At 46.5% G+C, this 120,200-nt stretch overlaps 4 protein-coding genes across 9 annotated transcripts; 2 read left to right on the top strand and 2 right to left on the bottom strand.

The window, feature by feature from the left end:
• Window positions 1-95: 95 nt before the first annotated feature.
• CCDC177 (coiled-coil domain containing 177) lies at window positions 96-2,338 on the top strand. Its single transcript, XM_045823602.1, has one exon. The coding sequence runs from the start codon at window positions 96-98 to the stop codon at window positions 2,196-2,198; it is 2,103 nt and encodes a 700-aa protein (XP_045679558.1). The 3' UTR covers window positions 2,199-2,338.
• Window positions 2,339-29,046: 26,708 nt separating this feature from the next.
• Window positions 29,047-54,601, bottom strand: PLEKHD1 (pleckstrin homology and coiled-coil domain containing D1). Of its 5 annotated transcripts, none has more exons than XM_045822930.1 (13): window positions 54,482-54,601; window positions 53,574-53,671; window positions 45,508-45,597; window positions 45,205-45,308; window positions 44,248-44,339; window positions 43,207-43,259; window positions 36,429-36,523; window positions 34,872-34,965; window positions 33,195-33,373; window positions 32,517-32,649; window positions 32,043-32,187; window positions 31,529-31,678; window positions 29,047-31,219 (listed from the first exon to the last, which is right to left on the bottom strand). In XM_045822930.1, the coding sequence occupies exons 3-13, from the start codon at window positions 45,544-45,546 to the stop codon at window positions 31,050-31,052; spliced, it is 1,254 nt and encodes a 417-aa protein (XP_045678886.1). In that variant the 5' UTR covers window positions 45,547-45,597; window positions 53,574-53,671; window positions 54,482-54,601; the 3' UTR covers window positions 29,047-31,049. The 5 variants fall into 5 exon arrangements, with proteins under 5 accessions (XP_045678886.1, XP_045678884.1, XP_045678885.1 ...); XM_045822928.1 differs by lacking the exon at window positions 54,482-54,601 and adding an exon at window positions 45,913-46,006 and having other exon boundaries at window positions 53,574-53,856; XM_045822929.1 differs by lacking the exon at window positions 54,482-54,601 and adding an exon at window positions 45,913-46,006 and having other exon boundaries at window positions 45,205-45,281; window positions 53,574-53,856.
• Window positions 54,602-61,539: 6,938 nt separating this feature from the next.
• On the bottom strand, window positions 61,540-105,474 carry SLC39A9 (solute carrier family 39 member 9). 2 transcript variants are annotated; one of them, XM_045822582.1, is made up of 7 exons: window positions 104,675-105,474; window positions 86,084-86,192; window positions 80,829-81,026; window positions 74,459-74,527; window positions 72,610-72,695; window positions 67,393-67,527; window positions 61,540-65,529 (listed from the first exon to the last, which is right to left on the bottom strand). In XM_045822582.1, the coding sequence occupies exons 1-7, from the start codon at window positions 104,768-104,770 to the stop codon at window positions 65,299-65,301; spliced, it is 924 nt and encodes a 307-aa protein (XP_045678538.1). In that variant the 5' UTR covers window positions 104,771-105,474; the 3' UTR covers window positions 61,540-65,298. The 2 variants fall into 2 exon arrangements, with proteins under 2 accessions (XP_045678538.1, XP_045678539.1); XM_045822583.1 differs by lacking the exon at window positions 74,459-74,527.
• Window positions 105,475-105,813: 339 nt separating this feature from the next.
• Window positions 105,814-119,478, top strand: ERH (ERH mRNA splicing and mitosis factor). Its single transcript, XM_045822880.1, has 4 exons — window positions 105,814-105,920; window positions 108,443-108,530; window positions 113,098-113,218; window positions 118,992-119,478. Exons 1-4 carry the CDS (start codon window positions 105,918-105,920, stop codon window positions 119,092-119,094), a joined length of 315 nt encoding a protein of 104 aa, XP_045678836.1. The 5' UTR covers window positions 105,814-105,917; the 3' UTR covers window positions 119,095-119,478.
• The last annotated feature ends 722 nt before the right edge of the window (window positions 119,479-120,200 follow it).

Raw genomic sequence — 120,200 nt, 5'->3', positions numbered from 1 at the left:
TTATGAATGGGGAGGGGAGAACCGCTCTCAAATGTATCCTGCGATGAACCTCCTTTGTCATCCGCAGAAACTCCACAAAAGGACACCTTTCAGCCATGGTGGACCCCGTACCTGAAGAAGAGAAGGCGGAAGCCGAGCCTGGAGGCTCGGGAGGAAACGGAGCCACTGCGTCCGTGCCCCCGGATGCGCAGGGCGCCCAGCAGCCCGCAGCCTCTTCGGCCTCTGCCTCGGCCTCCGCGGCGGTGCCCCGCAAGGCTGAAGTCCAGTGCGCAACAGAAGGTGGGCGGCGGGAGCAATCCCCGCTGCTGCACCTCGACCTCTTCAATTTCGACTGCCCAGAGGCCGAGGGCAGCCGCTATGTACTAACCAGCCCTCGTTCTCTCGAGGCCTGCGCCCGCTGCGCCGTCAAACCAGTGGAGCTGCTGCCGCGGGCTTTGGCTGACCTGGTGCGCGAGGCCCCAGGCCGGTCCATGCGAGTGGCCACCGGCCTGTACGAGGCATACGAGGCCGAGCGGCGCGCAAAGCTACAGCAGTGCCGGGCCGAGCGCGAGCGCATAGTGCGCGAGGAAAAGCGGCGCCTCTTCACGCCGTTGGGCCACGCGGCCGCCGCGGCCTCGGCCCCCAGCGCGGGCAGCAGCAGCAGCTGCAGCAGCGCCAGCCTCCCGGCCTCGCCCGCACCCCGTGCGGCCCGCAAGGCGTCCTCCAGTCCGTCCCCGGTCCGACCCAAAGCTCCTCCCGCGAGTTCGCGGACGGGTAGAAAGAGCCACTCACTAGACTCACTGTCCCGCCGCCGAGAAGGCGCCCTCAGTTCTGAGTCCGGCGCGTCGTCGTCATCCTACAGCGGGGAGAGCCTTCGGGAGCTGCGCTGGCCGCCGCGGGCTTCAGCCCGGAGCAGCTGCCCCGCGGGGTCACTATCCTCAGCCCCCAACCCTCTGGGCCGTCCGTCTGCCCTGGCCCTAGTGCCACTTACGGCCCGCAGCTTCAGCCTCGGCGATCTGAGCCACTCACCGCAGACAACTCAGCACGTGGAGCGCATCGTGCGCCAAGTGCGCACGGAGCGGGGACTGCGCGGGGTTCCAGAGCGCGACCGGAAGATCGCAGCGCTGATGCTGGCGCGGCACCAGGAGGAGCGCCTGTTGCTGGAGCAGCGCGCCGCGGCGCACGGCCAGTGGGAGCAGCAGCGCGTGCGCGCAGAGCAGCGGCGGGAGCGCGAGGAACGCGAGAAGCGGCGCTCCCTGGAGCAGGGTCGTCGAGCCTGGGCAGCTCAGGTGGAGGAGCGGCGCGGCCGCCGGGGCCGCGAGGAGCGCGAGGCGGCGCGGCGGCGGCAGCGCCAGTGCGAGCTTAGCGAAGAGCGGCGGCGGGAGCTAGCGGAGCGCCAGAGCCTGCTGCGACGCGAGCGGGCGGAGCGCGCGGCCCAGGAGGACCGGCTGCGCAAGCTTCAGCAAGAGCAGAACCTAAAGCAGCGGGAGGAGGGCCTGAAGCAAGGGCGCGAGCGGGCTGAGCAGGTCCTTAAGGAGCGCGCCCAGCGCGCGGCTTGTACCAAGCAGCGGCAGGGAGACCAGTTGCAGCGGGAGAAGCGGGAGCTGAGCCGGGCCGAGCAGGCGCGCCACCAGGCGCTGCTTCAAGGTCGGGCCCGCCAGGAGTTCGAGGAGCGCGAGGGCCTGCGGAGCTCCCTGGAGGCCAGCATGGGTCGCGCGCAGGAGAACTACGAGCACTTGGTGGAGCAGCGCACCCGGGAGCTGCGGGAGCGGGCCCGGAGAGAGGAGCTACAGGGACGGCGGGCCAAGGAGGCAGCGGAGCGCAAAGAGCGCGAGCATCAGGCACACCTTGAGGCGCTCGCCCGGGCAGGAGAGCGGCGGCTGCAACACGCGACACAAGTGGCTGAGGAAGCGGTGCAGCAAAAGGCGAGGCGCGTGGGCCAAAGTAGGTTGGAGAAGGAGCGAGCCCAGCGTGCCAAAAAGGAGAAGGTGGAGAAGGACGAAGACTGCCGTCGGCGGGAGCTGCTCCAAGCCATCGGGCGCAAGCTGGAGCGCAGCGAACAGCTGTCGCGGGAACGTCGCAGCGCGCTGGAAAGCGCCCGCTCCACAGCGCGGGCTTCCTTCCACGTGCGCGAGAAGGTGCGCGAGGAAACCAACACTCGCTCCTTCGACCGCATGGTGCGGGAGGCCCAGCTGCACGCCAGCCTGGACCGCAAATGACCGCGGTCCTTCGAGGGCCAGACTGCCACGCTCATCCCTGTGGGGCCTCCCTTGTACACTTTGACCAGGCCGTGGGAGTCCCAAGTTGGGGCGCAGCACAAGCACCTCTCGAGGCTTCTAACCCATGAGGCAATAAGAGGTCCAACAGGCCAGACGTTTCAGTACGCAGCATTTGCTTTTAAAAACTGACATCGTATGGAAATGACATAGCACAGTCTTTGACCATACCCGCCTGTGGCGGCTCCCGCACCGGCTTTTGCAAGCTCTCTTGTGTGTCTTTTGGGATGAAATAGAAAAGAGCTGGGAGACAGGGGCTGGGTCGGGAAGCGGGAGAGGGTGCCCCTAGGAGAGAGTGCAGGGGGGCTCACTCACCCTAGGCACCTTTCACATATTGGGGTCTGAGACCACTGCCCTTACTGCACCTGAGGGGGCATCTCCCTGGCTCACTTCCATCTTTTAAAATATGGCAAGTTTCACAAAGCTTGGGGACCCCACAGAAAAGCACAGTGTTTCTAAGGTGTAAGGCCACACCTAAGTGACCAAAAAAACTATTGGTTTTTGAATGCTTGACTTTTAATCGGCCATTTGAGCAAATTCTGGTCTCAGTTCTGATAGGTTTTTTTTTTCAATTCCCCTAGATTTTCTAGTTAGACAATCATCTGCAAACAGTGATCAATTTGTGTCTTTTCTCTCCTGTTCTCCCAAGTGACACACACACACACACACACAAATATCAGATGATTTGGTAATGCTGTTTAGCTTTAGTGGAAGCCCCCAGCCCCTGGGGGAGGCGGGTTCCTCAAGCAGCAGTGTTCCACTCCGTTAAGGTTCTTGCAGGGTAGTTTCAGGGAAGGCGGGGTCTGATGCCCACCTTCCGAAAGTGGAGCTCACGCCTCACTGCAGCCATGCCTTAAGAAGCAGAGCTACCTTATGTGCCTGCCCAGGCCAATCCTGCCTAGACCTCCAGCCCTGGATGCAGCCCCAAGGGTGGGCGCCAGGGAGTTCGGACTATAGGATTCCGTCTGTGAAGGAATCAGCACAATGGCTGTGGGGGCAACTAATCGACTGAGGTGGCTGCAGAGCTGGAGTTGCCTCTCCGCTGCTGAGAGCTGTGCTCACTATTGTTGGCAGTATACTTCACCCTCCTCTTCCCCACTAAATCCCCTCTCACCTGTGACAGAGTGTTTGATCGGTCCCTGTGCCTCACCTTCCCCGTTGGCCAGATGAGGCCGTCTGTACTCTTCTCCTGGTACCTCAAAGTCTCCTGCATCCAAAGCGCCACCTCAGTATTATTTGTTGGTCTTCTCTGTGCCTTTCTTGACCTGGAGCTGGGTGGCAGGAGGGCTGCTGATGACTTAGTTTGTTTCTTCTTAGCGTTGGAAGGAGCAGTGCGTCACGAACGTGTGGTCATTTAGCCTCTAGAGGAAAATACTTGTAAGACCAGGCCACTCCTTGGTTCGGAAAGTCCTGTTCAGTTGTCTTCAGGCAACTTTGACCCTAGAATGCGTCCCTTCCATGAAGCCGGAATCAGTCCCCAGCAGTACCCACCCACTGACTCTGCCTTCATCGGGGAAGGTGGGAAATAAAACTACTTTTTACGTTAAGCCAGGATCAGGAAATAAAAGTTACCCAAAAAAAAGAAGAATCAGGGTAGAAAACGACTATGTTAAGCATATATCATGTGTATTGTGCTGGACAGAATCGTCCCTAAAACGTCTGGTATCACACACATGCACACGCTTCGTCAGTAACCCCCCCCCATCATGTGCCAGTGGGCACAGGAGTGTTGTGTAGAAGGAACTGGTGCTTGGGTGTTCTACTGAAAATGTCATGGAGCCAGGAAAGGAGATGTTCAAGGTTTATATTTTCAGTGGGTGCATTTTTCCCTCGAGTTTTCTTCTTGTCGGTAACCAGGATGTCGGTGAGCTGTAATAATTGGCATTGTGTGAGTTAGGGGCATTTAACTAAAGTGTTAATGTGATACTGCTTATTACCTTGTGGTTTCTGATTTGTTAGTGGCCTTTTGAAACCTTAACCAGAAGTTCTACCTACAACTACTTACTTCCAAAGTAGGTGCATTTATATGACAAGGACACAGTCTGGTTTTTGGATAAGGCACTAAAAGGTACATAGGGCGTCTTACCTCACCCTTTATTCAGTTTGCTTTCTGACTTACTGAGTGACTGGGCAGATCACATCTATGTGCCTTGGTTTCATGGCCAAGGGCATCATGATCTCAGAATGCGGTGCTCTCAGCGCTGTGACTTTGGGACTGCAGGTGTAGTCACTAAGGAAAGAGGGTCATGTGACTGTACTATGCCTAGAGAGTGTATTGTACCATGGTGACCTTGTGCAAAGAGGAATGGTCTCAAAAAGCACATTGCAGGTCACAGTGGCACATGGGACACAACAGCCCAGATTGGAATGTCACCACATGAGAGATTTGCACTTAGAGAAAAGCACTGTGTCAAGGAAAGAAACCTGGAGTCTACAAGAACAAACATATAGCTAAGTAGAATTAAAGCAAACACAGGAGTCTGACTTACTAATAGTAAAGAATGGTTCTTCCACATTTTAGAGCATCCGCTAGAACACAGACCCAGCTCTGTGTCCTAGGATGCATGGTCACGTTGCTCTTTGAGGAGGAGCAATTTCCAAGATTCTTCATTGGGCCCTTTATATATGTTCTTCTCTTTGAAATGATGCCAGAAAGGAGAAGTGTTTTTTATTCTAAGTACAGCAAGAGGAAATTGGAGGTGTGGGTGTGGCCGAGACGGTGGTGGAGAATGGCTTGCTTCTCCTGGTGTGAACACCCTAACAAGTGGCCCGGATTCACCTGAGAGCACCATGCTGGAAGTTCTTCTCGTCCAGGGAATTACAACCTCGAAGTGGCCCAAGACCTAAGCATTTGCCCTCTTGGAACATCCTGTGAAAGGAGGCGAGGAGGAATGGAAAGTGTTGGAAGAAGCTTTAGTTTGGTTCATTACGAAGAAAACAAGCAGGATCATCCACGGCCATTCCACCCTGAACGCGCCTGATCTCGTCTGATCTCGGAAGCTAAGCACAGTTGGGCCTGGTTAGCACTTGGATGGGAGAAAACAAGCAGGACATTGTTTCACATGGAATTACCCGTGAAACTAGCCCAGCCTCCTGCACAGGCAGTGGCCAGTGCTTCCTCCACACCTGGACAGGAAGGTGGAAATATCCTTTCAGAAGCACACAGACTGTGAGTCTTCAACAGGAGCAGTAAGAGTCTGTGGGTTAGAAGGCATATGGAATGCAGCTTGTGTTCGCGCCCTTCTGTAATACCCGTCCCTAATTCCCCTGCCCTTAGAAAATCCACTGAAACACAGAGTGACTGGTTCTTTATAAAGGGCCATCTCTCGTTTACCGTCACTTCTCCTGTAGCCCATGGTTTAGCACTTCCCATAGGACAAACACATAAATACTGGATAGAGAGAGACAATGGATGGATGACGGACAAACGAATGGTGACCAGGGTAAATCTGTATGAAACAGATCAAGTGGGCAGGCCTCCGTTCATCCACAAATTTGTAGTGAGTACCTGCTATGGGCCAGGCACTGACCACTCTTGTTGCTGAGGAGACAGCCTCTGTGGTCATTGGCCCTGGGAGCCTTTCATGCTGCAATGTCGTGAGCAGACACCTTCATTTCCCCATTGGGCTGACCCGCCTTCCCACCCTAGTATCTGTTCCCAGGCAGACCTGATGGGCCCTCAAGCACTAATTTCAAGCATTTGCAGTTTCCTCAGGACACTCCATCTGCCACCAACCATCATCAAGGCCGTTGTTGTTCTCTTTCCCTCAAAGGAACCTTGATTCGTCAGGTCAAATTTGTAAGGTCGTGCACTTAATCAGCTTTAAATTATAGTAAAAAAAGAGGGAGGTTAATTACCTTCATGGGCAATGGTCTGTGTTGCCTTTGGCAGAGGCGGCACAAATAATGATCGTGGACCTAGAGAACCAGTCCCAGATCACCAAAATAGGACCTGCTCCATAATCCAACTGTTCTTGATGAGCCAAGAAACAGCATTTCAGAAAGATTTCCAGTTTCAAAGTCCCAACAAAACAAGATTTCTGATCAATACTGAATCAGTGAGGAAGTTTAGTGAACCCACTTCTTAAGACGTCTAGGTGATTGAGGTAAAGCATAGGTTGCTGTGGAAACTTGCCCTTTTCTCGCCATATAACTGCATCTCCACCCTGGATACATTTGGCAGAGGAACATAAGGAAACCTGGTATTTCTTGACACTAGCCGAAAGGGACTTTCAGGTACCCAGAAGACAACTTGTAGTTCAAGAAGTGCTGTTTAGGCCTTATATGTGACACATTTGGCATTGGGTTTCAGATGCAGCCCCTACAGTGTTATACCTGATCACGTGCTTTGCAGAAGAGCCTCTTGTCTGCTCGTGTATGTGCTGTGTCCCACAGAGCTCTGATGCGCTGCCCACGCACGCCTCCTCCCAGCCCCACACCTCTCCCACACGCCCCTTCATGCTGTCCCCGGTGCTGCTTTGGCTTCACACAGGTCAGGGCTGGGACAGAGGGTGTAGTTAGTAGCAGATGTCAGGATACAGAAAAGGAGGGTGGTGTCCTTCTGAGGAACACTGGTAATCTTGTCTGCAGTGTGATTCATCAAGTATTGTCATGTCCCACATGAGCAAGAAACCTGGTCTGCAGTGCTTTTTCAATTAGGTGCCACTTTGAAGTGCTCATGCCTTTCTCCCTCTACATTAGTACAGTATCGATGGCACGTTTTTGTGTCAGACGCTTGCACAACTCACAGGGCTGTGCACAGGCATGCCCACACATGCACACACTTCTGCTGACCCCAGCACCAGCATTCTTGCAGAGGGGGGAACTTATAGCCATCTTATTCTTCCAGGGAAGGGTAAGTTCTGGAAAACATCGAGCTGTCCCTTGGTGAGGGTCCATTGATCCCACCTACCTGCAGCCACTACAGTTCACCTTCCTCCTACTTAGTGTGAGAGGCAGACTGGGAAATGGAATTTCTAAACCGAATTGTTGATATTTTGAACATAGTGTGACAGAATGCTAACATCTACAAAATTCTGAAAATCCAGTCCATGTAGTTCCCATACCTTCAAGGCACAGCATTTGGCAAAGAAGCAAGTGCCTTGACTTACTCAAACTATTACCTACTGTTTCACACGCCCCTCTTGTCTTCTGTAAAATGAGGACGATAAATTCTACTTGGTAGGGAGTCGTTAAACAAGCTAATCCTTGGAAAGTAGCACAGTCCCTGGCAGATAGCACTCAATTTGTGGCTAGCACCCTCCTGAACTTGGGAGGGTGGTGAGGGAAGGAATGGGGTAGGTTGAACGTCAACCAGGTGTTGTTGGTGGACATCAGGCTTGGATGCCAGCCCTTCGTGGTTGTCTGTATCTCTGGCTGTGCTGTAGTCCCCCAGCCCTTCTGGGGGGAGGGGCTCTGGAATAATGGGCCCCCGGGAATGTGCAGTAGTCTGTGGCTGGGGGAGGGGGAGAGAAGGGAGTACCTTGTTTACCAAGTGTTTGGCAATAAAACTGACATCTGATGATAATGTTCGAAATGTTAAGACTTCCTTAAATGGTGCCTAAAGTGACAGGATGTTTTAGAATTCGTACATCTTTCCTGGGGGAAAGAAGGTGTGTTTCTGTTCTCGTGAGACCCAAATTCTATGGAAGCATCTTTAACACAATCAAGTAGGAGAAGCTTTGGGAGAACCACTGTTCTGGGGGTTCTGGTACTGCAGGATAAGCACCTGGCAGGAAATCTGGGATGAGCAGCCATCTCTGCTGCGGCCACAGGGGAATGAGGGAGAGGGCCAGGACAAGCCCAGTGCGGGAGAGGGCCGATGGGCTCACTGCAGGAGATGATACTCGGGCAGAAAGAGGTGGTATGCAGTAGCATCACTTCATCCTCAACAAATGACTTCCTCTGAGAAGGCTCAGAAAATGCCCCAGCCTCCTTTCCTGGCCCCCTGGCCCTACAGACAGCTGCCTGGAGGTTAGCTGCAGGACTGGGTTTGTAGAAAGCCAACTCTGGATGTGTATCAAAGCACAGAGGCCAACAGGTTCGTGCTAGCTCTCACTGTGCATCAGAAGTGAGAACACAGAGTGGGGCGAGCTTCTGGGAGCTCTCCTGCTTTGTCACCTTTCTATTGCCCTTGGATGCCCTACAGGGAGGCCCCAGTGAGCCTTAGAGGCCTCCTGAGCCCTCAGAAAAATAGTAGCATAGGCAGACTGCCTCTCAGGAACATGTGCTTGTTTGAAGAGAACCTTCAGGGTGAGCAAAACACATAACCAAAGGGAATCATTTGCTAATGCTGGGGTTGCAGGGCTAATGATAGCTAATGTGTACTAAGCATATACACTGTGCAGAGGACTGTCTTATGGACTGAATCCTCACAAGATCTCTATGAGGTAGGTACGTTATTATTCCTATTTTACAGATGAGAAAATCGAAGCACCAAGTTTAAGTGGCTTCTCCAAGGCCACACACCTAGTGTTGGGCAGAACTGGGCTTGGACTCAAGTTAGTCTGGCTGGACAGCAAATGCTTATAACTAGTATGCTTGGCTTGGCCAAAAGCTCTGGCCTCACATTTCATAGTTCGCCCCCAAATTGCCATAGGTAGGTTGAGAATTCTGCCTGAGCTCCCAGTTTCAGCAGCTGTTGTTGGCGAAAAGGCACCAGGTGTTAGACCTCAGCTCAGCAACCTTGGTACTTGAGTTCTGGCTAAGGGAGAATTCAGAGGCGAGACTCAAACTATAGGAGAAAGTTTATTTAGAAAGCTACAGAGGTAGAATATGTGAGCCACAGAAGAAATGGACTCAGGAAACAAGTTACAGAGGCAAAAGAAGGCCGTTGGAGCTTAGGAGAAAGAGAGGCAAGGAAAACACTCCTGAGGGAAGGGGGTGAGGAAAGGCATGGGTTTGCGTGGAAGATGCAGGGACCTCCTTCCTAAGGGCTTTTAAGGGCGGGGATTTTGGGGACAGCCCCAGGGCAGGATCTCAATGACTATTCATCAGCTTTTCAGATGTGTCCTTTCTGGCTGTGGTCTCCACAGATTGGCCCCCAGAAGGCAGGGCGTCTTCCGTGCAGCTGGTGCTGGTGTCACTTGTCTGGTTTTGCTGCTTTTCTGGGCCTGGAGCTGAAACACAACCGAGGCCTAGACGTCATTACTCCAGGTTAATGCTTCAGGGAGTGGTCCTGCAACGGCCCACCTGGGAGTCCCAGGGGGCCCCTTGTTCCTCCTCTAAGCGGATCTACCACAGGACTAGTGACATATTGGGGGAGGGAGGGTCAGGGGAGGATCCAAGCTTCATGACCAGAGATATGAAAGGTCACGGGGTCTAAACCACGTGGCCAGCGATATGCTAGGGAAGGAAAGGTCGCCCTGGGAGCGAGGTCCTTGTTTTCCCAGTTTTGCCCATCGGTAGGCACCCGGGGTTCTCTGCTCTGGTGACCTTCTGTGTCTGGCCCAGCGTCCTGGCTCTGCTCCTGTCTAACTGCCTACCGCACAGCCAGTAAAAGGAGTGAAAACAAGTGACAGAGAGGGAGAGAAGTGAGCTTCCCTGGGAAGGGAAAGGGATGATTTATGAGTGGTTATTAAAATAAGTAAAAGCATCATGTTCAATAAAGGAGACAGTGCAGTGAGTGCATAGAAATAAAGGAGGGGAATAAGAGAGAGAGAGGGAGAGAGAGAGTAGGGAATACTAGGATGAAGCCATGGGCGGAAAACTTCAGGCAGGATCTGTATCTTGTGAGCACAGACGAGCACGGCTGAATGATGCAATGCCTCGGCAGAGGAGTTAGAGGCTCCTCGCTGCAGCCGTCCAAGGCAGCAGGAGCAGGGTCCAGGGACGAGAAAAGAGAGCAGGTGCCTTAGAAACTGGCAGTTGCTCTTTCGGTCCCAACTCAAAGTGTGTTCACCATCTGTAGGTGTCAGGTCTACATAGAGAATGGTAGGCAAGCTAATTCCAAGGGGCATTCTAAAAGTCACTAAAACTAGTGTAAAAGAATGTACAAGTAACAAAAACATAGTTTCTTGTGCTTGTGATTAAACCAGTTAACAAATCCATGGAATCCATTAGAAGGTGCTTTTGAGATATCTCTTCTCTCTGTGGGCACCAAAATTGATCTAGGTCCTGAGGTAGGACCTAGATACATATACAAAGCTCAAGGGAAACATATACAACATATACAAAGCTCAAGGGAAAGGCAGTCGGCTTCGTAACCTTAAGGGAGTGATTAGTAGCAAGCATATCATTTAAGAAGGTAACTTAAAATATACACAGAGTTCTGGGATTTTTAATGACTTAGGTTATATTAATCAGGCAAGAGAAAAATCTGTTACTGATTTTCTTCTCAATGTTCTTATCATCTAATCCTGATGTAAGATGCCAGATTGACCTGCAACTTTCAATTAGGCTGAACGATATGTAATTGTTGATGTTCAACTGTTTTTTGACCTACAAAGCAGCAGGCAACAGGGTGACTGGTGCCCTAGATGGGCTGTCCGAAGCCCTTGCAGGAGCCAAAGGTAGGAGAAAGAGGCCCAGATGGCTGGAGTGTCCTGGTCTTATGTGGGAACAGACGTCCCGTGAGGATCTGGCACAGACAGCTCAAGGGCAGCCTGCTGGCCTGCACAGGCAAGGGGCAGCTTTTCTGCCTGCATGAAGCATAAATTTATGCTAGTGCATCTAAATGGGAGCTCCCTTGGTCCTCCCCCACAGACTGGGCTGCGTGGCAGTTCATTTCCGTAGAATCTGCAACCTTTTCTGCAGAGGCGGTGGCCTTCTGTCTGGCGCACGCTCCCAGGAGTCCGTGGAAGCAAGCTGATCAGCGTGCTGCTGCCTGTCCGGAATACCAAACAGCGAACAGCCGCCCGCTACCCCGGCACGGCTCCGCTCTCTGAGAGCCTTTCGCTCCCTCCATTGTGGCTTTTCTACAAACCCTCTTGTTTCAAGGTGGCAGAAATAAGCCCACAATCCAACAGTATGTTTCTAGAACTGTTTCCATGACAATGCAGGACCGCAGGCTGCCAGCTCAGAGCCAGCCGGCGAATGGTCCTGGGGACAGGCAACGTAGAGACAGCATAGGGCAGTGGGGGGGTGGGGGGGGGCTGCCAAAATTCTGCCTCAGCAGCGAGGCAGTCCAGGGGTGAACTTGCCCCCAATTCTGGGGAAGCACTGAGCACACGTCTACAGATGCCCACCGATGATATTTCGTAATCCTTGACTTCAGCACAGAAGCCAGAGAGTCCAGAGCAGCTTGGGCTTCCTTTCTTCTTAAAAGATCTTTTGCATCTGAACAATAGGCGGTAAATCACGTGGCCCTGGAAAGGAAGAACCGGGTTTTTTTAACGGGCTGCCAGTGCTTTGTGACGGACAGTTTCTTTACAAATCTCAAGTGCTGTCCAGATGGTGTGTCTCACAGATGTCGCCTCCCCCCAGCCCGCTCATATCACTCTCAGCCACAGCTGGTGTCGCTGCGGCCAGAGCCTGCAAGCCAGGATCTCTGCTTTCCCTCCCTCATGTTTAGTGACAACTTCACCGCGAGCAGAACGTCAGGCACGGCCGAAATGGCTGCCCGAGACCCAGCACCCACAGAGAAGCTTCTTGGGAGACAGCTTGTTGCTGCGGGTGTGTGTGTGTGTGGGGGGGGGGGGTCACCAAGAAAAACAATAAACAGGTGAGAAAGCCAAAGGAGCGGGTTGGAAACAGGTAAAGACAGGAGCCAAACCAGAGGGCACCGATTCTCCTTCCCAGCTCTGCCCTTTGGTTCAGCCTCTTTGTGACTCGACCAGAAGCAGGGCCCACAGACTGGTGGGCAGCCTCTAGCGGGAGCCAGGGCCTTCTTCCCCTGCCGTCCTCATACTACCCCGTCCCCAGACTTCACCCTACCTGTTTAAACAGAGTCCTCTTCAATGGTTTGGGGGTTCAATTTGAAACAGGGGATACTAAAGGCCCTCAACCCCAACAGAATTAGAAGGACATAGTCACATCAGGGCACCAAGCAAACCCGAACTCAGGGAGCCCCGGGCTACCCATGCCCCTTCTCCTGGGATTTTCAAACAGCACCAGGGCTCCCTCATCTGCTCCCCTTCACTCTCCTGACGGGGCCAGTGCCGGGCGCCTCCTCTGATGTCAACACCAGCTCTCGCTGCAGGGCGGGGCAGTGGGTGTCTCCTCTGGGCGGCTTCCCGTGGTCACCAACTCTCCACGCCAAGACAGCGAGTTGACGAGGGGCACCATAGGCATGTCAGCTTTGGCTCCAGGGTAATCAGTTCATGGCCGAGGCCACTCAATGTCACAGAGGACTACTTCTGTCTCCTAAATGACAGGACCAGTTACAAGACCTGCAGCTCTAGTGCAAAGTGAAAATGCTTGGCCTCTCGTTCAGATATTATCAACAACTTCAGGACAACTACAGTAGAACATCAAACCAAGCACAGGACCCTTCTGAGCCAGGGCCCCACTACCTTGTCCCCCTGCATTGCCCCCCTACGAAGCTGGCTGTGCCAAATCATTGTACTTGGCAGAAGAGGCCATAGCCAAATGTCGGGGGATAAAACTTCTGGAGTTTTGAACTTGGAGAGTAATTAGGACTTTTACCGGGGCAACACCTGACTCATATTAGACAAAAGAAATTCAGACACCTGTTTTGTTGTTTTATCTCATTCTCCTTCAGATCGTCCCCTGCATGCGAGCACAAGGGTTGGGGACTGTTTTTTGACAACCATCAGACATGGGTGGTTTCAAAACAGGGGATCCTAAAGGCTCTCAGCCCCAACAGAAGTACAAGGTCATGCTCACGTCAGAGGCATTGAAATCAGACCATTTGCCACCAGTTGGGGCATCAAGCGAACTTCACCTCTAGGAGCCTTGAGCCTGTTCTCACAGGATTCTCAGATAGGACCAAAGTGGTTGAAACTAGAGGCTCAGACAGGCCTGGCCTGTGGAACGCCTGGGGCAAATTGTACAATCCCTGCGCCTCGGTTTCCCCCTCTGTGGCGTGGGATGGTAAGGGTACCCACCTCGCAGGCTGTTGTGAGGACTGAATGAAATAAACCACACAGAGGGAGGGAAGAGCTTGGCGCCTGGCACCTAACACGTGCTCAGTAAACAGCTTTCATTACTCATCTTATTTTTTTAAAGGTTTGGTTCACATTTATTATGAAACAATTACCATAATAGGTTCAGCTAACATGTATCTTCTCACAGAGATACAATAAAAAGAAAAGAACAAAAGGGGGACAAATGTTTTCCTTGTGATAAGAACTCTTAGAATCTCCTCTTCGCACTTTGCTATACGTCGTGCTGCAGTGTTAGCTGGAGTCACCAGGCTGTACAGAACACCCCCAGGACTCACTCACCTTGGAACTGGAAGTATGACCCTTATGACCACGTTCCTCTGCTGCCTCCTCCCCTCCCTCTACACCTCTAGTCACAACAAACCTGAACTGAGTTTTGTTTCTTTTGTTTTTTATATTCCTCATCCAAGTGAGATCATACAGTATTTCTCTTACTCTGTCTGACGTATTTCACCTAGCATAATGCCCTCGAGGTCCACCCATATTGTCACAAATGGTACAACTTCCTCCCCCTTTATGGCTGACAATACTCCACTGCGTATATATATATATACTGCAATTCCTTCATCCATTCAACCATCAATGCGTGCTTAGGCTGCTTCCATGTCTCAGCCACTGAGAATGACACTGCCATAAACATGGGGGTGCAGACATATTTCCAAGTTAGTGTTTTTGTTTCCTTCGGATATTCCCAGGAGTGGAATTGCTAGAGCACACAGGAGTGGGCAACATGCACCTACAGCTATTCATATGGGAAAATACACGCAGGTTATGGTTATAATAATGCAAGAATAAACTCTGTTTCACATACTCACAACTACAAACCTGCCCTTGGCTGCCCCTGTACGGCAGTTCCACCTCTAACCTCCTGAGGATCCTCCATGCTGTTTCCCGTGGTGGCTGCGCCAGCTTAGATTCCCGCCACCGGTGCATCTCCACACGCTGGCCAGCATCCACCTCTTCCTTTTGATGATGGCCTTCTAAGAGGTATGAGGTGATATCTCATTGTGGTTTTAACTTGCATTTCCCTAATGACTAGTGAGTGGTGCTGAGCATCTTTTCATGTTGGCCTTTCCTATGATATCTGCTTTGAAGAAATGTCTATTCAGGTACATTGCCCATATTTTAAAAATATATTTTATTGATTATGTTATTACAGTTGCCCCATTCCTCCCCCGCCCCTTCATTTCCTCATTGCCCATTTTTTAAAACGGGTTATTTTGCTTTATTTGCTATTGAGTTGTAGGCTTCTTTATACCTTTTGGATATTTTTGGCCCTCCTCAGATACATGGTTTGCAAATATTTTTCCCCATTCTGAAGGTTGTCTCTCATTTTGTTGATGGTTTCTTTTTCTGTGCATGATCGGGCTCTGGGCTATGGTGGGCAGGTGAGGCCATGCAGCCCATGCCTCACCCATGCGGGAAGGTGGCCGAGGCACAGGCACTGAGGCTAGCGAAGTGGCAACCCGGCTTGGTGGCATTTTAGTGGCTTGATTGCTCACTGAGGGGGCATTGGGCCCCTGTGCTCCATGGTCCGTGGGGCTTCCTAGCCTGTGGCCCTCACAACATCACTGTGGAGAGCAGGACCTGAACTGACATTTAGAGTGTGCACAGGAGAGTCATGACTCAGAGAAATAACACAACCCCTCAGCACTCACGGCACAGCAAGCTGGCACACAACATGTGCTTATCCTAAGGGTAACACCGCCCCCTTAGAGCATGTGCAATAGAGCGACATACACCACATGCGTCTATCGAGGCCCCACAAAACAACACGTGGCTATCAGCAGTGACCTAAACACGTGCCTATCAGGACTGAGGAAAATAACATGTGCTTATCCAAATTAAGAAAAACATGTTTACGAGAAGTTGTGCAAAATCAACATGACTGCAATCAAAAGAAGCATAACGGCAGAGAACTTGAGACCGGGGATGACGCGTTGGAGAGCGGGCCACTTTGAGACTTGCCGCGCAGTCCGTGTCCCGCACAGTCCGTGTCCCGCACAGTCCGCGTGCTGCACATTCCGCTGGGGCCCCGCCCCTCTGACTGCGCAGCCCCGTTGCCCCCCGACCGGACTTGATCTGGACTCTTGGGACTTAGGTTCATTATCCCCCAATTTTCTTGTGTGATGTTATAACTGATTGTTTCTGAGTGATTATTACTATTATAAGGTTAGCATTATTGTTCTTAGGTTAGTGTGGATTTGGACTGAGCCTGCATTAATAAAAGCTGACCGAACGGCGTGGTCACCTGTGTTGGCTCATTGTTACTCCTGGGTGCCAGCGTCACCGGCAGGACTGGTGGTGTACAGGCGGCCCGGCGCTCGCGGTTCTTAAGACCTGGGTCCGACGCCCAAGCCGGGACCAAAGGCTGGCGTGTAGGAAAGGGTATATCACGAAACTTAACACAACAATCCTGATCCAGCTGGGTTGGCCTCTTAATCTCATTTTCAAGTAGGTGGTTCTAGAAGTTGAGCTCTGCTGAAACTAAGGTAACCAGCCAAGAGCTGAACTATTTCTCCTAATGTCTCTCTCAGAAAGTGCTGGAAGGGATGCAGAGAGCCTGGCTGGAGGTCTCCCTGTTCAACCCAAATCACAGACTCTAACAGTCCATTAGGGTGGGATCCCTCGCCCTCAACAAAGCTCCAGGGGTGCCTGAGCCCCCAACGCTGAATAAAGGCAGTTTCTTCCTAATTCTCAGACAAAATGAAGTCAAAACATAAAACAGACAATTCTAGATTTTTCTTAAGACCTTGGCACCTGCTTCTGGATAGCTATACTAGAATGTAGTGCAAAATGGCAACCACTTAAAACCAACGTATACTGAGTATTTTAAAGTTTAAGGTCACAAAGATTCATGACTTCCACATGCTTTGTCACCTGAACAAGTAAGATGAACATGAACTTTGGAACAGTCATCTTGCATCATTAGCCAGTGTGACCCCATGAGGAGTTAGCAGAGGGGATTAGTGGCCCCAGAGGGTGCCCTGTTTGATGGCTTATTCGAGGCTGGCTGCCCTTCCCACCCTCCTCCCCCTGTACTCCGCTGGGGGAATCAGCACGGCCCATTAGAAGCTGTGCCTAGGACACGCAGCCCTTTATATCCCTCCACAGATGGGTGGGATTCTGGCTCAAAGACCAGGGACAGTTAAACCACCACAATCTACTTGTCACAGTAGAGGATGTGCCTGAGACAAATGTGGGGATTGAATGCCCTGTTGTGAGGTGGTGGCCTCTTGTCTTCTCAGAAGCACCAGTCTCATTCTGCTTAGGCTGCAGGATGCAGCCTCCTTGTGCAGGGGCCAACTCAACCCCTGCAGACCAGCTTACACCCTGGGCAGAGGGTCCCCGGGCCCACTGAACCCTCAGGAGAGTGGATGGGGTTTCTGAGCCTCCTGAGCTGTGGCATCATAACGATGCATGGGTGGGGGTTGGTTTGGGGGTGTGGAAGGTGCTGTACATTCGGTCCCCGGAGCCAAGGCTGATGGGTGGGGAGGCAGGCAGTCTGCTCTTCTCCACCTTCGGGCCTCAGTGAGAGCCGCCGTCTGCACAAAGAAGCCTGAAGCAGGGGCTGGCGAGAGAGAAGGAAGCACTAATAAAAAGCAGCAACATCTAACTGCTGCCAAGGCCAATGCTCTTGGGAAGTGTCTTCAAGGAAAGGCTGGCCTGGGGCCAGACCCCTAGCTTTCAGAGTTGGCTGCCAAGGCCTTGGTCCATTGAACGGTGTGAGTTCCCTCTACACAGTGACCAGAGAAATTCACCAGACTGACCCACCCCAGATTTCTAAACAGACCTCTATAGCGGTATATAAAAAAAATTAAAAACAAATTAAAAGGAGTTTGCACACCTTTTTTAATCAAATTTGATGTACGAATTCTCCCCCATCTCTCCCCGCAACCCACCATTTACCAAGAGACTCTATCTTTGCCCAGGTGTTCAAGGCAGAAATAATCTAGTGAGGGTAACTCCTGCTGTACCCCGCAGACTTAATCAGAGCATTACCAGGCCTCCCATTGGGTGGAGCCCCCCGACAACAGGGGTCTTACGGCTGGGTCTGGCGCGAGGCTGTGCTTTGGCCACAGTCAACAAGCCCCCTTGGGGAGCACTTCTTGAGGAGCCTGGCCTAGCAGACTGGATGTGGAAGAAAGCCCTGAGTGTGTTTGGAGGAAGGGAAAGAAGAATGGGAATTGTTCTTCAGTTTTTGCTTGGGAGTAAGCAGGTGGACATGCTGAAGACCCCTTCAGGCAAGAACCAAGGCAGTGTGCAAGCGTGTGGTACTTCAGCACTCACTGACTGTCTGTGATATTCCATATCCTAACACAAGAAGGCAGGTGAAATGGTGGTCCCTGCCTCAAGGTGCTCCCAGTCTGGTGGGGGTTGCAAACCAGCCAGCATGTTGTTATAGGGCCCTGCGATGCATGCTGCAGGGATACAGGCTCACAGGCAGCACTGGTCCTGGGAGGGCCCGAGCCAGCTTCCTAGGGAAAACAGTGTCTGCGCTGAGGGAAAGGAAATGAGCAGAAGGCTGGGAGGCGGCTTATTTTTCCCTCGCATTATAGTCCACAGGCAGAGGGGAGGTCCAGGCTCAGTGGATGGTCCTACGGCACGAGGCTGTCCAGAGTCTGGCTTCATTCTGGCTTACCCTGCCTTCTTCTAGGGTGTTTCCCTTATTTGCATGACCAAAGCTAACCCACCAGCACCATTTCTACATTCCAGGAGAAAAGAGGACATGGGAGGCCAACAATACATCCCTTTTGCTTCCATCTCATTGGCCAGAATTTAGTCAGATGGTCACTTCTGGCTGCCAGCAAGGCTGGAGAATAGAGCCTCTGGCCGAGTAGCCATGTGTCAAGCTGAAACTAAGAGGGGAGAATGGACGCTGGTGGACAATTAGAAGTCTCTCACAGTGAGGAGAGCATGGTCTAAGCAGGGGTGTCCAACCTTTTGACGTCTCTGGGCCACACTGGAATAAGAGTTGTCTTGAGCCACACATTAAATACATTGTGACATGTAATGACAAAAAAAACCCTCATAATGTTTTAAGTAAATTTACAATTTCATGTTGGGCCGAATTCACAGCCATCCTGAGCCACATGCGGCCTGCGGGCTGCAGGTTGGACAGCCCTGGAGGGCAAAGGCCAAAGAGAGTACAATGGACTTGGGGAGGGGTATGCTATGCACTGTATATACTAAATACCTTGTCTATATTATTTCCTTTAAACTTCATCCTCCTATAAATAAAGTATTACCATTTTCATCTTATAGAAGAGAAAGTGAAGGTCAGAGAGGCTAGGTGATTTGTCCAAGGTCACACAGCTGTGATGGTGAAGCCAAGATATTAACCCAAATCCACTCAGCTGCAGACCTGCTGGTCTCTCCACAAGGCTATACTTCCTCTGCGTAAGGCCACCTAGGAGGTAGGCGGGGCTGCAGGAGACTCCAGAAGACACCAACAGAATGGAGCCCTCAGTGGGGCACTGCAGGGAATAAATGGAGATTTGGGGGCAGGGAAGGGATTCATGATATTTGGCAGATGAACCCAAAAAGCAACATCTGATAAGGCCAACCATTGTTGAGTCCAAGAGAATCAAAGTTCAGATTTTGCTCTGAGACCAAATTACTTTTCGTAGTTGAACAGCAGACTCTCAAGACACTCAGACGGGAGGATGATCTTGATCCCCAAACTGATCGGCAGGATGGTTTGAATGATCATGCACAGACAGCTAGTCCAACCCCCACCAAAGGAAGGAGCCCCTCCCACAGCATGCCTGGTGGGTGCTCATCATTGACACCTTGAACACTTTCAGGGCTGGGGTGTTCACCACACCCAGCTGGTGTCTCTGTCAGAAAACTCTGGGTACCGTGGCCCCCTTCTCAGTGGTCCACCTAAGAGGGAGATGGAGTCCACACAGATGCAGAGGTTGGGTGAAGCCAGTTCTCTGCTGGTGTGTTTAATTCATCCAACCACCGACTGAAGAATTCAGGGACCCGGGGTTCCATCCACACAAGGCTAAGGTTGCGTGAGCCTCTGCACAGAGAATTTCTCTTCACTGTGCTTGGCCCAGGGTCTTGTGAGAGGAGGCCTTGGACAGTCTCTGACTTCTGACAGCATTTCTCACCTCCATGAACGTTAAGTATGTTCATCAACCCTTTTATCCCATAGCCTCACAACCACGACCTTGAGGAAAAACCACTCTGAAATTTGCAGTGGATCGGGTCTATGAATAATTCAGCATGGCTCGAAACTCAGGGGAAGGATTTGGTTTCTGATGCTTTTTATCCTACAGGAGACAGCAGATAGCCTGTCACGGGGATGTATGTGCTCAGATTTGAATGGGCAGGAGGAAAGAGGGAGGGAAGGAAAGATAAAAGGAAAGAGGGCAGGGAGGGAGGGAGCAGGGGGGAGGAAAGTTAGATATAGAATAATTTCCTGCTTCAAGCAGTCTCAGGTGCTCCTGGGACTTGACTCACGCTGGGTAACAACAGGCTCTGAGGGAACAGCTGCGGTCAGGGTGTGGGAGCTGCCTCGGGTGACGCCCCCCCATCCCCCTGCACCCCGAAGTGTAAAGCTCCTCAAAGCTCCTCACAGATTGTTCAAGGCTGCAGGACCCCCTCGCCCCCTCTGCCCCCCCCCCCCCCCGCATCAGGGCCTGACATTGTCTCAGACCAGAAGAGGCAGAGACTTGGCTCCAAAGGCTGAGTTCCAGCCCCAGCTCCACCTTTTGTGATGGTGGGACCGTGGGCGGGTCACACGTGTGTGGTGTGGGGAGGGTGAGGACAGGGTAACAGCATCTGATCAGAGACCCTGTGTCTCTAACCCTATCCTATCACAGGAAAAAAAGAAAAACAACAACAACAACAACAAAAACCTTCTTTATTTCTGAAGCGTATTTGTCCCAGTGGACTGAGCTGCCCTTTGTAAGAAACTCTTTCGTGCAGGCTGAGGCCTCCTTTAAGGAGCTTGTTTTTCTTCTCTTGAATCCACAAAACTACTTAAGGAAAAGTGAGTCCTAGGAAAGCGTGTTAAGGGAAAGCGAGCGAGAAATCCTGTCCAAGACGCAGGCAGAGCAGGCCCAGTCCGCACACGGCACGCTCCCTCTGGAGGGCAGTCCTGGCGCGGGGGAGCCTGGGAGGCAGCCTCCCCGCTGTGGGCCCCGAGCTGTCATCGCTCCTGGCATCGTCCCACTCCTTAGGGCCAGGCCGGGTGGGATTTCAAGCTTCTCTTGAAGCCATCCCTCTCTGACATCTGTTTTCTCCTCTTTAAAATGGAAACTGTAAAAGCACCAGCCTCTGTTTCTTCGGGAGGTGACTGGTGGGTGGAGGAGGGTAAACAGAGGCAACGGAGTTGAGAGTGCACTATCGAGAACCAGCAGCCTGCCCGCACGGCTGGGCCATCGGGCGTCTCGGGAAGCCCTCGCTGGACTGCAGAGGGACAGTGAGCACAATGTCCTGGCTGCGGCAGGGCCCCTGGAGGGGCGTGCAGCGCGTGAAGTACAGCCCCTGCCTGCAAGCTGCTAAATGCTTGTGGGAAACAAAGCACACTCCAGCGACACCCTGAGCACCGCCACGTGGTGGCCCACAATCGGGAACAGGCTGGCTGCTGCACATCGATGGCTGTGTGTGCCCAGCATGCTTGTTCCAGAAGAGTCCCGCGGCCTCCCTCAGCCAGACACCTGGCACCCACACACCCGGTGCAGGCACCACAGTGCCCAGCCTGACTCCACAGCTCCAAAAACCCTTTCAGAAACCGATCCCCCCGGGGAGAGGTTCACGTCAGTCAGCCCCCAGTGCAGATGCCAATGCGCCATTGCAAGTGCACACCCTTCCGAGATGGTGTAAATCCACTTGAGGGACACCGCAAGGAGCCGGAAAGGTCCCTTGTAAAACGAATGCAACCGGGGGAACTGGTCAGCCTCAGGGGGCATCACCGACTGCTCCATCACAGCTGCAGGGCCATTGCCTCCCCTGCCCTGCTCATCTGGGCCCTGGCTCTCTGGGTGTCTTGGGAGCCCTGAGTCCTTGTTTACCTGGGAATAGTCACTCTCCTGTGCTGTGCCTCTCCCTTTTCTATCCTCCGTGAACCGTTCTGCCAAGAAAACATGCAATTTAGATGGCAGTTTACCTGGTGGTGTTCCCACATGGGTCATTGGTCTCCTTAATAAGATTTACTGTGACCCAAACTCCAAGAACGGCCCCACCCCCATACCCAGGCTTCCAGCCCCAGGGAGAGGCCAAGCTGTGGTCACTGTCCCAAGGACCAGCTGCATCCTTCAGGACAGACTTCGTCCTCCCAAACCTAGGGACTGACAGCAAACGATCTCTTAGGCCCTGATTGTCAACATTTTAAAACTCATAACCAACCCATAAAGATTCATCGAAGCTTTACCATGATTTATCTGTGGTTTGATGACAAAAATGTTGGATTCTTCTTATTATTTTCCATTTAAATTATATTAGAATATTGGATGCGTTTTCAAACTCTGCTCTACCCGGTCTACCTGCCGACACCCTACCCCCTCCCAGAAGAAGGCCCCCTTCCACTCCACGTCGCCAGGCTCCGTGTCTGAGAGTCACCGCTGCAGACGGACCTGCTCACTCATGCCGTGCACAGTGAGTCCATTCTGCAAGTGTTCAGAGGGCCAGGCTTTGTGCGAAAATTGTCTGCCTTTTTGTGGATGCAAGGGGGTGGGGAGAGGCACACAATTTAATAGAGAGTTGTTTTTTTCTTATTCTGTTTTCAGATTCTGAGGGTGGATTGAGGGGTTGCCGGCTGGCACCTCACTGAATACAGGAAGATCAGTTCAGCTACAGATGGGACGATGAGGGCCCTCCGCAGGAAGCTGAGGGATTGCTGGGGAAGGGTGTGTGTGGTGCCCCCTGGCGGGCCACCGAGGCCCTGCAGAGGAGAGATGAGGAAGGCAAGGACCTGGTGGCCTCTCGTGAGCTCCACCTCCGCAGTCTCCACCAAGAGGCCAGACTCCTCCCAGGAAGGAACCTTTGCAAGTTTTCCCTCACAAGGCAGATGAGAGCCTGGAATCTCAAACTAATGGTGTGCCTTTTCTGTGGCGGTGGGAGGACTGGTGGAGCGTTTCTGGAAGTTTTCTCACTACTGTCCCGTGAAGCCCCCAAGGTTCTGTCTCTGCTCAACCCAGCTGTGACGGCAGAGCTGGTGCCAGTGCTCCCTGCCATCCCAGGGAGGGAGACCCAAACTCAACCCTACACCCATCTACTCAGAGTGAGATGGGCCCAGATAGCTGGGCTTTGCTGTTCTGCAGCTTTTAGCAAAAAAGGACTCACCTCATCTACAAGCAAATATCATTCAAGTGCTGAGTGGTGCAGCTCAGTGGGTTGGGCATCGTCCCGCAAACCAAAAGTTCACCCTGTTTGATTCCCAGTCAGGGCACAGGCCTGGGTTGTGGGTCAAGCCCCTGGCTGGGGCATGCAAGAGGCAACCAATCGATGTTTTTCTTGCACATCAATGTTTCTCTCCCTTTCTTCCTCCCCCCTTTCCCTCTCCCTAAAAATAAATAAATAAAATCTTTAGAAAATATGCCATTGAAAGCATTCTAGCTTCACTCTTTTCCTTAAGATCCCATCAGGCTGTTGCCACCACAACCACCACTCGCCCAGCCACCAGGAGGCTGCTGGAGCCAAGGGAAGACGTTGTTCTGCTGCTGCCACTGCCCCTCCACACTGCTCAGCCCAGTCCCAGTGCATCACACGCCCACACACATGCACACGCTCCTCTGCATTCAGCCTCTGCTCACATTCTTCCCAGCAGTGGTGGATTGCCTGGGCAATTACAGATCCGCATCCTCCCCGCCCACGACAGTGATTCAGCCAAGCGGTGGGCATAGGCGCTGAGCTGCAGGACCAATTTATTCCCAGGAGGAGTACAGGGAACCTCAAGAAAGGAGCTCTCTCATTCCTCCAGGGTGCCAAGCCGGGGCTGCCCGTGTCCATGACCTCTCCCAGTGTTTGCAGGGGGAGAGAGCAAGGTCAACACAGAGAGAAGCAAAGACAAGCAGAGAGAGGGCCAAGGTCCCAGTGGCAGTGCCCCCAGGTCTGGGTCCTCAGCTCCTGGTTCCTGCGGCTACTGACCCTTTTGATTCAGAGTCCTTCCCAGCCTGGTAAGCCTTGTGTTCTGTCACCACAACTACAAGTGTCCTGATGGGTCCTCTACCTTCCAAGTGAATTCATCTCAGTCACTGCCCATCCACCTCTTTGGCGGAAGAAATCCCCTCTCTGTGCCGTAATTTGCATAGCCCTCACATGGGGAGGACGGTTCCTCTGGTTCCCAACCTCTCTTCCCTCCAGTAACTGTGAGAGGAGCAAGAGGAAGCAGTACGGCTCAAAAGGCCTGGAGCTCCAGAATGTGTCACAGGATTCAGGGACTGACAGAAACAGTTCACATGAAGAAAGGTGGAGGGACAGAAAGAAACCAACCTGCAACACTGGCCTGAGGAGGCAGACAAAGCTGTGTGCCACTGCGCCTGGCACACGGGCTCCTCCTGGCACTGCCAGCCACTGCTCACTGAGGCTGCACTCCGTTGTCACATAGTGGGGGTGGGCAGCCAGAGCCCCCAGCTCCCCACTCTCCCCCGAGGACTTCCTGTAATGACAGGCCTCAGCCCTCGGAGGCTTTGCCCTGAACAAGCTGCACTGTGTGTGTGCGTGCGTGTGTCTGTGGCAGAAGGAGAGGGAAAGGTTTTCAAACAGGTGGCTTAGAAATGACAGGTCAGAGGGTCCGTGGGGTCCCTTGGAGTGCAGATGCTGCGCTCTCACGTGGGCACGACACAGCGTTTGTCTAAAGCTTTACAATCCACAGCCGTCTCTCTGGACCCTCTGGACAACTGTGGGGCAGGACGGGCAGGCATTATGGCTGCGCTTACTTCTGAGGAGTGCGCGTGCACAACTGAGGAATCCAGTGTGATTTACCCGAGTCACACAGCTTGTAACTGGCAAAAACCGAGCTCCTCCCCGGGTCTTCTGACTGCCTCTGCCCTTCGTGGCTCTGCTCTGCGACCCAGAGGCTGGGGTCCTGCATTTCCCATCCAGCACACACACCCCTGAGCAAGCACGCTGTCCCACCAGCCCCCTGAGAAGGCAGTGTGGTGGAATCGCCTGTGCTGAATGATGCACCGTACAAACACTCCTGAAAAATCTCTTCTGCCCCAAATGTCTCAGGTAGAGAGTCATGGTTTAGGATAAACACCACAGATTCCATTAACTGTTAAAATCTGGTTACCTATGGGGTTAATATTCTGTCATATCCATCTTCCTACTCAGTGATGTGCCTGATATTCAGGACAGCATCCCCAGAAACAGCGACATGAGGGCAGGTTGGTGTTTTTGATTTCTTTTCTTTGGGGAGACTCTGGGCTGCTGGGACTCCCTGCCACCTCCACGGTGTTGCTCGCACTATGCGGCACACACTGATGCAGCTCATCAGCATCAATACCTACCTTTTTTCCTGAGCATGCAGCCAGACTACATTTCCCAGAATCCTCTGGAGTGGAATGTGGCCACGTGACTGAGTTTCAGCCAATTAAATGAGAGCAGAGGTGCTCAGGGCCACTTCCAGGCACAAAGAGGAGAAAGAAATCCTTGTGGGTGGCTCAAGACCATGACCCCAGGGCAACCTTGGAATCCTAGGCTGTGACAGAAAAGTGGCTGTCACGTAGGCCCCTGAATGGCATGTACAGGATTCTCTCCATAGCCAACCTGCACAGACAGCCAGGGCTCTGACTCTTGTTCACTCTCACACCCACAGCATTGGAACAGTGCTGGCACCTACTACATAATCCAATTTATGGCACCCCCGAGTATAAGGCACACCGTTATTTTATGCAACACAAGGAAATTAAAAACGCTGCCAATTAAACTATGACACCATGCTTTCACTCGGCATTTTTATTTTGCAGTCATCGAAGGAGCTCTTTTAGACTTGGTTAGTCGCAGATTTTCACCATAAATCACTCGTGTGCCTAACAAGATGGGAACCAGAAGCGAAACACCTGGGGAAGAGAGCGGCCGACAGCTGCAGAACGACGTGCCCGAGTTTCCTCGTGACCACTGTGACGCCCACCTCTGCCGCGACTCTCCGTCTGTGAGGAAGACACACTGCAGTGGACTGGCCAGACCTCCAGGGGGAGAGCGCTCTGGAAACTGTCCGTCACCAGCAGCTGAGTCTACCCCTTAAGAACCCATACTAGAAGAGATCTCGGTGGAGACTGTTGGTGCCTGTAACACAGAGGAGCTCAACGGATTTGTGGAAGCGAGGGAGCGAAATTATTTAAAAGATTCATACAGTAATTTACATATGAACATATAATTATGTGCATATGCTAGAAAGAACATTGGCCTTGAATTCAAATACCTGAACCTCCATGTAGAAGCTGTGTGAGTGAGCAAATCCCTTAACCTCTATGGGTTTCATTTGTCTATACATCAAGGACAGGGCTATTGTGAGAACAAAAAAGATAAAGTGAAAGCGTTGGTATACAAGACTAAATAAATGATGTTTGAGGTGGAGACTTTTGTTTCATATCTTAAAGGAGAGAACAACTGGGAGACTCAACACCATAGTGCAGTGTCACAAAGCCATCCCCTTTCTCCAGCAGCTTGAGCTCCCTTTTCCACCGGAATTTGCTGGCCCAGCTCAGAGCATGCTGCCCTCTGCTGGGAGGAAGGGAGAAGGACCACCAAAGCATCCCTTAGTGCTTGGCCATCCTGGGGAACAACCTGGAAGAGGGCAACCATGGGCCCTGGCTCCTCCTTGGCTATGATTTGTATGCTGAGGTAGCCCCCTCACCATTAGCCAATAGTTTGTCAGGAAAATAAAATTTCAATAAGTTTTTCTTTTGAAAAGTGATAGGATATTTTTTAGCCTTAAAAAGGGAAGGAAATTCCAACACATGCTACAACATGGGTCAACCTCAAGGACCCTGTGTTAAGTGAAATAAGCCAGACACAAAAAGACAAATCCTGACAATCTCACTTTTATGAGGTATGCGAAGCAGTCAAATTCAGAGACACAGAGGAGAATGGAGGTGGCCAGGGGTTGTGGGGAGGGGGAACAGGAAGTAGTTTAATGGGTATAGAATTTCAGTGTTGTGAGATGAAGAGTTCGGGAAATGAGTTGCGCAATGATGTGACTACGCCTTACATTACTAAACTGTGCACTTCAATGGTTGAAATGCTAACTTTTATATCATGCATGTTTTACTGTAATGAAAAACATCAGTAAGTGATAAGGATAAGCACGCGGCAGGGCGTGATTTTGTGATGCAACATGATAAACACTTGTTGAAAGAGGACGGAAGGCGTGACGCTGGCAGACGGCTCCGACACCAGGGTGAGCACGCGAAGGGACCCCTTTCCCCTCCCAAGAAAGCCCTCCATCCTGGGGAACGACCTGGAAGCTGTGCCGAGTCCCAGTTGCCTTGTGGCAATAAACCAGTTCACTTTCCTACTCTCAAAACTAAACGTTTTTCTTTTCATTTCATCTGACCTCAGCACAGCATCGCACCCAGCCTGAGCCTGACCGTTCTCCCAGGGAGCCTTGCTTCTGCGCAGCGCTGGCTGTGGCAGCCCGCTTCTATTGATTCCAGGGCTGCAAGTTTCCAGGTCACAGACCTTCAGAACCATAAGGGCTCTGAGTGGCCTGGTGAGATTTCAGAGATTTATCTTCTACTTAATAAAAATATATAAATATGTAGGACATTTTAAATGATGACTTTGCAGAAGCTGCAGAGCCAGTCAGTGGCAAAGCCTTTCACCATCAGAGCCCCCCACCCCCATCCCTCCGCTCCCACTTTCCCCCGCAGCGGCAGGCATAGTGTGGGGCAAAGTACTCCCCTCAGCTTCTAGCGGACAAGGTCACTGCTCTGCAAGGAGAAAGTTTGCCCTTGTGGCCGGTGACCCTCAAGGCCCATCAGCGATGGGATAACAGGGCAGCTGAGTCAGTTCACAGCAGGACTCTCAGCCCTGAGGCAGGTGTCAGATCCTCCAGGGGAAGCAAGGCAGAGTGCCAAGAGCTCATGAGCCCAAAGACAGCGCCAGCTGGCTCTGCAGCTGCCTCGATATCTCCTGGAGGCGGAGGCAGCTCTGAGGTCCGGCCTGTGGAAAACCCTGTCTCCCCCCCCCCAACTTCCTCACCTGATTGTCTTGTCCCACCCAGAGGTAAAGGCAGAGGGACACAGAATGCCAGACCATACTAAAACAACTGCAGGCAGAATTCACCACAGGGGGATTTAGTTCACTGACCCACAACCCCTAGGATTCCTGGGCTTGGAATCCTCTAAAAACCTCTAACCCAGCAGGATGGAGAGGGGAGCTCCTTTCTGGGTCATAGGAGTTGGTTTCCATGAGTGGAAGCCCAAGTCTAGGGAAGGGGAGGAAGGAAGGGAAGGGAGGGGAGGGGAGGGGGAGGGAGGGGGAGGGAGGGAGGGGAGGGGAGGGGAGGGGATGTGCAAAGAGCCAGGATTTGAATCTGGAATGTTACACCGCACCCATCCACACCTGCTTGGAAGTTTGTATAACCAGTTTCTCCCAGCTGCTTTGGACGTCTGGGGGTGGACCTGTTTCCAAGTGTCAAAAACGAAACGGTATCCTCTCCCAAAGCCTTGCAAAAGGTATTCCTTCACCCTCAATCACCAGGGGTGGGGTGAGGTAAGGGAAGTCAGCAGCTCCCCGTATCCACCCCCTCCCATCAAAGCTGCAGGGTTTTTCACTTTGGGGAGCCCTTAGAGTGACCCCACAGGGGCACAGGAGTCTGAGCAGCTTCATCCTGGCTCGTGACAGAAGCATAAGTTTCCCCGGGGGCAGCTGGCCTTCCTCTGAGAGCTCCAGAACAGCTCTCTCATCGGGTGGGTTTAAGTAACCACCTTGTTAGTTAAACCAAATCTGACACACCGAGACAAGAGTGAGTCCCCGTTCCACCATCACCTTTTATCAGGGGCTCCCCACTTCACGGGGACAGTGCCTGAGCACCCACAAGCTGCCCAGGTCATGTGGAGCTGGCTGGGGTAGGATGGGCAGTGGGCGAGAATTACATCCTCCAGAACAAGCACAGGCAGTGGATCCTCCCAGGGCAGAACCCAGGGTTTTACAGATCTCAGGCTTCATCCATGAACGTATCATCGGAAAAGCGGGTGACCACGGAACTATCATCCCAAACTGGGACACTTATGACAGCAAATGAACTGCACAAACCAGGACAGTCCTGGATGAGGATAGATCACCTGTCTGATCAGAAAAGAAACCAAATAGGAGAAGCCAGTTATTATTATGTGTTGCTCTCCCTTATATGATTATGAAGCCAAAGCATACACCTCTCCTCATCAAGGCAGGTAAAACTGTCAGGTTGTGGTGGGGATACCGAAACTAGGAGGCCATAGAATGAGGTTTGAAACTTTGCCTCCCTGAGGCTGTTCTCTCTGGCAAGGTGTGCTCTGTCCCTTTGGTTCACGCTCCAATCAGAAGAAAACCCAGCTGCCAGCCCTTGTTAAATGAGAACATCCAGGACCGCAGGGCGGGAACACAGATTTTTCAGTTAATTATTAAGAAGCCAGTCCCAAGAGGTGCACCTGTAGGAAGTACTTCCTTGAGGGTAGAGAAACTTTCCTGAATGTTAGAGTACAAGCAAGCAATTCTGCAATTCCATATTTGGCCTGCAGGGGGCAACATCTCCTCAGCAATGACCAACCACAAGCAATATTGCAGGAAACATTTAATTGGCCAAGGAATAAAAGTTTTGTTTTTTAAAAAAAAATCAGATCAATATATTTCCAGTAAGCAATTTCCACCTTTACATATTCTCATATAGGGATATTGCTCTTTTTCTATTTACAGTAATAGGTACAGAGTGAGTTTTTAACAAATAAATACTTGTGAATTGACCAGTTTGTTGAAGATAACCCAGATGGGCCTGAGGCATGGTAAGTACAGGGTGAAACGGGAGGAAAGACACTAGGGATTGGTGAAGGTGCAGGGAAAAACACTTTCCTTTCTGGCTAAGAGCTAGCCCAGAAAAAAGAAATGCATTTGAAAATGCCCAAAAGATCTTTCTCCAAAAGCAAACCAGTATTAGTCTAATGCTTTAAAAATAAAGATGCAAAAAATACAGCTGCAATCTTGGCTTTATAAATCTTCTCCCACATTTCAAAGTCCATCCTACATACACACTGCATAAGTCATTTCCAAGTTTATGCGGGTTTCTACATGTTTGAAGGTTTTAAATTTAGATTCCAATTTAGAGGCATTGATTCTGAAGCACCTCCACCTCCGTCTGCACCTAGACATGGAAGGGATTGGCTGCAGCCGTCCAAGTCCACCCACCACGGAGGAGGGACCGCCGAGATTAGTTTCACCAAGCAGCTCCGAGCACAGAGCAGGAGACACTCTTCCCCCCACAGAATAGTCCCACACAAGTCCCCAGGGACCTGCGCCTCTGCAGGGACTGACCCTACAGCCATCTGTCCGTCCCTCAGATTGAGCCCCTCCCTCAGTTTTCCAAGCAGCAGACACAGCACCTTTAATGCCACCAGTGTCCCAGAGCACCCTGACCCCAGACAGATTTCCTTTCTGGAGAGACCCACAGACTCGGGAGGCTTTGGAGGGTGGGCCTAGCAGGAGAAGGACTGGGTGAGGGACACACGCCACAACCCTCAGCCTCGTGGAGGGTGGTGGTTTCCCACAAAGGCTGCAGATAGGTGTTTCAGCTTCACCCCTGTTGACATGGGGCCAACCAATGGCTACTGGCCATTTCGCAGGCCCAGGCCCCCACCTTCCAGGGTTCACGGTCACACTGCTTCACCGGGTACAGCCTCTGCAGGGAGAGGAGGGAGCAAGGCCACCAAAGCAGGGGCAGCTGGGAGAGAGTCATCTGGGACACCATGGACCAACAGGGCCACCGTAGCCAGAGGGAGCAGCCCTCCTACTGCAGGAGCCAGGGCCACCTTCATCCCCTGCCTGACTAGATGAGTCCTCTGGAGGAGCTCTCAGCATCGCTGATGCCCAGCTCCCAATCAGGGGCCAGGGCCCTAGGCACATATGCAGGTGGGATGCAGTGGGGGGGAGGGGGGTAAGGGGGCCATTACATCACCCTCATAGGGTGCTGAGGCTGTAGGTGGATGAGCTCGCCTGCGGAGGGGAGCGAGCAGGTGATCCCACAGCCAGGGCCAACCTCAGGAAAGGCGATACTGTGGCGGTGTGGTATGCCATGAGCCCAGATGTGGCCAAAGTGAGTGAGGGCCCCCGACTGCGGGATGTCTATAGGTTGCTGAAGCAGAGAGCATTAGGAAGCCCCTCAGGGGAGGCAAGTATCAAGGTGAGGAGGGGAGGCCTGCACACACCAGGGCAGGCGGGGTGGCAGAGTCACAGAGAGGTAGAGCGGGCATGACAGAGAGCTGTGGGCCCTGCCCACCACACTCCCTGACCAAAAAAAAATGTCTCCACATGCAACCAGGCCTCTTCCTGGCCTCATCGTAACAACCAGGCAGCACCTGGCTGGGCCTGCATGGGCCTGGTACGGACCGAGGGTAGAGCCTGGGGTGGGGGTGGGCGTGGTGAGGGAGGTAGTGTCCCTGTCCTTTGAGGGTGAGGCTGCCCCCAGGAGCAGGCCTGGCCCAGAGGGGAGCTGAGAGAAGCCTGGCAGAGTCGGGCCCCCGCTGCGGCCCCTTCCCAGGCCCCACCCAGGAGAGACCTAGGAGGCGGGGAGGAAAGTCCTTCACTTCCCACCCTTGGGGAGTGCCGAGGGTGGTCCAGGCTGAGTCACCATGATGTGGTAGATGGATTCCCGGAAGCGCTGGTCTCGGCTCAGCCGCTTAGCCACCTCCTTCAGCTCCTCTATGTTGTTGGCTTCCAGCTGGGAGGTCATGAAGGACTGGGACGGCTTCACTGGGGAGATGATGGTTGTAAGCAGCCCTTCCTCCACCAAGTCTTGGCCCTGTCCCCAGCCCCAGCCCACCTTCCTCACTCACTGCCCTACGTGGTACCGGGAAAACCCAGCCTCTTCCCTTCCATGGGCTCCCCTAATCCCGGGAAGAACCCAAGGCTGGCGGAACAGGTTCAAGGCCACACTGTCTGGCCTCAGAACTGGGCCGGCCATTCCCACTCTGCCGTCTGCACTCTGCCCTCTTCCTGCCTTGTCACTGATGGCCTGTGACCGTCCCCATCCCACCAGGGCACACAGGCGCCCACACTCACTGTCATTCCAGGTGGTGCTGGACCGGCGCCGGTGGAAACGGCAGCTCTTGATGCGGCGAGTGGCTGCCTTGTGGATGTACACGGAGTTCTTCATGATGACCGGCATCTTGGCCTCCAGCTCCGCGTTCCGGATGCACTCCTCGAAGAATCCTGCGTGGAAGTTCCATAGCATCCTCCTCTCCCAGCCCGTTCGGCCCCGCCCCTCCCAGGTTCCTGGTGCCCGGGAGAAACTCATTGACCCCATCTCTGGGGAAACCAGCGCCACCTGCTGGGGGGAACAGAACTACAGGCTTTTCCCTCCCGCCCCTACAGGAGGTCCAACAGCCAAAAGCAAGCTGCACCAAAGAGATGCCTGCAGGCAAGATTCTGGAGAAACTCCATCAATATATAGAACATCTAATGCACAGCAGGCCCTTTGTAGGGCTCTAGGCTCTGTTCCAGGTTCCATGGGGCTGGACGTGGCTGCGGCTGAGCTCCAGGGCCGAGGGGCTGGGCACCAGAGGGCAGGGCTTACTTTTCAGATGGCTCACGTCAGCCCGCATCCTCTCCTCCTTCTCCTTGTTCCGCACCTTGGAGTTGAGCCCTTGTTCCAGGCTCCTCAGGGCCGCCTCAGCCTCCCGCAGACGCCTCTCCAGGTCCATACGGACCTTCACCTCAGCCTGAAGGGAGAGGGAAGGAGAGAGATGCGGGGTTCTGGGCAGCAGTTGCCACCTTCCCTGGAAGCCTTCCCTGATCACCCCCAGTTCAAGTGGGCTTTCTCGCCTTTGCACGTGGATGGAAGCTACCACCTCCAGCCCTGTGTCTTAAACCCTTGACGAGATGGCCTGACTCGGCCGGACACAAGGCAACGATGCCCCACAGAAGTGGCAGCTCACTGCTTCCCCTCAGGGTGGCCTGCACCTGGCTGCCCAGGTCGGCAGAGAGCATTCAGGTAGCTGCCAGGTAACGTGCAGGGCTGTGAGGGAAGTCTCCAGGTGAGGGAAGGCACCTTGAGCTCCTGCTCGGCCTGCTGCTTCTGCGCCGTCAGCTCCTGCAGCGAGTTCTGCAGCGCCTGGGACTGGCTGGAATAGAACTCGCGCTCCTCCTCCAAGGCCCGCGAGCGCTCCTCGTTCTCCTTCATCCTGCCCAGGGAAGAGGCCCTCGGTCAGGGCTCACCCAGGGTCTCCAGGGGTGGGGCTGCCCCTCATAGGCAGACCTAGCTGGAGAGGCCCTGAGACCCAGGCTTCAGGAGCCCCTGAACGTTCGGGGTCCTGTTGCCCAGGTGAGGAGAGGAGTACAGTCTTAGAATCAGAAACCCTGAGTCCTGAGTCCAGGCCTTGTTAGTTCTGTGACCTCAGGAAAGTCCTGTAACCCCTCCAAGGCTCAGTTTCCTCCTCTCTAAAAATGGGCTAAGAGGGCCTTCCCAGCAGGGCACAAAGCATAGTTATATGGACCTAGTGACTGTCAGGACGGCTTGCACCATTGCAAGAGACAATGATGCAGCTGATTCTGTGTAGTGAAGGTTCTATTCCCATTTGCCTGGTGGGAAAACTGAGTCCCAGGTAAAAGGAAGTGAGTGGCCTATCTGGGCAATGGCAACTAGAACCCAAAAGTCCAGGTGTCCAGTTCAAGGAAAAGTGCTGATCGCCAAAGTCAATCATGAACTGGAGGGTCCCGGGCTCCTCACCGCTTCTCTGCCAGGAGCTTCTCCTCCAACAGCTGCTGCATCTTCTCCTCGATCTGCCTTAGGTTGCTGTGGAGACCCTCATCGGGAGGAGGCTGCTCGCTCTGACTGGCCAGTGTCTGCAGTTGGTTCTCATTCTCCTCCAGCATTTCCAGGGTTTTCTTCTTCTCTATCGAGAGCTCCTGGCATGGAGGGAGGGAGAGAAGAGAGAGAAGGGAGAGAAAGAGCCCAATTTAGGTTCTGAACAGTGGCTACCCTCAGCTGCGTTCCAACTCCAGGGAGTGAGGCCCTCCACTCTCAGTCCTCTGTGAGGCCCACCTGCAATATCTTCGCTCTTCCCTTGAGTTGAAAGGCCAACCAAGATCTTCCTCACAACAAGGCAAGTTCACCCCTCCATCGAGGGAGTCAGAGAGGAGCCCAGTGAGGCTTCCCACGGAGGTGGCACCTACCACAGCCAGGGCCCAAGACACAAGGGCACTATGACCTTCTGGGGTTCTTGTCCCTCCAGGGACAAGTGTGTTGGGGTCATGCAATAAACCCCAACAGGACCCGACTGGAGACGATTTGCATCGTCCCCACTTATCAGACTGGGATCTTGCACTACCCAGGAATTCTGGAGCTGAAATATCCATGGGAACCCCTCCCACGATGTGAACTGGAAAAAGATAAACAAGTAAAGGCACCCCAAACAAAGCCCCAGTCAGTGAAGGGAGAAGAGAATCCCTTGCGCTCTGCCAGGCAGTTCACGAACGCAGTAAACACTGCGTTCTCCAGGGCACGCCAAGCTCACTTTAAGTGCTGGGCTTGGAACGACCTGAAGACGCAGTCTAGTGAAGTTCACAGTTTGGAAAACACAGCCTAAGGGTGTGTTAAGTGCCATAACAGATGCACAATGTGCCGTGGGAGCCCAGGGTTCAGAGCAAATTTCTGCTGTGAAAAGCCAGGGAAGCTTGACCCCAGTAATGTCTAAGCTAAGCCTTAGAAGGATGACAGAGTTCTCCAGGCAGAAAAGAGGTGGAAGGCATTCTGGGTAGAAGGGACAGTACAAGCAAAGGTGTGGAGGATGAGAGAGCTTGGTTTCCTAAGGGCATGTGAGCTCAGTGGTTTAGAGTAGGGGGTAGGGTGTCTTTGTTCAGAGCGTGGAGGGGCAGCAGAGGGCAATAGGGGAGGAGAGGCTGGCACCAGAGTTTGCCCTTGCGTGTCATGCTGCAGAATTGGCACTTTGTCCTTGACACATGCCACATTATCCCTTCACAGTTTCTGTGGTATCAAATGGAGGTGACCCAAGAGTTGATTTCCCTTTGAGCTCAATTTCACCCTGGAGCAGCTAAGTGAATGAGCCACAAGAAGGAAGTGGTGAGAGGCCCTGCTACCCATCCTAATCAATCCTCCATCTGGTATAAAAATATAAGCACTGAAGAAGCTGGATTTCCTGAGGCTGCGGTCATAGCCAGGGCAAACTTGAATTTGCCCTTCTGGGTCCCGCTATGGGCCTCATAAGTCGGCTGGAGTTCCCAATGGTCCACAGAGAGAAGACCCTCAGATCAGCACCTCTTTGTGCCCTGTTTAGCTTTGCAGATGGCTCAGTAATTGGAGAAATACTGTTGGGAAAAAACGGCATCACATGGCCCAACCAACCAGCCCGCCTCCTGGTCAGCTGGCCCACTGATGGGCCCTTACCTCCAGCGTCTGCTGCAAGGACTCTGTGAGGTGCCTCAGCTCCTTCTTCTCTTGCTCCACCCCCTTGAGGCATCTTGCAGTCAGTTCTAGCTCCCTGCGGGGACAGAGGGTATGAGTAAGGCAGTGCCCACCCTTCCCAGTCCCCTTTGTGCCAGGATAGCTTGTTTCGCCTCTTAATAAGGCTCGGTGGGGCCCCTGGAAGGCCAGCCCCTCTGAATGGCTGGGTAGGGGCCCAGGGTGGAAAGGAGGTCCCAGCTAAGTGGGGCTCTGCAGTCACTTGCTCCAGGTACGCATGCACTTGTCAGTGGGGAGAAACCCAGAGCCACCCTACAGGCAGAGAAGCGCCGGGGGACCACAGGGGTCTGGTCTCACTCGTCTTCCCTGGACAGTCCCTGCTGGAACCCACACTCACTCTGACATGGGACACAGTTGAGACCTTTCTCTGGGATGACAAACTCCTTGCTGTTTTTTTGTTTGTTTTTCTTTTTTCCCTGTTGCTTCCTTAACAAGCCTGGGCCACCTCAGGCTGCTGCACCTGGTTTCCCCTCCTGCTTGGAATGCCTTTCCCTTCTCTGGCTCAATTTTCCAAATCCATCTCCAAGGCCCAGCTCAGTCCAATCTCTGTTCAGGCCCGTAAGGATTGTGCATATATTTTAATTCCTACAGCACAGGGAGTTTGCCCCACGCCTCCTAGCACTCGGTCACATGTTACTGTGTTGAGGTTTCCTGGGCGTGAGTCTGGTTTCCCCAGCCAAATCCTCAGGAAGAGGACTTGTCTTCTATTCGGGGTCTGGCATAATCCTGGGCATGAGCGGGTGTTTGGGCTATTTACTTAGTAAGATTTCCTGAGCTTCTCCCTCCCCCATTTATATATCTAACGCCTTCCTTTATAAGGCTGTTGCAGAAAAATCTTTCTGGGCTATCAGTGATGACCAATAGTGATGATTATGCTGACCTTCGATAACCACACCACCACCACCAGCAACAGCACCCAGAGCAAGAGCCTCCTAATTCCTGGATAAGCTGCATCAGCACGACCTAGGGAGCTTTTTAAAAATATAGCTTTCTGGGCTCTATCTTTAGGAGATTCTAATTCTGTTTAATTATAATACGCAACTGGTTTGCAAACCACACACAGGACCAAAGAGCCCAAGGGGCATCACTGGCCAGAACGTGAAGGGATTGTGCAAGAAAGACAGGGGGTGGTGGGGACCTTGGCTAATGGTGCCTCCAGACCAGCGTGGTCCTATCTGCCCTGGGTGAGGGGGGTGGGTGGAGGCAGGAGGGTGTGTTGCTTAAGGCACACCTGTCTGCACCTGCCCATGCCCCATGCCCCATGCCCCAGCGGGCAGAGGTGGCTCATCTGTGTGGGGTCTACAGCTTTTTCTGGGCACACCCCAAGGCCTGGCGCATTGGGAAGATAAGACCAAGCCAAGTCATCAGGTAGTGACAGTCCCCTGGGCGGGGGCCACCCCATGGCTGACCAGGAGTGTGGTTTGTAGGTGCCCTCGCCCAGCTGCACCCTCCTCCCGCTCCCCTCCAGGGCACCACCACCACCTCTTGATCTGCTCCTGCTCCACTCTCAGCTCCTGCACCACCTCCTCAAACTGCTGCTTCTCAGCCTCCAGCACCTGGTTAAGGCGCTCAAGTTCCTGAAGAGAACAGAGAGAGAGGAGAGTCACGGACCGCGAAGGGAACCTCCGCTGTAACCCAGGGGCCCTCTGGGATTCAGCAGGGTCTGGGCTCACGCTGGACCAAACTTGAAACTGAGTCCTGTGAAGACCTGGCCCCCTCAATGACACACAGTGTCCACCAAACCGAAATCTGTGGTGACCTGGGCTCACTTAAAACACACTTATCGAGCTGAAGGCAGGGCTTAGGATTCCAACATCACTTCCTCCGATATATTATTCTGGACGCCACTCCCATCCTAAAGCACGTTGGCTGACCCTCAAGCCCTGGAGGATAAAGTGGTAAGTGCTTTCCATTAAAGATCCCTGGAGTGACATTTACTAGAAGTGGCAAAAAAAAAAAAAAAAAAGCCATTTTCAACCCCAAAGTCAGAGCATAAGAATTCTTTTTTTCTCAAGGCATCTGCGAAGCTGTGAGAGCCAGGCGGGGCCGCTTCCCCTATACTCAGCCCCCAGGCAACCGGACAGCCAGAAAGCGAGCACAGAGCAGGCTGGCCAGGGCGGCCACACCGCCCACGGCAAACAGGTGGTTTCCCTTCGCCCGGGCCCTGCAGGGGTCCTGCTGTCCTGGGCTTCAACGAGGGAGGGGCGGCGGGGGGTGGAGTTGGGGGATACACTGCAAGGGAAGCTCGGCTGGGAGCACTTTTGTGATGACCTCTTTGCTCCTCCACATTTCACCCAGCGGAAGGATACTTCTAGAACCTCTTTCCTCCTCATCTGCCAGTTCCAGATCATATTCCCACTTTTCACCCGGGGGCTGTGCTCTCACGGTTCAGGGAAACCCCACCAAAGGCGGGGCTGCCTGGAGGGAGGAGTCGCCATTGGCTTCAAGGTGATAAAATATATAAAAAGGAAAGAGATCGATTCCAAACCGCATGCCCTCCTTTCCCGAACTTCTTACCCCCTAAAGTTGCTCTTTCTGTTTTGTTCTCAAGTTGCTCTTCCTTTCTCTTCAGATCATTATTGGAACTCTTGGCGTGGCTCACTAGTGGTCACCCTGCGGGCCGCTCACTGGCATTCTGATGCCCCTCCCGCCACAGTGCAGGGCCGCAGTCACCTGCCAAAGCTGGGCGGGCCCTTGGGACTCGCTAAGTCCAATGGAACGTGAGCAGAAGTGTGTCACTTCCAGGCAGATGCCACTAGGAGGCAGGGTTGTGCTCCCTTTCCCCTGCCAAGGCTCCTGCTGCAAGTAACAGGGGTTTCACCGGCCTGAATCCCTGAGAGGTGAGGTGGAGCTGAGCCCCCAGCTGACCCACGTCGCCGAGTGAGAAAGGGACGTTGGCCATTCAAAGCCACTAACATGTTGGAGTTATGCATTGCTGCAGTAGACACAGCCATGTATAGACAGAATAGAAACGTAATTAAAATGTTATTCTTGTCTACCCTCCCCCTTTTAATGATAGAAAAGTTGAGTTTCAAAAAGTCTGAAAACCTCAATTTGAATACATTCTCCATAGCTGACACTTGGTGTTGCTAGTGATGATAACTTCCCTGTGGCCTTCAATTCAAAACACTGACTTATTTCCTCTCTCTGATGGCCTTTGCATGCTCGGCAGGGCTGTTCATGGGGCTGGAGAAGTGACAGGCTATAAGCATCCCTGAGCTTAGACGTGAAAAATCACACAGGCAGCTGGCTCTCACGGGCACCTGGCTTCTGCTGCTTCAGGACAGATCACCCAGGACCCAGAGGGAGGATGCCACCCCATGCCCTCGGCGTCTCCTCCCTGGAGAGCCCCCTTCTCCAGAACTCTGACTGACAAATATTTCCCTGTACTTACCATGACACTGGGGTATCTTTTTGTAATTGAAAGTGGGAGAAAGTAAATGATTAAAACACCATGGACATGTCCATACACTCCTGGTAAGGGTGTAAATTAGGTACAAATTTTCTGAAAAGCAAGTTGACAATAGGCATCGGGAGTCTTGAAGCTTCTTGCCCTTTGAGTCGGTCATTCACCTACAGGACTCTACCCTACAGAAATATTTAGAAAAGTAGACCAGGACTGATACACAAGTTGCCTTTCACATGCCCCCAGCTGGGGCCCTGGCCCGCAACCCAGGTGTGTGCCCTGACTGGGAATCAAACCAATGACCTTTCAGTTCACAGGCCGGCACCCAAGCCACTGAGCCACACCAGCCAGGGCAGAATAATGCATTTTTAAAAACACTGAAATTAAACACAGAAGTTGACAATAGCTGTCCACTGTGTGATTAAGGATAAGTTTGCTTTCCAAGTTTTATACAAAGATCACAATTTCTACCATGAGGAAAAGGTTACGTATTAAAGAGGAAAAAAGAAAGACAATCTCCTTCCCGGCTGCTCGCTTCTTTTGCACCTTTCACTCCCCTGTATGGCTCTTAAATGAAGCTGATGTCCAAGTGCAGCTGAGAATGCTGATTAGAGTGAAACCTTCAGCCTATACACATGGAGCAGCCAGAACCTCCTGTTCCTGCAGCCCAGGATGGTATGAGTGTTTGTAGCGACCCGGCCACAGGCTGAGGCCAACCAAGATCTCTTCGGCTAAAGTCTTCCTTCCCACACAGTGTTGTTCTCCTGACTACTGGGCTTGACTTAAGTTGCAGGGGTACAAGGTTGGAAAGGAGACACTAGACAACAAATTCCAGCTCAGTGAAAGGGAGAACTTTCACATAATGAAGCAATAATGCAAAGGCAACCTCCGGAGGGAGGGAGTTGTACATCACAGAATCAGGATCAGCATCCACCAGGAAGGTCAGCAAAGAGCCTCACTTTGAAGTGCGAGGTACTGTCCGACTCCAAGAGTCTGTGTTCCGACTGGAACACCCTGGGTGGCAAGAACCCCGCCTGACTGGCCCCGGGCATTTCTGATTTCCCATGTGGCTGCCCATGCACAAGGCCATGCCCTCACAGTTTGGCCAGAAAAGAAAGTAATGGCAGGCTGCCCTCCTCCAGGGAGTAAGAGAAATGAGGCCACAGGGAGCCAGGGACACCAGAGGGACCTGGGACGAAAGAGGCCATGGTCTTCTGGCCCCGTGCCCCAGAGTCCCGGCCCCGTCTGCCCACGGGGGCTGTCAGGGCTGCACCATCACACAGCGCACATCTGCGTGGAACTCGCCAACCCACCGAGCACTCCCCTGCTTTCAATTTCATAACGCCTCACAGCAACCGGGACCTAGGTGGGCACAGCCACTACTCTCATCGGAGGAGCACAGGTGGAGAACCTGAAGGTCAGGGAGGCCGACTTGTCCAAGGCCGCACAGGCAGCGGTAGAGTTGAGACTCCACCCTGGGGCTCCTGACCCCAGACCCTGAGTCTGCCCTGAGCAGCCTCTGGAGGCCAGAGAATCTCCATCTCATCACTGGGCCCTTGTCCCAAATGCCCTTTTAAGTGGCACAAGGCACACCCAGACAATCTCCACAACCTGGAGCAGAGAGGGTTAAAGTGCAGGGGACAGGCAGACCCCTTATACGGATGATTAAGTTGAGGAAGGAAAAACCTGGACGGAATGAGACAGTGAGGTCTGGAGCAGCTGGCACGGGACCGAGAGCCCGGGCACGGTCCCCTCCCTCCCGCCAGCCCAGAGCAGCCTTCACCGCGGCCACCAGCTGGGCCCCAGTGAGTCTCACTCGCATTTTGTACCAACACCCCACAACAGAGGGAGCTCACAGCTGACGGGCACCCGTCCTTCAGAGTGCTACGGCTTTCAGCGAGGCCTGTGTGCGGTGGGTCTCCACTGTCCTCGTTTCCCGGCTAAAGACCTAGATAGAGTGTCTAAATTTTCCTCCGGCGGGCTGCTGCCCCAGATTCAGCCTCTCTGATGGATAAGCCTGTCTGTCTTCCTGCCAGTGGCTCTGTCTGTCACTCCATCCCATCCCCTGGCTTCCTGAGTTACCTGTCTTTAAGGCACTGATAATGCACCAGAAGTCTCACTTCTCAAAGTGTGCGGAACTGGTGGGAAACTGGCCAGAACGCTAATGCAGGACCTAGAACGAGAACCTGGAGACGCAGGGGCCCGAAGCTGCCGTCACCACACCGGTCCTCAGACCCACACGGTCCTAACACGAATGCTCGATGGGTTTGGCTTGGGAGTTCTGTTTGTGTGGGCTTGCATTTTTTTATTGTTGTTTACTGAAAAAATGATTCTGAAGTCCAGCTGGGAGAATAAATGAGCAAGAATATCTGATAAAGTTTTGGAAGAAGAAAAATGAGGGTGAATTGTCCTACTGGATTAAAGTCAAGATGTAATGTAAAATTACAAGAATCAAAAATGTGCATTCCGCCCTGCCTGGTGTGGCTCGGTGGACTGAGTGCCAGCCCACAAACTGAAAGGTTGCTGGTTCGATTCCCGGTTGGGGCACATGCCTGGGTTGTGGGCCCCCCAGTTGGGGAGTGCGAGAGGCAACCAATCAATGTATCTCTTACATATTGATGTTTCTCTCCTCTTTCTCCCTCCCTTCTCCTCTTTCTAAAAATAAATAAAATCTTTTTTTAAAATGTCCATGCATTGTTAAAGGGTCTTATTTAAGAAGAAAAAAAAGATTAAAAATATGGACAATAAAAATGGGAATAAATACACATCTATCAACAATTACTTCAAGTGCAAATGGATGAAATGTCCCAGTGAAAAGACATATGGAGGCTGAATGGATAACAAAACACAACCCTTACAGCCGCTGTCTACAGGAGACTCGCTTCAGAGTGAAAGGCACACACAGGCTGAAAGTGAAGGGACAGACGCAGATACGTCATGCAAATGGAAACAAACAAACAAAAAGTGGGGGCAGCAATACTTACAGCAGACAAAAATAGACTTTAAAACAAAGAGACAAAAGATGACCTAGCAATTCCATTTCTGGGTATTTATCCAAAGAAACCCAGAACACTACATCACAAAGACATCCATATGTTCGCTGTAATCTTCTTTACAGTAGCCAAGACACGGAGGCGACCCAAGTGTCCATGAACAGATGAACGGGTAGAGAAGTGGTGCTCGCGCATGACGGAATACGACTCAGCCAGGAAAAAGAATGAAGTCTCGCCACCAGCAACAACCTGGGTGGACCTACAGGGGCTGTGCTGAGTGAAATGAGTCAGACAGAGGAAGACACGTGCCAGATGATTTCACTTATACGTGGGATCTAAACAACAAAATAAATGAGCAAGCAGGACAGAAACAGACTCACAGATACAGAGAACATTCTAACGGCTGTCAGATTTGGCAGGGGAGGGTGTCGGGGGGTGGGTGCAAAAGGTGGAGGGATTAAGAAGTGCAGACTGGTCGTTACAGACACTCACGGGTACGTAAAGCACAGCATAGGGAATGTAGTTAGTAACGCCGTACTAAGTACGCACGGTGTCGGATGGGCACAAGATTTATTGGGATGATCACTTAGTAAGTTATGAAATGTCTAATCACTGCATTGTATACCTGAAACTAATATAATACTGTCCGCCAACTACCATTAAAAAATAAAAAGATATTTAAACTAAAAAAATAGTTCATTCATAGAGTCATTCCACAAACATGTATGAAGTGCCCGACCTGGGCCAGTGGCTGTGCCAGGCCCTGCGGCTCTCTGGGGTGCTACGGGGACGGGACCTGAGGACCTACTTCCGAGCCCAGTAAGGGGTGGCTGGGGAGGGTATGCAGTGAGCAAGAGTCCCATCGAGAGGCAGACATGAGGCCAGGCTGCCGCCCCAGCCCTGTGCCTTGCCCGTGAGAGGACAGGGAAGAGCCACCGGGCAAAGGGCAGCGGCCTCCCTCTGCGGGCCTCTCTGGGCAAGCCTGCTTCGGGCTCTGCAGCTTTGGGCCTCGGGCAGGGCACGTGCAGGATGGGCGCATAATTAATTACGACATGACTGTGATACTAACAAACACAGATACCCACTAAGCTCATGTTCTGTGCCAAGCGTTTTATATTTAACATCTCACTAATCCCCACAACACCCCTAGTGAGACGGGTTCAGTTATTATCCCCATTGTTCATGTGACAATGTTGATGTTCAGAGGGGCCACACGGCCACAGGGTGGCTCCAGGGCCGTACTGCAAACCACCACCCTCACCTGCCTTCCGGGGGATGTAATGATTCAGAGCAGGCAAGGCCCAGCGCTGGGTGGACACTCCAAAGGAAGTGGACTTCAGTGGCTCCCCACCCCCGTATGAGGCACAGGCTGCCTCAGGCCCATGCTTGGCCCCCTTGGGACTTGTACTATCGACATTTAGAGAATGAAGGGACCCGGAAGATAACCAACTCCCTCCCCCTTCAGGTGCCAGAAACCCCTCTATAAATCATACAGGCCGTCCCAGCCTCCTGTGAGTGTCATCAGCAGCAAGCAGCTCCTTGCTTACCCACACAGCTAATGAAATTCTGGGATGGCTCATTCTCTTAGAAGGTGGCCACCTGCCCTTTATACTTTGCTCCCCGGGGCTGGCCAGAGGAAACACACATCTTGCCAAGAAGCTACTGCAAATCTTGAGCACTGTCATCTCACTGGCCCTCCTGCTCCACCAGTCTGACTTTCCAGATGGTTCTCTGGGTGCACTGCTCCCCCACATCCTTCTCTCATGCCAGAAACTGAATCGTACACCTAGGCTGTCCAGGGCCCCCAGAGTGGGGGGTGGGGGAAGGGCGGCGATTCTGAGCAGCCTCCATGGGCGCCTACCTCTCTCTGCTCCCTCTGCAGGCAGAGTTCTTCAGTCTCCTCCATCAGTTTGTCTGCCAAAGCAAGCACACACACACACTCCATGAAAAGCTCACTCCAGATCGGGTCCTGAGGGGTTGGTGCCTCGGTCACCTCTGTCACCTCTGCCACCCTCAGCTTCTCCTAAGGAAGAGGTCAGCACAGCCGCACCAGGCCAGCCAAAGGGTACGGCCAGCTCCTGGAGATGGGAGCTGCTACCCTTCTTTCCTGTCACTGTCCCTGCTTTGTGCACGCACAAGTCAAGGATGGTCTTATCCTCCGAAGCTCAAGTGAGTCTCTGCAGCCCCAGGGGCTGCACGAGTGTCTGGCTGGTGGGGGAGGGCCAGTCCTGGGCGGAGAGGGTGCCTGGAGCAGGCAGAGGGGAGCCCGTGTCCAGGCCCTAGGTATCTAAGGAGGTGCAAGGAAGAAGATCCCAGGCGAAGGACCAAACTCCAGACTCAGCTTCTTTCCCAAGCAGCATGCTAACCAGCAGGCGAGGGGCACCAGGGCCTGGAACCTCATCTCATGCACAGGTTTGAAGTGGGCTGTGGTGTGACAGCCAGAGGCAAGCCAGGACCTGGGGGCCCAGGGCAGGCGAACAACATTGACTCCACTTTCAGAGCCCTTATTGCCTGCTTGACGCAAGGGCTCACGGGCGTTTTCTCATGTAACCAACTCCATCCCCACACCACCTCCAACAGCTTGGGGCTGTTTTTGTCCCCAGTTTAAGTATGAGGAAATTGAGGCTTAGAGAGGTTGTGCTGCCTAAAGACATGCACAGCTGACAGATAAGTGACAAAGCTGGGTCCAGAGCCCAGGTTCCTAACCAGCAGGCTCTCCTGCCCCTTGTCAGATGGCCAACAAGATGCTTATCATAAAGCCCTCCAGGCTCCAAGCTGGTGTCTGGCTCCCCATGGCCGCTAAGTCCCGCCCACAACACCGACCTCAGTCCTCCAGCAAGCCCCTGGCCCCGAAGTGCTACCATCAGGGAGTCTCAGCTCCTAGCCCAGCCCTCCAGCCAACCTAAATACTCCTGCTTCTCCTTGGCCAACTGCAGCCCCTGGGCCTCCAGGCTTTTGATCATGGCTTCTCCCAGCTGGGCGTTCTTCCAGGTCCTGGGGAGGGAGGGCAGATGGGACAGGAGAGGAAGAAATACAAAATCGTGAAAACAGAAGGGTACGGGAGAAAGAGAATGTGAGTGTTTTGTGCGTGCCCACCCCTTCTCTCCAGAATCCCAGCTCACATTCACCCTGGCACCCCGGCTCTGGGCATGCCACCAGCCTTGATCAGTTACGGCCCTGGAGGCTGGCCCAGGCTGCAAAGTGGGCCACTGTGGGCTGGGCCGACAGCGCTTTTGGAGCAAAGAGGAGACTGCTTCCTGGCTGCTCTCTACAGCACTGAATAATGCCTCCCATGCGGCACACGGCCTGGCACGGAGCGTGCACTCAGGGTTATTTGTTGAACTAAAAGCACGACCCATCATGAGTAGGCAGGTGCCAGGACAAGGGTTTACGGGCAAATGAACTGTGCTGGGCTGGAGGTTTCTGTGATAGGGCCCTGACTTACAAAGCTCTGCCTGTGCCAGGGTTAACAGCAGGCCTGGGGAGATGGGATGGGGCTGGGGAGGTGGCCCAATCCTACTAGTGATGCTGGATTCACTCTGAGGGCTGGAGACAAGTGGTGTCCATGCCTGCCCCCTGTGACTCTAGACAAGCAAAGCTCGCTGTGCCTGATCAAGCTCACACAGGAGACCTCTCCCAGACGCTCTAAGCCTGGCCTGCATCCCCTCTCACCCACCCTAACTGACTCCCACGATTCTGTCCTCAAGGAGGCCCAGACATTCTCCTCCCACCCTGCCCTCTCGCTGCACCCTCAGTGCCCCCGGGATCCCAGCGGAGAGACAGGGAGATCAGGGTCAGCCCAGCCCGCACCCCTCCCCCACCACTTCAGGCTGCCCCCACCCCAACTGGGAGCACTTACACCTTCCCCGACTCCTGCAGCATCTCCAGCCACTGCGTCTGCTCAAACTCGGACTCTGCCGCCAGCAATATGTTCCCCTGCCAGGAAGAGGGGCCACGGTGCACCTGAGAGAAGGCCGTTCAGAGGACATGGAGGCCACCCCGGGCCTCCGCAAGCCCAGCTCTGCTCTCCTCCGCTCACATCCTTATGGCACTGAGACACCCCCCACCCCCGCCACTGGAGGGGTTTCCCCAGGGGCCCGGGGGGCCCAGAGAAGCTGCTCTGCCCCTGTGGAGCCCAGGCTGAGATGACAGCTTTACTCACATGAAAGTCCTGGTGGGATATTCTCATGGCGTAGGGCATGCTGGGCTCTTCCCTGGCCTCCACCAGGCAGCCACCCAGAGGGATGACACCCTGAGAAAGAACCAGAACAGGCAGCTCTCACTCCACCCAGCCCAGGTCACTCAAGGCCTGTGGGAGCCCTCAGCCAAAGCCCAGCGGCGCTGCGGGCCCCAGGCTGGGAGCCGCACCAGAGCTCTCCCAGGAGGGAGAGGCAGGGCCCGGTGGCTCCAGGGCACAGGAGGCTGGGGGCCCAGCCCAGAGGGGGCGGGGGACTGTGTGCCCTAGGAAGGGTTTGTGCCCAGACTCTGTTAGATCGGGAGAAGAGACAGCCTCCTACCCTAACAGAGTACCCTCCCCCACTGTGGCCCTGGGGAGAGGCCCCCTCACCTTAGGATGTATATTGAAGTATTTATTGGTTTCAAAGCTCTTTTTTTCACTTTCAGAGTAGTAAAGAAGAAAGCTCTCTTTGATGATGAAAAACCTACAGCAGGAGGTGGACAAAGAGGGACAACAAGGAGAGAAGGGTGAGGCTCCTCGGGGCCCTGAACTCACATGGGGAGCCCATGGGACACCAAGACTCACCCTCACCCACCCACATTCCACCTCCGGGCAAACAGCAGCCCCCAGGGTGGCCCCTCCATCCCTGTCCAGCCGCCACCCTTGGCACCGGGGGACATCTGTGCTACATCCTCCTGGGTACCCTCAGCCCCTTGAGCCATTGTCTCCAGTCCCTTAGGGTCTCCCCCAGGAGGGGCGGAAGGAGCAGGAGGGAAAGAAGACTCAAGATTCCCTGATGAGTCTTCTGACAAGTGATCGGGAGGGCTGTCGATCAAGCGAAACGTGGGAACCAGGCTCGTGGGGCCAGGCGTGCGGCCTGCGTGTCATCTCCCTTTGCTCTCGGCCTGCTCCGCAGCCTCCTCCAAGGACTCGGTCAGACTTAGGACTTCCGGGACCCCAGTGCTTTCTGACAGTTGGGGAGGCGACAGCCTTGATGCCCACACGTGGAGCACTGGGAACCCCTAGGGGCCAACTCAGGACTCAGGGTCCGCACTGACGAGGACAAGATGACTCCCTTGAGCCTGGGTGCTCCTTCCTCCCGGGACCCCTGCTGCTGCCGCTGTTGTAGTGACGGACCTGGGAATGCTGGGAGCCGTGGGGAGCTGGAGCCGGCTCAGAGGGGCTCACAATAGCCATTGGGGTGAGTCTCCTCTCCTCCGAGTTCGGTGACATTGTGTTGGTAGCTTGCTATCGGTCACAGTGGGAGTGTTTACAACCATAAGCATCATCAGATGCCACAAAACACTGTTCCCCCCACCATGCCACCCTGAGACCCCACCGTTAACCACTGACCAGCACACCCCTTGGAGGGGAGAGCTTGAAAAGTTGCTGGTGGGCATCACTAAGTCAGCCAATCTCTGAGGGTTCCCCCAGCCCCTGAACTTTCCTGAGGCCACAGCTGCTGCACGGAGGGTCCCTGGGACTGCTGACAGCTGCCATCTCCCCTCCCCCAGGAGAGCGAAGCACACTTTGTCTTTCGGTGTGTGTCTCACGCCCACCCACATTCTTCTCCATTTGCACTGACCCTCTCTGCCCAGCCAGACACCGAGTGGAGCTGTGGACCTCGCAGGTGACATCCTGCTAAAACCAACTCTCCCCAGGCCTTTCTGCCCCCGGTGGGGAAAGAGCGCATGGCCACCACCCTTGGCAGGATGGTGAGGGCGTTCTGGGCCCTCCGGCACCTGACCCCTGCCCACCTTCTCAGCTTTCCCCCCACTTCTGCCCTTCGGCTTCTCTGCTCAGGTGAACGCTGAGCTCACTGCTTCACCCCTCGCCACATCCTGCAGGATCCTGCGGAGACTAGGCAACGCTCCCTGGAACACCCCCCGTCTTGCCCCTCACCTGGCAGAACCCTTCTCACCCCTGGCGGCCAGAGCAGCCCACGCTGCTGTATGAGCCCCTTCTGCACCTGCTGACTGGGGTGGGCACTGGGACTTAGAGCCACGGCCACACCCCGTGTGCCCACCCTGTCCCAGGATGACATTGGGGTCCTGGAGGACAGGCTACATCCCCTCCATCCTGTGAGCTGAGGGAAACATCCCTGCCTGTTTCAAGGGACCTTCACAGAGTCATTAAGAACACAGGCTTTGCATCACAGAGACCTGCCATCTCCCACCTGGGGGGCCCTGGGCAAGTGAGCTCACTCTGAGCTTCAGTTCATTTGCCTGCAGAACAGGGGCGATAACACCCACCTCAGCTGATCGTCCTGAGGATCAGAGGAGAGTGTGCTTTTCGCTCTGCCAGCCCAGCTGGAGCAGTGCACCCCCGGGGTCTGAACACACGCCACCCACAGGAAAGTGTGAGCCGGGCAGCTCAGGTGGCCCTGGGGCCCTGCTCTTCCCCTCGAATGGTTTCCGACGTTCCATTATGGACTGAACTATTCCCCCTGCACACAACTCATATGTGGAGCCCTGACTCCCAACCTGACTGTCTCCGGAGATGGGGTCTTTAAGAGGCACAGTAAGTCCTCCCTCACTGCCGTCAATAGGTTCTGTGACTTCAAGCAAAATGACTTATAATGAAATTAGTTTTACCACAGGCTAATTTAGGTAGATGAGTTAAGTTCCTATGGCCTCTCATCAACATTGTAATGAAGTGACGTTGAACGGAACGACTCTACTCCGGGCCCTACCGTGATGAGGGTCGGCGAGGTCCAACAGTGGGCCGCCATCTGAGGGCACCATGGCCTCATGCAAAAAGGGGGCGCCCCTCTCCCCCTGCCACAGGAGGACAGTGAGAAGGGGGCACCTGTGAGCCAGGAAGCGGATCCTTTCCAGCCCCCGACCACGCTGGCACCCTGACCTGGGACTTCCGGCCTCCAGAACAGTGAGCAAATGAACTTCTGTTGTTTGACTGAACGGTTTACCAGATGGTTACCATCTACGGTGTTTTGTTATGGGAGGCTGCGCTGACTAAGACAAATACCTTCTTGCTTTCCTGACACTTCTGGAGCCTCTTCCCCTCCCAGGGCAAAGCACTGTGCCAGGGACTTGGGGGTGGGCTGTGGCAGGCAGATGACCACTAGGCACCGGGCAGGGAGAGAAGAGTGGCTGTGGAGCCCAATGACCTCCGTCCCTCCAGCCACAGCCTCAGCCAAGCTCCCGGCCTGGCTGAGCCTTCCTTTCCAAGTTCCTCTATAAAATGGGGGTGTGAGTATCTGTCTCTTGGGGCTGCTGTGAGCATTCATTCATAGATTCAGCAAATAACCACCTCCTCCTTTCCGGGCCCTGGAGTTGGGCTGGCTACACAAGGGTTGGGTGGTCTCATAGGCAAGCTGCCGTGCTAAGTGCTCTATAAGTAGCAGAATATTTGATCTATGTAACTCTCTCGCAAGGTGGGGCTCTTTGATCCCATTTTGCAGATGAGAAAACTGAGGTTTAGAAGTGAAGTAAATTGTACCAGGTCACACAGCTAGGGCAGAGGTGGAGCTGGGATTGTAACCCACGGACAACAGTCCCGGCTCCTACTTCCCCCATCACACTGCCTAAGGAGCTGCTTCCTCCCTCGTGCTAGCACCTGGGCAGGGAGCAGAGGGGCCAGAGGCTGTAGGTATCAAGACTGAGGTCACTGAGGGTCAGAGCTCTGCCACTCACCAGCAGTGTGACCAGGGCAAGTCACCTGATCTCTCCAAGCCTCGGGCCCCTCAGTGTAACTTGAGGGTAATAAAAATACCTATATCTCTTAGGGTTGTTCAGATCATTAAATTAGTTTGTTCACATAAAGATTTAGAACACTGTGTGACACAGGAAAAATAATTCAATAAATGCTTAATTTTATTAGTACCATTATTATTGGGTTCAGTATCTGCTGCAGCCTCCCCTGACCTTTCTCATTTGTGCTCCCATGGTTCCTACCAGTGGGAGCTGCTGGCCACTGCCCGACTGGCCGTCTCCCTGTCCCCTAAGCACACAGCACTTTCCCTCCCTCTTGTCTGGAGCCCCGCCTTCCATCCAGGCCCAGCTCTACTCCTGCAAAGCCTGGTCCTCAGCCCAGCCCTCAGGACCCTCCTTGCCCATGTGCGAGGTAAGGGGTCATGTCAATCTTCGCTGCCTCCTCTCTCCAGTCATACACAATAGTGTTTTCACCTCTAGATGAAGGAGCACTTACAAGGTGCCAAGACACACGCTTTGCTGAGTGTTTCAGTGACATTACCTTATGTACATCTCTCACAGTAACTCTGAAGGTGGAGATATCTGTTTTTCTATTCTACTGGTAAGGAAACTGAGAGACAGAGATTAAGCAACTAATAAGCGGCAAACTTGGAACTCCACGTTGCTGACAAAGCCCACGTTCTCCACTGCAGTGCTCTGGGATGCCTGGTCCTCCCCATCCCGGGGCACTGTCGCGTCTGCACGCTACGGGCCAGCTCAGGTCCGAGAGCGTTAAGGAACCACGGGGTATGGCCAGTCACTATGCTGGGCCCCGGGGCTTGATGATTCCCTGACCTCAAGGAGCTTATAGTCAAATGAGGGAAAGTTAGTAGAAATCAATAGTTTTAAAAGTAACTAATGTTTCTGGAGCTCTTCCTTTGTGCCAGGCCCTATTCTAGAAACATCATTGTGTGTGCTAACTCATTCATACCTCACATGAGCTAGGTGAGGTAACGAGCTCAGAGAGCTTAAGTAATGTGCCCCAGATCACACAGCTGGTAAGTGGGGAGCCGGGGTGAGTAAAATGTTCACTGCGACACTGTGAAGAACCGGGGTACATGGGGACAACGTGAAGCACCAGGGTACCCCACAACACTGTGAAGCACCAGGGTACACAGAGACAATGTGAAGCACCGGGGTACCCTGGGACACTGTAAGTTTGTAGGAGACACAGGAAGACTGCAGACCAGGGAGGAATGAATGGTTCAAGTATCTGGCCACGGGAGTTCTCTGCGAGGAGGGTTTTGAAGAAGGAATAGGAAGGAGTATCTTAGGAATCTGTGAGGGAGCAGAAGGGGAGATAGATGCACTCCAGGGACAGAATGGGTGCATGCGGGTTGGGGCCACCAGCTCCACGGCTCCCCTGGCACTTAGTGGGCTCTGCGAGTCAGCTCCCTGAGGCAGGGGCCCCCTGGCCACCTCACACCAGCGGGGAAGGAGGCGCCAGAGGGAGTGCAGCCCCCCTGCTGCAGCAGGGACTTGGCTAGGCCCTCCTCACCAGGGGCTCCAGCCTCAATGTTGCCCAGAAGGGCTCAGGGAGAGGGACTAGAATTCTGGAAATAGCACTCTAAACCTGGGGCAAGAGTTCAGCTGTGTCCCAGCTCAGCGGCCCCCTTGGGGTAGACACTGGCCAAGGCTGAGACGCCCCACCCCTTCCCCCCTCTGCTCTGAGCTGCCCAGGGTTTTGCCAACAGCAACCGTTTCTCCACAGCTCACAGACTACAGGGAGAAAAGCCATCAACCTTACCCTCCAAACAGCTCTCCCTGATTCTCCTATCTCTGTGAGGTGATGTTTTTTATCCCTTTCTCCTTTTGTTCCCCAAAGGAAAAAAAAAAAAAGCTGAGCCTTTAGTTCAAGGGCATCTTCCCAGCCCAGGGAGGGAAGGGCTGCTTGGGCGGTAGGGGCTGGAGGCCCTGAGATGGACCTTGAGTGGAAGAGGCTTTATGAAAGCCAGCTGGTCACAGCCGGCTCCATCCTACCCATTCCTTATTTATGCAGCACAGGAGCCTTTCCAGGACCCTCCCCACAGCTGCCCGGCGAGGGCATCGATCGTCCTAATGGCACGGCTCTGCGGGTGGGGCCTGAGCTGCCCACTCCCCAAGCCTTCCTGTGGCTGCTAATTAGTTGAGGTCAGGAGACTCCACTTCGCAAATGGGGAACTGGAGCCCGAGGGCTCTGCTGGGAAGTGAGAGGGGCCTGAGCTTAGCATCATGCCTCTCCCACCCCCAGGCGCTGGCTGGCTCTGTCGCTGACCCAAGGCTAATAAGCTGAGTGTGTGTGTGTGTGTGTAGGGGGCGTATATTTCTACAACTGTGAACATGGACACAGGCCAGAGTGGGCAGATAGGATGTTGGTTTGTTCCTGAGCTCCAGAGCAAGGGGAGCCTTCACACAGTGGCAGCTCTAGAATTCTTAGACTGGATGTTTTTTTGAGTGGCTGTGGGGCTACTGAGGGAAATTCTTGGGGGTGTGGGCGGTGCTACAATTCTCCACGCCCTCCCTGGCTTCACTAACATGTCTTTAGCTGGGAGCCTCCGTCCCTGACACCTCCCAACTCTGGGTACAGGAGCCAGGTCCCCACAAGTGTGGGTGAAGAGGGGTCAGAGACATACTCTGGGTGGGAGGGGTGCTGGTCACAGGTTCCTAGCATTTACAAGGGATGCAATCAGGTGAAAATGCCTGGCAGCAGAGGTCTTGGATGGCCAGGCCCAGAAGCAACACCAAGCACAAGCAGCCAGGCCCAGTGGAGGGGCGTTGGCTGCCTGGAGCAACAGAGGCAGCGGGAGAGAAAGGCGGGGCATGCTGCTGGTGGTATTTGAACGCACAAGCACTGGAGCGCCCCAGAGAGACAAGGCTGTTCCTGGCCCTCAGGGGCCACAGCTCAGTCGGTACAATGCTGGAAGCCCCTCACAAGATGTGCCCCCTGCTGCCCAGGCCTCTGTACTGTAGGGGATCAAAGATAAGCTTAACTTTGGAGGAACTCCAGGAGCCTATATCTCATTAACTCGCAAAGAGCAACCTGGCAGGACTAATAAAAGTGTGTATGAAAAACCAGCCACATAATGTGTGAAACACCATTCACAGCTCCGTTTGTTCCGTGGTCTTGTAGAAATGTGAAATTATTCATGAAAATAGAGCATTAGAACCAACCACTACGAACTCCATCCCTGTGATCTGTGGTCCTGGAGACATCTGAGGCCCCCTGCTGCAGGGCAGACTGGAGGTGAGGGATGGGAAGGGGCATCTGGACACACGCCCAGTTTCCTGGCTGGTCGCACCTCCAGGGAGCTGGGTCAGGGTCGGGTTCTATAGGCCATTCCAGTAGCAAATCTCAGAACTGAGGTTGGCTTGAAGGTGGAAACTGTCCAGGAGACAGTCCCTTGCTCCTGAAACCGGTGTTGGCGCTCCCCTTCCTCCAATACCTTTCAGGCCCACTGGCCAGTGGAAAGCAGCTGCTGATGTCTAGGGCGTTGCCTCTGAGTTGGGGACCAGGAAGCTATGGCTGCTCTGACCTTCCCCCCCTCCCCAAACCTTCCAAGGGATCAATTCTTCCGACAGGACCAATCCATCCCCAGCCCCACTCCCCTCAGTTTCTGCTCCATTTCCACCTCAGCTCAGTCCCTCCGCTCTGTCCCAGTTTCTCTGCCTGAAGCACTGGAATCTCTTTTCTTTCTGCCCAGGGTGTTTTGTTGGTGGTGGTGGTGGTTTTTGTTTGTTTGTTTTAATTATTGCAAGGGCTAGTTGGAGGAGTTGCCAACATCAGCTCCTCCAGGGCTGGGCACAGACCCTTTCTGGCCCTCTCTCCCTCCCCTGGCCTGAGTCGTTTAGAAGATCCCACAGTGCACATCGGTGGGGTCAGGACACCCGTGCCGCACCTCTAGGCCCACCCCGCGGCCTGGGGGAGGGGTGTTGTGAACCTAACGGAATTGGCAGTGGGGATCCCAGGAGGCTATCTTGGCCGGAGATGGAGCTTCTCCTTACAAAGCAAAGTCTGGTCCAACCTGACCCAGCTGGGCTCCTGCCACGGCCACGATCTCTTCAGCCCACACCTATCCTCCCCACCCGGACTTGGATCCATTCCACAGAGAGTGACCACCGCCCCTTCCCCCCTGCCCCAGGCTGATAGTCCCACCCCTGCTCCACCAGCCCTCGGGCGGAGATGAACCCAGCCCAGACTGGGATCCACACATTCCAGGGGATGCATCTTAGAGTGAAATGAGGGGAGGCCAAGGTCACAAAGGGAGGCAGAGGCAGGATGGTAGTGAAGGGGATAGGTGGGAGCCCACATGCCCTGGTCTCCCTCCCGGGGTGGTCCACAGGGGGCGAGGGAGGCGCACTCACCGCCGGGACCACTTGGCGGATGGCCGCCCGAAGGGCCGCTTCCACAGCACGCCGTAGAGTTGCACTTTGGTGCTGATGTCCAGAGCGTCCGAGTCGGCCTGCTCCAAGGACGGCGAGGGCGACACCGAGTTGGACTTGGACATGAACATCCCGCCTTAGTGGGGCTGCCCCGGCCCGGCCCACCCACTCCCGGGGACTGCAGGGACTCTGGTTCAGGCGAGCGCGGACGCGCTGCAGGCGACTGCGGGAGGCGGTGTCTGCAGGCCGCTCCGGGCGCCGTCCGGGTGCGTCCCAGCCAGAGGAGACACGGAGCAGCCGACTCGGGAGCTGCTGCATTAAAGCGCGCGCGCGAGAGCGTGGCGCCCAGGGGGCCCGGGGCGCGGAGCGCGCAGCCTACGGCTCGGCCTCCGGATTGGGGCCGGCCCGGCGGGAACTCAGGGGGGAGGGCGGCTCAGCCTCCGCCAGCAGCATCCCCCCCCGCGCCCCGCCGCCTTCCCTGGTCAGCCCCAATTCTGGTGGCCCGGATTGGCTGGGCGGGGCAGGTGAGCCGGCTGGAGGCCAGCCCCGAGCGCCAATCAGTGCTGGCTCCGGCTGGAAGGCCGGGCTCCGCGAGTCCGGAAGGTCCGGGCGGGTCGCTGGGCCCGGGATGTGGCCTCTGCACGTCCCCACGCCCGCCGCTCGCGTCGATCTCTTCCCCGGGTTCCTTAAGTGCAGCGCTTACATCGAAATTGGGAACCACGTCTGCTTTATAATGAATGGGCTCGGAGTCACCCCTGCAGATCCCTGCTCGCTTCTGAGCGGGGAAGGGTAAGGAGCAAGCTTGGGTTTGGGGTCAGACATCGGGCTTGGAATCCTAACTCAGCCCTTACGTAGCGCCTTGAAGCTGCGGTGAGCCTTGGTTTTCTCACCTGAAAAGCACAGGTGTCTGTACCTCTCTAGGCCGGGCGGCGGCCAAGGAAGACCAAAGTTAAGTGCTCGCAGCGCCTGCCCCAGAGGAGGCTCCGTCCCGGCCGGCGGCCTCTCCCTGCCTTCCCCGCCTCCTCAGGTGGGTTTCACTTGGCTGGGCCGCGGCCTCGCGGGGATCAGATTTCCTTTCCTGGAGCTCGGCTGTTTGCGTCGGCGTTTGGCTCTTGGCACCGAGCCCGAACTGCCAGCGCAGTCGGTGGCTGTGATTTATCTGCGCTCCTGGCCCGTGCTCCAAGGCCGGCGCTCCATCCACTTCCGCTGCTCCCAGCGGTTCTAGGTGACCGTCCCGCTTTCAGGCCGGGGCAGAGACGTCTGTGTGTCCCCAGGGGGCCGCCCGCGGGAAGGCTGTGTTCGCACCGCTGTCTGCCGGCACCGCTCCAACGGCAAAGAAGTGAGTTGGCTCAGGATGAGGCTGCCAGCCAGACCGCGCTGCCGCCTTCTCGGGCGGAGCAGCCGCAGGCCGCCTCGGGGCCATCAGGACTCGGGCGCCCTTGGGAAAACCGCTTCCCCTCTCAGGCTCTCTGGTTCCTCGTGTGTTCAAGTCCGATTGGAATAGAAGTTTGCAAGTGAGTAGTCTGAGAGCGCAGGCAGTTTATACAAACTTTAACTTGCTCAAATGAAAAATCGAGGTACAATTATTACATGATAAAATGCTTAGAACTAAAGTATTTATTGGATGAAGTTTATCTGATGAATGTACAGTGACCACCACCCAAAGCAAGATGCAAAACATTTCCCTCACCCCGGAAAGTTCCCTCATGCTGCTCCTACCTGGTCAACTCCACTGCCCCCCACTCCCTCCCAGGCCACCCCTTTCTGATTCTTAACATTTGCACGCCTTTTTTTTTTTTTTTTAAGATTTATTTTTAGGGAGGGAAGGGAGGGGGAGAGTGAGAGAGAGAGAGAAAGAGAGAGGGAGAGGGAGAGAGAAACATCAGTGTGTGGTTGCTGGGGGTTATGGCCTGCAACCCAAGAATGTACCCTGGCTGGGAATCGAACCTGGGACACTTTGGTTCTCAGCCCGTGCTCAATCCACTGAGCTACGCCAGCCAGGGCTTGCACACCTTTTTTTTTTTTTTAACATTCTCTCGAAAAGCCACCATCCTTTGCTCAGCCTGCTTCCCTCATTTATTGCCTGGCTCCTTGCAGGCATCTGGGTTTGTATCCTGACTAGCTGTGTCCCCAGGCCTTCCCAAGTGTAACATGTAATGAGTATAGTTAGGAAGGGGCCTCCCACAGGGCCCTGGCACCCCTTCCCTAACCAACTCTTGGGCTCCCATGCCCATGCAGCACCCCCTTGTTGCTCACTGTCTCAAGGGGCCCATCTGAACTCTTGTGTCCCTATAGAAAATCACAGGCCAAGCCTTAACACAGGGCCCAGGGTCTGGGTTCATCAGTAGCAGGAGACAGGACTAGGAAGATGAGGAGAGCCCATTTCACATGGTTTTGGCCAATTTTCGACATGTCCTAATGCTTGGAAAATCTCCCACTCTGGGAGTCCTACCTTTCCGAGATGAAAGCCAGAAAACTTGTATTGGAAGCCTATGGTGTGGAGTTTACGGGCCAGGGGCACCAGGACAGGACTCTACATGCAAAGTTGCAGGTGACAAATGTGGGGAAAAGCCATGCCCAGGCATCGGTTTTCTCAGGGGAAGGTAGTACTAAGGGCATCTGACTTGCTTTGGAAGTCAGCTGTGGCTGCAAGGTTGTGTTCCCAATGCAGCAAGCAGCATTTGCACTGTAGGTGGGCTCCTGGCCACATGCAAAAGGCAGCAGCTTCCTCATCGAGTTGCTTCTGCCTCACCGTCTTGGGTGGCATTTCTGGAAGCTGCACCTCTGGTGAGGCATGGTTCTGTAGCCCTGCCAATATCCTTTTAATAAAATAATTCCTTTTCTGCTTATTCAGGTCAATACCAGCTAGGACTCGGGATGAGCTCGTGAGCCATAGGTAGGAGACAGGCAGGATACTTGGAAAAATCACTCTTAAGGAAGTCCTTCCCAAGCAGAAGGGCTGGGTGGAGCCCAGATGGCTCCTGGGAAAGATTCAGTGTCTTCAATGGAAGAAATAGAGCACAGGTTTCTTCATGGCAAAGAAACCTTGCCCATCCCCTCTGCCTGTGTCTGGAAATGTCTGAACAGACCTTAACTAATGGCGGGTACGGCAGGTGGAAACACTCCCCTGAAGCGGAAGTTTGAGGGACCACTAGATGGTTAAGTGGCTTCTGCTTTGCTCAAGTAGCCAGCCCAGATCATGCCAAGGCAGCCTTGGGAGAAGCTGTTCCTGCTTTCTTTTGTGTTCTCTGTCCCTGCCAGTGGGAGTGCCACATGCCTGGCAGATATTTCTGCGAAAAGACCAAACAAGCTGGGTGCTGATCCAGTGTTATCAGGAACTAAGTGAAGGGTCAGGGCTGGAAACTCAGGGTCCTGAGAGCCCTTCGTGCTCAGACGCAGAGCTGATGTTCAAACATACTGTTTATATCTTACCCATTTCATTTAATCTTTGAAACAGCCCCAAGGAGGTATGCATTACTTTTAGTTTTCCAGATGAGAAAAAATGAAGTTCAGAAGGGTTGTCTCCGAAGGTCACTCAGCCAGCTGTTTCCTGGAACACGACAGGCACTCAAATACAGGTCGGCTGAGGGAAGCGGCAGGACGCGGTTACTTGGTCTGGCCTGGCTCCCCCACTGCCGCACAGTGCCATGCGAAGTGCCATCTGGGAAAATGCCGGACCCCTCTTTCAGCCTTTTCCTTTTTCTCTAGGGCTTTTTCTCAACTGCCAACTCATCTAAGGCTCCAAGTTCCTGCAGAACTGCAGATGCAATTCTGTTTGCACTATGAAGGTCTCTCAGCTGTGTTTAGGGATAGACTCCTAATAACAAACACACATTTTCTTCCTATCATTTCCCCCTCAGCTTTATTCAGATACGATGGAAATAAAAATTGTATATATTTAGGTTGTACAACATAATTTTTAAGGTGTAAAATGTGATGATTCAACATACATGTACACTGGGAAATGCTTACCACGAAGTTTGTTAACACATCCATCACCTCATATACTTACTGCTTTGGATCTACTCTCTTAGCAAATTTCAAGCATATGATACAGTATTAACTGTACATTAGGTCTCCAAAACTTATTAAGTTTGTATTCTTCAACCAACATCTTCCCATTTTCCCCACCCCCACCCCTGGTAACCACCATTCTACTCTCTGGGTCTGTGAGTGTGACTTTTAGGTTCCATGTGTGAGATCATATTGAACTTGCCTTTCTGTGTCTGGCTTGTTTCAGTTAGCTATGTGGCTATGTCCCTTCCAGACTGAGCCCCTTGAGGACAGAGTCCAGGGCATGTACATGTAGTAGGTGCCCAATAAATGCTTACCAAATAGTTTTCACATGGCCCCCATTTGGGTGCTGCAGTTTCTTGTTCTGTTTTGCCTACCAGATGGCGACTGTGGCCCTCCACTTTCCCTCATCTATAAAACAGAATCTGTGAGAATTCGTGTGAAAGTAATCTTTAATGGCCAACTTGCCACCTGCTTTTCATGTTAAGATGAGTTTACGTCCAGACTCTGCCATTAACTGTGTGAATTGAGGACAACCACTGGACTCTGAGCCTTCCAACTTCCCTCACGCGGTCCTCTTCCACTTTGCAAATGTGTCTGCCGTCTATCCACAGCAGGATCCCTGAGGAATCCTCACTCCCCACCATCACTCCTGTGATCTCCGCGAGGCCCAGAGATGATCATGTGAGCTTCCCGTTTAAAAGCCATGGCTGGGACTCCATTCCTTGGACTGCAGCCCCCAACTCCCGACATTCAGCGGTCACACCCTCCACAGTCTGGTCCTGAGCTACTGCCTGGGCTCTTCCCCTGTGGCTCCCTGGCCCCTGCTCCAACCGCCCTGGATCTAATGCTCCGAGCAGCCACCATGTTCCAATGACTCTTGTTCTGCGAAGCCTTTTCTGCTGCCACTTCCTCCTCCCCTTTCTGAGGATTAAGACATCTTTTTATTGAATTGTGTTCCACTTTGGCTGCATTTCCTAAGGCCAGGCATAGGTCTTAGGCTCTGTTATCTGTTGCAGAGCTTGACTGCCTGAGAAGGAGAGGGGATGGGGTAGACGATCCTGGGAGGGAGAGGAGGCAGGGTCAAGGGCGTCACAAGCAGGTTGGAAGCCAGCAGGCCGAAGGACTAAGGGGGTAGGCATCAAAGGGGAGCACATCCCCTTTAATAAAGGAGACCAGAGGGTACGGGAGTGTGGGGGACGGAGAACCAGACGACAGAAGGAAGACTGGGCGCCCCTCCCAGGCCAGGTCTGGTCCTCTGTGTACAACTGTAACACAGATGTGCGCAGGTGGAACGAAGGGAGCCCTTGGGCCCCGACCAGAAGTGGGGGAGACAAGCGGGATAAGTCGCCAAGCTCCCCTCAAGGTGCCAGAGGAGCCACTGGAGTGCACGGATCTGGAACCTGAACTGCCATGTGCATGAGTCATCCACGTGGTGACAGGAACTGAGAAGCCAGCCAAGACCACCTGGCAAGGGGATCCAGTTGGAGCTGAGGCAGGAATTACGAAGACTCTTTCCTAGGCCTGATTACCTGTGTAATTTTAAATCTGGAAACTCAGACATCACCCAGGGAACTGACGTGTCTCGCACGCCTCGTCTTGCCGCCCCCCCCCACCCCCTTCACCAGTGGCACTGCTATGCAGAGTTCATGTCCTGTGCGGAAGTGCTACCAGGGCTTGGCCCACGTAGCTCCTCCTGCTCAGAGAACCTTCCCTACCTCCTTCACTAGCTCATTCTGCCCAGCCTTTGAGTTCAGCTTTGGTCTCCCCGCCCTCAGGATGTCCTCCCAGGAGTGGCCACTCTGGGTTCCTCACCCCCCTGTGTTCTCTGAGCAGCCTGTGCTTCCTTATCTCCCCATGTGTTACCCACTGGCAACTACGTTTTCTTGTTTGAACCCGTCACTGAACCACAAGCTCTTTAAGGACTGGCACTAACCTCACTCCCTTTGTACACTCAGCACCTGGGAGTGCCTGGTCCACAGGACGGGCTCAGAGAACTGAACGAAGAGGTGGATAACAACAAGTGGAGGAGAGGTGGGGCTCCGCGGGCTGCCCCGGTCTGCCCCCCGGAGAACACAGGATCTGTGCACTCCTGTGCCTCACAGCCTTTGAGCATCCGGTGACGGCTGTCAAATTCTGCCCCCAAGGGCCTTCCAGACACCGGCCAGTTCCTTCCAGGTCTCCTCCAGTGTCCCGGCTTTCCATCCCTTCTCACTGGGCTCCCTCCTCTGGTGACTCTTGAATTCTGTCGGGATCTCTCTATACATGAGGCAACCAGAGTGGGACACGTGCTTTCGCTCACAGTCCTAGCCAATATTTTTAAAACTGAGCAGTGGCTGTCACTGCAACAGAAACCAGTAGCTGAGCCAGAAATGGAATCCAGATTTTCTACATCAGTCACACAGTACCTTATTAAGGTTAGGTACTGAACCCTGGTAACCTGAACCCTGTTAATTTCCCACCTGCACACCTAGTCCCAGGTCTTTTCTGATTACCAACCTCCTTGCTAGTACTCAAGCAGCACTCACCCCTGTGTAAAACAAAGGTGGAGCTACCCTACCCTAAGGCCAGCAGCTGGTTCTGCCAGGAGCCAGGGCAGTAGCTGGTGCAGGTGGGGGCACAGACTGGAAAAAAGTGCCCCCTCAGGGCAGACCAATTCACTTAACATATATTTATTGAGAACTAGCTTCCCAAAGCTCATTTTATCGAGAAAGAGGGACAAAGTAAAGACATATTACAAAGCAGATTAAAAGGCCATCAGTGCTATAGAAAATTAAATAGAACAGGGCAAGGAGCACTGGGTGGGGGTGGGGCAGATTACAATTTAAATAGGGCAGTGTGTGTTGGGGGGGGTGCCTAATGGAAGAGGACTTTGGATCTAGACCTAAAATAAAGGAGGGGAGGGAGCCGAGAGACAGGCGTTCTAAACATAGGGACAATTCTAAACATAGGGACAATTCTAAACATAGGGACAAGACGACCCAAGGTTGCTTATTTCCTACATTAAAAACAACACTGCCAGACACAGATCTAGCTTAGAAGAACTGGAACAAAACTAAACAAAATAAGGATTGCTGGCTATTGGGCTAAACCTATACACCTTCTATACATTTTGATCTCAGGGAAGCAGGATGACAGGGCTGTTGCTGAACAAGCTGGCTCCCTGACATTTCAAAGGTCACTGCTCGAGGCAAAGAAGGATGTCGACACTCCAACCGAAGGCCTCTGACAGAGACGCAGGAATCAGAAGAACATGTCCTTTTTGCCTATTCATGAGGAGAAGTTTCCAGAAAACATATAACTCTGGGCACAATCTTTGTAACTTACTGTAGCACATGAGATACATAAAGAAAGCCAGCACAAAGTGGACCAGTAACAAGAAATGGAATCTAATGACTAAGCATACAAACTGTATGTTTAAGTGATACATCACTGTATACAGTGCTTACCTGCCTATGAGTTTAAAAGTGAGCTCCAGTGCTAAAGTCCTCAGAGGAAGAAAACATTTATCAAATTTAAAAGTTGCACTTTTACATGAATCTGTTTCCAGAGTCGATTGTCCACAGCCTCTGTGTACTCATATAGCAACTTTGCCCTCTGAAATGAAGGTCTGTGACCTGCCTCTCCTTTCTGGGGATGGTTAGCTACCTTCATAAACAGTATTTACTAACAATAGTAGCGAAGCAAAAAAAGAAAGAAAAAAAGAAAAACCTGCAATGAACAGGTATCTTTTGGGGCAGACAGTGAATGTAATGCTTAATACCTCCCCTCCTTCCCTTCCCTCCTTCTTTAAAGGACACACACACAGTGGGTACATCTTTCCTTTGCCCTTCAAAGCTATTTATTACCTTTCCTGCTGTTCAAATGTGGGTCAAGTCTGGTCATCAAACAGAAAAAACAAACTGCCAAGAGGAAAATTAATGAGCTACTCACATAAAGTATGCACTAAAAATTTAATATCATAAATCAGAAAACAGCAAAAAAACTTTTTTAACCATTCACAATTAAAGTGGAAAGAGACAAAATTATAAGGCAGCCATCCATGGAATGATTCATGTTTACAAAGGATCCAGAAAATGGGACATTTAAAATCACTGTTCAGGCTACTGAACCAGGGGAACTGCAGCGTTATCTCATGAGACTTCCGACTTGCTAGAAGATGCTATCAGTAAAAAGATCAAAGCCAATCTCTTTGTGTTAGGCTGAGCATATCTAGAGAATTCCTAATGGTTGTCTTGTCCTTTCCTACAGGTCACAGATTTCCCTCGGGTCTCCTGAGGTGAACCTAGATGTCCCAGGTTCAAAGGGGCCACACCATTGGTTTTAACTGTATAGCATCTCCAACAGTGCTCCTTGGGTTATGCAAACCGTTCTGTATTGAGCAGAAATTTTCTAATGCAAGGAGAGCTCCCCTGTAGGACACCCACAGGGGGTTCTCGTCTGGCATTGTAGCAGTTTTGGGTGAATCTGGTCATTATTCTTGGTCTCCCAAGGGGCCCCGGGCCCCATGGGCAAGAACATTCTTTGGGGGCTTGTGCTGTTGACATACAGTTCCCGGGTTCAGTAACTAGCTACCATGTGCTTAAGGGGCTGAATACACTCGATGCTGGTGTGTCCTCCTAGTTTTAATCCTTGAAAACGAGAAAAACTAGGCAGGGAGGGACACTTAGTAGTAGGCCGGTAGAAAACACAATTACATTTTCTCCTTTCTACAAAGAACTGACCACTCAAATTGGCCAACTCTTTCTTTTTTTCTAAAGGTGATTTGAAATATAGGAACAGGGCTGACTCAGTTGATTTGATTAGGGAAATGAAAAGGTGATTTAGGGTGGGGTAGGAAGAGAGAACATGTAGCCTCTGTAGATGGTACCATTTCTAACTCTACACTCCCGTGCAGAACCTTTGCCTTACAAAAAGGAATCCGGCAACAGCGTGCACAGGAAAGCCACCAGACCTGGAACATCACTGCACGGGGGAAACAGGGACTGATTAGCAATTTGCTGGAGAACAAATGAGGAGAATGAATCAGTAGTGTTTTTCAACTTAATTTGCCATTAAAGAGGGTATGGGGAATCTAAAGAATGTCTATCCCACCAAGGAAAGGGAGTCAACTCGCAATTAAAATTAACTTTGGTCATGAGGAAGGAAGGAGTATGCTTTTCATCATCAATTGCATCTTTGGTAGCCAATAATTCCATCTGTAATCATGGCAGCCACTTAAGTACCGCAAATGTTTTCAAATGTATGAGAGCATTAAGGCATCCACATCTAAGGAGGCAGTTTTAAACAAGACAAAAACGGAACTGAAACGTGCCAATAAGTGACCATCGATGTGGCCTCTCCTGGGACACCGCCCACCACGAGCAAGTTCTTTCCCCAGGGAAGGGAGGCCTCGGCCGCGCTGCTCGGCCCCTGCTGCCTGAAGATGCATCTGAGCCCTATTAGGTTAGTATGGCTATTCTGTCTGCTGACCAGGAGAGAAAAGGGTAGCTCCTGAGCCAGCAGCTTTAAAATCTGGGAAAGCCCACAGCTTTGGAGAACTGATAAGCCTCGAAAGGTTTGCCTGTTAATGTGAGGTCCAGAGAGGAAGGCAAATTTAGAAGTTAGATGGTTCAATCCTTGCCAGAGTTCAAGGCCTTAACCAGCAAGATATTCTAGCCAAACTTTTAAGCATGATGGCAAGGCACTGCTGAAAGAGGCTTTGGCCAGCAGAACAAATTTCTCATCATTGCACACAACAATATGGTAGAAAGTGCTACTATCCAAACCAGACACTAAAATATGCTATTCATTTAACAAAGTAAAACACCCAGGGAGAATCAAGGCAACCATGTCATTCTGAAGGACCAGGTGAAACCCCATGACTCTCAGAAGTCAGTGTTGTTACCAGGAAAGTCACTCAGACTTGCCACATTGTGTTTTTCGTTGGTTTTAATATTGTATGCAGTGGTCGTCAGCCACTACACAAAACCTATACCCACTTATGCTACTTTGGTCTACTGCCAGCAGAGGGCTTCCAAGTCCTAGTTCCACAGCGGCTGACCCAGTGATAACTCAGAAGGAATAAAGAAATCACAGGCATGCTGGCATATGCGTCATATAAAACATTTTACAAACTCCTAAATCCACTGCCCTGAAGAAAATAGTCTTGGTTCCCTCTTTATGTCATACATTTTGAAATGGTACCAAAAATCAAAATAAATAATACAACATTATACACTTATCTGATAACATAGGTTTACAGGGATATTGGCAAATATGGAAAAATCATCCTAGTCTGTTAAACACTTTAACTGTCTCAACTGTGTAAGTTACCAGGATATCAGTGACTGAGTCATCTCACCTCTGAGGAAGTGCTATTTTAAGGGCTTATCAAAGCCGCATGTGACACAAAGGTAACTTCCTTGAAGGGAGTAAGGAACAGAGACAATCTTATCTTCGTCGTCATAGCTCCAAAAGTGGTTGTCCTGACGGGGATTCAACTCTTATAAATATTAACATCGCCACAGCAGTAAGCAGCAAACTGGAGGGAGGAGGGAGTGGAGGGAAACACGAGGAGAAAGGCATGGAAAAGACCAAGAGACAAAAGACATGCTTTCAGTGAACAGGCAGACACTTGCCAGGTGGGACACATCTTGACTTTCTTCACTGCTGCAGGTGCTTAGGTGACACTGACCTGGCATTTCCCAAGAGACACCATGTATTTTGCCAGAGGGACTGCTGGTCAGCTAAGATAAATACTTAAAAAGAAAAAAAGGACAACATAGGTTTGGTAACCTCACTTTTACAAAGGCTTTTACAAAGATGTCAGTAAGTATCCAAATTCACTTAAAATTAAACACCACTTAATCTCCAAAGATACTTTGGGATCTGACTGTTCTTGAAGGAAAGCCTCGGCCTGAACCTGCTAGCACTTGGCCACTCAAGAGAATGTGCTGGAGGCAGGAGTTCTGCAAAGGAGAACTTGAAAGGGAACGCTACTAAACACTAGTCACCTCTTCAGCAGCCAGTCCGCCTCCGCTGCTCCATTTGGTGGAACGCAGGCCGTCTTCAGGGAGGCACGAGCAGAAGGAGGTTCGAGTCCTCCAGACATCCCTTTTCAGTCGATACCTCTCGAGTATAAAGTCAGCTTTCAAGGTGTCTTGCCATAATTTTCTTGACTCTTGCCCCAAATTCACTGCAGTTATCTTTAGCATCTAAGACAGCAGGCATTATGACCTTCTATCAAGGCATGTGGCACAGATGCTAAAGCACCAGTCTTACACGGCAAGAACCATGTTAAAAATCAATGGATAAAGTGGCAGAGCCGCTAAACTAAGAGATTTAGCTTAATTACAGAACACTGTACTGTCTTAATTACTATTTCATTGTGAGTACGAAAAGTTCTCCACTTTTCCTTAAAACTGAATTCCATCTTCCCTGAGAATAGGGTTAAGAGAAACGTCAAAACTCAAAATGCCCAGGGCCCTTTAAAAGACAACACAATGGAATGTCTGTGCCCACTCGCAATGTGTTGTTTCTACTCTAAAAGCTTTCCGTTAACTCCAGATTTGAATCTCACCTCCCTCCGGATGCTAGGAATACAGGTGGAGATGGGCAAGGTGAGACGAGACTGAGAAAGTGAGTAGCTGTCGTGTGCTGGCTGTCCTCGCTGGATGGCAAATGGCCACGGCTGCGGCTGGAACCTGAACGTTTAATGCTGGTGCCCTACTGACAGGATGAGTGGGATGAGGCAACCCAGGACCAGGGCTGCCACCTCCAGGCGGCTGAGGCCTCTCCCTCCAGTGGGGTCGGGTTTGTGACTGTGCCCCATTCCGCCCACCTCAGGGAGGACGTGTACTGTGGCAACATAAAGAAATGTCCCGGCAGAGAAAAGCATGGCCACTCCAGTGGCATTGACCTCTGAAAGGGCTTCTTTACTGCTCTGTGAATTCAGAAAGAAAAAGAGAAGAAAATTAAGTCAAGTATAATCCAGGGTCAGGAAGAAGTCCAAACCAAAAAACACTCAGTATTCACAACTAGTGCTATCCAGGACATTGGGGACATCTTGAGATCGAAGCAATTGTATGTTATTTATGGGAAGCTTCCAAATAAGCGTTTAAGACTACTGGTGATGTCCACACTGCTTTTTCAGACACTCTTCAAGCCTGGTTGACAAGTTTGGTCTGTATTATTCATAAGATGGAATCAGCATCATTATTCATGCAGATACTAAATTTCATACATTCATGCATTAGGCTATGATATTTAACAAATGCTGCCTATGCACCAGGCTGTAGGCCAGTTGCTTGAGATACAGAAGTAATCAAGATGCGTACCTGCCCTCAGAGCTTACACATGTCTCAGTAAGCTAACTTCAGCTTTTCTACTTAAAAAGTGGACCTAAGAACTAAGATAATTAAAAATTTAAGAAAAGATCATGCCATAAATTCATTCCATGCCTCCAGAATTGTCCTACGTTCCTGTAGAAAGTTCTAAAAACTTATACTGATGAATGACGTGATAAGTAGGGTACTGTTTTTAAAGGAATGATATATTGTTCGTTGACTGAAAAACGATAAGGTGAACAGAAAGGGGCTTCATGGCACCTCATTTGTTAGAGATCCCAATAAACAAACCATTGGTTGACAAGAACTTACCCATCCTTTAACCATCTCATTTCTCAGATGTTCCCTTTAATACAAGTCTTACTATATCAAATATGAACCAAACGACACTCAGAGGAATGAATGACCTTCAGAAAGATTATGGGGAGAAGCAGTTCCCATGCAGCAGCCCTGAGTCAGTTTGGCTCTATAATTTTCTTCCTATTGTCTGCCAGCTGACATTTAAATAAAATTGGGAGGGTTGCCGCTAAGAACTACAGCCCTCGTGGACAGAATTATAAGGCATGGGAAGGTCCACCAGGGTCTGACCTGGCGAATGACTCATGTCACTTCAGGCATGAAGCTACATTCAGTCAAGGGATAAAGAACTGGATACTTATTTATTTATTATTTAAGTATAGTTGGTGTACAAATTATATTAGTTTCAGGTGTATAGCGATCCAATATTTATATACCTTACAACGTGCTCACCTCACCATGCGAACTTATCACACCAGTATTGACTTTATCGTTCCCCCCACTTTTTTTCACCTATCCCCCTCCCTCCTTCCCCTCTGACAACTCTCAGTCTGAGCTCTGTTTCTGAGTCTGAATATTTAATATTCAGAGATACGAGAGGTGGGAGTAGAAGAATTTGAGTCTTAGCTGAATGCAGACATCTTTGCTCATCCCCTACTCTTCTCAAAGCTGCTGCATGCTTATCACTCATGCTTCATGTGTCTACTTAAACATTAAATGTGTATTGTGAGGTATGCACCTATCAAATAAAATTAGCAGGTCTGGTTAGGTTTAAGTTATATTATTTTAAAGATAATATATTTGTGCAAATATTTTTGGAACTGATGGGACAAAAGTTTTTGAATTAAATAAATTAAGGAAATGCTCTAAATTTATGAAGAAGGGGTGGAAATGGGAGGGAGGTGGGGAGGGCTGGGTGGGTGGGGCAGGATGGGAGTAAAAGATAGAAAATTGTACTTGAACAATAATTAAAATAAAATTTAAAAAATAAATAAATAAATTTACGAAGAGGATCAACTTGGAATTAAGACATTTACCTTGTAAAGGTTTTTACTCCTGTTTGAGGGGATAATTAAAAATTCAACACAACAGACCATAAGTTCTGGCAGATCACAAAAGAACTAGGCTTTTGTCTAGATCAAGTAGGAATGAGCCAGACTTACCTTACTTAGTCCTAAAAAAGTCACCATGGACATAACTGGTGCTGCCAGTGCAAAGACCAGTAAGTGCTTTCTGATTCGATTCCGCTCTAGGCCGGCATGCATTAAGAACGAAACCAGACCAAAAGCAGCTGGTGCCTGGAAAAGAAAAATTATCCCTCATTAGTCCAGAAGTGTGAAATGCTTCTACATTAAGAAGTACCTGCCATCTGACTGAATTTTCATACCAAAAGTTACAAGCATAATACCAAGACTGACCCTGCCTTTTAGGAATTGATGTTCTATGATAAGGAAATATCGTATTTGTGGATGTGTTTGTGTGCATATATGTGTATGTCTCCTGGAAAGTAGGAAAAGATAGCCAAAAAAAGTATAAGAAAAAAATTTATAAACAAAAAGTACTACAAAATATAGAACTCTATAGAGAATTTAATAGTTTGTATATGACCATAAAAAATAAAATCCTTTCACTCTGGCCAGGTGGCTCAGTTGGTTGAAGCATTTTCCCATACACCAAAAGATTATAGGTTAGATTCCTGGTCAGGGTACATTCCTAGGATGTCGGTTTGATCCCCAATTGGGGCGTATATAAGAGGCAACCAATTGATGTTTCTCTCTCTCTCTCTCTCAAATCAATAAACAAGACTCTGGTCAAGATGGCAGCATAGGCAGACATGGCTCACCTCTTCGTACAACCACATCAAAATTACAACTAAAACAACCATCACTCAGAACCATCAGAAATCAAGTTGAAGTCTGACAATCATGGAATTAAAGAAACCACATCCATCCAGACTGCTAGGAGGGGCGCAGATGTGGAATGGGCTAGTCCTTACCTACAAATGGTGGATAAAAATTCGGGAGGGATAAGTAGGGAGTGAAGAGTCCCAGACCCACACCAGGCCCCCCAGCCCAGCATTCCAGTGCCAGGAAGATAGGTCTCTACAACTTCTGGCTGCAAAAACCAGTGGGGATTGAGTCGGTGGAAGAAACTGCTGGAGCACCAAGCAGTTCCTCTTAACCCACACATGGACTCACCTACTCAGACTCATTCCCTCTGAGCTCCAGCACTGGGGTAGCAGCTTACAAGGTACCAGTGGCATATAGGGAGACACTGAAGTATCTGGCATCAAGGCAAGTCAAGTCCATTGTCCCTTTTCTAAGCCCTCCCTGCACAGAGCCTGCAGGCTGGTGCCAAATCTGAGACTCCATCAACTTGGCTAACATTGACCCACCTTAGAGATCCCTAGAGACTGTCCCACCCAACTTATGGGCCCACCCAAGCTGCTTTTCCATACAAATGACTGGTCTTGGCTCCTGCTTCACAACTTCCTAAATCCTATCCAATAAGCAACAGCTGGCCTCAGTGAACCCCAGGCCCCACACTAGCACCAGCCAGCCTAGACTCCCAGATGGGCTTTGCCTGGGAATCTCCAAGCCCAGCACAAGTAGCAGCCATCTCAGATTGCCTGACAGCTCAGGCAGGGTGCCCCACGCAAAACACATGTGGGAGCTGACCTTGGTCTGCACCACCCAGGGAACCCGAGGGCCAGCACACCCAAAGGATAGCTACAGACCACGTCCAAGCACCACCACCCTGCCCCTGAACAGCTGATCCTCCATGGAAGGCAGAGATGGTGGTAAGTGGTTACAGCCAACCCTTACAGCTGACTGGCCTGGGTAAATCCCTCCCATTGATCTGCCAACAGTAAACAAGGCTTAACTATAAAAGAAGGGTGTACTCAACCCTTGCAAAGGGTGCACCACAAGTACCCAGCTTGGGTGATAGGGGAGGCTGTGCCACTGGACCCTACAACATACCTGCTACATTAGGCCACATTACCAAGACACGGAGTCAAAGCTGCTCTACCTAACACATAGAAACAAACACAGGGAGGCTGCCAAATTGAGGAGACAAAGAAACATGACCCAAATGAAAGAACAGAAAAAACTCCAGAAAAAGAGCTAAATGAAATAGAGATAAGCAATCTATCAGATGTGAGTTCAAAACACTGGTGATCAGGATGCTCAAGGAACTTAGTGAGAACTTCAACGGCATAAAAAAGACCCAGTCAGAAACAAAGGATACACTAATTGAAATAAAGAACAATTTATAGGGAAACAACAGTAGAGTGGATGAAGCTGAGAATCAAATCAATGATTTGGAACATAAGGAAACAAAAACAAACCACACAGAACAACAAGAAGAAAAAAGAATCCCCCCAAATTAAGACAACGTAAGCACCCTCTGGGACAACTTCAAGAGGTTCAACAGTAACATCACAGGGGTGCCAGAAGGAGAAAAGAAAAAGCAAGAAATTCTAAATCTATCTGAAAAAATAATGAAAGAAAACTTCCCTAATTTGGTGAAGAAAACAGACATACAAGTCCAAGAAGCACAGAGTCCCAAACAAGATGGATGCAAAGAGGCCCCCACCAAGACACATCACAATTAAATGCCAAAGGTGAAAGATAAAGAGAGAATCTTAAAAGCAGCAAGAGAAATGCAGATAATTACTTACAAAGGAGTTCCATAAAACTGCCAGCTGATTTCTCAAAAGAAACTTTGCAGGCTAGAAGGGATTGGCAAGAAATATTCAAAGACATGAAAAGCAGGAACCTATAGCCAAGATTGCTCTACCCAACAAAGCTGTCATTTAGAATTGAAGGGCAGATAAAGAGCTTCCCAGACAAGAAAAAACTAAAGGAGTTCAGCATCACTAAACCATTATTATATGAAATATTAAAGGGACTTATTTAAGAAAAAGATCAAAACTATGAATAAAAAAATGGCAAAAAATACAAATCTATCAACAGTCAAATCTAAGAAACAAACTAAGCAAACAAAAGAACAGAGACAGAATCATGGTTACAGAGAGCATTTTGATGGTTGCCAGATAGGAGGGGGTATGAGGGAATGGGTAAAGAAGTGAGGGGATTAAAAAGTACAAATAGGCAATTACAGAATAGCCATGGGGATGTAAGGTACGGTACAGGAAATGGAGTAGCCAAAGAACTTATATGTATGACCTATGGGCATGAATAATGGTGGGGGGATTGCCAGCGGGAGTGGGTGGTGCTGGGTGAAGGGGGAACAAAGGAGGAAAAATCTAGACAACTGTAATAACATAATCCATACAATATAATCAATAAACAAATCCTTGGGTGAAGATTTAAAAAAAAAACCCTTTCAAGTAAAAGTTTAGGAAAATGATAACATAAAAGCAGCTATGACAGACTTACTCAATTCTCTTAAATGGACAACTATCATGAAAATAACTAAAAAAATTTCCCATTCCAGAGAAACATTAATGATAGGAAGGCCTGACGGGACTTCCGGCAAGATGGAGGAATAGGTGGACGCACCGTACCTCCTCGCACAACCAAGATTAGAACAACAATAAATTACAGTCAGTATAACACACAGAACTGACAGAGGATTTATCTGAATGGAAGTCGGACAGCCAAGAAGTTCAAGTAGACCCATTCATCCAGACTGGTAGGAGACGACAAGCCAAGCGGGCGTGGGGCTGGCGCGGGTCGGCGGCGCGCGGAGGTTGGGGAAAGTTTGGCGCTGAATCAGCGCGACAGCCATCTGGGGCACAAGAACACAGCGGTGATCCCTGAGTACGCAAGCTGCGGCTGCCGGACCCAGTGGGGCAGCGATTGTGGACCAGGGCAGAGCCCGCAGGCCAGGAGCCCGGGGAAGGGTCTGGGCCCAGGTGAACTGAACTGCCGCCATTGATTCCCTCCCGTCCCTGCTCCCGCCCCCACATATAACGTCACAATCTAGCAACTGGGGCGCCCAGCCCCGGTGAACACCTAAGGCTCCGCCCCCCACCGTAACAAGAGCGACCAGACTGAAAAAAGAAAAAAAAATAGGAGAGACAGGGAAAGACATAAGACATGTGTACAACAGAGCAGATCAGTCCCCCAGGACTCATTCTTTTGAGCGACCAAGAAATAGCCAATCTATCAGATGCACAGTTCAAAACGCTGGTGATCAGAAAGCTCACGGAATTGGTTGATTTTGGGTGCAATTTAGATGAAAGGATGCAGGTTACCATAAAAGAGATGCAGGAAGATACGCGGAGGAGAGCCAATAGAGAAAGGAAGGAATCTGAGTCTCAAAACAATACAGTTGACCAGAAGGAAGATAGAATCAACCAAGCAGGAAAGCATGATGAAATAAGAATTCAAAAAATCAAGGAGAGCCTTGGGAGCATTCAGGACACCTTTAAACGTTCCAACATTCGAATTATAGGGGTACCAGAAGGGGAGGAGCAACAAGTGGGAAAGTTATTTGAACAAATAATAAAGGAGAACTTCCCCAATCTGGCAAAGGAAACAGTCTTCCAAGAAATCCAAGAAGCTCAGAGAGCCCCCAAAGAAGTTGGACCCAAGAAGAAACACATCAAGGCACATCATAATTACATTAGCCAAGGTAAAAACGAAGGAGAGAATCCTAGAAGCAGCAAGAGATAAGGGGACAGTAACCTACAAAGGAGTTCCCATCAGACTGTCAGATGATTTCTCCAAAGAGACCTTACAGGCAAGAAGGGGCTGGAAAGAAATATTCCAAGTCATGAAAGACAAGGACCTACATCCCAGATTGCTCTATCCAGCAAAGCTCCCATTTAGAATGGAAGGGAAGATAAAGTGCTTTTCAGATAAGGTCAAATTAAAGGAGTTCATCATCACCAAGCCCTTATTTTATGAAATGCTAAAGGGACTTATCTAAGAAAAGAAGACAAAGAAAAGACATGTATAGTAAAAGGACAGCAAACTCACAATTATTAACAACCACACCTAAAGCAAAACCAAAAGAAACTAAGTAAACAACTAGAACAGGAACAGAACCACAGAAATGGAGGGCACATGGAGGGCTAGCAACAGGGGGGGGGGTGGGAGGCGGGGAGGGGGGGAAGGTATAGAGAATAAGTAGCATAGAATGTAGGTTGAAAATAGATAGGGGGAGGGCAAGAATAGTACGGGAAAGGTGGAAGCTAAAGAACTCATAAGAATGGCACATGGACGTGAACTAAAGGGGGGGGAACGTGGGTGGGAGAGGGGGTACAGGGTGGAGGGGAGGGAAGGGGGGAAATGGGACAAATGTAATAGCATAGTCAATAAAATATATTAAAAAAACATTAATGATAGAAGATAAATTTTAATTATGAATATATTCAACATCAAATCTTACACCAAAATTTTGCTTACCTTATGTAGCATTATTGCCACAAACACAATTAACTGAACACTAGTCTGTGACGTAGAAGCTGCTGCTCCCAATGCAACACCATCAGCTAAATTTGAGAAAAGCAGAACATAAAACACTATAAATAACAACAACTATTACAGTGTAGTGGTTGACTGTGTGGGCTGTAGAGGCAAGCAGAGCTGGGTTTGACTCTGGGAAGGTTACTTAAACTTTGTGAGCTTTTAGCCTTCTCATCTCTAAAATGGATTCAATGAAGTATTTATTGTTGGGTTTTCATGAGGGTTAACTGAGATAACATATGCAAAATGCTTAGCACCTGGCCCAGAATATTTACTATGTCAGCCATTACTGTTGATATTATTGGAAAAAGTATGATGCTCAGACAATCAGGTGATAAGCCCTGGCCAGGTAGCTCAGTTGGTTAGAGTGTCATTCTGATACACCAAGGTTGTGGGTTCAATCTCAAGTTGAGGCACATATGAGAATCTACCAATGAATACATAAGTGAGTGGAAGAACAAACTGATGTTTTTCTTTCTCTCTCCCTTCCTTTCTCTCTCTAAAATCAATTCCTAAAAAATCCACTGATAATCAAATTGTAATAACAGAAATATCAAAGAATTTAAAAGGAAGTAGCTCCGTATCTTGCAGATGCAAAAACAAAATAAACACACAAGACTCTGCATGGTTGACATAGCAGGAAATGTTGGCTGAAGGGATGAAATTTTGGTTAGAAAAGCATGTGATACTAGAAAGGTCCAGATAATAGTGTGCCACCTTTCAGTCTTTGTTTGTCACTGACAGAATCCGACTATGGGACAGGTTTTGAGTTATGATTCCAAGGCATGCCCAGTGAGCAATGCTGAGACTTCCAGACTCTACAGGCCCCCTTTGCCTAAACTGACACTTGGGGCTTTAGTGGGCAGCAGGGCTGTTCAGTACAAAAGTGCTGAGGCTCTTTTCAAGATGAAATTCTTGGATAAAGGTCAGCAAACTTTTCGTAAAGGGCCAGATAGGAAAGTATTATTTTATTTTATTTTATATTTCATTTTATTAAATCCTCACCTGACAATATGTTTCTTTATTTTTTTGAGAGAAAGAGGAAGGGGAGAAGAGAGAGAGAGAGAGAGAAACATCAATATGAGAGAAACATAGATCAGCTGCCCCCCTTATACACCCTGACAGGGGACTGAATCTGCAGCCTAGGTGTGTGCCCTGACTGGGGTCAAACCCGCAACCTTTTGGTGTAAGGGATGATACTTCAACTAAATGAGCCACCTGGCCATGGCCAGATGGGAAATATTTTAGGCTTTGTGGGCTATTTGGTCTTTTGCAACTACTCAACTCTGCCATTATTGTACAAAAGCAGACACAGATAATAATATGTAAACAAGTAGGCATGGCTTCATTCCAATAAAACTGGTTTTTAAAATATTTAATTTATTTATTCTTGGAGAGAGAGGAAGGGAAGGAGAAAGAGGGAGAGAAACATTGATTGGTTGCCTCTTGCACACACCCTGACTGGAGATCAAACCACAGACCTTTCACTTTGCAGGGTGATGCCCAACCAACTGAGCTGCACCAGTCATGATTGTTCCAATAAAAATTTATGTATAGACCCTGAAATTTAAATTTCATGTAATTTTCATTTGCCATGAAATAACCCTTTCTTTCAACCAGTAAAAAATATAAAAACCATTCAGTACACCAGGGCTCGTGCTTGCACTGGAGGACTTTATTAAGCACCCCTTTCCCTGAAGGCCAGCCTAAAAGTGGTTCACATGGATGGTCCCTGTGATGTAAACACTAAGTCACTCACTGTGCAACAGAAAAGAGAAGGGCTCCCTACCTGCAGCATGGACAACCAGACCCAGTGTGGTGGTGATTTTGGAGTTGCTAGACCTTGCTGCTTCTGGATCTGAGGTAAAAATAAGCAAGGCAGCCATTAAGCAATGAGAAACAGAACTGTTAAGACTACTGACCCAGAGGTAGAATCATCCTTTGAAAACTTAAAGTAGATTATTTTTCTCACTATTGTCTTTTTTCTTCTGCTTCAAATCCTTTAAAGTTTCCCCTGTCCTGAAGAGGTGGATGGGAGAAAACTCTTCATTTGACCCAGCAACCTCCCATGTGCTGACTGCTACAAGCAGTAAAAACAAGAACTCTTGCACACTCACAAAAATGACTCCCTTCTAGAATTTGCTTGCTTTAGATCATTCTCCTATGTCTTTAGGTAGCTGTTTTTTAAATTTTGTCCAGAGTTTAGAATTATCTGTAGAGAGGATGGTCTGACAGGAATTTACTTGCCCACACTGAAAGCAGAATGCTGAAGACATTAATTTGGATCATCTAGTCAAGGTACTGTATGATTTCTTTATTTAGTTACTTCTCTTTCTCTTCCAACTAATAAACAAATCAAAATTTACCCCCTAGACTTAACAGTCATTGATGGTTTTTGCCTAAGCCATTTTTTACTATGAAGCTTGCAAAAATGATGATTCTCCAACTCCAGCATTCTTTCTACATTTACCAGTTGGCATTCAAGCATTCTATTGTGAGCAAGTACACTCCCTTTTCCTTCTACTTGCTTTCTCCCTCCCCCCAACCTCCTATCTTAACTACTCCCACTCCTCAGATGGGCTCATTGATTCCCATTTTGTCAATGCTTTACACTTATTATTATTCTTAATCATTTGGTGCTCTGTCATTATTTGGCCAGTGGGAGCCCCTTCAAGCTGGTTCCTATATCCTGTGAAAAATTTCCAGCTTCTTCCTTCTTGCTTTTTTTTTTTTTTGGAACATTAGATGTTCCTAGCTCATTTTGTACCCACTTTGCTCCTGTTCAGAATGAGCCATTTCTCTGAATATGTTCATTGCTAGTGGGGTATCTTTCCTTCTAGGCCCTCCCTGCAGACTGAGCTAGGAGATGCAGACATAAACACACACACATACTCCTTTACACATGTAAGTTTCAGAAATCATGAGTCCAATTACTCCAATTATAATCTAATCCATCCCTACAAGGGTTCTTTCTTGGCTTCCCCAATTCCATACGTGTATGTCCCTTCTTCCACAGTGAGAACACTGTTTCCACCAATAGCAACACATTTTACTCATTTGCTTAATCCTATATCATACCTACAACAGTTTTAGAATGTTTTGCCCATACCATTACAAAAAGCAAAGCATACTAAAGAGTTCACTGCTTATTTATGCTTTGTCCCCAACTCCACCTGAGACTAAAAATATATAAGCAAATACTACGTTCATAAGTTACTTGAGTTAGATTTTAAAAAATACATTGATTTTAAAATTATTGATTTTTTAGAAGACTAAAAATATATAAGCAAGTAAAAAGCAAAACATACTAAAAAGAGTTCATTGATTATTTATGCTTCTTCCCCAACTCCACCTGAGACTAAAAATATATAAGCAAATACTATGGTCATAAGTTACTTGAGTTAGGTTTTTTTTTGTTGCCTTTTTTTTAAGACTTTATTTATTTATTTTTAGAGAGGGAAGGGTGGGAGATAGAGAGAGAGAATATGTGGTTGCTGGGGGTTATGGCCTGCAATCCAGGCATGTACCCTGGCTGGGAATCGAACCTGCGACACTTTGGTTCACAGCCCGCGCTCAATCCACTGAGCTACGCCAGCCAAGGCGAGTTAGGTTTTTTTAAAGTACTGATTATGCTATTGTAGTCCCAATTTTTCCCCCACTGACTCCCTCTGCCTGGTACCCCCATTCCCTCCAGTAATCCCTCCTCCTTAGTTCATGTCCATGGGTCGCGCATGTAAGTTCTTTGGCTTCTCCATTTCCTACACTATTCTTAACATCCCCCTGTCTATTTTGTAGGTACAAATTGTGCTTCTTAATCCCTACATCTTTTCCCCCATTTTCCCCCTTCACCCAGCTGACAACCCTCCAAATGGCCTCCATATCTATGATTTTGTTCCTGTTATGACTGTTTGCTTAGTTTGTTTTTTTACATTGAGTTGTTGATAGTTGTGAATTTGTTGCCATTTTAATGTTTATAGTTTTTATTTTTTTTTCTCAAATAAGTCCCTTTAACATTTCATGTAATAATGGCTTAGTGATGATGAACTCCTTTAGCTTTACCTTGTCAGGGAAGCACTTTATCTGCCCTTCAATTCTAAATGATAGCTTTGCTGGGTAGAGTAATCTAGGTTGTAGGTCCTGGCTTTTCATCAATTTGAATACTTCTTTCCAGCACCTTCTAGTCTATCAGGTTTCTTTTGAGAAACCAGCTGACAGTATTATGGGAACTCCTGTGTAGGTAACTAACTTCTTTTCTCTTGTTGCTTTTAAGATTCTCTCTTTATCTTTCACATTATCTTTGGCATTTTAATTATGAAGTGTCTCAGAGTGGGCCTTTTGCGTCTATCTTGTTTGGGACTTTCTGTGCTTCCTGGGCTGGTGTGTCTATTTCCTTCGCCAAATTAGGGAAGTTTTCTTTCATTATTTTTTCTTTTTTTTTAATGTTCTTTTCTTTTTTAAAAGATTTTATTTATTTATTTTTAGAGACAGGGTAAGGGAGGGAAACATCAATGTGTGGTTGCCTCTCACGTGCCCCACACTGGGGACTTTGCCCGCAACCCAGGCATGCGTCTTGACTAGGAATGGAACCAGTGACCCTCCGGTTCACAGGCCAGTGCTCAATCCACTGAGCCACACCAGCCAAGGCTCTTTCATTATTTTTTCAAATAGATTCTCAATTTCTTGCTCTTTCTATTCTCCTTCTGGCACCACTGTGATGTTACTGTTGGACCTCTTAAAGTTGTCCTAGAGGCTGCTTATACTATCCTCATTTTTTTTGGATTCTTTTTTCTTCCTGTTGTTTTAATTGGCTGTTTTTTGCTTCCTTATGTTCTATATTATTAATTTGATCCTCAGCTTCATCCACTCTACTGTTGTTTCCCTGTAAATTGTTCATTTCAATTAGCAAATCCTTTGTTTCTGACTGTATCTTTTTTACGCTGCTGAGGTCCTCACTAAGTTCCTTGAGCATCCTAATCACCAGTGTTTTGAACTCTACATTTAACAGATTGCCTATCTCCATTTCGTTTTAGCTCTTTTTCTAGAGTTTTGTTCTGTTCTTTCATTTGGGCCATGTTTCTTTGTCTCCTCAATTTGGCAGCCTCCCTGTGTTTGTTTCTGTGTATTAGGTAGGGCTGCTCTGACTCCCTGTCCTAGTGATGTGACCTATTGTAGAAAAGGCACCTGTAGATTGTATGGGGCACAGCCTTAGGTTATTGCCAGGGTGGGTGGGGTAACCCACTTCACAGTTTTGTGACTCTATGTGGGGGGAAGGCTCAGAGAGGAGACAATGCTGCTGCCTGTCTTCTGGAGGTTTGCCTGGGCTTGCCCCATGCGACTGGCACCCTTCCAGCTGTTGCCCTGGTACTGAATCCCAGAGTTGGTGGGTCTGCACACGTTTTAAGTCTGTGCAGGCCCTTTAAGCAGTCTCCTGAAAATCTGGCAGTTTCTTCTGCCTCTCCAACCCCCACTGGTTTTTACAGCCAAAAGTTATGCTTTCTGGCACTGGAACCCTGGACTGTGCAGTCTGGCCTGGGGCTGGGATCACTTGCTCCCAAGGTATCCTCCCGACTTCTATCCATAACACGTGAATGTGGGACCACCCATTCTGCCACCGCTGCCTCTCGCAATACACATCTCCATCCCTCCTACCTGTCTGGATAAACGTGGCTTCTTTAAATCTTTGGTTGTTAGACTTTCATAAAGCTCAATTTTCTGATGGGTCTGGGTGTTATTTGTTTTGAGGTCTAGTTGTAATTTTTTCTGTGGTTGCACGAGCAGGCAAAGAGTGGTACCTATGTTTCCATCTTGACCAGAAGTCTGAGTTAGTTTTTAAAAATCCCCTTCAGTGTGATTGTGTTACTCATTTAAAATACAGTTCATCTGTTTCAGTTAGCTCCCCCATCACTGTTGATTTTATTTTATTTTTGAATAAGGAGAATATTAACATGTTTCCAAAAGTCAAAACTATGTCCAAAAGGCAAGCCCAGGGAAGTGCCATACCATCCTAACACCCCTCTATCAAAGCCCCCACCCAGCCTACCCCACCCCTTATAGGTAACCAACTATGTTTTCCAGCTGATCCATCTGTTCCTTTTTTTGTAAAAATAAACGTATATATTCTTAACTATTCATTCTTTCTCACACAAAATATAGTATAGGATAGAAACAAATTTACATTTTTGCTTTTTCATTCACTTAATATCTCTTGGAAATCTCTCCCTATCAGTTCACAGAAATCTGATTCCTCGTTCTTTTTCATAGTTACACAGAACTCTGTTACATGTACATATCACACTTCATTCAAGCAATCTTGTAACTGGACATTTAAGTGGTTTTATAATGATAAAGAGTGCTGAACTGAATAATCTTGTGCATAAACATTTTCATAATGGAGCCATATTATTGTATTATTGGAATAAATTCCTGACGTGGGATTTTTGGCTAAATATACATGTAGTTTTGTTAAATATTGCCAAATTCCCCCTCACAGGAACTGTACCATTTTGCATTCCCACAGGAATAGATGAGAGTCTGGTTCACCACAGCTTTGCCAATAAAGTGTATAGTCAGGCTTTTGAATTTCTGCCTAACAGGTGAGAAATAGCATCACAGCAGAGTTCTGATCTACAATATTCTTATTTCAAGTGAAAGTGAACAACTTTTCATAAGCTTAAAAAGCTTATGTCTTTTGCCTGCTTTTCTCCAGTTCTTTCTAGGCCAAGGGTTATGAACCTGAGATCCACAGAGGAGAGCACATATAGAGAATGCAGGCATGACTGTGGCCTTAGCTTGGGAAAAAAATACATTTTTATTTTTACTAATCTCTTTTAAATGCTAAAAATTAGCATTTCCTTTCATTACAAATGTAGACAATAAACCACAAATAATATCTGCACCACCTACACTTTTTTGCCTAAACCCAGATAATTTCATATTATCTTACAGTTGTTGTAGATATCTTGACATTATTGTATTCATTCATCACTACTTTAAATTAAGGGCTTATAGAACTGCTGCCACATTGCCTGATCAGTCTTCCTGTCTGTAGATGCTCACGTGACAGAGCCAGGCAACCATCAGGCATCTGTGCATTTAACAGTCATTTAGCTGTCAGACAGTAAAAGTCATGGGATTGCTGCCCACCGGAGACCAAGATATCTGTGCTGCCTTCCAGCACTTCCTGTCTACAAAAATTCTGTCAATGTATTTGAAAAGATGTATCTCTAAAACCCTATGTCTATTATAAGTCTTTCAAACTAATTTCTATTTTGATGGCTTCAAAGTTGTATTACAGATGAAAATCCATTTTTTTTAATACAAACCATATCAAAAATGTTGACCTCACCGAAGATGAATTCAGTGATCTGAAGACAAAAAAAGTTATTACTATAACTGGAGTTAAATTTAGAAAGTCTTAGAGAATTCTAGTTCTCCTTGTCCTTAGATAAGCTACTTGAAAGAACCTTATCTTGCTTTGATAAGCAAGCTACAAATGTGCTTACATATATTTATAAGAAAATATCTTTGTGAATCAGGGTTTTCTACACTAATGGTCATGAAAACAAACCCCCGAATGAAATGGATGTTCAACTTGACACTCACGTTGCCTTGTTAGAGCCCATTTCACATTGCCATGTTCTTAGTCAAGCTAAGCAACAGTAGTAGCTATCATACAAATACCCTGAAAAATAAAACTTAACCTTGCTTATAATTTAAATGTATTATCTAATTATTTAATGCATTAATAAAGAACACATATATTACTAGATCACAAATTTGTATTAGTGCTTTGGTAACTATATTTCAATATAATTGTTCTTCTCTGTTCCCTATGCACTATGTTTTACATGTTTAAAAACATTACTCAAAAAAAATGTCCACAGGCTTTATACTACCTGAGTCCCATGGCACAAAAAGGGTTAAGATTTCTGCCCCAGACTCTTAAGTAAACTTGACAGTTTTAAGATAACGAGGGTAGTACTCAATAAACACTGTGTCTCGTGTCACAACTCACTAGCTCCTGCAACTAAAATGTTCACAGGAACCTGAAGAGTTTTAACCCTAAATCAGGCCTGTGCCACACATTAAAATATTCGATCATTTGTGATTTTCTAAACTGCAAATTTACTGCATGCCCCAAAAGCCTTGGAATCACTTACCATCAGTAGAATGCACATGGGAGCTGCCAATCTGGTCCACCAGCAACATGAAAACAAAGCCCAGTACTAGGGAAACACCAATGCAGGCATGCAGCTGTGTGTGGTCATGGCTGTGCTCGTGCTCATGCGCAACTGGTACTTCTGCTGCTTTGTCTGATGCAATCACATTCTGTGTTTCACTCCCTTGGTGGTGTTTCCCTAGAGCAAAATGAACCATAAAGAGAAAAAATGTTTTCCTCTTAAAACTTTTTCATTTAGAAGCTTCCATTCTTTGGTGTTTCAAGCTCTACTCACTTCACTGCAATATCATCCATTTCCTATATTATAATCCAACTAATCATAAACTCTTTCAAGTTAAAGTTCATAATGAAAAAATTCCCACGTGTCTTCTGCTTTTGGCATGCAGACCTTTTAATTGCCTATTCTCTCAAAACCTAGGAAATGGAAGCAAATCACCAAGCAAGCAATTATAATCCCAAGGAATATTATCCCCAAATCCTCACTTTTGGCTAAGAAATTCATGCCCATCTCATCAGAAACCACAGTAAATTTTGCTCTGATGAAAACAGGTGAATGAAGAGAAGTAACAAAAGTAATCACAATCAAATTCATCTAGTTTTATACCTAGGTTGATATTAAAACTGCAGATAAAGAGCAAATTGAATATAACACTTTTAGCTTTAAAAAATATCAGGGGGAAATCACTAACTAGAAACCAAAAGGGGAAAGCAGTTTAAAAGAGGCATAACCTGCAGTCTAAATTCAGTTCTAGAATTATCATGATTATCCGGAGATTCTGAATTATAGTAAATAATACCTAGCCAAGAAATACTACTAGTTTATATTCACATATTTGACACTCAAAACATAAATGCTTCAAGGCCAGAATCCTTATACATTTTTTTTAAGTTTAAATGTAGAGCAAAATGACAGAGAAAAGCCATAAGCTGGTAAGTGTACCTCTCTTGCAGAAAGTGGGAAATTACTACTGAATCATTCCACATAACAACAGTCTCAATGATTATCTATGAATACATCACATTTATATTTAGGTCTTTGACCCAAAAGCCTGCTTTCCTAAACATGTTCTGAGGAATTATGGGGGTTTCAACTTTTAGCTCCACAGTTAACAATTACTGCAGTACTCAATAAACTATGTTTTTAAAATCTGTTTCTATAGAAAGATAGTTTTCTCACATGAATGCTGATAACTAATTCCAGTGGTTTTAGAGCTATAATTACAGAATATGTGAGAGATGCCTTTTTACATTAATTAGTATTTAATAGTGCTTATTAAAGTATCAGAGCACTTAGTTAACATGGTATACTGAGCTCTGAAAAAAAATCTGTTAATTATCATAATTACAAGGTCCATGGAAGAACTAAGCCATAAGCTGTTGTAACAAGTAAACAAACTCCTTTATTCAAATTTAGAGAAAAGCTGGTTTTATCTACAAATAAGGAAAGAGAAGGAAAAGGTGAGGGGAGAAAAAGATAAAGCAGTAGAAACTATAACGACTGTAACTAAACTCATCAGTATGAAGAGAGGTATGGAAAATTTGGAGACAGCTTAGTTTAAGTAAGCTAGTATCATGGTTAAGCTACCTAAAAATATTTACTTTTTATAAAGAATGATGGAGATTTCCAGTGGTGGCCAAATGGATTAAATCCAGTATAGTCTCAATCATGTACTAATTAAGATCAAAACTCTGTTCAAAAAACATCTGCAGTAACTACCTGAGGACTATAAAAAACTAAACAACATCAAGAAGAGAGAGATCAGCAAAAGCTTCAAAAGGACCAAAGGACCAGGAAAAGGGGCTACTGAGAGGTACCAGTGTACAGGGAAGTTCCCACTCCCTTTTCCCTTCCCTCCTTTTTTCTTTCCCAGCCTAACTTGAAAGCAGCCCCAATGGCAGAATGAGTGGCACTAACGCAGGAATTAAAACCCCAAGAAAAATCCCATCTTTCTGGCCACAGTAACTAGGAAAATGCTCTCAATTATCTGAAAAGTATGGAGGGAAATTCAGTTATTCTGTTCACTTTGCTCTAAAAGCAGCCCAGGTTACATGCAACTATGCAATGACAGCACAGGCAGTTAAAACTCCTAGAGAAACTTCTGGGTCCCTTAGGAGCCAGAGAGCATGAGAGAAATACTGGAAAGAGCTGGGGGTGCTGTCCCCCTAACCCTGTGTATAAATGACACAAGTCTGAGACTCACCCCCGAAATCTGCAGGGACATGACATACCCAAAGCAGCACTGCAAAGGCTTTGAAAATTGAACTAAAATTGGAAACATCACCCAAAAAAGGCAACACTGAACTGGCAGTCTGAACCCAACCAGGGTAACTGCCTGCTGAAATGAAAGAAAGAAACATTTTCCAGAGGATTTTAAAAGGACCCAGAATTTCAAATTCTTATATTTAAAATGTCCAGAATACAACTCAAAATTACTTGACATACAAAGAAAAAGAAAAATATAACCAATTACCAAGGGAAAAGATAACCAACCCAACCCCAATACAACTCAGACACTAGAATACACACAAGACTTAAAACTATGTTCTCTGAGGTAAGCACACTTCAAATGAATGGGTGTTATCAGCAAAGAAACAAAGTATAAAAAGGAACCAAGTAGAAATTTTAGAATTTATCTGAAACAGTAAATTCACTGAATGGCCCAGCAGCAGAAAGGAGAAAAGAGGAGAGGGTCAGTCAGCTTAGCTACCAGGGCAGAGTTGAACAGGACCAACAGGGATCACACGGCTCCCAAAGTCCAAAATATTTACCATCTGACTCTTCACAGAAACAGTCGGTCAACCCCTAGTCTAAACACGTCAATTAGAAGACAGAGATTGTCACATTAGATTTAAAAAACATGATCCAACTATATGCTATTTATAAGAAATTCACTTGAAATATAACAAATGACATAGATTAACAGTGAAAAGATGCAAGAAGATATACCATGTAAATACTGATCAAAAGAAAGCTGGAGTGGCTATATCAATATCATATAAAGTGGACTTGAGAACAAGGTCAATTCATCAATAAGACAGTAAACCTAAATGTGTAGGCACCTAGCCAAAGAGGTTCAATATGCATAAAGCAAAAACTAATAGAACTGAAAGAAGAAACAGACAAATTCACAATCATCCTTGGAGACTTCAATACTCCTATCTCAGTAATTAATAGAACAATTAGAAAATCAGCAAGGATATAGAAGACCAATATTATCACACAACTTGACCTAACTGAAATTTATAGAACACTCTACCAAATAACAACAGAATACATGCTCTTTGTAGTGTGCATGAACATTCAATAAGACAAACCATTATTCTGGACCATTAAAAAAAGCACTTACAAATTTGTAACTATTCAAATCATACTAAGTATGTTCTCTGACCATAAATAATAAAAATCTTTAAAGATTTTATTTATTTATGTATTTATTTATTTATTTATTTTTAGACAGAGGGGGAGGGAGAAAAAAGGGAGAGAAACATCAATGTGTGGCTGCCTCGAAGCACCCCCCACCAGGGAGCTGGCCTGCAACCTAGGCATGTGCTGGGAATCAAACTGGTGACCCTTTGGTTCACAGGCCAGCATTCAATCCACTGAGCCACACCAGCCAGAACCATAAATAATAAAATTAAACTAGAAATCAGTACAGAAAGAATCTTGGGAAAGGATTGGAAATTAAATAACACCTCTAAATAAGACATAAGCCAAAGAAGAATTTGGAAGGAAAATTAGAAATATTTTGAACTGAATAAAGATAAAACTATGACATATCAAAATTCCTGGGATGTAATTAAAGCAGTGGTTGGAGGGAAATTTATAGCATTAACTGTTTATATTAAAAAAGAAGAAAGATCTCAAATCAATAAGCTTCTACCTAAAGAAATTTGAAAAAGAAGAGCAAATAAAGCCTAAGGCAAGCAAAAAGAATTATAAAGAACAGAAATCAATAAAATAGAAAGCAGAAAAATCAACAGAAAAACAACAACAATGAAATCAAATATTGTTCTTAAAAAAAAAAAAAAAAGACTGAAAAACCTCTAGCCAGAATGACCGAGTTAAAACGAGAGAAGACAAATTATCAGCATCAGGAATAAAAAAGAAGAAATTATTATAAACATGAAAATGATAATAAGAGATTACTATGAACAATCTTATGCCCATAAATTCTTCACCTCAGAAGAAATGAATCAACTCCTTGAAAGACATAAACTTCCAAAGTACACTCATGAAGAAACAGAGAACTTGAATAGTCTTATATCTATTAAAGAAATGGAATTCATAGCTAAAAATCTTCCAACATAGAAAACTCCAGGCCCAGATGATTTCACTGGTAAACTACAGCAAACATTTAAGGAAGAAATATTTAACCTCTTCCAGAATATAGAAGAGGAGGAAATACTTCCCAATCCTAAGAAACCCAGCATTATTCTGATAACAAAAACCATATAAAAACCTGGTAAGAAAGGAAAACCACAGGCCAATATTCCTCATGAACAGACACAAAACTCAACAAAATATTAGCAAACTGAATCTGGCAATATATAAAAAGGATAATACATAACAGCCAAGGGTGAGGTGGAGAGGGTGGTATATACAAGTTAGTTCGACATTTGAAAATCACTCCATTTCACCACATTAACAGACTAAAAAAAAGCATTTGACAACATCCATTTAAGATTAAGAAAAAAACCCAAACCTCTCAGCAAAGTAAAAATAGAAAAAACTTTCCTTAACCTGAAAAGGGATCTATAAAAAATTTATACCTGCCCTGGCTGGTGTGGCTCAGTGGATTAAGTGCCGGCTGCGAACCAAAGGGTTGCCAGTTCGATTCCCAAACAGCGCACATGTCTGGTTTGTAGCCCGGTCCCCAGTAGGGGGTACACTAGAGGCAACCACACATTGATGTTTCACTCTCCCTCTTTCTCCCTCCCTTCCCCTCTCTCTCTCCCTTCCCCTCTCTCTCTAGAAATAAATAAAATCTTTTTTTAAAAAAAGGTCAGTCATATTCTGAAAGACTTAAATTCATACATTATTGCAAATAAATCTTTAAGTGGTACTCATGAATTGGGATATTCAATGTCAAAGATTTGAAAAGATATATTTTAAGAACTCTTCTTAGGGAAGACTCCACGGCAAACTTGAACTGAATTCAGAAAAAAATATCATTAAGCTCCTTTCAACCCTCCATGTCAATGACACGTCTCAAAGAAGGCCCTTCTCGCTCTCACCCTCAAGAATATCTTCGTAAAGTGCGTGTACTCCTTCAGGCACGATGACCGCCAGTGCAGTTCCACAGAGAAGGCCAGCACCCAAAACTGTCACCAGCTTTAGTCGTTCCTGGAAAGAAAATACAAGAAACCGTTGAAAAGACTGGAAACCGTTCAATGAATAGAAAAAAGTTCTGAAGTATCTAATCGAGACTGTAAGCTGCTCATTTGTGAGACCAAAATTTACAAAGGCCAGTGAAAATGAGAAAAGAGTCAGCTTCCTGAATAATTAATGCCAGTTAAAACATGAAGATCACATTTTAAACTTGATTGATTGATTAATTGATTTTTAGAGAGAGGATAAGAGAGGGAGAAAGAGGGGGAGAGAAACATCAATGTGTGGTTGCCTTTTGTGCACTCCCTACTGGGGACCTGGCCTACAACCCAGGCATGTGTCTGGACTGCAAATCGAACCCGCAACCTTTTAGTTCACAGGCCGGCACTCAATCCACTGAGCTACACCAGCCAGGGCTGAAGATGATATTTTAAAATTTGAAAGCTTGGCAGTGTTGTAGGAAAACCTGTATGCTACCCATAATAGGGAGAAATAAGCACACTTGCCTAACACTGGAAGGAATGTGAATTGCTGTAATCTATTTGAACCACAATTTGGCAATTCAGATTTAACATCTCAAAAACATGAATTCTTTTATTCAACTACTTCACTTTTAGAAATTCACCCTAAAGAAGAAAGAACTATACAAAGATGACCACTGCACTTGTTAAGAGTGCAAACCCAAAAATAACCTAAATGTCCAAGAGAGGAGATTGACTAAATATATTATAATACTTCATCACAGTACCACAACACCCAGCCATTAAAATTATGATATAGGTCTACTTATGGCTATAGAAATTCATAATGTATTGCTATGAGGAAAAAGCAGGTGGCAGACAACATGGTTTTTGACTTTTGATAATATCATATTTTTAACAAAAAGTATACATGTAGAAGTATAAATTAAATGTTAACAAATTTCTTACTTTATAATTTATACACATAACATACAATACTTTATAACAATTTATAAAACATTTATAATTTATCTAAAATGAACATGTATTACTCATATAACAAAAAATTGTGCTTAGTTCAATATTAAAGTGTTCTATGGGTTTTTTAAACCACTTACTGAGGTATGGTAGACATAAAAAAAGCTGTAGATATTTAATGAATACAACTTGATGTGTTTGCCATAAACAGTTTTAAGCCAATTTAATCCCAATTTTTTTTTTAACCCAGATTTCTTTGAGAGCTGCCTCCTGACACACAAAATAAAAAGGATTATGTTTCAAAACTTCCTGAAGTAGTGGTATACCCTCTATGGCTTCCTGGAGTCTTTGCAGTGTAAAAAATGATCTAAAAAACTGTAAGGGGCAATTATGTATGTTCCTCATGAAAAAGTTTCAATAATTTAATGGTATGTCATGTACTTTACTTTTCTATTTACTTTCCTTTATGAGGTTAGCAAAATACAAGTGGCTGTATTAGCTCTGATGTACTAATGAACTTGTGTCTATAAGGCTAGGGAAAGGAATGTATGTGTATCTCTAGAGGAAAATGAGTTCTTAGCTGAAAGTCTGGTTGAAATGTTACCTCCTCCTTGTTTGGGAAAGAGGAAGTGATCTATAGCTCATTGTGTCTCCCATTTGGGAAGAAGGGATCCATAGGTCATTTTCATTGTGTCTCTATTGAAAACAAGGGAACTACAGTTGCTTACCAGCACCAACACCTGCCATATAGCAAGTGGAGAATTCCCACAACCTGAGCACATAGGCCAGGTCAGCCCTTCAAACATCTAGGATGGTCATTATTAGCAACGTATACATTGAGAAGATTCTAAATGTATCCAGTGGCTGGGGCACTGGCTTGGGAGATACAACTGATTCCATGTCCAACTTAGTTAACAATTCAGTACCTCAACTTTTCTTCTGTAAAATAAGAGTATTTCCACATGTTTTGTGAAGATTTAGGAGGAAACAGAATAAAGTGATTAAAGCATTTCAGAAAAATGACACCAAACAAATGGTGTTACTATTTTAATATTTAATACTGAGCTATTCTAAGAGTCTTTGTCTTCTCCGTGTTACTAAACTCACCAGTGTTGCTAATCACAGCATTCATTTGAGACAAACTGTCAGAGCATGAACAATACAAGATGGAAAACCAGTTTCACTTGGTGCAGACTGATAGGGTAATTAATTCATCTTTTCATCATTCTCTCTAATCAATGAAACTATGAATAAAATACTTTTGCAATCTTGGGTTGGCAAAATTGTGTAGTGAGAACACAAAAACACAAAATTCAACATCAGAATTTAAAATATTTGCTGATCCATTAAAAAATGAACAGACAAGCTACATACTGCAAGAAAATGTCAGCAATACATACAATCCGTGGTGGATGCTGTGGAAACACTGTCCCCATCAGCCCCCTTCAGGTCAGAGACACTGCTCCCCCGGCTGCTGGGAGTGTCGCCTACCACTGGCTCACAGATGAATCCCTCTGAGGGACAGACCTTGGGCCAAAGGGAAGTACCTCCCCGTCCCAGGGCAGTCCATGTCCACTGACTAGTCCACTTGATTATCTGGAGGGAGGACAAAGCCCGCCCCTTTGCCTTCATTCTGGATATCTCTGAAGGGCCTTGCTGTGGGGTGTGCTGAGGCTGCTACTGCCACTGAATTACAGTTCAATTTCCCCATCTGCTTAATCCAGCTCATTCTTTCACACTCCTTACTCCCAAGAGCACTCCCCAGTTAACTTTCTTCAAGCAAATCTCCTTGTCAGAGTATTTTCCTGGCAACCCAGCCTAAAATACAGAGGTAGGGCTTGTGTTTGAAATACAAAGAATTTCTACACTCAGTAAGAGAGAGAAATAAAAAATAAGGAAAACAGAACAAAAGATATATGAATGGCCTATAAGCCCAGGAAAAGGTGCTCAACATCATTTAGTCATAAGGAAAATGCAAATTTAAACTACAATGAGACACCTCTTCATACCTACAAGAATGGCTAAAATTATAAGACTGACAACACTAAATGATGGCAAGGATACAAAGCAACTGGCTTTTCATCCAATGCTGGTGGAAACATAAAATAGTACAACCAACTGGTAATCTTTTATAAGTTAAACCAGCAACTCCACTTTTGAGTATTTACCAAGAGAAATGAAGATGTATGTACACAATGTTTATAGAAGCTTTATCTGGAACAAATGTCCATCAACAGAATGTATAAATGAATTGTGGTTAGCTTATACAATGTAATTCTACTCAGGAACCAAAAGGAACAAGTTACTGACTCATGGACATGGACAATACTGTGGTGATTGCAGTGGGGAGAGGAGTAAAAGGGGATAAATGGTAATGGAAAAAATACAAGAAAAACAAACACAGTGGATCTCTAAAAAAGATAAACTTTTTGAGATAATTTTTTATTATAAATGGTTGTAAGAAGTAATAGAGATATCCCTGTATCATTCTATAGTAATTGTTATTAAATTAAATTTGCTTATAGTTTCACACTTTAATTTAAAAAAAGTCAAATGTCCTTTCTTTTAAAAAATGATGACAACAGTTTTTATTTTTAGCATCCGTATTTGGCAAACTTAAAAACAGGCAACGTTGTATCAATCTCCCTAATTTCAAAAATATTACTGGCCTGTGAAACCCAAAAGCCTGGAAAACCATGATCTACAGTGCAGGCACGAGCTCTGTTATAATACCATAACAAACTTCAGGAACAGTAAGTATAGGAATTTGTAGGAAGTGATCATGAAGATAAACCTGAGTGAATCATCTAGCTTTGTAATATTTCTTTGGAGGAAAGGCAATATGAGCTAAAATTACTGTATTACATTTTCAGCTTATTCCGAAATTAAGTAAAGCACATTTATTTACCAAATGAAATTAAACATCCACTGAACATATGTCCCTGTACTGCTTTCCCCAAATTTTAAGTTACATGAAGGCAGAGATTTTTGTTTTTAATTTATTGCTGAATCTGTTTATAGAACAGTATCTGGCACATAACAGATTCTCCCTAAATATTTATTGAAAGAGTAAATTCAGTGTTGAGTGTCATAGAAGACACTAGGCCCCACTTCATTGGCCCTAATATCGACAAATATATGAATATAATGGAACTTCCTTAGAATATTTGTGCTGGGAAATAGGATTAAACATGTTCCTTACAAGTGTAACCTTATCAAGAATTTTCAGTGGTTAACTGATTTGGAATTTATGCTTTGACTTAAGGGGTGTTCAAGTACTTATAATAAAGAACTATAGGATTCCATCGTAGTAAATGTGAGGCAATGTTGTCATTTGTCTCATTAATACAAACACCCGAAATAGCATCTAATTTTTGCCAAGAAGTGTTCAGTCACTGTTTCAATCTTCAGTAAAGTGATATAAAACTTTCATCCTACATAATTTTTTATTTTAATCATATTTTATTGATTTTGCTATTACAGTTGTCCTGATTTTTCCCCCTTTGTCCACCCCCATGCAGCACCCCCCATTCCCTCAGGCAATCCCCCCACTATTGTCTTTGTCCATGGATCATGTGTATAAGCTCTTTGGCTACTCCATTTCCTACACTGTATTTTATATCCCCGTGGCTATTCTGTAACTACCTATTTGCAGTTCTTAATCTCCTCACCTCTTCACCCATTCTCCCCCTCCCCCCTCCCATCTGGCAACCTTCTGGTAACTAACTTCTTTTCTCTTGCTTTTAAGAGTCTGTCTTTATCTTTAACCTTTGGTCTTTTAATACTGATGTGTCTTCGAGTGGGCCTCTTTGCATCCATTTTGTTTGGGACTCTGTGCTTCTTGGACTTGTATGTCTATTTCCTTCACCAGATTAGAGAAGTTTTCTTTCATTATTTTTTCAGATAGATTTCCAGTTTCTTGCTCTTTCCCTTCTCCTTCTGGCACCCCTATGAGGTGAAGGTTGGACCTCTTGAAGTTGTCCTGGAGGCTGTTTATACTATCCTCATTTTTTTAATTCTTTTTTTTTCTTGTTGTTCTGTGTGGTTGTTTTTTGCTTCCTTATGTTTCAAATCATTGATTTGATTCTTGGCTTCATTCACTCTACTGTTGTTTTGCTGTAAATTGTTCTTTATTTCAATTAGTGTATCCTTCATTTCTGACTGGGTCTTTTTTATGCTGCTGAGGTTCTCACTAAGTTCCTTGAGCATCCTCATAACCAGTGTTTTGAACTCTGCAGTTTATGGATGCTCCATAAGCATCTATCAGGTAGATGCTTATCTTCATTTCATTTAGCTCTTTTTCTGGAGTTTAGGTCTGTTCTTTCATTTGGGCCATGTTCCTTGTTTCCTTGTTTTGGCAGCCTCCCTGTGTTTGTTTCTATGTATTAGGTAAAGCAGCTTTGGCTCCATGTCTTGGTAGTGTGGCCCAATATAGGAAGTATCTTATAGGGTCCAGTGGCACAGCCTCCTCTATCACCCAAGCTGGGTATTTGAGGCACGCCCTTCATGTGGGCTCAGTATACCCTCCTCTTGTAGTTGAGCCTTGGTTGCTGTTGGCAAAATCAATAGAGAGCTTTACCCAGGCCAGTGACCTGCAAGGACAGGCTGTGACCACTTACACCACCTCTGCCCTCCATGGAAGGTCAGGTGTTCAGGGGCAGGGTGGTGGTGCTCTGCTGTGGTCTGCAGCTGTCTACTGGGTGTGCTGGCCCTAGGGTTTCCCTGGTGGTGCAGGCCAAGGTCAGCCCCCACCTGTGTTTTGCCCAGGGTACACTGAGCTATAAAGCCACCTGAGATGACTGCAACTGGAGCTGGGCTTGGAGATTCCCAAGTGAAGCCAAGCTGTGACTCTAACCTGGCTGCTGCTAGGGCTCACTGAAGACGGCTGTTCCTTGTTTGGTAAGATTTAGGAGCTCAGACCAGCCATTCATATGGAAAAGCAGTTTGGGTGGGCCTGTAAATTGGGTGGGGTAGAGCCTCTGTGGATCTCCAAGGTGGGTCACACAGTGTTAGCTAGGTTAATGGAGTCTCAGATATGGCACAAGCCTACAGGCTCTGTGTGGGGAGGGCTCAGCAAAGGGACAGTGAGCTCTGCTCATCCCAATGCCAGATACTTTAGTCTCTCCCTGTACACCAATGTTGCCCTTCAGGCTGTCACACCATGCTGGAGCTCAGAGGGAGCTAGTCTGAGTAGGTGAGTCCGTGTGTGGGTTCCCCAGAGTAACTGCTTGGTGCTCCAGCAGCCTCCTCCACCAACTCAATCCCCACTGGTTTTCACAGCCTGAAGTTGTGGGGACTTACCTTTCTGACACTAGAACCCTGGGCTGGAGGGCCTGCTATGGGTCTGGATTCTTCACTCCCAAGATATCCCTCCCTAATTTTTATCCACCTGAGTGTGGGGTCAGGCTGTTCCACATCCGTGCCCCTCCTACCAGTCTGGAGGGATGTGGTTCCTTCAATTCTGCAGTTGTCAGACTTCCATTTAACTTCATTTTATAGTTGTCACACTTCCATTCAACTTGATTTCTGACCTTCCTGAGTGATGGCTGTTCTATATTTTAGCTGTAATTTTGATGTGGCTGTGCGAAGAGGCAAATCATGTCTGCCTACATTGCCATCTTGACCACCTACGTTGCTCAATTCTACATAACTTTTATTAGCTTGGTAAATGTCTACTAACCTCAGAGTGATCAGTACTATAGAAACAACATTTTTCATGAAAAGAACAACCAGTATTTAAAGAAGTAAGCATCATTGCCATGAGATGTCATTTCAGGTTTTATTTTTTAAATTTCTTAACTACCTAAATCATTTTAGATGCCATCACACTTATTTCAAGCACTACAGACGTGGCTCCATGTTATTTGTATACTGTAGTCTTTCACACAGCTTCATAACTTGGGATTCAATCTCAAAATTATGTGCATGTCACAGTTAAAATGCTGGCAGTTTCTCTCCTTTGCTTATGGTAAATCACTAAAAGGGTGCATTGGAAGGAAGAACTACAAACTGCAAGTATAGTTCAAGATGAAAAATGAGTTCCCAAAGCAATCATTTCTGTCAGAGAAATAAAATATTTGCTCAAGAGAGACATGAACCGTGCAATGCATTGGTTTTATGCCATCTCATTTTACCATTTCACAGCTGTAGTTTGACTGAGCCAAAGGACTGACCAGACGTATTATTTTAAACAACAGCATGTACTCAGTGCCATTAACTATCAGTGCAAAGCTTTCAAGTCAGTTTAATTTTCTTGGCAGACACCAAGATAGTTAAATGGTTTTTCTTTCCTTGCTCATAAAAAGAGTCAATAAATTGCTTGGTTACCTTAAATATAAGCCAATAATTTTTAAAGCTTTTAATATTGAAAAGTTTATTTCAACACCCCTTGTACTGTGCCCATTTTCATACTGAAATCATCAACTGTAATTTCCTAAAAAATTAGAGATGCACCTCTTCCAAGCTCTAGACACTGAACAGATGAAATGTACAGGGTACAGAGCACCTCTTGTTCAAGCAGCAAAGGCTTTCTCCATATTCTTAAAAAACAACCCTGTTCAAGGAAATATTTTCTAATGTCAATTTAACTACTACATTATCTGCTAAATGTCAGTAACAACAGGTACTGAAGAAAACTCAAATATGAACTTTGTTATTCAAGCCCTTACACCTGAGACAAGATGCCAAAAAGCTTCCTATGTCTGGGTAGCAGCTATGTGACCCTGAGCAAGTTCGGTGTCTTCCTCTATAAGAAGGAACTGAGATGATGACTACTATTACTACTATTACCATGTAGGAGTAGGGCATGAGCACACTTAGCACAGAGTAACTGCCATTACTGCTTATCTTTAACAGCATCCGTTGTGTGTAGGGGAAAGCTTCTGAGCCCCTCCTCCAACAGAACAAAACAAAACCCAGATCCTTAAGTTCAAGCGAACAATGCTACATGATACTTGCCATTTTGTCAGCATCATATAGGCTTTCCCTTCCTAATTCATTTGACATAGAAGATATAACAAGCAATACTTTATTAATGCCACTTCTTCCAATCTTGGAAAACAAAACTAATTCCTTTTTCTTTTTCTATCAGTCCTTTTTAAATATAAAAGAACTAAACAAAAATGGAAATCCTGTAAGACTGTTCAATGTGACTACAAAAACAAACAAAAACCCATTGGGAAAGGACATGGGAAAACACTGGTAATAAATACTGTTATTAATTTATAAGATGTTTAATTTAGCCTTGGCTGGTGTAGCTCAGTGATGGACTGGGAACCAGAGGGTTGCCGGTTTGATTCCCAGTCAGGGCACATGCCTGGGTTGCAGGCCAGGTCCCCAGTAGAGGGCATATGAGAGGCAACCACACAAAGATGTTTCTCTCCCTCTCTTTCTCCTTCCCTTCCCCTCTCTCAAATAAAATAAAATAAAATTAAAATTAAAATTAAATAAAATCTTTTTAAAAAGATGTTTAATTAAACTGAAAAATTAAAATAATAAATAATACTTTTTTCTCTATCAAATTAACAAGTGAAGTTTTAAAAATTAACAATGATAATACTCCATGTTTGTGAGACTACAGTCTCATTTGCATTTTTTGGAAATAAATGTGTTTTATAAAAACTGGTAATACAAATTGAGAGTATTCTTAAGACCATTTATGCTCTTTGATCCTGTCACTCTACTCCTGCAGAAATAATCTGAAATATGTTCCTAACCTCAGACACAAAAATACTCTTTCAACACTATTATGAGCCCTAGCTGCTGTGGCTCAGTGGATTGAGCGTTAGACTATGAAGCCAAGGGCTGCTGGTTTGATTCCCAGTCAGGGAGTATGCCTGGGTTACAAGCCAGGCCCCCAGTGGGGGGCCATGTGCACCACATTGATGTTTCTCTCCCTCTCTTTCTTCCTCCCTTCCCCTTTCTAAAATAAAAAATAAAATATTTTTTAAAAACCACTATTATGAAAACAAATTACATGCATAATAGGAATTTCAGTACATAAAATAACAGAATGTAATGAAGGTATTAAAAATGCCTAGAATACATTTATAATAATAATGGAAACGCTTATGCTATGCTACCAAGTAAACGAAGGGAAAATGTAAAATTATACATCTACCACGTAACCAACCATGTTAAAAATGCAAACAAACAGAAATAAAAAGAATGGAAAGAAAATAAAAATGTTACTAGTAATTCTCATTGGATACTGGGATAGATTTTTTTTTTAATCCTCACCTGAGGATTAAAAAAAGATACTTTTTTTCCATTATTTTGAGAGAGAGAGAAACATTGATGGGAGAGAGAAACACTGATTGGTCACCTTCTCATATACGCCCTGACCCAGGATTGAACCCACAATCTGGGTATGTGCCCTGACCAAAATCGAACCTGCAACCTTTTGGTCTACAGGACAACACTCTAACCAGCTGAGCCACACAGGCCAGGGCTAGAAGACAATTTTATTTTCATTTTATACATTATCACATTTTCTTAATTTTCTACAAAGAGCCTCTACTATATAATCAGGCTCTAAAAAAAAAGGATGATTATTTCATTAGAGCCACTACTAATGGCTTTGAATTTAGTAAACTTTGAAACTCAATTTCCTCATCCGTAAAGAGAAGAATTCTTCCCTTCCAAGGTTACTGTTAAGAGCTACATAGAACTTAACACCTTAGTTGACACAGTAGCTGCTATTATTATTATTATCATCAATCATTGTAGTGTGATTGGACTAAAGAGCAAAATGTCCTTAATGTAAAGAGATGTTTTCCCCTTTATTAAATGGTTCTAAAGAACTGCACTTTGAGGTTTTTGTACTAATTTGAAATGTTTTTTAGTCTCCCCCTTTCTGTCACACTGTGACACACGTCCTCTGTTTGTTCCCCCGTCCATTCTAGTTTACTGTTTCTAAAACAAGTTTGCAAAGAGCTTAGAAATCACACAGGCTAGCGCAGAGGTTCTACACTGGAGGTCACAGACATGGGTTGTCTGGCCCATGCAGTGAGGTAATAATATCTGAGTTAGTAGCCAAATGTCAAATTCAGAAGATTTCACATAAAAATCTCTATTTCCAACTTCTGAAAAGTAGGAAGACTTGGCAACACCAGGGATGGTGTCACCAACTGCCACATGCTCTTCAGCTGACCACAGTTCTCACTACTACCGAATGCTCCCAGGCACTGACACTGATGGTCAGCCACCCTGTGTCTTGATTAAACTTTAACTACTTTATCTTACTCCAGGCCTGATTCACTGTTCAGCCTCATAAACTTCAACTGTTTTATCTTATTCCAGGCCTGATTCACTGTTCAGCCTCAGTAATTATTTGATTTTATAACCCATTACCTAGTAGGGACCAATCAAGAAAGAGAAATCAAAAAGTAATTTGAACAGGGAAGTTTAATGTAAAGAATAACCACAGCAGGGGAATAAATGAGAAATTAGCTAATAAGAGAGAATTCTAAGGTATGTAAGAGTAGCAAATAAAGGGACCAGTGACTACCATAGGGCCCAGAGAGAGTGCTCAAAGAAGAGGTCCCAGCAGGGTTGAGATACAAACCTACAGAGGGCATGGCTGGGCTCAGTGAACTGGAGTAAAGGTTCTGGCACCAACTCTGACGTGTGTGTATGTGTATGAGGGATATGCTTCCCCACACCAAGCAATGCTGGGACACCAGCTGGCCGTCCTACAATTCAACTGAATTCTAACACTGTCTACCTAGAGACAGCATCAGATCCCACAGGGTAAGAGCTCAGACTTACAAGGCTGCCCAAGTCCACCCACTTCAGAGGTCAGCCAGAAGCCCTTGCTACCTGGACTTCTGACTGGCTGGCTATACATTTGAGGTTCCAACAACCCCCTCTCCTTGGGTTCAATTAATCTACTAAGAACTCAGAGAAACATTTTACCTACTAAATTACCAGTTCATCATTAAAAGATATAACTCAGGGACACCCACATGATAGAGATGCACTGGTCAAGGGATAGGGAAAGGGTGCAGAATTTCCATGCACTCCCCCCAAAGTGTGAAACTCCTCAAGACCTCTATGTATGTGTTCACCAACCTGAAAGCTCTCTAAACTCCATTTAAAAAAAATTATTTATTTTTAGAAAGAGGGGAAGGGAGTGAGAAATAGAGGGAGAGAAACAAAGGGAGTTTCACATACTCCCTCCCCACCCCACCAGGGACCTGAACTGCAACCCAGGCATGTGCCCTGACTGGGAATCGAACAAGCAACCCTTTGCTTCGCAGGCCGGCGTTCAACCCATTGAGCTATACCAGCCAGGGCATGAACCCCATTTTTAAATCGAGGCTTCATTACATAGGCAAGACTGATTAAGTCATCAGACATTGGCAACTGAGTCAACCTCCAGCCCCTCTTGCCTCCCCAGTGGGACTAAAGTTTCAATCCTCCAACCAGCCCCCATCCTAAGGTTATCTAGTAATAACCTAAAATAAGTCACCTCATTCACATCACAAAAGTCACTCTAACTATAAAGAAATATATATTTGGCCTTCATCCCTGATTTTGGCCTGGAACATCTAAGACCATTGGAATTTCCTAAGTGATGAGAGGTGCTACCAATATCCGTCTCCTTCACCCCTATCATAGTAACTCACATTTATGAAGTACTTACTGTGTCAAGCATGTTCTACTACAATCTATTAACTCAGCCCTACGAGGTAGGTACTTGTAATATCCCCACTTTACAACAGAGGCGCAGGAAGCTCAGACAATTGGCTCAGGCTCACGTGGCCAGCACATGGCAGAGTCATATTCTCAGCCTAGGTGGTCTAGCTTCAGAATCTTTACTCAGGGGCACTATGCTAAGCTGCTTCTCTATAAAACCCATTTCACTGTTTCATTTTTTGCTTTTAGCCCTGTCTTCTTTCCTCAATTTGCCTTTGGCAAATGACTAAATAAGTAATGAAAAGAACATATAACAAGGTACAGAAGCTATAGTAAAATTTTTTGCTTAATAGAAAGTTGACCTCCAGGTAAATATAGGGATTTAATAAGTAGTTTGATGTAATTATCTAGTAGTTAACCCCAAAACCCTATCACTTAAAAATCCATGTAATTGGGGTAGAAGAATTTCAATTTCCAGACCAACTGACACCTATTTCTGTTTTATTTCAATAGTTAGACATTGAATATTAGTATTCAAGGAGAATTGAGATTTTTAAAGTTCCATCATAGGTTTTAAAGAATACATATATATACTTATATTTAGCATTAGTACTTGTTTCCTAGAATTCCAAAATAAACTATAGAGGATCTTAAACCTTATCATTCAATAATATCTCAACTAAATTCTCCAGTTAAAGGAAAGGTTAAGACTGTCACATACAGAAGCATTCTAAATCCATTTCAGGTTTTCTTCCCTCAAAAAAGTATGTTAATTCTTAAATAGCACAATTGAGAAATGGCTAAACTATGAAAATAGAAACTGTGAAATTTATCTTGGATAGTTCAAAACAGGAACCACTTCAGATTCCAATTTGGTAGGTGTTCATTTATAAGACATCTAAAGACAAAGTTCCTTCTCATAGGTTTCGAAGGTATTTGAAGACTGTTTACCTCTGTAATATCCATGCTGTTATATTGACTAAGCACAAGGCATGAGAGGTACTGTGAAAGGTAAAATGTTAGTGAGTCCCTACAGTGGGATGCCATGTGGCTAAGGCTCAGCAGCAGAGCTGAGTTCCTCTGCAAAAGGGCTCTGTGGCCTAGCTCCCAGGTTCCCCAATACCCATAATCGTGTGCCAAGGCCCATGAGGGGTCATTGCCAACATTTCCACCTATCTACAAGCAAGAGCATGGCAGACACCCTCCAGCGGCTCACTGGTGCCACCTAAGACAACTACCAGCACCGCCACCTGGGCTCCACTTCCAGTAACAGCTCCTGTGGAAGTGCCAAGTTCCCTGGGAACGCCGTTGCCCACCACCCTAGTTGCCCCGAGGCTGACCTGGGTCCCTGTGGGCATGCTTCTTTTTCAGGAAGTCGACCCTCCCTCCGGTTCATGGCTACAGTACTGGAGTCCCTAGGGTACTTGGAATCTCCCCAGGCCTCCAGCAGCATGATCACCTGTGACCTGGCTCTGGAAGTCGCAAGGAAGGAGTATGGCAGCCAGACCAGCAAAGCCAACACCAGGCCCCCATCCTGATGGCCACCACCAGCCGCTAGACCTGCAGAGCGCTAGACTCTTTTGAATGCCTTTCACTCCCCTCCTCTACCCCCTTCCCCTCCTGACCCACCCCATAGACTAGACAGGCTGCAGCAAGCAGAAGCAGCTGGGTTCTTTTATATCAGGATAGCAAAACACCAAAAAAAATAAGTTGAGGGAGCCCCCTCTCTACTACCCATGAGCCCTCATGGTACTCAGCAAACGTGTGCCTTGCACCAAGTGGAAATTACATGACAAGCAGCCAGAAAAAAAAAAAAAATCCTAAATTGGGGAGTTTAAAGGGTACATTATCAGTGGTGTTAAGAAGTTCCTAATATGGGAAGCTGAAGGTGCCTATTTAGATCCATTTCATTCCTTTTTACACAGTTTTCATTAAGGAAAAAAAAAATCATCTAGTGGTCAAGTGCTTTGGACTGGTAATCAAACGAACTTAGTTTCAAATCCATCTCTACCAGCATTTGTGACCTCTCCAAGCCTAAGCATGCTGATTTGTAAATTGAGGTTTAACAGCATCTATCTCAGTCGCATCCTGAAGCTTAAATACGATGATGCAAATCAGTGCCTGGTACACAGAAGGAGCTCAATAAGCAATGTGCACATAACTTTCAATGATGCTTATCCATATAATATCCTAGAGAAAAGTTTTTCAGGAAAATAATATTGAATCAGATAGCACTGATATTTCATTTGCTCCAAATTTAGTTTTAGCAAGCAAAGATAATTAGGAGGCAATAACCTTGTAAGAAAATAACCTGAAAAAAGGCAAAGTTAAGGAGTGCTTTCCAGATACAGGTAAATTACAGAGAATACAAACTTTAAAATATTAGAATTTAGAAATGAAATTCCTAACAGATGTAAAAAAAAAAAGTAAAATCTATTGTATAACCCTAAAAGAATAAAAGGTAAATATACCAGACAATGTGAAAGTCTTTACAAGTGCAACTTTCCCGAATCTATTTCAAAAAGAACCAATTGCCAGGAAAAAAGTATACTGAACAAATTTGTTCTTTACAAAAAAACCTTTCATTTGGTGGCAACTCAAAGCCCTAATGATATTTATTATAAATGAGTCAGTTATAATTAGACAACGGACAAAACTTCTACACAAACAACAAAACGCAGCTTCAAATAAGAATAAGTATAAGGGATAAAAGAAAGTTAAATATTAAAGAAAGTACTATAACGCAGGGAGAATAAAGGAAAAGCCCTGGCCTCTCCAAATGGAACATTCATGAATAGGAATGCCAACTCCCAAACAAGACCCTTCCAGATTCCAAATTGCTGAGGAGTTCCCATATTAAAGAGAAGTGGTGGTGGTAAGGGGTTACCCACTATTATAAGTCTGTTCCAAAAAAAAGTAGTTTAAAAATTATAACTTACGCCCTGCCTGGCGTAGCTCAGTGGATTGAGCGCAGGCTGCAAACCAAAGTGTCGTAGGTTCAATTCCCAGTCAGGGTACATGCCTGGGTTGCAGGCCATGACCCCCAGCAACCACACATTGATGTTTCTCTCTCTCCCTCTCTCTATCTCCCTCCATTCTCTCTCTAAAAATAAATAAATAAAATCTTTTAAAAAATTGTAACTTACAACAAAGTGATAAAAATTAAAACCTCAAAAGTCTTCATAATCAGTACTGAGAATAATCCTCAATGTTTTAAAAAATCCTTATTGTGTTCTAAATACGGTGTTAAGCCCCATGCTTATACTATTTCATTATAACCTCACAACAGTCTTATTAAGATCATTTAACAGAACAAAGTTGGATGTTAAATAGCTTGCTCAGTAGTGACACTGGTTTTGAACTATATATACTACCTCTCTCAAACAGTACCTTTTGAAATTAGTGCATTACTAATCATCTTAAATTCTTTATTAAAGAATAGCACCACTTTCATCTGCATACCTATGGATTCATACCGTTTTAACCCATGAAAAATGTGGCTTTATAATCCAAACTAGTCTACAACAAGAAAAGTACGAAAGTTAAAGAAAGCCTTCGAACAATTTATAGCAATATGATCATTATAATTAAGGGAGTAACTGCCTCTTCCACTTAGTAACACTACATTTGGGCCTGTATTTTGTATGTTTTCCCCCACTTCACTATCTTAGTGTTTCATTTTTACAAATATATTGGGTCTTCAATGGAATGGCAGTTAAAACAAAAGCTGTCATTTACCAGACAGTTAGAGGAACACTGCCCTAGAGCTCCAATGCAATCGCAGTTCGCACTCCATTACCAGCTCTGTGACGAAAGAGACATGCTCAGGTAAACTACAACCCTCAGAGAGTACAGCCGAAATCCCACTCTGGCTGTCATTTATATCTTAACTTCATTCATCAATCAGATCACCTGCTAAATTGGGTTTTTACCAGGTAATGTTAAGTTGTACCTTCTCAACCTACACATATTTCCATTTAAAGCCGAAGAAAACTGCTTATTAACAATTGAATCAAAAAACATAAGACAGTGCTAAGCTAGTGAGTCCAACTCCCTTAGCAGATAGGACCTCATCTGCATAGAGCATGTTTTGGTCTCCTTTACAAGTTTAATTTTCCTCCTTCCCATATGCTCAGGAAGAGAGCATCTTGTTCATCGGTTACTTAAAAATGCGGGAGAGTCAGAGATTTTTTTTTTCCTTTGTTTTACAAATCATTTGGGCATGAAGGTACAGTCACCAGGCCAAAGGCAAGGAAGAGAAGTTACAAAAGCATCAAGAAAGTTGGTTTAGGGGCAAGGAATGTTGGAGAAAGTGACAGAGGAATCAATGTCATGTAAACTTCTCAATGGTCAGATATGGCAGGTAGACATCACTGCTACAGTAATTTCAGACTACCTGATTTTAACTCATTTCTAAATATCAATCCTACCATGATTAATGGTTTTATTGATCTTTTATTCCTGCTGAGACACTCTGAAGAAAAAAGTATTGAGTGACAAAGCAGCAGCTAGATTAAGAACATAAATAAAAAGCATATTGTTTCATGTAAATGAAAGTGAACTGTATAACAAATTAGGTTTATTGATCTTCCTATTTATGAAAACACTAGTCCCTAAGAAAAGCTAGGAATGGGGGGAGTTATTTTCTAAGGGTAGAAGTTGTGCTTCCCAGCCCCCATGATGAAGTTTATTTTTACAAATTTATCATCTCACTATTTTCACAATACTTTGGTCGATAATAATAATATAATTTGCCTCGAAAAAGTGCTCAACTACAAGACAGAAACACCAGTTAAATTCTAAAATGCCTTTAATTTATTTATAACATTCATTTTATTCTAACAGTTCAAAATGCATTGTTCCTGCTTTAATAATAAACAGATATTACAAATGCCGATTTATAGCATTTTAAGAACCACAGTTGGAAAAGACTACACGACTATCAATTTAGAATGACAGAACATACAGATTACTTTTATTAATGACCTACTTAATTACATCACTTGTGTACACATTTCCTTTCAGTGAAAAAGAAAATAGCATGTATCTGCTTATTGCAAAATAAGCAGATAGTTAGTTACCCAAGATAGAGAAAATACTGAAATTGGAAAAGTCCTAAGCATTCTATAGAAATAATAAGTTTCATCAGTTTATTTGAATTATAATTCTTGATGTCACCTCAATACATTTTTAAATATACGAACCAACTTAAGCTCATAAATATCAGCCCCATTAATGTCAATTCAATTCTAATGTAATTATAAGAAAATATGATTTATGTGAGAGGAAAGACAGCAGGCTCACAAAGTACTGGGCAGGCAGGTAGCTAAAAATGAGTTCAGTAGGCTTCACAGCCAAGGGTACAGAGACAATCTACTGCTACTCAGCTCCAGACAAAAGAAAAATACAATAAAATTAAACACTCCACTAATATAACTAAGTCTGCCAACTAAATTTGGTACATAGGCTACCAGTTTGCTACCTCTGCCACAATAGACAATGGCTACAAACTGCTCTGAGACTAAAAAACTTAGACTTAAAAAACAGCTCTGGAAGACTTGCTTTGTGATGATAAAGACACAATACAATATACAGATAATGTACTATAGGACTGTACACTTGAAACCTATATAATTTTATTAACCAATGTCACCTCAATAAATTCAATGAAAAGGTAAAAAACAAACAAACAAACAAAAAAAAAAACCCCACGACCCCAGCTCTAATTCTAACATACTTTATGACTTTATCCAAGTTACATAACCTCAGTCTCGGATTCCTTATGTACCTCATTAGGTTTTTTTAATGAAGTTAGGTAGTGTACATGCTCAAAAAAATGTAGCTTAATGTTAGCATGAGATGCTGAAGGCTACAGACACAAAAAGGAAAGGGCAAAGGAGCGGCAGCAATTCAACCCTCCCTTCCATCTGGCTGCGGGCTTAACTATGTTTCAAACTCACAGGGCCTGGTCTCACTTCCTTTCCCATCCACAGGCTATCTTCAAAGCCTGCCTGTCTTTACCTTTCCTTTCTATTTTGGGCCATTCTTTCCCCTGTCCTACGAAAGCACTTTCAGGACTGGCAGTAAAACTAGGGCCAGGCCAGACTCATGAAATCCTGTTCCCCCCAGTGTAACTATTTTTCCTCCCTAAATGTTTGAGCACTGTGCACCTCATGCACTCTTCATGACAACCTGCAGAACCTATCTCCCTTTCCACTGAGCAATGCTTTCATCTGTCTTTCTTTCCCTGTCAGTTAACTTCTGTTCAAGTAATGACAACTAACCAAAGTGTCAAAACATATTAGCAAAAATTTCATTTTTAAGCAGACTTAAAAACAACACCGAATATCCATTCCAATGCTTTTCTTCTTTAAAAAGAAAAGTGAGTTATGAACAACCTAAGTTTTTTTTATTTTGAACAATCTGTTTTTTAAAGTATTTTTTCATTCATTCTAATACAGGTATCCAAAAAACTACATTTCTCCAAAAAATATGCTTGAGGCTTGATTCTTTCAAGATAAGTTACATCAATCTTAACTCATATGAGCGAATAACATTCACTATTTATAGTTCTTGTCGGCAATCATAAATCTTCATTCCTTGAAACTTCTGAAAATCAAAAGACTGTTATGGTGCCTTTCTCCAGGAAAATGCACAGAGCTCCAAATTTCTGTATGCAATTTCAGGGAGTTCGAGTACTCTAGAATCTGCGGTGGATCCAGCCACCCAGGTTAAAAACTCAAATGCTGAATATGAAGTTTGCTTCTATTAGTAAATGTTGTGCATCTTTTTAAAAACATAAATCTTCCTTAATAAGACCTTTAGCTCTCAGATTAACTGGGGGAAGCAGCTACCCTTTACAAATGTCACTACTTTCTAGCAACCATCCTGACAGCTGACAAAAAATTGCAAATTTCTTACCTCCGAGAAATTAACAGCCAAGGGAATGATTCCAGCCACGTAACATCCCACCAACATAGACAAAGACAGCAGACTAATGGAGATGAAATCATCCATTCTGCCCTCCTTTATTCACCCACCACCACCAGACTACAAATTTTCAGTGGCTTCAAAGGTTCTTAAATGCGTGTGGTGATTCCAGGGGAACAGGAGGGACTTTCCAGTTCTTTGGTCCTCCCAACCAGCAGATGTGTTCACGAGGCACCTTTCTATTGAACGTACCTGGAAACAGCCCCTTATGCTGATATTAGCACCAGAGAGAACTTTCAGCAATCTTAGGTCCCCAGCTCCTGGGTTTTCAGATGCCAGTCACTGGATTCCGGTGGCTTAACAAAGATGGCAAAGTCAATGGGGAAAATACGCGAATGAGCGATTTCTTCAATGGTCGGAATGAGGGTGGCACAACGGGCCCACTCTTTCACAGACAACGTTGAAGGTGGCAGCAGAAAGAAGGAGGAAAACCCAAGCGAACTTGTTCGTTCTCTCGGCAACCCTAGCTCTTTGGGCCACCCTGCCAATGATCCCTTCAGGCTGGGACCAGCCCACCAGTCTCGGCAAACTCTCCTCCGAGTCTAGAAGGAAAGGAGTCCAGTAAGTCTCTAACGATGGGTCTTAGGGGTTCAGCAGCGAATCCGATACGAAGCTGTTTCTGCCCTATACCCGGTGCTGTCCATATTACTCCACTCCACTGGGCTTTGACCCGGAGCTACCGATACTACAGCAGCCATGGCCGCCAAGTGGCACCCCTTCATTACATTCACTTCCGGATTGCCTCACCGCTCCTCCTTTAAAGGGTACTTCCGGGTAACAACCGACCTATGGCGGGATTCTTATACTGCCGCCATTTTTGAGTAGGGCAAAATGAAACACGACTTGTGTCACTGTCTACATCAGTGATCACTTTAACCGTATACCTAACAACAAGAGAGGGAAGGAAGAGTTATGGAAGAAATTACTTTTTTAAACCTTCCGAAAGTCTCCCTGTGTATCTCATAGCCCTTATCCAAGATGGCTGAAACAGAGTCGGAATCTGCTCTAGCTGCCGGAAATACGTGAGCCTCTATGGCCCAAAAGGCTTTTTCGCGGTGTGTTTCTGACGACTTCCGGCGGCTCCTCTCGCGGGGGTTGGCTGTTGGCGGCGTTGTGGCTAAGCTCGTGTGAGGTGGTGGTGTCGGCGGCAGCTGCAGCGAAAGAGTTTGGCACGATGGTGAGACATTCCTCAGCGGCTCCCCGAACCCCCAGCCTTCCGGGTGATCCCATCCCGGTTCTCCTTTTACCCAGCGCATCTAACGCGAGCGTGCTGTCCCCAGCCCTCCAGCTTGTGGGTCGACCTTTCCTCTTCCCGCCGCGGAGATGCTGGGCCTGGCACTAGGCCCTGGAGCCCGGGTACACCCTGTGGTTGCGCGCTTTCTCGGGATGGCTGCTTGGTAGAGGCACACGTAGGGATGCTTCTCTTTCCCTCCAAACGCCCTGGCTTACTGTAGGAACAATGGCCGAGAGAACATCTGAAAACCTGTTCCCAAAGCTAACGGTTGGAATATGTTGCACCTAGGATGTGGGCCAAGAAAGGTCGTCTTTGTTTTGTAGTGTGCGTTCGCAATTATCCCCTTTTTGTGTGTGCTCTACTTTTTGAAAAATATAACTTTTTCTCTTTTCTGAGACCCCTAGAAGCCTGGTTTGGCGTTGCTCCCAGCTTTTAAGCCTGATCTTACCCGGATTTACATTCTCTTGGGTGTGGAGGCTCAAAAGATAGGCTCAGCTAAGGGTCCAGGTTCATTAAAATGTGACCTGGGTAGTCAAGTGCAGTGGGTGGGTAGGTTTGGTTTTTGGGGTTGTTTTTTTAAATCCTCAAAAAGTAGATGCACACAGAGATTAAGAGGTCACTTCAGTTTTGGTTTTGTGGTTGCTGCAGTTACTGTTAACAAGTTATCCAGCTATTGGGAAGGGCACTTTTTCAGGTTGTACTTTTCTGAATTAAGCTTTTTCATTATTTGACCCCGCACAGTCTCCCAGAGAGGATTAGTAATTAGAAGATTGAGTTTCCAGTTCCCGTTTTGTCATAACCAGCTGTGTGACTTTGGGCAAGTCATTTTACAGTATCTCTGAGTTTCCTTTCTCTGCTTTTTACGTCACTATTTGATGTTGCATTAAAATGCTTAGATTAAAATCTGAAAAGGTGACAGTTCACGTCAACTCATTTCTCGGGCAATTATCAGTGGTAATTCCTTATAGAATTAGAACTTAGAATTCATATTTGATTACTAGTTCAAAAGTCTTTTGCTTTACTGGAGATACAAGCTTCAGTTTCAAAGCTAATGAGCAAACTGTATATATTGTAGTATTTCTCAGTAGAACTACTGAGAATTTAGGGTTCATGTTTGTGAGGCTTGAAAAAAGTAACAGACAGATTAACTTTCATTGGAGTGAATCATAGCTGCTTGGTAATCGGAGAATAGAGATTTTATTAAGATAATTTTGTGAAACATTTTTTCTGATTACATTTAATGATATTTTTCTATTGTGGCAAATATATAAATATATATTTATATTTGTCTGTACTTAAATTTTGTGTATACAGTGGAACCTTTGTTCTTGAATTTAATTCATTCTGGAAGACTCTTTGAGAAGCAATGTTCAAAAATCGAATAATTTTTTTCCATTAGAAACAATGTAAATTGAATTAATCCATTCCAAAGCCCCGAATGATTCTGTTTTAACTTTCCTTATATACAGTACATGTCTACTGTACTGTTTAGTCTATAAACACTTTATAAACAAAAAGGACATAAAATGTATTGGATAAATGAAAGTTTAACAAAAAGGAAATTAAATGTACAGTTAAAAAATGAAATCTATGTACACATTAGAACTTACCTTTCTTGATGACTGGATATGCAGAGGAGGGGTAGAGGGAGGAAGGGGAGTCCCCCTCCACAGACAAAGTCTGGCCGTGGGTCTTGCGTCTCTCTGCTTCACTAGAACTTGCTTCAGACTCACTGGCTTCTCACTAAAAACCTATCCACTGATTGTTTTTGCCTGCCTTTTAACACTTGCCTGAAGTGAAACACTACTTGAACAAGTTTATCACATAATTTGCTACTTCTTTGTCAGGGTGATTGACATTTCTCAGAAGATCTCTTGTGTTTCTCCCCATTTACCAAGCATTTCCTTGATTAGTGAAGTAGGAATATCCTCCCTTCCCTTTTCTACATCTTCAGTTACAAATTGAATGAATGAAGTTGGAGAACCCAGGTTACATTGTATCAGCATGAAAGGTTTTCACCTAACAACCTAGACAATTTTTTCCTGCGAACAACTTGTAGAGAACTGAGGTTGACTGTATGTATTTATATATTTTTTAAAGTATGTATTTTCTCCCGAGAAAGAGGACCATAAGGAAATTAAGGACTAAATCTGTCCCAAAGAAGGAAAAAACCCAAAGACAAATATATTTGAATTTTTAATAAAACCAAAAGATTCTGAAAGTGGCTCCAATAAACAATGGCCAAAACTGGTTTAGAAGATACAGGAAAGCACTGCCACTTCAAAATAATCGTTGTGACTATGGTTTTGTAAATTTGGTCACTTATTTGTTTAGTAATGTTTACTTTTTGTCTTTGAGCAGTAGGAATTGAAAATAGTGGGATTTCATGAAGAATTTTATAGCATAATTGAATTTCTCAAATGTGAGTTAGAACCTTATAGTGAAATCACATTTTTCCCTTGCAGTCTCACACCATTTTACTGGTACAGCCTACCAAGAGGCCAGAAGGCAGAACTTACGCTGACTATGAATCAGTGAATGAATGCATGGAAGGTGAGTTTAAACACTAATCAAAGGGAAGACATCTTTTTTCCCCTGACATTCACCATTAGAACATATGTCATTTAAGAACTGGGTTTGTTTTTTCCTCCAGATTTCTTGGATTGTTCACTTGAGCAGGGAGAGTAGGTATTTAGGAATGTTGTTAACAAATGAAAATTAGCTCCCAGAATAAAGGCAAATGGAACCAAATCAGTATAATTTCTTGTGCATTTGATAAGCTGACAGCACCCTGAAGGGAACTATTAGCCCTTAATATTTCTTTACTTGGTGAACCATTAGATGAGAACACAGAGATTAGATCCTCACAAATGGCATTTCTCCGTACTTTGAGTTGTCACATCATGTAAACCATTCGTACCTGCCCTGCACCCTTTGTGGCAAATTGTCCATTCTTTCTCTATGAATATTTTTTTAATCCTCACCCAAGGATTATTGATGAGAGAGAGAGATCAATTTGTTACCTCCTCTGTGTACCCCAACCAGGGGTTGAACCTGCAAGCTTTTGGTGCTGAGATGAGCCACCAAGCCAGAACTCCTATAAAGATTTTTATATTCACTGTTTTTACAGCTAAGCATGTCCCTGAATTTGTTGCTGTCCAAAGCTAACTGGATTCTACTTAAAATCTGTTCATTTAAAGCAAGCCAACAATGGGTAGACCTGTGAAAAAAGCTACTTGTAATACTTAGAGACAGCTTCTAGGTCACTGGTACCATGTCTTCCTGGTTGCCATCAAATTCTGCTCTCATTTTTAAAGAAAAGCAAGGCTCTTTTCAGGTCCCTTTCTCTGCTGACATTCCCGCTTGCCATCTAGATAGATTTTGTTTGCCTGCTGCCTCAGCAGATTGTTGCCTTAGCTATATTATGTTTGGCTTTTGATTCTGCAATACTCTTTACTAACCTTCACTAATTTTTGTGAAGCATAATGTTTTTTTAATTTGTACACTTTATTTCTAGAGCAGTTTTAGGTTTACAGAAAAAATTAAAAATTAAACATCCTACCCTACCCCACTATCACCACAGTTTCCCCTGTTAATAACACCTTACATTGGTGTGGTACATTGTTTACAGTTGATGAAAAAGTATTGATACATTATCATTATTAACTGAGGTCCTTATTTTACATTAGGATTCATTCTTTGTGTTGTATAGTTCTGTGGGTTTTTTATTTTCATTGATTTTTTTTAGAGAGAAATAAACATTGATTTGTTGTGCCACCTATTTATGCATTTATCGGTTGATTCTTGTATGTGTCCTGACTAGAGATTGAACCTGCTACCTTGGTGTATCAGGATGACACTCTAACCAGCTGAATTATCCAGCAATGGCCAGTTCTGTGGGTTTTGACAAATGTATGTCAAGTGTGCGCCATTACAGTATCAACAGAATAATTTCACTGCCCTAAAAATCCCCTGTGCTTCACCTATTCCTCTCTCTTCCCACCTCCAAAACCTCTGGCAACCACTGATCTTTTTAATGTTTTTGTAGTTTTGCCTTTTCCGGAATAGGGTTGGGATTATACAGTAAATAGCTTTTTATCACTGAAGTATTCCATTGTATGGATGTACCACAGTTTGGTTATCCATTCACCTATTGAAGGACATCTTGGTTGCTTTCAAAGTTTTGGCAATTATGAATAAAGCTGCTGTAAACAATTCATGTACAGGTTTTACTGTGGATATTAGTTTTCACTTCCTTTGGGTAAATAACAAGGAGTATGATTATTGGATTATTTAGTAAGGCTATGATTAGCTTTGTAAGGAACTGAAACTGTCTTCAGAAATGGCTGTATCATTTTGCATTCCTACGGGCAGTGAATGAGAGGCCCTATTGCTCTGCATCCTTGGCAATGTTTGGTGTTGTCAGTGTATGGATTTTTGCCATTCTAATAGGTGTATAATGCTATCTTATTGTTTTAATTTGCAGGCTTACTAATCACACAGTCTTGAGCATCTTTTCCAAGTGCTTCTTTGCCATCTGTGTATCTTTGGTGAGGTGTCTTCAGATCTTCTGCTCATTTTTTAATTGTTTTCTTATTGTTGAGTTTTAGGAGTCTTGTATACTTTAGGTAACAGTTCTTTATCACATGTGTATTGCAAAGATTTTCTTTTAGTCTGTGGCTTGTCTTTTCACTTTCTTGAAGCATAAAAAATTTAAATTTTGATGAACTCCAACTTACATATTTTTTCTTTGTTCCTTGTGGTTTTGGTGTCATACCTAAGAAGCCATTGCCTTATACAAAGTTACAGGGATTCTTTACAAGTGTTTTATAGTTTTGGCTCTTCCATTTAGGTCTCCTAGCCATTTTGAGTGAATATTTATGTGTTCTGTGAGGTATGAGTCCAGCTTCACCCTCTTGTACATGAATATACAGTTTTCCAGCACCTTTTGTTGCAAAGACATTCCTTCTCTGTTGAATTGTCTTGGTATCCTTGTTGAAAAGCAATTGACCATAAGTGAAAGGGTTTGTTGTGAACTCTTGTTTCTGTTCCATTGATCTGTGTGCTGTCTTTATGCATAAACATTACCACGCTGTTGTGACTGCTGTCGTTTTGTAGTAAGTTTTGGAATTGGGAAGCTTGAGTCTTCCAACTTTGTTCTTTTTCAAGATTGTTTTGACTATCCTGGGTCCTTTGTATTTCCTATTACATTTAGGGTCAGCTTGTCAATTTCTGCAAAAACTCTGATTTTGATGGGGTTGCATTGAAGCTATAGATCATCTTGGGGAGTATTACCATTTTGATATTAAGTCTCCCAATCCATGAACACAAGATACTATTTCATTAAATTTTTACTTTCAATGACATTTTGTAGTTTTCATTGTTTTTTTGTTTTGTTTTGTTTTTTTAATCCTCACCCGATGACACTTTTTTTATTGCTTTGAGAGACAGAAACATTGATCAGTTGCCTCCTATTATGTGTCCTGACTGGGGATCAAACCCAAAACCAGGCACGTGCCCTGACTGAGGATCAAACTTGCAACCCCTTGGTTCACGGGATGATGCTCCAGCAAACTAAGCCATACTGGCCAGAGCTTACACTTCTTTTATTAAATGTATGAAGGGTGTGGGGGGGGGGTGTATGTTTTTGTTTTGGGTATTGTGGTTTGTTTTTTGCTACTATACACGGAGCTATTTCCTTTGCAGATTGTTTGTTGTTGGGGTATATAAATACAATTGATTTTTGTATATTGACCTTACATCCTGCAGTCTTACAGCACTCATTTAGTAGTTCTAATAGATGTGTATGTGGTTTCCTTAGGGTATTCTGTATACAGGGTCATGTTATCTGTGAATAGAAATAGTGGCACTTCTTCCTTTCCAATCTGAATGCCTGTTATTTCTTTTTCTTGCCAACCCACCCTGGCCAGCACCTCCAGTACACTGTTGTACACAAGTGGCGAGAACAGATACCGTGCTCTTCCTAATCAGTGGGAAAACATATAGTCTTCCAATATTGAGTACGATAGTAGCTGTGGGTCAGTTTAAGTACAGACATACCTTGGTACTTGTCAGCTTCAGAGCTCATCAAACCCTGTACTCATCTCATTTTGACGAGAAAAAACTTCAGGCGCTAGGCGCTTGCTCAGGGCTCATTGCATTTTCTAGAACTTGTATGAGTTGTGACGCTTCCCCACAAGAGAAGATGCTTCATCGTTTGGTACTCATTGGTTTCGGCACTCGTCACAAGTTCCAGAACAAATTAATGAGTGTGTACTTGAAGTGGGATGGACTGGAGTGGGTTATGCTTGCTTTTGTTAGGAACAAGAGAGGCGTGTGTCACTGGATTTAAAAACAATTTGCTCTGTAGATAATTAAGTTAATGCAGGCTTGCTTTGAGTGACTTTGATGATTTTATTGTCTTTATTATATTTGAGTACTTATTACATGTGCTAGTGCTTTTTGTGCATTATTTCACACCATCTTCATGACCGTTCCGAACATACTATTATCAGATACTATTCACATACTATTATACATATCTCCATTTCACAGGATTCAGGAGATGGAGTCAAGTCTCTGGATCCAGAGTCAGTAATCTTAGACACTCTGTTAGGATCATCTCTTTCTCGTTGCCCGTTTTGTTTTGTTTTTGTTATCAGGTTTTGTATTTTTTTGTTGTATGTGTGGTGGTGGCTTTTTGTATTGTATTGTATCAGAATTTGAAAGCAAAATAGAAAAGCATCCGTTTGTCATTCCTTGTTCCCAAGTGTGGTGTTTCTTTACTCTGAGGCATTGGGAATATTCATTTATTGGAAAACCTGGTAAGACTCTCAATGTCCTCACTTGTCTGAACCATCATATGACAAATCTTTAAAGTTCTTTTAGATCCAGTGGTTAAAGTAATTAATCATTAAGGCACAAAATACCCACATTTTGGTGAGTTTATAAATTTTTTTTAAAGCCCTAGTGGTAACAGTTAAAACAAATGTTACCAACTTACTTTCTTTTCCCAGCCCAAGTTTATGAAAATTAGTATTGTGATATTAACATACAACACTAACGTCCAGAGTATGCAATTATAAGATCTTCGTTTTCCCTCCTCCCCCCATTCTTTTAGGTGTTTGTAAAATGTATGAAGAACATCTGAAGAGAATGAATCCCAACAGCCCCTCTATCACATATGATATCAGCCAGTTGTTTGACTTTATTGATGACCTGGCAGACCTCAGCTGTCTCGTGTAAGTATTTACTGCCAGGTCTCTTACATTATATTTTTCTATTGTTTATTCATCTGTCTGAGGCGGTTTATGGTATTAGGAGCTTACTTTATGCCTGACACTGATCTTTTCATTTTAACTACTAGGTAATAATATTTCACTTACATGTGGCTCATAAATTAAGTTGGCAACATAAAGATAAAGGCACAGGAAAACCTAAAGAACTTTGCTAATTGATACAAGTAGTATGGAGAGAGAATACTAATTTAGAAGTTCAAAGTCCTGATTCTTTGTTCCTTTAAATCACACAATCTTTTTTCTTAGTTTTTCTTCCCTTGTAGTCTTTATCTCTAAAACAGTTGGCTTTGGGTTAAAACTTAGGTTTTTTTGTCTTCACGACTTGCTTTTTAAATGTAAATATATGCAGGACTGAAATGGAATTTAATTTTAATCAGTGTTAACCATGTATATTTTGGTATGTTAGAATGAGATTTTTAGACCCATATGCTTTCTATTCTCAAAAATTTGTCAAGTTAAAAATTTTTCTATGCCAGACACTGCTAGAAGTAAATGTTTTTCAGTGGTGAAAAATATGTAGGTCCTAATTTTAATATAAAAAGCTCAGAAAACGGTAAGAGACCAACAAAGCTGCAGTTGTTAGGCTCATGAGAAAAGGGGAACTGTAGGCGACCAGCAAGGAGGAGAGCAGAGAAGTGGGGTTAGAGTTGGAGGAAGATACAAGGTGGGAGGAAGAGTTGTGAGTTTGAAGGCTGATGATATATGATCTAGTGGAGAAGGAGGTGGTTTTAGACAGGATCTTGGATGGTTTGTTGATAGTAAAGTAGGAAGTGCAGACAGATGTGGAAGTTTGGGGAAACTGTTTTCTGATTGTTTTAGCTATCTCAGGGAAATGGGAACCAGGGATACCCTTGAGAGATAAGGGTGAGGGGAAAGGTGTTGAAGGTTTGTGAAAAAAGGAAAGGAATAATCTAGGAGGGTGAAAAGATTGGGGAAATGTGTGGTTTATGGGGTATCCGATAATTTAAACTGAAGTAAGTCATTGTGGTAATGGGGTTTTCTCTAGTCATTCTTAACCTGATGGTTACAGGTAGGAACTGACAAATATAAAAAGTTAAGGGTATGTGAGGTCTGTCCATAAAGTATCCAGCCATGTAATAATGAAAGAGACCTTTATTGAAGATACAAGAAACATTGTACATAGGGCAGTGACATCATACCTCAGTCCCCTTCAGCGTAGGCACCTTGTAACCTCACACAGTTCTCCCAGTCGCCATCAGCTGCCCCATTATATTTTCCTGAATCTCATCGGTGGTGTGAAATCTCTTCCCTTTCAAAGGTGATTTTAGTTTTCAGAAAAGCCCGAAGTCGCAGGGAGCCAAATCTGGGCTGTAGGGGCACTGAGTCACCTGGGTGATTTGATGTTTTCCCAAAAACCTCTGCATGAGACATGATGCATGAGTGGGCTTGTAGTGATGAAGCTGCCAGTTACCAGTTGTCCATAGCTGTGGCCTTCTGAATCACCCAAATAGTTTCCACAGAGGAATGTTCAAGCTTGACACAAATTTTGATGCAGATTCGTTGCTCTGCTTGCTCAGTCATTGTGAATATGACGGCCACACAGTACACATGCTCACTCAGTGATGTGTACCACCCCCACTGATTAGTACAGTGAAGTCGTCATTGTTCATATGTGTGCATTCCAGTCCTCTCTCCTTTGCTGCCAGGTTACGTTGATGTTGCACAGTTATATTAACAATGGTTGGACTTTTTCCAGACAGACCTCATATGCAAGGGAGTATTGTGCAACGGACTGAATGACCATGAAATGTAATTAGGGGTTGGAGTGGAGTCGAGACAGAGTTAGAATCAATTAATTATAGGTCGGGGGAGGGGGGGCGGGGGTCAAAGGGTTGTTGAAGTTGGACTATTGGGAAGTGGTAGTGATCAAAGAATGAGATGGTTGAAATTGGGACATTGAAGTTGCTGGTAATGACAAGGTAAAGGGGTCTGGCTGAGGAAGGGAAAGAGACAAGGTCACTGAAGGAGAAGAGTTCAAGGAACTGAGAGGCCTAGATGTTGGCAGAACTATCTACTGGATATGAAATCACTGATAACATATTTACTTTCTAGACTTTAATCTGAGAACAGGAGCTTTGTTTTTATTCACCGCTGTATCCCCAGTACCTAGAATAGTATCTGGAACATAGTTGATATTGAGTAAATACTGGTTGTATAAATGCATGTCACTCATGTAGTTTGAGGCATAGCTTTTTAAAATTCTTGCAAGTTTCCCTTTTCCTTTGTTTACATTACAGCTATATTCTGAATTGGTAGGGTGGTTAAACAAAAATGAAGAATCTGACTTATGTCATGCTCGATTTTGCAGTGTTCATATGCATGCCCTCACTTTACTTTTTAAATGAATTACTGATTTTATTTTTAAAATTAATAGCTATTATTGTGATTTTATGAAAATCACCTATTGAGACATCGGGTATCCTGAGGCTTAGGGACATGGCACTCATTCTTAACAGGTGGGGAGTTACTTAAAGCTAAGGGTCATGTTTTAGTCACCTTTTGAGAGGTGTAGATAAGAGTTAGCTGGAGTTTCAGATTTAGCCATAGCTGAGTTTGAGTACTGACTCTATCATTTTCTAGGTGCCTTGGTCAAGTTAGATTAATATTGCTAATCCTCAGTTTGCCCGTTTGGAAAATAAATTTACTTCACAAGACTAGTTGTGAGGACCCAGTGCTTGTTTAACACAGCAGATTGGCTAGATAGCAGGAATTCCATTTTTAAACAGATTGACAAAATCAGGCCAGGCATTTGTTTTGTTTTTTAATTTTTTTTTAAGATTTTATTTATTTTTAGAGAAGGTAAAGGAAGGAGTAAGAGGGCGGGAAACATCAATATGTGGTTGTCTCTCAAGCACCCCCTACTGGTGACCTGGCTGGCAACCTAGGCATGTGCCCTGACTGGGAATTGAACTGGTGACCCTCTGGTTTGCAGGCTGGCACTCAGTCCACTGAGCCACACACCTAAGGCTTATTTTTAATTACACTGAGTCGATTGGCTATTTAAAATTTGCCTTGACTCAAATGATAAGTTTCAAATACCACAAGTAACTTAAATTGTGCTGTTAACTAACAAAGAGGTGTTATACTGGCTTTTTTGACAGTGAAAATTGCACAAAATAAAAATGGTTTTAAGAGACACTCTGTAAGTATGTCATTAACAATGGAACATAACGTTTCTTTGTCATTAAATGTAAACTAGAAACTACATCTGGCATGCTAAAATGATTTCTAGTATTTGCATTATTAGTCTACCTGAAAAATTATAAATTGTAGCTTATGTTTCTCTTTATAATGTTGAAACTTTTTTGGCCTCTGAAAACTTGCAAAAGAATCAAATTTAGGATTCAGAGCCATCTTGCCCGTATGACTTTCTTGTGTCTCTTTTCTTGCTTGAATATTCAGGAGAAGTACAGTATTGTTTCTATAAAGTCCACCCATTGTCATGGCACTTATTATCACAGTTAGCAAGCACATCTTGCTCCTCTCTTTATTTAGGGATTGTGAACTGGGCTGTTGTTTACTCCTTAGACCAAGAATTGAATACAATTTGATTTGTAAATGAACTGGGTACTTGTTTCTAATAAGTGTACTTGAGAGTGACATAGGACTTTTTATAAGATGAAAATAACAGCCTTTTGACATATAAGCTGTTTTTGTTTGTTTAGAGACAAAAGGGACAATTTTATCCCTAGTTATTGAAACAAGGAGGTACTCCTAATCAGGAAGACACCAACTGCAGTAAAGATGCAGTTGGTTTTGCCGCTCACTCCTACAGCTTGTTCTTTTATAAACCTGTATTCATTGAGCAAACACTAAGCCAAAAGATTCATCTGTGCCAACAGCTTGGGATTTTATAAATATATTTAACATTTAATTGTCTCATTTTCAAGCACCAGTTAACAACCATCAACATAACAGCTTTCCATAAAGAAAGCATTATCACTTTTTCTTGAGTTGGAAAATAGCCTGCAAGTTGATGGATTCCTAAACGTTCACTGCCAAACTGATTGGGGGAGGGAGGTCTAAATAAGACTGTCCCACCCAGATATAATAGTTCTGAAAAATTCTGTTCCTTTTTTAGTTCTTTTCCTGGGTTAATATAAATATTATAGTCTATTCTGCCATACTTTGAAGTAGACTAGATTAGTACTTAGGAAGCAAGAAAAAATATTCAGAGAAAATTATTCTACTTTTTAGAATTTTCTTATTTGGTTAAACATTTTGTAAAAGTAGAAAGCTTGTGCATTTTTAATAAGCCATTCAGGGGAATAATATGACAAAGCCTTTAGAGTTTGTTTCTCATGCCAGAAGTTGGTTAACAGTGAGGACTCTGCTCCAGGGGTGTTTAAGCTTCTGCTACGTGCCCAAAGCACTTAGCTAATAAGCTGCAGTACTTCTTTAAGCCTTGGTTTCCTCCTTTATAAAAGGATAATTGCATCTCCTCTCACAGGGTTGTTAAAAGGATTGAGTTGATTTAGATGAGCACTTAAAGCTGTACCCAGCAGTTGGCAACTTTTTAATAGGTACAGTATCTATGTAACTTTTTGCTAAGAAGGTGAAAAATGAAACTTTGGATAAAATGAAACAATAATTGATAAATTAGATACTTTGTTTTCCTAGGGCAGCAGTTCCCAACTTTTTTTCATCTCGTGGCATACGTAAAATAATTGCTACATTCTGTGGCACACCAAAACAAAAAAAAAAAAAACAAAACATTTTTTTGCCAATCTGGCAAAAAAAAAAAAAAAACAGGTATAATTTTGATTCATTCACTTTGGACAGCTATTGTTGTATTGGCTGCTGTCATTTTTGTATTTGACAATTTGAGGGAAAAGAGGTCAGTGTCCCTGATTAAAATAGTCAGGTATGGCATGTTTTTAAAGTTCTTGCTGCACACCATTTAAAAAGCACTGTCCTGGGGAATCCCTGAGGTATTACTTTCTAGGCAAACTGCATTTTTGCCTCTCTTGGGTGCCATACAGTGTTTCCACCAGATAGTGCACATGGCTGTGAAACACTGGGATATGCTTTGTGTTTGTGCAGTCTTTTCAGGATTTTTTACCCCAAAAATGAATTTATTGCATGCTCAGCTGAGATTTCAGTTATAAGTCAGATAAACGTTTCTATTTTTTGAGTTCTCTAAAAAACATCTTGAGTGATTGGCTAGTAAGTGACACTTTGGACTCCTAAAACCTTAGAGTCCCATTGGAATTTCAAATATAGGTGAAAAGATTTCTTTTTAATACATTTTGGGAAAGAAGTCTTTGTGGCAGTAATATGTTTTTAAAGGTTTTAGTTAATTCAAAATAAATTTAGGAAATCTGAAATTGTGGTACTAGGGAGTAGTTTTGTTTTTTAATTACTAGAGGTACTATAAAAATAGTGACTGCAAGAGAACACACAGTTTCTGGTTGGACTCTTTTAAGACAGAGGTGGATAAACACAATGAGCATTTAACTTAAGATTGTCAGGCCTTAGTTTCTTTTCTGTTATAAGATAGTAGTACTAGGTGATCAAAAGTTCATATCGCTTAAAAATTCAACAATTATGTAATTGGCTCTTTTATATTTTTTTAAAGTTCATGTATGAACATGTATATATCTGTCACACCATTGGGCAGTTATAATTTGGGGTTTTAAAAAAAATGACAATAATTGACCATTGTAACTTTGCCTATTACTTTTTTGTTCCTCAGTTACCGAGCTGATACCCAGACATACCAGCCCTATAACAAAGACTGGATTAAAGAGAAGATCTACGTGCTCCTTCGTCGGCAGGCCCAACAGGCCGGGAAATAGTTAGTTGTGCTGGGAGAATTAGGGTTTGGGGTGGGCTTGGAACACAGGTGTGTACAGCAATCTGTAGTGGAAGTTTTGTACTATAGTAATCCTGTTTCCATTTTGGTACACTCTAGTCAGGATTGAATGTGTTAGATGAAATGTGAGGATCTTGTTCAACCTGAAACTCCCATCACCTATTTTTTCTTTTCTTTTTTTTTTTTTACTTAAACATTGTTATGATGATTTTGAAGGGTTTTTCTTTGTCAGTTAATATTCATAATCTGCTTTATAACATTCACTGTACTAACCCTTCTTCAAGTTGGGGTGGAGGGTGGTGACACAATTTAGTTATGTCCTAAGATAAAGTCTTAGTACAAAATGAATAAATGTTCTTTAGTTATATTTTTCCCCTGAGTGATTTTTTTTGTCCTTGAACATTGACTATTTTTGTGAAGCATTATCAGTTTTGAAATTGATAGACTGCTACAGAATTTCAATTTTTCTGTGATTTGCTCAATGTGAAGCTGATAAGCTTTACCTTATTTTCCCAGCCTTATATAAGTAGATCTCATTTGTGGATCAAGGTTTGTGCCTACTGTGGACACAGACATTATGAAAGACTTTCCAGTGACACGGTTTGTCTGCAGCAGCAGCCGGGTTAGTTCCTTAGCTTTGGTCATGTGTTCCTGTGGGAAGGCCTTGTGCCCTTCTCATAGCCTTTAGCAACTGAGTACCAATGACCACTCTTGTATGGCAATGTAAAGAGAGAGGGAAAGACCACAGCAAAGTTCAAGATCCTCTTGCTTTCGATGTAGAGTGTGGTCACTTTGTGACTTACACATACACCGTACTGTGTCCCCAGTCATCAAGGATGCAGGCGTTTCCTGATTCTGCTGTTGTGACTGACAGCCAATGATATCTTTATGCACTATAAGTTTTGCAGGTTTTCTGGAGGCTTCATGAGTGTCCCTATATTCCCCTCGTCCCGGACCCTACTTCTGCATTCTTTTGTTTTATGCACAACCAAATTCTAAGAATTTGTATGTGCTCACTTTTTCTACAGAATGATTATTCTGTTAATGTCATCACTGCATCAAAGGGTTATTAAAATCAGCGTGCCTGCC

Source organism: Phyllostomus hastatus, unplaced genomic scaffold (genome assembly GCF_019186645.2).
Source record: "Phyllostomus hastatus isolate PE091 unplaced genomic scaffold, TTU_PhHast_1.1 phas_scaffold_501, whole genome shotgun sequence".
NCBI classification, from domain to species: Eukaryota; Metazoa; Chordata; class Mammalia; order Chiroptera; family Phyllostomidae; genus Phyllostomus; species Phyllostomus hastatus.
Note: the sequence above shows the minus strand (reverse complement) of the source record. Positions and strands in the feature narration are given on the sequence as shown.

What these genes read in the sequence shown, in the direction of transcription:
- SLC39A9 (XM_045822582.1), bottom strand. Translation starts at nt 104,770, where the DNA reads ATGGATGATTTCATCTCCATTAGTCTGCTGTCTTTGTCTATGTTGGTG. An exon ending in TTACGAAGATATTCTTGAGG is followed by an intron (nt 81,027 to 86,083) that starts GTGAGAGCGAGA and finishes ATTTTGCTCTAG; the next exon opens with GGAAACACCACCAAGGGAGT. An exon ending in TCTGGTTGTCCATGCTGCAG is followed by an intron (nt 72,696 to 74,458) that starts GTAGGGAGCCCT and finishes TCTCAAATTTAG; the next exon opens with CTGATGGTGTTGCATTGGGA.
- ERH (XM_045822880.1), top strand. An exon ending in AGTGAATGAATGCATGGAAG is followed by an intron (nt 108,531 to 113,097) that starts GTGAGTTTAAAC and finishes CCATTCTTTTAG; the next exon opens with GTGTTTGTAAAATGTATGAA. An exon ending in GCAGACCTCAGCTGTCTCGT is followed by an intron (nt 113,219 to 118,991) that starts GTAAGTATTTAC and finishes TTTGTTCCTCAG; the next exon opens with TTACCGAGCTGATACCCAGA.
- PLEKHD1 (XM_045822926.1), bottom strand. Translation starts at nt 53,909, where the DNA reads ATGCAGCAGCTCCCGAGTCGGCTGCTCCGTGTCTCCTCTGGCTGGGAC. An exon ending in CCTTGCAGCAGACGCTGGAG is followed by an intron (nt 33,374 to 34,871) that starts GTAAGGGCCCAT and finishes CCTCCATGCCAG; the next exon opens with GAGCTCTCGATAGAGAAGAA. An exon ending in AAGCTCCTGGCAGAGAAGCG is followed by an intron (nt 32,650 to 33,194) that starts GTGAGGAGCCCG and finishes TTCCCTGGGCAG; the next exon opens with GATGAAGGAGAACGAGGAGC.
- CCDC177 (XM_045823602.1), top strand. Translation starts at nt 96, where the DNA reads ATGGTGGACCCCGTACCTGAAGAAGAGAAGGCGGAAGCCGAGCCTGGA.